This window comes from Cetorhinus maximus, chromosome 10 (assembly GCF_964194155.1).
Source record: "Cetorhinus maximus chromosome 10, sCetMax3.hap1.1, whole genome shotgun sequence".
Classification (NCBI taxonomy): domain Eukaryota; kingdom Metazoa; phylum Chordata; class Chondrichthyes; order Lamniformes; family Cetorhinidae; genus Cetorhinus; species Cetorhinus maximus.
In genome coordinates, this window is record NC_135888.1 from 71,104,743 (window position 1) to 71,248,921 (window position 144,179).

The 144,179-nt window shown below is 42.0% G+C and overlaps 1 protein-coding gene across 2 annotated transcripts; it reads left to right on the forward strand.

Moving 5' to 3' along the window:
• The first annotated feature begins 16,461 nt into the window (after window positions 1–16,461).
• Window positions 16,462–103,795, forward strand: cpeb4b (cytoplasmic polyadenylation element binding protein 4b). Of its 2 annotated transcripts, XM_078550598.1 has the most exons (10): window positions 16,462–20,158; window positions 41,177–41,267; window positions 49,980–50,030; window positions 62,202–62,225; window positions 79,086–79,259; window positions 79,587–79,676; window positions 82,219–82,337; window positions 83,067–83,181; window positions 97,778–97,959; window positions 99,735–103,795. In XM_078550598.1, the coding sequence occupies exons 1-10, from the start codon at window positions 18,896–18,898 to the stop codon at window positions 99,960–99,962; spliced, it is 2,337 nt and encodes a 778-aa protein (XP_078406724.1). In that variant the 5' UTR covers window positions 16,462–18,895; the 3' UTR covers window positions 99,963–103,795. The 2 variants fall into 2 exon arrangements, with proteins under 2 accessions (XP_078406724.1, XP_078406725.1); XM_078550599.1 differs by lacking the exon at window positions 62,202–62,225 and having other exon boundaries at window positions 16,470–20,158.
• The last annotated feature ends 40,384 nt before the right edge of the window (window positions 103,796–144,179 follow it).

Sequence of the window (144,179 nt, forward strand, 5' to 3'; positions counted from 1 at the left end):
CCTTTGTGTGGCCTCAGTCGCTTTCTCCTTCGTCTTCTACAGTCTCTGCAAGCCATCAGGCATACAGCTAGATCACCAGGATCCATGATCCTGACGTGGTCCTCCTGCAGCATGAAAGAGAGAAAGACATGGCTGCACTTAATACCTTTCCTGGCCCTGTGTGACCACCCATTAATGATCCCCAGCAAGTACTGGTCATCCCTCGGATGGCCAGAGATGAGTACGCTGCATGGCTGCTCTGTCAGCTTGTGACATGAGGGACACTGGTCCAAACTGGGATGCTGAGATTGCAAGGGGCTGTGAACGCCTCCAGCAGTGATTGCAAAATGGCCAGCATTGGCGAGGAGATTGTACAACGTGTACAGTCCAACTGCTCTGTGGACCGATAAAGTGGTGGCAGACTTGAATTCTGTGTTGGGGGGGGTGGGGGCAGGAGTGGGGTAAGGTATGGAGCGCTTGGTGACCCTTTAGTGCTCTGCATTGCTTGCATGGGCAGGCAGGCTAGGAGCTTGACCCCAATCATATCACTGTGACTGCCCCTGTTTTGTCTCAGTTGCAGAGGCATGGTCAGTTTATACAGGTGTCCCTAATGCGTGGCCACTTCTCTGGCTTAACTTGCCCCCTGACCTCGATTGCCTGTGTGTGGGATGCAGCGCCAGGGCAGCACTTGACCCCATCCCCTTACCTCCCCCGCCCTCTTCCCCCCCCACCCCGACAACGGTTGCCTCTGAGGGTGGCTAGTACTTGCCCCTAGACATCCCCTCCACCCCCCCAACCCACCCCGCCAAGTCAGCAGTCACCTCCGAGGCTGGCCAGCACTTGCCCCTGAACACCTCCCCCGCAGCAGTCACCTCCGAGGCTGGCCAGCAATTGCCCCTGGACACTGCCCCCCACAACCACCGCAGTCACCTCCAGGGCCAGGCATCAGATGCCACCCCCCCACCCCACCCAGCGCCCCTGAAGCCTGTAAACAACGGGCAAGCTGTGGAGAATGCTGCCACTCACTCATCTCATTTCCCCCAAAGTGAGGGCCGCCAAGTGCACGTCGCCTGTGTGCTGTTGTGTAACACATCGACGTGCTTTCCGGAAAACGTGGACAAACGTTATGGCGGGGTTCCAAGAGTTTGGCGGGATGGCCTTTTAATTATATGCTGATGTATTACAATTAGCTCCCTGCCGGCCGGTGGCAGGAAACGCAACGCGCCATCGGCGGGCTAAGTGGACGATCGGAACCTGCCTTCGTGCCATTGTGAAACAGATCGCGCCATGTTTTCCGTACACGCCACCTATCATGTCCACCGCCAGCGGGCTCAGAAAATTCTGCCCATTGAATTTTCCCTCAGCCATGTTCAGGTTGCTATCGCTGATAGTCATTTAACCTTTTATTAGCGTTTGTAAGATAGTGATCACATAATCCTTTCAGTGATTTATGTTACTGAATTTAAGCTAACTATTGTACACCTTTAAGTCACAATATCTAAACATTCTATTGTTGTCTCTTGTTGCTGTACTATTTCTGTGAGATGAGGTTGCTTTGTCAACCATTGCAACTAGCAAAGATTTGCCCTACTGATCCACAGGGCTTAATGTTTAAGTCTGATCCATTCAGCTAATTTTCCAGTCCTGATATGATGAATGAATTTTTTCTTCATGGAATGCTAGAATGGAATGTTGTCTGGTCTGAGATTCCACTGTTATTCATAACATGTCATCTTCCATCTCTATTCTCATACTGCACTGCGTGCAAAATTTTGGTCCTTCTGCAATTTCTACTTTTTCTATCGTATACTTTACCACTGCATCTGCCACAAGTAGAGTGCATCTGATCTGTTCACAACGAAATTGAAAATCTGAACATCCTTTACTGACCAAAGGAATAGAATGTATTTTATAATGTGTGTAGCCTACTGCACTGCAATGATTAGTGAAATAGAAATTGCATATAACTGCAGTATGAGTCACACAGCAAAACCACTGCAGTATGATTCATGTGCTGCACTTGTAGAAGCCCAGCAGCAATTTGAATCTCCACTGCAGATTTCTCTCTTAATGGAGATACAAAATGAAAATATTGTTCCTGATTTTTACACCAGAGTAGGAATTGGACAAGTAGTGGGTTAGGTGAGCGGCAAGCCCACATAACATCGCCAGCATGAGGCCCTGGCAATCTTAAAGCCTGGGTCTCATTGTAATGACTGATGGGCTGCCCAAATGATTGCATCGAGAAACAGGCAGCCCATCCATTTTCACAGCACAGTTTCTGGCAATTCAGTTGTGGCCCACTTAAAGCAGGAATGCATCTCTTAAAGCAAGTTTGCATTCTTATTCTGCTTAATTTGCTTTCTGGAAAAAAGTAGGAGAATGAATCACAGATGTTTCCCTGGAGTTCCTCATGGGGGGCATAAAGAGAGAGGTAGATGCTACCGAGGCCATGGTGACAGAGGAGGAAACTCTGTCACTAGAAGGGTTCAAAATTGACATGGAGGAAGTGTTGAATAGACTTAAGGTTGTCAAGGCACCGGGACCGGGTGAGATGCTTCCAAGAATATTGAAGGAAGTGAGAGTAGAAATTGCAGCAGAACTGGCCATAAACTTTCAGTTTTCCCTAGACTCGGGGGTAGCACCAGAGGATTGGAGAATTGCAAACGTTACGCCCTTGTTCAAAAAAAGTTGTAAGGATAAGCCCAGCAATTACAGACCAGTCAGTTTAACTTCAGTGATGAGCAAAGATCTAGAAACAATTATTCGGGATAGAATTAGCAGTCACATGGAAATATATGGATTGATAAGGAAGAGCCAGCATGGATTTCTAAAGGGGAAATCATGTTTAACTAACTTGCTGGAGTTTTCTGAAGAGGTAACAGAAAGGCTGATGAGGGTAATGCTGTTGATGTGGTGTAAATGAACTTTCTAAAGGCAGTTGACACAGTGCCACACAACAAATTTGTGAGAAAAGTTATTCCTCATGGAATAAAAGGAACGGTAGCAATGTGGATACAAAATTGACTGAAAAATAGGAAGCAGAGGGTAATGGTCAATGGATATTTTTCGGGCTGGAGGAAGGTTTATAGTGGAGTTCCCCAGGGACCCTTGCTTTTACTAATATATATTAATGATCTAGATCTTGATGAGCAGGGGACAATTTCAAAGTTTGTGGATGATGTGAAGCTTGGGAGTGCTGTGAACTGTGAGGAGGATGATGTGGAACTTCAAGAGGACATAAGCAAGTTGGTAAAGTGGCCAGATAGGTGGCAGATGAAGTTCAATGCGGAGATGTGTGCATTTTTGTACGAAGAACATTGATAAACAATATAAAATAAGGGGTGAAATTTTGAAGGGGATGCAGGAGCAGAAAGACTTGGGTCATTGAAGGTGGCAGGACAGGTGGAGAGAGCAGTTAATAAAGCCTATAGTATCCTGGGCTTTATTAATAGGGACATAGAGTACAAGAGCAGGGAGGTTATGCTGAATTTATATAAGATACTCATTAGAGTATTGTGTACAGTTCTGGGTGCCACATTATAGGAAGGATGTGAACACATTGGGGAGAGTGTAGAAGAATGGTTGCAGGGATTAAAAAAAAAATTCATTCATGGGATGTAGGCATCACTGGCTAGACCGGCATTTATTGCCCATCCCTGATTGCCCTTGTTCAGAGAAAATTTAAGAGTCAACCACATCGCTGTGGGTCTGGAGTCATATGTAGACCAGACCAGGTGAGGACAGTAGATTTCCTTCGGGAAGATTTCCTTCCCTAAAGGACATTAGTGAACCAGATGTGTTTTTACAACAATGGTTCAAATTCCACCATCTGGCATGGCAGGATTCGAACCCCAGTCCCCAGAGCATTACCCTGGGTTGCTGGAGTACTAGCCCAGTGACAATACCACTATGCCATCACCTCCCCTCAGGGATGAGAAACTTCAGCTATGAGGATAGATTGGAGAGGTTGGGACTGTTCTCCTTGGAGAGAAGAAGGCTAAGAGGAGATTTGATATAGGTGTTCAAAATCATGAGGGAGCTGGGCAGAGTTGATAGGGAGAAGCTGTTCCCGCTCATAAAATGATCAAGGACGAGAGCGCTATGATTTAAAGTGATTTGTAAAAGAAGCAAATGTGACGTGAGGAAACGCTTTTTCACACGAGTGGTTTGGGTCTGGAATGCACTGCCTGGAAGTGTGGTGGAGGTAGGTTCAATCGAGGCATTCAAGAGGGCATTAGGTGTTTATCTGAATAGAAACAATGTATGAGGGTACGGGCAAAAGGCAAGGCAAGGTGCCAGGCGCTGATCTGGCCGCCAGGCAGGAAGGTGAACCAAAGGCGGGAGCTGAGAGCATCCCGAGGGAACTGGGCAAGGAGCAAAACGGTGAAGGAGGAAAGAAAAACATCCGAGTGGAGAAAATATCAGCCTGAAAAGGCAGGGCAATGGCATTAGTTCATAATGCTCATTTGGAGAGCTAGTGCAGACACGATGGGCCAAATGGCCTCCTCCTGTGCCACTAAAATTCTGTGATTCTGTGATTCACATTCAAGACACCGTCTACCATGTTGTGTGGCATTACCATCGTGCTAAATGGTATAGATTCAGAACAGATCTAAAAGAGAAAAAGAAACAGAAAACCCTGGAAAAACTCAGCAGGTCTGTCAGCATGTTTCTGTTTTTATTTCAGATTTCCAGCATCCACAGTATTATGCTTTTATTTCAGATTTAAATGAGTAGTGTAGGAATGCGTGCCGGGGCAGGGCCGGGCATACCTAAAAATGAGATACCCGCCTGGTGAAGCTACAATACAGGACTACATGCTTGTTAAACGATGGAAACAGCATGCTATAGACAAAGAATAGTGATTCCACACCAATGGATCATATCAAAACTCTACAGGCCTGCCGCATCCAGTCGTGAATGGTGTTGGGCAATTAAACAACTAGGGAGAGGAAGAGACTCCATAAAAATCCCATCCTTAATGATCGGGTAGTCCAGCACATAAGTGGGCTGAATTCTAGAACTGAGATGAGACTGATTGCCAATGATATCAAGGCAGCATTTGACCAAGTGTGGAGCCCTAGCAAAATTGAAGTCAATGGAAACCTGTAGGAAAAACCTCTACTGGTTGGAGTCATACCTAGCACAGGGGAAGAAGGTTGTGGTTGTTGGAGGTCAATCATCTCAGTCCCAGGTCATCGCTCCAGGAGTTCCTCAGGGTAGAGTTCTAGGCCCAACCACCTTCCGCTGCTTCATAAATAACGTTCATCCCATCCTATGGTCAGAAGTGCGAATGTTCGCTGATAATTGCACGGTGCTCAGTAACATTTGAGATTCCTGAGATATTGAAGCACTCTGCATCTATATGGAGCAAGACTTGGACAACATTCAGGCTTGGACTAAGTGGCAAGTAATATTTGCGCCACACTAGTGCCAGGCAATGACCATCTCCAACAAGAGAGAATCTAACCATTGACCCTTGACATTCAATGGCAGCACCATCGCTGAATCCTCCACTCTCAACATCCGGAGGGGTTACCATTGACCAGAAGCTGAACTGGACCAGCCATAAAAGTACTGTGGCTAAAAGAGCAGGTCAGAAGCTGGGAACTCTGCACCAAGTAACTCACCTCCTGACTCCACAAAGCCTGTCCTTCATCTACAAGGCACAAGTCAAAAGTGTATTAGAATACTCTCCATTTGCCTGGATGAATCTGGTTCCAACAACACTCAAGAAGCTCGACACTATCCAGGCCAAAACAGCCTGCCTTTATTGACACACCACCCATCAGCCTTCACCAACACGCACGATAATTGCAGTGTGCGCCATTTACAAGATGCACTGCAGCAATTCACCAAGGCTCCTTCAACAGCATCTTTCAAATCTATAACTTCTACCACCAAAAAGAACAAGGGCAGCAGATGCATCAAAATTGCAAGCTCCCCTCCTAGTCACATACCATCCTGACTTGGAACTATATTGCCATTCCTTCACTATCACTGGGTCAAAATCCTGGAACTCCCTTTCTAACAGCACTGTGGGTATACCACAGTGGTTCAAGAGGTGACTCACCACTAACTCCTCAAGGGCAATTAAGGATGGTCAATAAATGACAACCTTGTCAGCCATGCTCACATCCCATGGATGATTTTTTCAAAAAAAAACAATGTTCCTGAGGATGCACCAACTCATGATCCATCTGTCCTGAGCACCTGCACGGAACTGGCACTCTGCATGGTTAGACAGTGAGCTAGAGGGGTTTGCATGCAGAGAAACATCCGTCATGTCAAGCAGCAGCAAGAACTTGCAGCATAGACAACCCAAGAGACAGGTCATCTGAAATCAAGGTCCTCTTCTAGCTCTGCTGAACAAACTGAAGATGAGGACATTAAGGGCCCAGCTATTAAAGAAAAATTGCTTCCTTCAAGCAAGGTATATGTGGTATTGGAATGCCCACCAAGGAATTGCAGCAGCATGGCTGAAAGTATGTAGGAATCCGCTTGCAGACTGTGTGATGTCATCTTGCAGAGCAGCAGCATGCTCCAGTCTACCTTAGAGTGTGTAGCCAGCTCCAGCAATGCTGCAGGCTCTTGGCTTATGCATCTTGTGTGCTGGCTTCCAATGAGCAGAACAACTTGCTGTCCATGTTTTCTACTGCGGCTTTTCCTCATCCAACTCCACACAAAATCAAGCTGGCATTAAAGACACCCATAAGCAGTTACAATTGACTGAGGTAAGTGTCAGGAAGAAGCAATCTGGAAGCTGGAAATTCTCCTGGTAATTCAGACAGCACAATGCATACAGATCCTATGATTCAATTCCCTGCAGCTAAGTACCCCTTTAAAAATTGTTTCATTGGCTCTCAAAAGACCAATTTTACTTGGTTTCACTGGCAGGTTGGACGCGAGGTAGACTTCTGTGGTTTCACATTAAAATCGGGTCATGACATCCTTGGATCCAGATTTTTATGTATTCATGAGGTGCCTGCCCAGTTTTGGTGGGTGCCTGAGCTGATTCACAAAACTGCACAGTTAAATGGCAGTTGGTGGAAATGCTGCAATAAGTCTGAAGCAATTTTAACTGCCTGACCTAAATGCTTCCACCAAGCTTATTGAGTTAAAATCACCCCCTTAACTTTATATTGCACATATATTCAGTAACACAGTTGGAGAGTGTGCTAAAGCAGTTACACACCCTGGGGTCCACAAGCTTCATTCTCGTGCTTTATTATTGTCACAGTTTTAAGTCTTTTGTTCTCTTTGGTTACGAGGAACCAGCCAATCCTATAAGCAGACCTCATGACCTTATAATTTTCAGTTTGTCTTTTACTGTTCAATATCTAGTTAAACCAGGGATTGTAATAGACAAACTTATCTCTGTATACAGGCCACATGCATTTTCTTCTCTTTCCTGAAGGTAGACTGAAAAGCACCCTGCTGAGACAGCCAAGGCTTCATGCCAACCATGAAGTACGTGAATAGGCAGCGTATAGCTTTCAGTGAGAACAATTTCCTACACCCCTCAGATATGGAAAATAATAAACATACAATTTATAAACTCACTGTCTTCTCTAGCTAGACTATTCAAAGTTAGGTGGTTCAGACCATTTTAAAATGTAGACAATTTCTTATTGCCGCCCATTAGAAAATAATCACCCTCTGTGTTTCAGAAAAAAAGATAGCGGGTGATTGATAGTTTTGTCTGACACCTGCTTTAAATCTGAAATATTTTGGGTCTGGGTGGTTGGGAGGTGGTGGCAGTTCAACCCACCAATCTATCAGTTACTAGCCTTTGTGTGGGCGCAAGTGCCTCCCTCCTCACTGCTCCATTTAAGTAAAAGGAACTTTGTGACACTTCATTTTCTTACAGTGGTATAAAATGTTTGAGATTGTAGACAGTGATTCTTCCTCATCCCCTGCCATGCCTGAATAGTTAATGAACACTTCAAATCATCGTCGAAAACACAATGGCTTCAGGTTTCAGGCTTCCAGCTGTGAGAAAAAAAATGCTGGATTTAACATTATAGAAACAGTACTAATTTTAACAATCTAGCTTAGACAACACAGGCAAAACGCAGATTGTTGCAATACTACTAAAACCTTTTTAATGCATTACTACGTTGTAACTTTTTGTTGGCTGAATTAGTTGGTCTCATGACATTGCTGACTGACAAAATAAACTTCATTCCATTGGTGTAATTATCTGCTTACTTGTTTCTCTCCAGCTCTTTAGATATTAACTAAACCTTCAAGGAGTTCCTGTGCTCATCATAATGAGAATGTCAGTGAGGGGAAATAGATCTTTGGTTACCCAGTGTCAGCTTTGAGTCCACCCATGTTCCAGAGAAGAGGTCTCTCTCCTTCTCTAAAACAATGTTGCCTAACCCAAGCATCACTATTTCAATTGTGCCAGTGTGAATATTTCTGCTCCACAAGAAAAAGAATGATGCTTGTCAATAGTTTTCTTTGAAAAATGTCTACTTTTATTTTCTTTTAAATTACAAAGGACGGTTAGCTTTTCAAACATCATCCTGGAGTGTTCCTTCCTATATTGCTGTGGTATCAAACAGTATTTATCATTTTACATTTGTTAAATGTTCATGGGATGTGGGCATTCCTGGCAATGCCAGCATTTATTACACATATCTAATTGCCTACAAAAGCAGTGTTGAGCCTCTGTCTTGAATTGATGCAATTTGTATGGTGTAGGTATACCCACCATGCTGGTAGGAAGGGAGTTCAGGGTTTTGACCCAGTGACAGTGAAGGAACAGCGATACAGTTACAAGTCAGGATGGTGTGTGTCTTGGAGGGGAACTTGCAGGTGGTGGTGTTCCCATGCAACTTTTGCCCTTGTCCTCCTAGATGGTAGAGGGCGCGGGCTTAGGAGGTGCTGCCAAAGAAGCTTTGGTGAGCTGCTGCAGTGCACCTCCTGCATGGTAGTGTGAAGGAGTCTATATTGCCAGTCTGTTTCTATGTGATTTCGGGGCGGAGGCCAGACCCTGGTTGAAGGACTGCAACTCCTAGCATTCTCAGGCTTCAGTGCAAGGGGCTGGGCCACACATGCTCGGTTCTGGGCTCCCTTTGACAGTTAGGGTGATGACTCAAAAAGAGTGGTCAGGTGACTGGGGGCATGGAAACCTGACCATGGGACCTGGGGGCAAAAGAATTCATGCGACTATTCCAAACATTTATCATTTTCCAACAATCTCATTTGCAAAAACAATCATAGTTAGTTCGACCTTTGAACCATTTTCTAGAAATTTCATTGGCTGCTGATAAGTGTACGACAGATCTATTGTTTCTTTTCCACTTTTGATATGCGATGCCTTGGACTTGCAGCTAAAGGCAATCCAGGGATTCAGCTGACTTCAGTTTATATTGTGAAAGTTTATTGGTCCATGATAACCACAGGACTGGCTTTGAGCGCTATGATTAATGGGGACAATATGATTGAATAATATTGTTTGATATTGTCCCATGGTAAATATTGTTCAGTGATCCCTGATAGCCATGTGAGCATAACAAGATATTATACCACAGTGACAAAATAACATCATGGAGCAGTTTCAGCTGATGTTTTTGGGCAAAAAGATACAAGATCCTAAATTAATTGAATGTAAGTTTGGGAGGTGAGGAGTTAATATTTTACATTTATTGGAAAATTAATAAAGAATTGTGGTATAGCAAATTTTTAAAATTTCGGCGGTACATGGCATAGGAGGTAAATTGATCCTCTTAAATCACCTTCCTTGAGCATGGCTATGAGGCACACAGCTAAAAGTACACCATCAATGCAGTATTCTTTATTTATACCTGAAATTGTATTGTGGGCAGTTTATTTTCAATAGTCTATTCCAAGGTGTGTTGGAGCAGACATAAAATTGGCATCAATGCAACCTTTAAGGAAGAGCTGGAGCAGATGAGATCCAGTAAGAAGCCACAAGAGTGAAGAGTGAATCCATTAAGAGGCTGATTCCAAAGTCAACCTGAGATGTAAATGCAACCACTTTCTTTGGGGGTGTTGTATTTGATTTGTCTATGCTAACTACATAATGATAATAATGTGTGGTTCTTAGAAAACAACCACATTGGTATTTAGACCAATCAGGTTGCTCTGATAACAATTTTCCGAAAAATATGAAGTATAGGCTTCTGAACTAATCTGCGATCTTTCTACCCTGAGAACATCTAACATAAATGGGGAAGCTTTACACAGTCTGTCTGAATTTAACATTGTTGTGTCCAGAATGACAGTAAAACTTTGGCAAATCAGTTTTATTTGTCTAAGTTATTTTATTTACATTTTACAGTTATGTTTTCCCCAGATAATGCCGCAAAAATCCAATTTTACAAAATGCAGAGCAATGATTTTTTGTTACTACCTTCCAAATAATTCACTGCGAATATTGAATCGTTACACAACCACTATCTTTTTAAATAACTATATTTTAACTGGCATGTACAAAACTCTCTTGGGCTAGTTATTTCAGATCAGCCTAGTCCTTTATTTCAAGGTTCTCCCCTTACTTTGAGAAGGCAACTTCCTTGGGATCACAAAGAACCTTCCTGCTTGACACCCAAATGAAATTCCGTGGCTGGGAACTTGCTCAAAATTATCTTAGCCACGTTTATTCAGGAGTATATTGAAAATTGTATTATATCTGGTTGACTTTGGTTTTCTGCGATTTAAAATTTGTATTTTGAATGTCATGACGTGAGCATCAATTTGATATTATTCGGTAAAACCAAAAGTAGAACAAGGCCACCAGTAATATTTTGGAAAAATTTCAGATTGGCATTGTTTTAGTGGCACTAATATAACAATGCCAGGAATGCCATATTTCAATATTAGGAAAAGACACATATTTCTTTATAAAGTGTTTCACCTTCCCCAGTGAGAAATGCCTATGTAATTCATTGGAAAATACATAGGGAAGCTGAAGACTATCCTTGTGAAATACATTTTTACTTTCTTAGTGAGAGTACCTAGGCAACTCATGAACAACAAGGTCACGAGTGAATTATAGCCAGCTTCATAAATATTCAGCGGCAGAGCTGGCTTTATGGAAATTAGGCAGACGTGGAAACAAAAATACATATTTAATTGGTGAGATGATATTGAACATTCCCTTTAGTCTGACTTACACTCTTCTTGTTTATAAAAAAATGTAGCTTTAGTCAGGAACTATTTTAAGGTTGGTAAAGTTTTACAAACTTTTGCATGATGTTGTCATAATATAGCAATTGTAGAAATGTGAAAAATGTTTCCACAGATGCTGGCGCATACTAGTGAAGCAGAAGAACAGCTACTAAATATTGAAGCATTTGGCAATGTTGTCCCTTAATTCCAATTGCTTTCAACAGGCAGTTTTCTTCTGTATTTTGATATTTCCTGCCTTGTAGCTTTTGGCCAACATCATCACTACAGTACAAAGCATACACACATCTACAAACCATGTTAGACTCGCCATAACCAACTAAAGCGAGATAAAACTCACTGTGAAATTCTTGAACTTTCACTGCCACTCAAAAGACAGCATTGCATTGTTCACAAAAGTAGGGTAAATATTCTCGGGTGGATTTTTAGACTATTTCATTTTAGGACAGTTAATTTTTTTTAAAAAGTAGAGCCTGAAACTGACACATTGAATAAAAATCAGCATTAAAGCACAATCTTTATTGTAAATTGGAGTCTCAATGGGCAGAATATTCCCAGACGTTGAGGCAATGGGGTGCGAAGCAGGCAGGAAAATTGCACTAAAAGGTATTGGATCAGCTTCCCAATGTGCTCCCTCCTCCTTGCACTTTTCTCGGAAGTGGGCCACAGTAGTGATGACAACCCACCCAGCAGCAGCATAGGGAATGCAATCAAGCTAATTAAGGAGCCACTTAATGGCAACTATTGCAGCAGCACAGCAATTTTGCTGGTGTTGCCCGGGCTCCGCCACCCCCCACCACTCCCCAACCCAATCTCTTTCCACTCTCTGGCAATTGAGAGGAGGTAGTTGTGCTGCAGGAGGTCGAGGCTGCATTACAGCTGAAGTAGATTGAAATATTTTCAGCAGAAAATGGCCTCCTAACTCAGAGTCTTGCCATTGAGGCTGGAATTCCTGGAGGAGGATGTCTCTGATCGTCATGGACCTAATGAGGTCTCAGGCACACCTCTGATAGTTGATATGGCAACACCTTGCTACTTGGGCGTCAGTCACATTCCCTTTGATTACAGAGTGAGGGCTGCTGTTCTCCCTTGTAGTGGGCTCCGGAACCCACCCATCATTCCTAATCGCACAGAGAATGTGGAGACAATCTACTAATTGGCTGCCTCCCATAGAATTCAGCTGGAAGGCGTGCTTTCACCTTGAGAAAGTTCACAACCAAGAAACGACCCTGATATCAAGTTTCTGACGTTTGTCAGCCCAATATCTCTGATTATGCACTTAAATAGGGGAATTCACATGCTTATTATGCTTAGAGAGAGCAAACATCCTTCATCGCATTTAATATAAAAGAGTTTGATATTTCTTTCCTTTCACCAATTTTTCTTCCCTACCTTTTTTGTGATGGTCTTGATTTTATGGCTTGTTATATTCCCACAGAGGCCAGGCATCCTCCCTTACCTTACCTGAGTGGCAATTATTTCTTGTGAGTCTGATAGTATTGGCAGGTCAGCAGTCTATTCATTCACTGGAGGGTTTCAGAACCAAGCCCAATCCAGTTGTCACACATACAATTTCATCAGACTTGGCTGGATACCTAACTGAGTGAGGATCCTAACCTTGTGGTACTGAATCTAATTGTACTGCTCCTGCCACCATCCAGCTTTACTTCTCAGTTCATTACTTTATAAATGCACTGTACTATCAGAGGAACTTCTGGCTGAACTGGTATTATGCATTTCAGTACTATCCTGACTGAGTAGTAGTACCCTTGTTTCTGAGTCAGAGGGTAGATCTTGTTATGGCATTGGGGGTTTTGCCTGCTGGTTGGAGAGCCGGCAAGAGACCCATGGTGCCTCCGTTCAGGAAGGCCCACTGAACTGCATGCCAATCAGGCAGTGGCGAGGCCACCAGCATGTCTTCCCCTGGAGTCAAGACCATGGGTGTGGAGGTCCCGCCTAGCGAGAGCTGCTAGCCAATCAGAGGCCTGCAGCTCGTGCTCAGCAGCTGCTGAGGAGGCTGTGGCTGCTGCCAGAAGGACACCCGCGGAGTCCTAGAAACACAGAGGACCCAGGCTACGGGTAAGTAATGTGGGGTTGGGAGTGGGTTTTACAGGGTGGGAATCAAGGGAGAGGAGAGCAGAGGGGGTCAGAAGCAAGGTCAAGAGTTGGCTCTCAGCAGGCCTCCCGCTTCCTGATGTCCAGTTCCTCAATCAGGCACTGAGGTGACAAGTGGCATGCCCAGGTTCACCTGTCATGCATGCCATATTGTGACAGGGCCACCTGCAGCTGGGTTAATACCAGCGGTGACAGGATGAGGCTCTTAAGTGGTCGTTAATTGACCATTTAAGAGCCTCAACTGGCGGTGGAGTGGGAAGGTCAACCAAGGACCTTCCACCCGGAACTTAATTCTGGTGGAGGCGGAAAGGTGGCAGGGTTCAGGTATGCCACCATCTGGCCAAGTAAATGCCCTTTCCACCTCTAAGCTCACCACCAGCGAGAGCAGAAGGTTCCATCCAGAGTGTGAGTTCAAGTTGTTGTGAAAATATTTTGTATTCCTACTGATGCCGCATCAGAATTGTATCATCCAGTGGTCTTTACATGATAATCATGGGTAAATGTTTGATTATCTTTATTGGGAGAAATGAGATGCATGCCAAACGTTGCCTCTATACTACCTAATAATAGGTAAAGAGCTTCTTTGTGCACTATGTGCATTGAAGTCATAAATGCATTTTCCATTTTCTAATTAATTTGTCTTGTTCTGTTTTGCTGTGACCTAGGCCTATGACTTTTGCCCCCGACCTACCAGTGATACCTCCAACTTGGCTTTGAGTTGGGTTCAGCTTTGGCCTTAGAGAAATCACAATTTAAAAACAAACTGTTCAGCCTAACTAGTGAGTGTTGGTGTTATGCTCCACACAAGCAGCAATCCTAATCCCATGTGTTGATCCTATTCCTTTATTGCTTTCAGTCTCTTTATCTTCAACCTGACTGACTAACTAAAATGTTGGCAAGTTATCTACTTCAGTCTATAGCTCTGGTAGTGCATTACACAGTCCCACAATTCTATGTAATGAAACAAAATTTTCCTGCTCTCTATCCTAAATCACTTACATTTAATAATATCTTTGTCACTTCATTCTAATCCCGTTAATCACTGGAAACCTTCTGTTTCTATCTAGTCTGACCCTTTCCCTGTAATAATTTTAACACCTCTATCAAATCACCCCCTTAATCCCCTCTATGTAACAAAAACAATAGCAGCTTTTCTTAAGTCTTTCTTCATATTTGTATTTCATCAGATCAGGAAGCCTCCTATTGAATTCCCACTGTAATACAAACATATAAATTAGGAGCAGGAGTAGGCCACTTGGCTCCTCAAGCCTGCTCCAATGTTCAATAAGACCATGGCTGATCTAATTGTAACCTCAACTCCACATTCCCATCTGCACCCAATAATCTTTCACGCACTTGCTTATCAAGAATCTATCTACTTTTGCCTTAAAAATATTCAAAGGGCAGAATTTTACGATCCCCTTTCAGCAGGGACGGAGCCGTAAAATGCGGCGAGACATTCTAAACTTCATTGGCTTCGATGGGAAAGTAAAATCCCGTTGTCGTAAAATTTTGCCCAAAGACTCTGCTCCCACCACCTTTTGAGGAAGAGGGTTCCAAAGACTCACGACCTTCTGAGAAAAAAGAATTTCTCCTCATTTCTGTCTTAAATGGGCGACCCCTTATTTTTAAACAGTGACCTCTAGCTCTAGAAAATGGAAAACAGAGACCCCCTAGTTCTATTCTCTTTATTTAGTCAACACTGTTTCTATGATATGAAGCCATAAACTGCACACAGTACTCCAGCTGCAGTCTTACTACTAATTTATGTGGATTTGTCACAATGCCTTATTCAATACCTCAGTCTACAATGCTTCTTGGTACAGAATCCCAGTTTTGTTGCAAACTTTTTCTGATGGTTTAAACAAAATTATTACAGCTAACATATTTCAGATTTGATACCAATCATGGTTGTTGCATTCGAGAGATGGAGCTAGCCACTTCCTTGGATATATTGTAACCAGCAATGTTTCATTTGCAAAGGTTGTGTTAAAAATCTTCTGCTATACAAGTCCAAGTCTGCTGCAACCTGTTTTGGAGTGAACCTTTGACATAGTTGTAGCATTCCTACCTCTGAGCCAAAAGGTGGTGAGTTCAAAACCTGCTTAAAGCATTGCCAGCAAGTAGAGACCAGAAATACTGCTGTAAATTCTGGATTGGCATCCATCAGGATACTTGCATCTGGTGTGGGTGGAGCTCCTGGTTTGTGGGAGCCCATCAAATCATCCTGCTGTACAAAGCTAACCACCCTCATGGCTGTAATAAAGATGGTAAGGCCTTGAAGGAAGCATTCACACCATAACCTACCAAACGATTAATCAACCTCTGAATGCTTTTGCTACAATCTACTCTTAGATTCCAGAAATTTTGTGGTCACAAAGTCCATCTATCAAACCTCAATATTAAAGCTGTAATGAGTAACATTTCAGTATAGGTGACATGAGGAAAACATATTTACAGAATGAGTTGTTAGGATTTGGAATGCATTGCCTAATGGAGTAGTGGAAATATTCAATCATAGCTTTCAAAGGGGAGTGGGATATTCATTGAAGGAGAAAAAATTGCAGGACTATAGAAAAAGAGCTGGGAAGTGGAACAAACTTCAAAAGAGCTAGCACAGAGTCAATGAATAGAATGGCCTCATACTCTGCTATACTTTTCTATGAATCAACATGCGCTTATAAAAATAGCAAATGCTTAGTTATGTAAACTGTAGTTTATCTCTAGGTTGGGATGTCACATTTGCTTGCAAAATTGAAAAGCAGGAAAAGATTAGCTGTTCCAAAAAACCTGCCCTAAAGGGAATGGAGCCTAAGTACTAACTTAGGAACTTATGGAATTTTTTAATAAAAGTGAATCTTGGATAAATGTCTAACAGAAATCTGGAACAAGGTTCTAGAAGAAAGAAACATGCACAACAAAAAAGTATTTTGATCCTGTATCTTGAATACCTTCTATAGGTTGATCATAGAATGGCAGAGACCCCCACCAAGTTGGTTGCTTTTGTTGGGCAATGGTTTACATTGTGGGAAATCTAAGAGGAGAATCAAAAGTAATCTTTAATAAGGACTATGACATAATTAGAATATGACCTGGGGCACTATTTTTGGTGACTAACTCCAAATCTGTGTTTTTATATTAAATTTCTTAATTTTTGCCTGTGTTAAGGATCAATTTCCACAATTCTATCTGTTCATATTGTGGGCCATTGGTTTATTGTGACTGAATAAATCAAATTGCATTTTTATTATATAAAATTCGGAGAATTATTAGGGATCAAATTTCACAATTTTCATTTTCCATGACACCATCAGCCTTAAGTATGATATACTGTTTTAACTTTTATTTTTGAAAAGGACCTATATAAATCACTCAGCTTTTCAATTCACAAGCAGTAAAGCTATTCAGATACAAATCTTGAAAGAAAAGTTTTGCATTTGTATCGCACTTTCACAACCTCAGGATGTTCCAAAGTGCTTTACAGCCAATTTGAAATATAGATACTGTCATAGGAAAGCGACAGCCAATTTTGCGCAACCAGGTTCCACAAACAGCAATGAAGTAATAACCAAATAATCTGTTTTAATGATGCTGACTGAGGGATAAATATTGACCAGGGCACCAGGGAGAACTCCTGAGCTCTTCTTCATCACAGTGCTGTGGGATCGTTTATGTCCATCCTCCCTATACTGTACCCTTTATTTTTCCATGTCTGTCATAAAAACAATGCAATAAGTAGCACTTGGGACCTTTATTTACATTATACTTTATGTGCTTAATTATTCAGTTAAAGTGAAACAACATGGGCAGTGTCTTGTGATACTGAAACATGTCACCAAGCACCAAAGTAGCCTTATAACCTAAAGGTCTATGGTGCATATAGGATCACTGGGCAGAACTTTTCAAGTATATACTTATGTTTTATGTAATATTTTACGGGCTTCATGATTCCCGAGTACCTACCAAATCACTGTGAGACTGATGGGCAACCATAGATTTTTGTTTTCATTCACCTGATTTTGATTCAGTTTTGCTATTTTCATGACTTTTGTTTGCTTTGATTTTAAATGAGTTAGGCTGAGCCATCCTTACCTGAGACTGAACAGCAGTTGATAAGCTTGGGTTGTACCAAAATTAGGACCCCATTCAATTACTTATCATTGTATTCATAAAATGATACAGTACAGAAGAAGTTCATTAAGCCAATCGTATCCATTAGGAAATATTTATTGGATACGAAAGCTGAATATCTTAATTTGCACGTTGGAGCCACCTGATCCTGTAGGATATGGATGAGTACTGATACACAGCAGTAATAATAACTTCCCAATTTAATCCATCCTGACCAACATCCAAACCAATCCCCAAAATTGATTCTTAGATTAGTCAATGAAAACCAACTGCAAGATACATGCAAAGTAACTTAGTGCAAAAGATGACTTAAAATGTTATGGGTACATAGCAGTAAAAAAGGGACATCTTGTTCTAGATCTTTATTTCAATTTTTCATATTAGAAAGCTGAAAGTACTTCTTGCCACATCCTCTCTACATTTTCTTGATGGCTGTGGAAAGGACAAAGCTGTTGGTCCTTTTGCATACACAAAGCAATATCATTAGAGTTTTGCAACAGAGTGGCACCTTTCAGCATGGATTTGCACCATCAGGTCTCAGTCAGTGGCAATACTGGGGAACAGAGAAGTCCAGCAAAGACTGAACTTCTTCAGTCAATGGGCTACTGGAGGATGGGGGTAGAGAATTGTGAACTTGCAATTTATGTACCACTCACAAACGGCCTGAAAAAAATACTTTCACACTTTTAATTTTATTGCAATATATGAGACGGAATATTTTGCAATCAATAGTCAATAATCAATAATCTGAAGAAGAGTCATACGGACTCGAAATGTTAACTCTGTCTTTCTCTCCACTGATGCTGTCAGATCTGCTGAATTTTTCCAGCAATTTTTGTTTTTGCTGTGAAGTGAAACTATGACCGACTTGATGAGCAAAACAATATTAATAGCTTATCTTTTTTTTAAAAAAAAGCCCTGTCAGCTCTAAGTGCCCTTCCTTGGCCGCTGGTCAGTTGGAACCTTTCATTTAAAATCCGCGCGTGCCTCCACGTGCGGATTTCCCGTTTGTGACGTGAGATGAATATGCAAAGAAGTGTTGCCTGGGGGAAGGAGGGGAGACCTTGAAACTGCCGAACCGGAAGAGAAAGGCGGCGTGTTCTTGTCAGAGCGAAGGGCGAATGGGGCGGTGGTGGGGGAGGGGCCTGAAAACCGTCGAACAGGAAGAAGCTCGCGACTCTGTCATTGCGCTCAGTCTGTCGGTGCAGGCGGGCGGGTGAAGAGTGAGGAGTGAGAAAGCCGGGGGGGAGGGAAACGGGGTGGGGGGGGAACAAGTTCTTCCTTCTGTGATTCTTTTTGTGGAAGGGCGGGGGGGTCGATAATATAAACATATTTATATAATGTAATAACCGACATGTGAGAGAGAGAGAGAAACCGGTCGGGGAGGACGGGAGAGAGAGAAAAAAAGCTGCTGGTTTCGAAACAGTTAATTGGATTTTCTGAGGCAAAAAAAGTGGTGCCGAAAGGGCGGTGACTCGACATTTCCCCCCTTTTTATTAATATATATATGTGTATATATCTATTTCAAATATATATATTTAGGAAGGATAAAGAAACCAAAAGGAGGGCTGGGGGGTGGGAGGGGGGTGAATCGTGCGGCCGTCACTCACGCTCGATGGGGGATTACGGGTTCGGTTTATTAGTTCAGACCAATAATACCAACAGTAAGGTCGCCTTTCCAGTCAGATATCACCACCACCACCATCACCAACAACAACAACAACAACAACAGAGCGCTGCCACCGGCTCGGCTTGGCTTTTTCCTGCTTCGGCTCCCCAGACCATGCAGGATGAGCTGCTGCTGTCAGAGAAATCCAAATCCCAGCAGCAGCAGCAGCAACAACAACAACATCAGCAGCAGCAGCAGCTCTCTCCCAGACTCGATCCGGCTGCTCCTGAACTAGTCCTCCTGTCCGACTCGCCCAAATCCGAGGAGGAGAACCCGAGCGGCGCTAACGGCGGCAGCAGCAGCGCCAAGGAGAAGCTGAGGATGGAGTCGCCCATCCTGCCGGCTTTCGACTACCACGATCCGCCGCCGCCGCCTCCTTCCTCTTCCTCCTCCTCCTCCTGCTCCTCGTCGGGGCTCGGGGGAGCGGGCACGACCGGGACGCCGTCTCTCACCTCCTCGACATCCTCCTTGACCGGTTTCAGCAACTGGTCAGCAGCGATGACTCCTCCTACCGTCAGCGAAGATAATTTCTTTCACCAGGGAGTCCCCGCTCCCTCCGCCAACGGTGCCATGCTCTTCCAGAATTTCCCTCACCACGTCAGCCCCGGCTTCGGGGGCAGCTTCTCGCCTCAGATGGCCCTCTCTCAGCACCACCACCCGCACCACCACCACCACCCTCCTCCTCCTCCGCCGCCACCCCCTCACCATCACCACCAGCAGCAGAGGAGGTCCCCTGCCAGCCCGCACCCCGCACCGTTCCCGCACAGGAACGCTTTCAACCAGCTGCCTCACTTGACCAACAGCATCAGCAAGCCTCCCTCTCCGTGGAACAGCTACCAAAGCCCGTCGCCTTCGTCCTCCTCTTCGTCCTCCTGGAGCTCCGGCGGCGGGGTCGGCGTTTGGGGTGGATCCCAAGGCAGAGATCATCGCCGAGGAATGACTGGCGGAATGGCAGGCCTCAACTCCATCTCGCCCATGAAGAAGCCTTTCCCCGGCAGCCACATCCCGGCGCACAAGTACTCGAGATCCAGCTCAGCTTTCCCACCAAAGTCTTGGATGGAAGACAGTATGCTGAGGAATGACAATATTTTACCATTTCAGGTGAGCAATCATTGGAGCCTAACGCTTATTGGGGTTAAGCTGCAATTTCTGAAATATTAGCGTCGAGATGGAGATGTCACATATTCCCTACAATTCGGCTACTTGTCGACAATGGCCAATGCTTTACATGTAGATTTATGACAGCAGTCCTTTGTATTTGAAATGTCGTACTTTAGTATGAATTCGTAACGTCCCACTTATTTTTAACTATAGCTTAGTAAAAATGCCGTGCTCAATATTAATCAAGTAACCATACTTTGAATTTCCTGTATTCATACCAGTCTTTGCTTTTCCCGAGTTCAAATTCTAACTTCCGATGGGACTTGGGAATTGAGATCAAACAGAACCCCGATTTTTATCAAGTCCAGTACTGAACACCACCCTGCTCGGAGAGTGTAATTCTTTTGAAATAAGAGCATATTTTTCCTTAAATTGAGGAGAAAGGCCAGTTCAATTTAGCGTTTTGAAACCCGTTGGAACTCTAATTCTATCAATAGAGAAACACATATCAAACGTGTTTGCAAAGGGTATGGATATTAATGATGTAAGGAAAGTATTGATTCACTGCTCTTCAAAGCTTTTAGTTAAAAAAAAATCAGATACCTTAAATTTGCCAGAAGCTAATATGCAAAAATCCTGTTATTTCACAAAAGTCATTGGACAAAAAGATTTACTACTTATACAATTTTTTTGCAATCTTGTACTAATTAAATTTAGACAATTAGTTTTTAAATATTTTGTATATACAGTTGTAGACATGTAGATTTTAATTATTGGTGAAGCAGCTCAGAAATTAAGATTGGTCTACCTGAGACCACCAAATTCAGCAATGTGTGTATGTGAAGGCATGATTGGCCTGATGTACTAATGAGCACAGAGTGCATGTCCTTGCCCTTAGAGTAAACAGGATGGTTCTTTGAGCTTTACAAAATAATTTCAGCAACTACTTGCAAATCTGCATAACGTATAACAAGAAGAATAGTCTTGTAATTCCAAAAAGTATATATTTTCCAAACTTTGGTCCAGTGACTTTTTCAGCTGCTGGTTGTGGAATTATGTTGTCTCCGTTTTGAAACCTGTGTTAAAAAGGCAAATGGAATATCCTGTCACAATTTCTCCTTGGTGTAGCAAAATTGATTATGTTTTTGTTCCTCTTCCGGAGGTACTGGGTAGCTCTTGCTGGCTTTATTTTGGCTTGCAGTGGGCAAAATATGAAGAACACTTGAACAGCAGCTTCTTTTAAAAAGATCATACACTGCTCAGCCTGTGCAGTTCAAGGGGAGTTTTAAACTTCCCAGCAATCATGAGCTTGGCTGATCAATGTCTTCAATGTGTAGTAGCAATGTTCTCTGCCATCCATTGGTCAGAATTAACAGTACAAGGGTCTGATGACATGGTAAGCTATTACAGAATAGTGCACTCTTAATCAGAGATGGAGAGTTAGTTAGCATTGGAACAGTGACTAGTGACTGCAGATTGACCTCTTGCCTGTTGCTTAATTTGCTTCAGAATTTTGTGTATCTTAATTTAGTGTTCATTGGCAGAATTAAAAAAGTGATCCATTATTATAAATCCTTTTTTTTTCCCTGAATGCATTTGTCACGCTTGTGCTAGTTTGATTTTATTTTTGTTACTTTCATTGCTGGTATGTTGGTATATTTGATAATTTAAGGAAAATGGTAAGTGTGTGTTTAACAGAAGAACCTCCCATATAAGAGTTTTTTTTTCTTCCTTGGAACACTTATTTTAAAGAAAATGCTGACACCTCTAGGAAGTACTGACTCTCTTTTCTACATTTACCTATTTGTTATTTCAGAACTCCACTGTGGGAGGAGTCTATGGATGTTGCAGTGAGCAATTTCATAGTAGTATTTATCAGTTTGTCTTTGCATTCTGGATGCTGATTGAGAATCTTCCACAGTAGGAAACTTCAAGTATTGATCAGGTATATTTAGCTAGTATTCAAGTTTCCTGACTCAGGTGATTTTCCCTGTTGGCACCCATAACGGAAAAGGCACCTGATTTATGTTTCCCCACATAGAAGCACCAACGATTGGGCCAATCTGTAATATTTGCTAAGTGTCCGGATCCAAATGGTTGAACTGTGAAAAACAGGAAGTTTCTTTTGGGGGGAAAAAAATCAGTGTTTATCTCCTCTTCTGAAGGCATTGGCTCTTGCTGGGTTCCAGTATTTTGTCCAAATGATCAGTCATGATGAGTCAGCAGGCTATTTGTTCATGGAGGTTATCATAGATGGAAGCCCAATACTTAGTATGTGCACAATTTTGCAACAAATTATATTAGATAGTAATTAGCAAATGAGAATCCTGCCTTATTTAAAGAATATACATAGATCATTTCCATTGCTCGAGCATTGATTCTAAGTGTATTTAATTTGCTGGCCTAGTTGAAATCAGTCAACTCATTACAGACCAGGAATTGAGTCCAGTATTTTTCAGTCTCTATGGCTTAGTGGTAAGATTTTCTTTTGTTCTGTATTTTGTGGCAGGAAGAAATTTACATAGAGAGAACACAATCTTGCTCTCTCATTTAAGTGCAAAGGCTGATGATGCTGGTAAACAGGAAAACACTAGCATATCATTCGGGTTAGATGTGCTTCAAGAAACAATATTGCAAATGTATTCCTAAACGTTTCTTCTTTTGGGGGGTTGGGGGAGGTGGGCAAGGATCAACCTGTCCATTTGGGCAAGTGGTTTCTAAGTGACAGTTTGAATCAAGAGCCCTATTTCAGGGGATGAAAAGTTTTGTCCAGCACAGTAACTAGATGAGTTCTGTTCTGGGTCCCCGACACTCTGCTATTTGTTAAGAATATGAAGGAGAGTATTTGTAATATAATACTTGCTGGTTACACTAAGCTCTGGCCATGTAATGAAATAACTTAATAGCATCCAAAAAAGTATGGACACGTTAAGCAGAATGGCAATGTGTTTTAATGTACATAAATATTTCTATTTACAATATACATGTACATGATAAAAGTGGTTAATTGGAGAAATGGATTTGAGTGTGAGTGCCATTGTGATTCTCTGAAGATATTAATAAACCTATTCAAGACAAGGCTTCAGTAGCATGTAACATGATTCCACAAAATACAGTAAAAATGTTTTTGTTGCATTAATACCTTATAGGAGATCCAACCAAACAGTGGATTCTGGTGTGAAAAGTCTTAATTCTTTGTGCTCCATTCAGTATAGCCATAAAGCTTGCAATACTACATTCTGCAGAAAGTAACTTTGAACAATTACAGAACTGGCAGTGCACCAAAAGGTTTTTTCCTGAAACATAAGATTATAGGATAAAATTTGGGAAATTTTATCACCAGTTCCTCATTCAACTTAAACATGCATTCATGTTTTAAAAATCAAGTGCATCATTCTAAATGTAATTCTGGTTTGGTTTCTGGAAAGCTGCAGTGCACCAAGGCATTGGAGTAATTTTTTAAATTAGTTAGGGAGGTGGGAGAGGAAAATTCCCATTAAGTCAAAGTATAAGGAAAAAGACCAGCAGCATTGAGCAGGGTGGTGACAGTTACTTAGATTTGTACACAAATGCACAGGCATAAGAAAAATAAGTTAAAAGCATAAATTCAATTAAGAGGGTACGATGAATTTGTTATTACAGAGACGTGGTTACAACCTGACCATGCTTGGAAGCTAATTATTCCAGGCTATGGAATCCCTAGAAAGAAGGAGTAGCAATATTGATAAAAGACATAATCATGTGATTTCAGCAAGGGCGATCCGGTCGTTGATAATGTATGGGTAAGTGAGGAACAGCAAAGAATGCAAGACTCCCATTAGGGTTGTCTACAGACCCCCTGATAGTGATGTAGTGGAGGGATGTATAAATTTGGAAATCGAGGAAACATAGCAAAAATAAAGTGGTTGGTTGCAATAGGAGATTTTAATTTTCATAGACTGGAAAAAGCAGAACAGCTTGATTAATAGATATCAATTTCTAGAAAAATACATCTTAGAACTGACAACGGGATATTCCATGCTGGATTTTAGTGATGAGTAATACAACTGAATTAATTCTGACAGTAAGGAAGCACCTTATGAATAGTAACCATAATATGATTGAATTTAGTATTAAGTTTGAAAGGAAGGAGAGTCACACACCAAGGTTTTAAATCTAAGACCAGCATCAATAGAATGAAAAATTAATTGGCTACATGAACCTTGGTTGAACTATTGATAAACTTACCAACATTGGAAATTATTCAGATGTATTTGTTATAATACAAAATCTGTGGTGGCGGTGTGTTACAGTTCGTTCTGAGTTGCTGTGGTAATGTGCACTTTTTTCCCTTTGTGTTGTAGTCAGGAGCAATGGATAGTGACGGTAGAGACTCCAAAGTTCTTTCCAACACACAGGAAACTTTCCTGCTCTTAATGCCTGCCATTGACATGTGTTGGAAGGATTTGCAGGTTGATACTGCTGCTGTTTAGCAGCACCTTCCTTGGTGGTCATGTTCTGGGGTAGGATTTTTTATTCATTTTCATGGGGTGTGGGCATCGTTGCTAGGCCAGTATTTATTGTCCTTGAGAAGATGGTGAGCTGTCTTCTTGAACCGCTACAGTCCATGTGGTGTAGGTACACCCACAGTGCTCTTAGGCAGAGAGTTCCAGGATTTTGACCCAGCAACAATGAAGGAACAGCGATATATTTCCAAGCCAGGATGGTGTGTGGCTTTGAGGAGAAATTGCAGGTGGTGGTATTCCCATGCACCTGCTGCTCTTGTCCTTCTACATGTTTGGTAGAGGCCGAGGGTTTAGAAGACACTGCCAAAGGAGCATTGCTGAGTTGCTGCAGTGCATCAGTTAGATGGTGCACACTGTGCCACTGAATGCTTAATATGGTGGATGGGGTGCCAACAAAGTAGGCTGCTTTATCCTGGGTGGTGTCAAGCTTCTTAACTGTTGGAGCTGCACTCATCAGGCAAGTGGAGAGTATTCCATCACACTCCTGACTTGTGCCTTGTAGATGGTAGTAAGGATTTGGGTTGTCAAGAGATGAGTTATTCGCTGCAGAAACCCAGCCTCTGACTTGTAGCTGCAGTATTTATATGGATGGTTCAGTTTCTAGTCAATGGTAATGTTACTTACCACTTGTCAGCCCAAGCCTAAATGTTATCCATATTTTGCTGCATATGGGCACAGATTGTTTCAGCATCTGAGGAGTCGAAAATGGTGCTGAACATTGTGTGTTCTTCAAGCAACCCACTTCTGACTTTATGGTGGAGGGAAAGTCATTGAAGCAGCTGAAGATGGTTGGACCTAGGACATTACCCTGAGAAACTCCTGCAGCGATGACCTGGGACTGACAAGATTGACCTCCAACAACTCAACCAGTGGAGAGTTTTGCCCCTGATTCCCATTGCCTCCAGTTTTGCTAGGGCTCCTTGATGCTGCACTGGTCAAATGCTGCTTTGATGTCAAGGGCAATCACTCTCACCTCAGTTCTTGAATTCAGCTCTTTTGTCCATGTTTGGACTAAGGCTGTAGATTGGTGAGGATGAGGTCAGGTAGGTTTTTCCCTCTTGGTTCCCTCACCACCTGCTGCAGATCCAATATAGCAGCTATGACCTTTTAGGAATTGGCCAGCTCGGTCAGTAGTAATGTTACTGAGCCACTCTTGGTGATGGACTTTGAAGTCCCCCACCCCCCTCCTACAGTACATTCTGTGCCCTTGCCACCCTCAGTGCCTCTTCCAAGGGGTGTTCAACATGAGTACTGATTCATCAGCTGAGGAGAGCAGTAGGTGGTAATCAGGAGGTTCCCTTGCCCACGTTTGACCTGATGCCATGAGACTTTATGGGGTCCTGAGTCGATGTTGAGGACTCCCAGGACAATTACCCCTCTCACCACCACCCCTGGTGGGTCTGGCCTGCGCGTGGGACAGGATATAACCAAAGATGATGATGGTGCAGGAACCTGGGTGTCTGCCATTGTAATGTATGATGTGGTGAGTGTGACTATGTCAGGCTGTTGCTTGACTAGGTTGTGGGACAGCTCTCCCAATTTTGGCACAAGCCCTCCTCAGATGTTAGTAAGGAGAACTTTGCAGGATTGATGGAGCTGAGTGTGCTGTTGTTGTTTCCAGTGTCTAGGTTGACGCCAGATGCTCCATCCGGTTTAATTTCTTTGACTCTTCTGTAGCGGTTTGATACAGCTTGAGTGGCTTGCTAGGCCATTTCAGAGGATATTTAACAGTGAAACGCATTGCTGTGGGTCAGGCCAGGTAAGGACAGCAAATTTCCTTCCCTAAAACAGATTAGTGAACCATCTGGGTTTTTGACAGTGGTTCCATGGTCACCATTAGTGAGACCATCTTATAAGTTTCAGATTTATTAATTGAACTTAAATTTCTTGAGCTGCCATGGTGGGATTTGAACCCATGTCCCCAGAGCATTACCCTGGCCTCTGGATTGCTAGTCGAGTAACATTACGGCACCAGAGCTTCAGGCTCGAGGCAGGGATGCTACCCAGCGTGCCTCAAGACCTCCTGACAAAACCAGTACGTATCCCTAAAGGGTTCCACTTGTTTTGTTAAGGAGCCATGGTCAACATTTTAGATGAGACACAGTATCAAGTTAAAAGAAAGAACAAATGTAGGCATGCAAAAGTGGATATCTGATGGATGGGAAAGCAAAAAAAAAGGATACAAAGAACGAATGGGTGCAAAAAGAGAACATATATGGGGGACAAAATGTGCAAGGGATATCAATTTAACAACAAGGATATTTTGAAATATGGTGAGAGAGAATAGTAAAGGGGAATGTGGACCTGTTAAGGATGCATGCAGGATTATAAGACATAATAGCAAACTTACTAACTTTTCTATCTGCTTTCCCAGTGATGGTAGATAATAAAATAAAAGTTGTACAGGAACCCTACAAATAAGTCAAGGGGAGGAACTTAGTAGCTAGAATACAAGTTTTTAATATTGTAGTTGATAAAACCATGGTACTTAAATTAGCCAAATCTCCAGAGCCTGACGGCCTTTATCAGAGTAGTAAAAGAAATGGGTGAGGAGCCCTTGCCTTGTATTTACCTTCTGTGTAACACCTTATTGCCTTTTGGATTGGAAAATTGCAAATGTCACTGCATTATTTAAAAAGGGAAGGGGGAGAGAAACCAGACACTTACGACTTGTTAGGCTCTAGTAATTCCCCACAAGTGATGAGCCAACAGTAACAAGAGAGATTGAGATTTGGGCAGTACAGTTGATAAGAGAATTGGCATGAATTTGAGAAGGGTTGATCACGTATGAGTAAACAAGTTGAAAGATTTAAGTGGTTGCTAGTATGTTGGATAGAGAAGTGTCTTTTTAGGCTTATAGAAGACGTTCAATAAGATTCTGCACAAGTATGGTTAGTAAAAATGAGTGTGCATGGAATTGGGGTAACCTTATGACAGGTTGGTCGTTGGTTGGGAGGTAGGAAATGGCGAGTCAGGATAAAAGATTCATTCTCTGGCTGATGTAACGTGGTGTTCCCCAGTGATCTGTTTTTGGGCCACAGCTTTTCCCAATATGGGTTAATGTGATTAATGATTTGACTGAAATGGAAAGCTGCAGTTCCAAAATTTGCAAATGACAGCAAATTAAGAACAATGGATATATTCCCTCCAGAGTTCTGCATTCTCTTTTTTTGGAAACCAAACCTCCAGAAAGAAATACTGTCCTTGGAAGAAGTAGTGTGGATTGACTAGAATAATACCAAGGCGTAATGGGTTAAAATATGCAGACAGGTTGCAAAAAACCTTACTTGTACTTCCTTGAGTATGAGATTTAGGGGTGATCTAATCAAGGTGTTTAATTTCATTCAGATGCTTAAGGGTATACAGGGAATAGATACATTTCAACGAGAGAAAAAACTTTCAAGGGGAGAATCCACCATCTGTGGTTAACTAAAAAGTTAAAGATAGTATCAAATTTAAAAGAAAAAGCATATAATTGTGCAAAGCTGGGTGGCAGGTCAGAAGATTAGACAATATAAAGCACAGCAAAGAATGACAAAAAGATTAACAAGGAGGGAAAAATTAGAGTACAAGAGAAAGCTAGCTGGAAACATAAAAATGGATAGTAAGAGTTTCTTTAGATATTTAAATATGTGAAGAGTTAACAAAGTGAGCATTGGTCCTGTAGAAAGGAAGCCTGTAGCATTGATAATGGCAAGTAAGGACATGACAGCTGAATTGAACAGGTATCTTGCATCAGTTTTCACTATAGAGGATACATGTAACCTCTCAGAAATAGCTGTAAATCAGGAAATGGAAGGGAGGGAGGAACTCAGAAATTTCAATTATCAGAAAAGTGGTATTGAACAAATTGTTGGAGCTGTGGGCTGACAAATCCCCTGGTCCTGATGCACTTTATCCTAGAGTCTTGAAAGAAGTGGCTAGTGAAATAGTTGATGCATTGCTTTTAATTTTCCAAAATTCCCTGGATTCAGGGAAGGTTCCATTAGATTGGAAAATAGCAAATGTAACTCCTTTATTCAAAAAGGGAGGGAGACAAAGCAGGAAACCACAGGCTAGTTAGCTTTACATCTGTCATAGGGAAAATGTTAGAAGCTATTATTAAAGATGTTATAGGGCACTTAGAAAAGTTTAAGGCAATCAGACAGAGTCAACATGGTTTTGTGAAAGATAAATCATGTTTAACCAATTTATTGGAGCTCTTTGACGAAGTCACATGTGCTGTGGATAAAGGGGAACCAGTGGGTGTACTGTATTTAGATTTCCAGAAGGCATTTGATAAGGTGCTACCCTTCAGAAAATAAGAGCTCATGGTGTAGTGGGTAACATATTGGCATGGATAGAAGATTGGTCAGCTAACAGAAAACAGGATAGCTATAAATGGATCTTTTTCTGGTTGGCGGGATGTAATGGGTAGTGTGTTGGGGCCTCCACTTTTTATAGTTTATATAAATGACTTGGATGAGGGGACAGATGGTATGGTTGCTAAATTGGCTGATAACGCAAAAGTAGGAAAATTAGTTTTGAAGATGACATGAGGCTACAAAGTGACATAGGTTAAGTGAGTGGGCAAAAACCTGGCAAATGGAATATAATGTGGGCAAATGTGAAATTGTCCATTTTGGCAGGAAGAATAAAAAGAATCATATCTAAATGGTGAGAGATTGCAGAGGGATCTGGGTGTCCTAGTGCATGCTTCACAAAAGGCTAGTATGCAGGTACAGTAATTAATTAGGAAAGCTAATAGAATGTTATTGTTTATTGTGAGGGGAATTGAATACAAAAGTAGGGAGATTATACTTCAGTTGTACAGGACACTGGTGGGACCACATCTGGAGTAATGTGTACAATATTGGTCTCCTTATTTAAGGAAATATGTAAATGTGTTAGAAGCAGTTCAAAGAAGGTTTACTAGACTAATACGAGGAATGGGCAGGTTGTCTTATGAGGAGAGGCTGAACAGGCTAGGCTTGTATCCGCTGGCGTCTAGAAGAGTAAGAGGTGACTTAATTGAAACCTTTAAAATCCTGAGGGGTCTTGACAGAGTGGATGTGGAGAGGATGTTTGCTCTTGTGGGAGAATCTAGAACTAGGGTCATGATTTAAAAATAAGGGGTTGCTCGTTTAGGACAAATGAGAATTTTTTTCTGAGCATTGAGAGTCTTTGGAGCTCTCTTCCTCAAAAGGCAGTGGAAGCAGGGTCTTTGAATATTTTTAAGGCAGAGTTCGATAGATTCTTGATTAACAAGGGGGTGAAAGGTTATTGGGTGTAGGCAGGAGGTTACAATCAGATCAGATATGACATTGAATGGCGGAGCAGGCTTGATGGGCTAAATGGCCTACTCCTCCTGGTTCATATGTTCGTATGTATGTAGAAGGGAATCCGCAACATGAGGGCATAATCTTAACATTATCTGTAGATCATTTAGAAGTAAAGTTGGGAAACACTTTCACATGAAGTTTAATAGACATCTGAACTTGCTCCCCAAAGAGCTATGGATATTATTGAAGTTTAAGACCCAAGATAAATAAATTTTTGTTAGGTTAAGGATTATGGAGCAAAGGCAAATAAATGGAGTTCAGGTACTGATTAACCTCGGTCTAATTCAGTGCCAAAATAAGCACAAGGACTGAATGGCCTGCTTCTGTTCCTGTCTCACTCCAAAATATTTTATTTTGCCATATTTGGGTTGAAGTTATTCACTCCATTACTCGGGCTAATAGTTTGCCAGTGAGAAGCAGGAAATAGGGATCTGCTTCATACTTCAGATCTGCATTTCACAAAACTGAAATTTGAACTGAAGCTGTAAGCATTGCTGGTACTGCATTGGTCAACCTGCAGTGTGAAATATTTGTTGTGGTGAATCCCAGTGTATCATAAAGCTAGATTTTAAGATTGTCACAAATTATCATTTTCTTCATTAAGTTGTAGTGGTTTGTATTGAAGCAGGAAAGTCATCTTCACTGAGTAAACTGTACAACTTGGATGATTCAACCATTGGTAAAGCACAAATTTGTAAATGGTTGTATTAGGCTTTTGCCCCAAATTCTCAATTTTGTATCCTGTTCTGTTAAGTCCCCAATTATAATTACAGCATGTTTGTTGGGCTGTTTACTGTCCATTGAAGTACTTGGTTGACATTCCATGACAAACAAATTGCATCAAACATGTAAGCATCTGGTAGCAGTTGGGACCTTATATGATTTGTCTGTTGGTGGTATTTAAAGCAACGATTGCTTCCTGCTCCATCTGTAATTTGTAAACTACTTCTATGTTGAATTCTGTATGCCAGTGCTTCCCAAACATTTTCCCACTGTGACCTCATTGAAAGTTGCCATGACCCCAGAGTGTGAACAGGGTGGGTGAGAAGAGCTGAAAGAATTGAGGAGGGAGGTGGATTTGAAAGAGTGAAGGAGGGGAGAGAAATTTGAGTTAGGGGGGGGTGGCTGTTTGAGCATGGTGGGAAGTACTTAAACTGCAGTTATTTTAAGAAACAACTACCTTTTCAGAGGCTTTTTTATTTGCAGCAGAAATCGGGTATTAAAGATCTGTCCATTAGGTCATGCCCACCAATAGAGAAAAAAAAGCAAAATTTTAAAGGCACCTTACAGTTGTTAGCATTCAGTTTGAGCTCCACAGCAGCCATTATGGCTGCCTCGGAGCTCACGACCCCAAAACCTCATCTCGTGACCCCACTAGGGGTCACAGCCCACAGTTTGGGAAGCCCTGCTATACACTTTGAAATTGAAGTGTTACAAAACAGAACAGGAGGAAGCAGAATGCAGCCTGAAAATGATCAAGTAAGAATAACAAAAAATAATGATGAAATGTGTGAACATGACCAGCGAAGTGTGTATTTTAATACTTACGGTCATTTTGAAGTTTAGGAGTGAATCTTGGATTTTATCCAATAATGGGCAATCCTGTGGAGATAAAAGGCAGATACTATGCAACAGTCTATCAGGTACAGGAGTTGTTTAAAATGCAGTTACTTGAGTATGGCGATTTTGTGATGTCCCATTCCAAATTTGGGTGGATGTAGGTTGACTTTAAGTGCAGGTCCAGGAAAAAGTGAGAGGTATACTTGCAGCTGCATACTTCAGTGCAGCTCAAAACATAGGCCACAGCTAGGAGAAATTTTTGCCTGAAAGTCATGTCAGACTAAAATATCTCTCAATCGGCTGTCTCATTCAGATTTTTTTAAAGAAAATGTTTTGTCGGAAGCTTCCTTCACATCAAGCGACAGAGCCCATCAGTGTTGCATTCTGATAATTGCAATTATATATTAAGATTTCCAATGGCTGAGTTGCTTTTGCTTTCAGCAGAGAACTCCATTTTGCAAGTACGTTTTTGTATGCTTTGATTTTGATTAATTGGATGCTGAGTACCAGCTATTTTTTTCCAGTCTTGATCTCAGCTTCTATTTTGCTTAACTGCTAATTTCAGTGGTTTCTTTCTATTGGCGATTGTAACTTGCTCTGAAGCAATGCCTTTTGTCTCAAGTATAGAAACTACTGTACTAAATATGCTAACATTTCACAAAGGAAATTCAGATAAGGGAGGTCATTCAGCTCATCTGCCCATAGAAATCTAAAATCATTTTTCCTCTTGTAGCAATCTAACTGCTTCTTGAATGAATCTGCAGTTTTTTTGCCGCCACTGCCCCATCTGGGAAGGTCATTTCATATATTGATCATTTTGTGCTTCCTGACATTAGTTCTGAATTTGTGTTTTACCTGTTAGTATCTTGAGGATATTGGTACCAGCGTTATTTGTTTATTAAGTTTTAGGCACAGGGGATATCACTTTGAAATGTTATCCTCCTTTCTGTCCTGAAGTTTGGTAGTCATACTGGAGTATTGTTCCACGGTGATGGCTCATCAGTACCTCCAGCTCATCTTTTGTTTACAAGCCAGAAGAGTGACCATTGTTTGGGTTTGATCATATGGGAGCTATTACGGATGCACCTGACCCTGTCCCTCTGTCTTTCTCTTATATTTGAGATGTTATTAGATAGCAGTCGGGAGTGGGAACTCATGCATGAAGTGTTTTTTCCCCTGGTCATCTTTTCTTCCCCCCCATTCCCCCCACCCCTTAAACAAACCTAGGAGTATTGAGCTCAATTGTAATACCCATTGCTGAGATTATGTACCTTAACATAGATAAGGGCTTGAGGCCTTGCATGGTCAAGTTCAACATTAACCAGCTGATCATTCCATAAAACTCTGATCTGAGGAATCTTGCACATTTTAGTTGCATTTTAGAAGTGAGGGACTTCAGAATGGAAAGACTGGCTGTTATACAACCGGAAAACTGTATTTGATTTAATAGGGACTAAAGTTGGGCCCAGATAGTAGCTATCCCAGACTATTGGAAGTTGGAATGAGGCAATAGCCCATATTCTCAACTTTTGAGAGGCATGAATTGTGTCAAAGGATTGAAAGGTGATGTATCAACCATCTGTTCAATAAAGATTTAGGGTAAACCAGTAGTTAGGCTTGTCTCAAAGTGATTAGCTTCCTGAGTCATGATACAGAATGAAATTAGCAAACGTTTAGTGTATTAGGTAATGCCATGGCCAGTGAACATTTAATTTTTAAGAGCAGGCTGTGCTTCACAAACTTTTGAATTTTTCAAATAAATTATTGCAGAAATCGGGGAGATTTGGATATGGTTCATTCTGTGTATGGAGATTTTCTGAAGGTGTTACGAAGAGTCTTGTTTTGTGTATTAAGAGAAATGTATAGCCAGATAGTTAAGGGACTGACAGCAAAGAGTTGTCATAAGTGGATACTTTTCAGGTGCCTCTGTATCCAGGCTGGGGATATTTCTGTCCACCATTTAATTGTGAATGGTTTGGAAATAGACACAGAAGGAATGTTAATGAAGTTTGCTGGTACTGAAATTGGAGCAGGGCAAACTGAAGGAGAGAGGAATGCCATGAGGAAGCTGGGGTTAGTGCAGTGAGAAGATAAGTATCAGATGCAATTCTATGCATCAAAGTATGAAAGTGTCTTTTTTTAAATTAGGGAGGGGAAAGATCAGTTAAAGGAAGTACCTACTAAATTTTACCATTCTTATGGACGTCGATGCTGCGGATACTCGATCTTTAAAGATGGAAGAGCAGGTAGAAAAGACTGCACAAAAAAGTGAATTTTGTACATTTGGCCATCAATTTGATAGTGATGTTGTTTAGATTGTTGTTGGGAGAATTGCATGTAAGTTTGCATGCTTCAATGTACAAAGAATGTCAGCCGTGGAAAAATTGCAGTGAGGATTCACTAGAAGTATACCAAAAATGAGAGGTTATAATTATGAAGCTCAGAAATTGAGACTTTTTTTGGATTAAAAGAGGACTTGAAAAGCTTTGGAGAATAAATAACAAGACTTTTCCTATTGGTTGGTGAATTAGTAATGTGGGGTTATAGATACTCTGGAAGAGAAAAGGGAAATTTAGAATTTTTGAGTTATTAGAACGTGGAGTGCGTTTCCATGGATGGCCATTGAGATGCACTATGATCTAATTTTGAAGGAATTTGGATAAGTATTTGAAAAGCAAAAATGTAGAGAATAAGGGAAAGAGAAATGGGATGAAAGTAGGTAGTGCCATTTGAAGAGGTAGTGCAGTCGCAGAAATTATGGTCTCAATGGTGTCCTTGTCATAATTTCTATAATCCACAGCTAGTAATGCAAGAAAAATTGGTGACCTGTGTTCATCAGATTTCATTGGTTGGTCAGTTCACATCCATCAAAGCTGAGGTGGGTTGAGAGCAACTGAAGAATCTATAGAACCCAGTGTTGTCATAGTGGAAGAAACAAAAAAATTCCTCAGAACACAGCATGATGAGTTCTCAAATATACCTTAATGTATCATACTAAACATAGCTTGCTTTTTTTCTCAACAGGTTAATGTATCATTTACTTTTTATAGGCTGAGTAATGAATTCTATCTATAGCTGTACATGTTGACATTTGCACCATCTAGCTTTGTTTGGACTTGAGAAATTGTTCTCAAGTTTTCTTTTATTGCACGTGTCAGCCATGGCTCAGTTGTAGTAGCACTCTTGCCACTGAATCAGAAGGTCATGGATTCAAATCCCACTCCAGAGACTTGAGCTCAAAATCTAGGCTGCCAATCTATTGCAGTGCTGAGAGAGTGCTGCACTGTGAAGTACCACCTTTTGGATCAGGCATTGGGGGAGGCAGGGCCTTACTTTCAGGTGGCATTAAAAGATATTGTGGTGCTATGTTTTAGAACATAAAAACATAAGAAATATAAGCAGCAGTAGACTATTCAGTCCTTCATGTATGCCCTGAAGAAAATTAAGGGAGTTCTGCCCAGTGTCCTGGCCAATATTTATTTCTTAACCAACATCACAAAAATTAGTTTATGGCCATTATCTTGCTATGTGCAAAATTGGTTGCACGTTTCTATAAACAGTCACTACTCTTCGAGTGCACGTTTGCTGCAAAGTGCTGTGGGACATCCTAATGTACAGAAATGCAAGCTCTTCAAATTCTACTGAACTTCCAGTCAATTCTTAGGTTATTCCTATCCCTGTAAATTGTTAAATGGTCTGTGCTATTATCTCTGAACAGCTGGTATAAGATCAACCCATAGAGTATCTTTCTGTATAACTATTTTTACGGGAGGAAGGTCTTATCTTATTGGGAAAGGTTGAGCAGCTTGGGCCTGTACTCGTAGTTTAAGTGATCTTATTGAGACAAGTTAGATTCTGAGGAGAAGTAGAAATGTGGTGAAATATATACTGTTTAAGGAGGGGGTGGGACAGCTGAAGCTGGAAAGAAGGCCAGTGATAGGTGGAGACAAAGGAGAGATTGCAAAAGATGTCATTAGCAAAAGGATAAAGGATGTGGATGTGCTAATGGTGACATTAAGAATAGAAAGCTGGATGAGCAAGTGACAGATGGCCCTAGTGGGGGTGGGGTGGGGGAGGGGACGGTGTGGGAGAAGAAAGATCGAAATAGGCTAAAAGGTGGGGATAAAACAATGAGTAAATTTTTAAAATAATAATAGAAATAGGTGGGAAAAAACATAAAAATTTAAAAATATTGAAATAAGGGGATTAAAATGGGGTGAGGATTGAGGAGAGAGTTCATGATCTGAAGTTGTTGAACTCACTGTTAAGTCCGGAAGGCTGTAAAGTGCCTAATCGGAAGATGAGGTGCTGTTCCTCCAGTTTGCGTTGAGCTTCACTGGAACATTGCAGCAGGCCAAGGATGGACGTGTGGGCATGAGAGCAGGGTGGTGTTTTGAAATGACGAGCGACAGGAAGGCCTGGGTTATACTTACCCACCCCCCCCACAGCTTCCAACCTCGGCAGTCTGCTTCTACCTCCTCCCTAAAATCCACAAACAGGACTGTCCAGGTAGACCAATCGTGTCAGCCTGTTCCTGCCCCAAGGAACTAATTTCTTCCTATCATGACTCTGTTCTCTCTCCCCTTGTCCCGTCTCTTACCACCTACATCATATCAATAATTTCCAGTTCCCTGGCCCCAACTGCCGCCTCTTCACCATGGATGTGCAATCCCTCTGCACCTCCGTCCCCCCAGGATGGTCTGAGGGCTCTCCATTTCTTCCTCGAACAGAGGCCCAACAATCCCCATCCACCACCACTTTCCGCTGTCTGGCTGAACTCGTTCTCTCACTGGACAATTTCTCCTTAAACTCGTCTCACTTCCTCCAAATAAAAGGTGTGACTATGGGTACCCGCATGGGCCCCAGTTATGCCTGTCTCTTTATGGGGTATGTGGAACATTCCTTGTACCAGCCCTAATCAGGCCCCCTCCCTCAACTCTTTCTCCGGTACATCGATGACTGTTTCGGTGCTGCTTCATGCTCTCGTCTGGACCTGGAAAAATTTATTAACTTTGCTTCGAATTTCCACCCCGCCATCACTTTCACACGGTCCATCACTGACACTTCCTTTCCCTTCCTTGACCTTTCTGTCTCAATTTCTGGTGATAGACTGTCCACCAATATTCATTACAATTCCACCAACTCCCACAGCTACCCCGACTACAAGCCCTCACACCCTGCTTCCTGTAAGGACTCCATCCCATTCTCTCAGTTCCTCCGCCTCCGACACATCTGTTCTTGATGATGCCACTTCCCAAAACAGTGCTTCTGACATGTCTTCCTCCTTCCTTAACCGAGGTTTCCCACCCACGGTGGTTGACAGGGCCCTCAACCGTGTCCGACCCATCTCCTGCGTCTCTGCCCTCACACCTTCCTCTCCCTCCCAGAATCATGATAAGGTCCCCCATGTCCTCACTTTTCACCCCACCAGCCTCTGCATTCAAAGGGTCATCTTCTACCATTTCCACCAACTCCAGCATGATGCCACCACCAAACACATCTTCCCTTCACCACCACCCCCACCCCCGTCGAAATTCCACACGGACCGTTCCCTCCAGTACACCCTGGTCCACTCTTCCATCACCACCTACGCCTCAACCCTCTCCCACGGCACCTTCCCATGGAATCGCTGAAGGTGCAACACCTGCCCCTTTACTTCCCCCCTCCTCACCGTCCAAGGGTCCAATCGCCCCTTTCAAGTGAAGCAGCGCTTCACTTGCACTTCCCTCAATTTGGTCCACTGTATTTGCTGCTCCCAATGCGGTCTCCTTTACATTGGAGAGACCAAACGCAGACTGTGTGACTGCTTTGCGGAACACCTTCGGTCTGTCTGCAAGCATGACCCAGACCTTCCTGTCGCTTGCCATTTCAACACACCACCCTGCTCTCATGCCCACATGTCCGTCCTTGGCCTGCTGCAATGTTCCAGTGAAGCTCAACGCAAACTGGAGGAACAGCACCTCATCTTCCGACTAGGCACTCTACAGCCTTCCGGATTTAACATTGAATTCAACAACTTCAGACCGTGAACTCTCTCCTCCATCCTCGCCCCTTTTAATCCCCTTTTTTCAATATTAATTTTTATATGTATATTTTTCTCACCTATTTCTATTATTATTTTAAAAATTTATTTCTATTCATTGTTTTATCCCCACCTTTTAGCCTATTTCGATCTTTTTTCCCCACACCGTCCCCTCCCCCCACCCCAACCCCACTAGGGCCATCTGTCACTTGCTCATCCAGCTTTCTACTCTTAATGTCACCATTAGCACATCCTTTAGTCAGTATCACCACCATCAGCACCCCTTCCACCTTTTGCTTGTGACACCTTTTGCAATCCTTTGCCTCCAACTATCACTGTCCTTCTATCCAGCTTTACCTGTCCCACCCCCCCACCTTAAACATTATATATTTCACCACATTTCTACTTCTCTTTAGTTCTAACTCTGTCTTTCTCTCCACAGATCCAGAGTTTTTCCAGCAATTTTTGTTTTTGTTTCAGATTTCCAGCATCTGCAGTATTTTGCTTTTTATCTTAGATTCTGAGGAGGCTTGACAGGGTAGGTGCTGAGAGGATATTTCACCTCGGGGAGAATCTAGAACTAGGGGGTAAGTTTCATCCATATAAGGGGTCATCCATTTATGATGGAGATGAGGAAGAATTTCTTAAGAGTTGTTAATATTTGGAGGTGGGATCATCCAAGGTTGAGTCATACAAATTTTGATCTACAAGTAAGTCGGGCGTTAAGGAGGGTGTGGAGTTCAGGCCATGGCCAGATCAGCCATGATCTTATTGAATGGTGGAGTGGGCTCGAGGGGGTCAATGAAAATTCCTATTTCTTATGTATTTATGTCCTTATGGTACAGACAGGAGAGAGATGGTAGGATGGTTCCCCCTTTTTCCACCTCTCAATTGACAGAAAACATGTTTGAACCTGCTGAGTGTGTGACTATTGAGAACAAATGACAGGTTTTGTCGTAAGTTTTGAAAAAAACAAATGTGCACGTGCGGAGAAATCCAAAAATTCACTCACTTTCCCTGAGATGAACTTTTGAAATGTTGTACTTGTAGTTCCTTTTTTGAATGGTGCTGAACATTGTACAATCAGTGAACATCCCCACTTCAGACCTTGTGTGGGAGGAAAGGTCATTGATGAAGCAACTGAAGATGATTTGTGCTAGGTGGTATGACTCCAACCAGTGGATATTTTTCCCCCTTATCCCATTGACTTCAGTTTTGCTAGTTCTCCTTGATACCATACTCTTATCAAATGCTGCCTTGATGTCAAGGGCAATTGCTCTCACCTCACCTCTGGAATTCTGCTCTTTTGTCCTTGTTTGGACCAAGGCTATAATGAGGCCAGGAGCTGAGTGGCACTGGAGGAACCCAAACTGAACATCAGTGAGCAGGTCTGAAGAAGTCAGCTCTGAAGAAGAGTCATAAGGACTCAAAACGTTAACTCTGCCTTTCTCTCCACAGATGCTGTCAGACCTGCTGAGTTTGTCCAGCATTTTTTGGTTTCTGTTTCAGACTTCCAGCATCCGCAGTATTTTGCCTTTATATCAGTGAGTGGGTTACTGCTGAGTAAGTGTTGCTTGATAGCACTGTTGACGACACCTTCCATCACCTTGCTAGTGATTGAGAGTAGACTGGGATAGTAATGGGCCAGATTGGATTTGTGCTGTAAGAGAAAGCACCACAAGACATTTTTAATGTGGTTGAAAGCAGACTGTTTTACCATCTTTTTCCAGACCATTTTTTGATGTTTAGAAGTGAAACATATAATGATGGAAAATGGAGCAAGGAGCATGTCATTGCTATGGTCTGTGCCGATTATGCTGCTGCTTCCTGTGATAGGAAAGTCCAAGAAGCCACGTTGCTTCACAAATGTCAAGACACAACCCAAAAACTGCCTAGCTAACCTCCAGTATTTTTGCAGCGTGGGTCAGAAAAGTAGACACCACATATCAGCGAAAGGAAGGTTGTCAGCATTACAGACAATTGCCCATGCACCCTGACATCGCTGGTGACATCAAGAGCATCAGCTATGTTCTTGCCTCCTAACACCACGGCCAAACTCCAGTCTATTGTTCAGGGGTGATGAGGAACCTGAAAACCTGCTACCAATGGCAGCTGATCTCTCAGGTTATCGAGATCATCGATAAGAAGCAGGAGTACAATCCAACAAGACGTGGAAGATGCTGACAGAAGCCACAATTGCCAACCGCTTCCGTCACGCTGGGTTCGAACAGGTTATGACTGCACAAGATGTCAAACGAGGAGCAGGGTGAGGCCAACTAACCCAATGACTAAGCACTTCTCACTCGCCTACAGGATGCAGCAGAGACCACTATGGAGATTTGTGCAGAAGTGGACAATGTCATAGATGGCACAAAGGAACAGGCATGATGCAATCGTCGATGCAATATGTTCTTCAGCTCAGGAGGCAGATAACCCTGAAGAGTCAGATAAATGCTAAGCCTGGCTGCTTCCCTAGCTGATGCCACAAAGGCTGTGGAGATGTTCCGGGATTTTGCACTGCAGCACGAAAACGTGTTTGACTTCATTGACGAAATGGTGGACTGTATTGCGCATGTCTGAGGACAGCATGGTAAGCGTAAATAGACTACGGAGCTTTTCTGGAGCTAACTCTGACAATTTTTTAATGCAAAACCTTTTCCAAGGTCAAGCCTTTGTAAGATTTGGACAAATTGAATTAAGACTTTTTCCACACATACTACTTTACTGTGTTTACATCTAGCATTTGAATCTGTTGGTTTTTGACCATCTGTATTTGTAGGCATACATATAGAGATGCATTCATGTGGGAATGGGTTGTCCTGGGCTATCATGAAGCTCTGCTTAACATGAATTTGTGGACGGAACCCCTGGGATTTGACTCATTGGGATCTTACTTCATCATTTTGCTGAATGTTTTGCTCTTTGGCACAGTTTACCACCCCTCCCGCCCCCCCATGGGTCCTTTTGGCTCTCCAGCTTCCTTTCTGAATATCTTTTAGGACTATCCTTAGTCTTGGTCTTGGAATGCAAAACTATTCCAAATCGATCTCTGAAGTCATCTGAAATATGCAAGTTTGTAACGATTGGACAGGTTGCATTACATAAGTTTGTAATGTTCTACAATGTGCGCATTGAGTAGTATTTTTAACTGCAATTTTGATCACAATGATCTGTATCTATAAAGTACCTTTTCAGTAAATATTTAGTAATATTTTACTTTGGACTTTAAGGCTGTAGTCAAGTTTACTTGAAAATACTAATTTTTAAAAACTTTTTAAAGTTATAGTTATTTGTTTTTGCAATAATGGTGGTCAAGAAATAATTTCTAATTCTACATTTTTACATAATGCAGGATCAGCCCTTCTCAGGAGTGACACTAATTGAAAATGCCTCAACTAACTTTAATCTTTCAAAATTATTTGTATCATATACAAAATTCATTGAATTCTTCACACAAATTCCAAATGTAATTATGAAATAATGAAAAATATACTATTGAGTGTCATCCTACCTTGAAAGTAACCACTGGTAACTTTTTTACTGTTTGCCTTAATTTGTCTGAGTAATGAAGCGGTCAGCAAACAAAGATTAAATTCTGTTCCTTTTCCAGGATCGAACTAGATTATATGACACTTTAAACATGCATTCACTGGAGAGTTCATTGATTGACATCATGAGAGCTGAACAGGACCCACTAAAAGGTAAATGCAAGCCTCCAAAAAAATGTTATAAAGCTTTTACAATGGACGTTAAACTTTTAATAAGTTAAGGTTTAGGGGCCATAGCAAAAGGAAAAATGTGGTTACAGAATGCCTATCTTCCACAAGTATTAAAGAAAACAAGAATAATTCAGTTTTAGATGAGCTGAATAATGCTAAAGTTTACAAAAAAGGTTTTTTAGTTTGAAGATTTGATTAAATGTCCTTCTGTGACCAAACTTCAAAGCAGTTTTCTACTTTTCCACTGTTTCTACTGATGTAAATTTGACAATAGCAGTCTAGAGTAACATTCCCCTTCTTTTCCCCCTTTTGCCCCCATTTCACGTGTTGGAAAATACTTGACACCTGTTCATGGTGACACAGCTGAAGTCAGAAATTCAATGTTTTGTGACTATATGAATCCTTTAATGACTGTTTAGTGAAATAATTAACATTAAATTGGCAAGTTTTAATTTGGGTGAAAACCTAATTGGGCTGTGGTATACAACAATAATTTGGATTTTTAGATGTGTTGAATGGTATATACTTAAATGTCCAAAACGTTTAAAATAATATTGGAGATTGAGAAGAATTAACTATAGTCATAATTATTATAGAAGCAGTATCAGAAATGTGGGGGCACAAAACTCACGTGGCAGATTAGCTGCTTGGGTACTTATTTCTATTGAAACCAATAGAATTTATGCAGGCTTTATAATAGATGACTGATTTGCAAGTCCAATTTTATGCCTGATAAGCTGATAACCTAACCGATGGTGTAGGTTTGCACAGGATTGTGAACTTGAATATCAATATTTTTGAGGACAGTAGGGGGTGGTGTTGTAGGATGACAGTATTGATTAAGGTTTCTATTGTTATACTGAAATGTAAGGATGACATCCAAGGCAGAATCCATATGAATAGAATCACAAAATAGGAAGGGAAATAGGACAATTCTTGGTGTGCATTACAAGCCACCTGTGGAAAGGAGAGACGGGTGGTGATCTTTAGACAGTTCAGATAAACTATACGCAAGAACAATGGAGCAATACTGTTAGGTGATTTTAACTGGGCCTCAAATGTAACACAAGGTTAAAGTAAGTGCTTTTTAACTTCCATCCAGGATTGCTTCTAGTCTTAAAAGCATTGCTTGATTTGTTTCTGGGAAGTGAAGGAGGGCAAATAACATGAGACAAGGGGAACCATCGGGGAAAATAGTGACCATGACATGTTGCATTCAATGTAAGAATAGAATTGGACTGCAGTGGTTCAAGAAGATCGCTCATCAACACCATTTAAGGGTAATTAGGGATGGGCAATAAATACTGACATTATCAGTGATAGCCACATCCTACGAACAAATAAAAATGAACTGTTTTAAAGGCGAACATGCTGGATGGAAGCATAACTAAAAAGGGATTGGACCCAAATTAAATTGGTGGGAAAATTATCAATCGAGTTGATAGTCATCACTTTTTAAATATTATCTCTCAGATCTATGTTCCAGTAAGAGAAAAAGGGGGTGATCGATGTCTACAGTTTTGTGTATAAATAGATTGAAACAGTCCTGAAATTTGAAAGGAAGCATATGATAAAAGTACGGTTAAAGATAAAATCTGGTAACAAGGTGAGAAGGCAGATGATAATTACAACAGTGAACATGAAAAAGACATTGGTATGAAATGAATTGTGTTTTTTGATAACTAAGAAATAAAAATATAGCAAGAGAGGGTAGCATAGCTAGGGATGAAGAAAAGGGCCCAAGCGTGGAGAATGTAGCTATGATGGAGGTGCTGAGTAAACAATTGCATCAGTTTTTACAAATGATGGTGGGACTGAAAACTTGGAGTACTAGGGGTTATGTAGCACTGTAGAAAATAAATTGGTTCCGAAAAGTTCTGCAGAACTAGTAATCTGTTATTTGATGCTGAAATCAACTCCCTCATGGCAAAAGCTGCAGCAGTTATGTCCAAGCTGAGTAAGTGTGTGTAGAACAACAGCAACCTGACCAAGAACACCAGCTTGCAAGTTTACCAAGCCTGCTGCAGTGAGAGTGACTTGATGTTCAAATTGTTATTATTACTGAATCCGCAAGATTCTGCGCATATGCAAATTGTCCAAGGTACATAACCTGGTACGTTGCATGTGTTGCTTTAATTTAATTTGCTTCATAATTTTACCTTGCAATACGTGAGTAAAGCCTACAAGATGTCTATCGAAAGTGCATTCAGAGACAAAGGCGACCCTCCTAAAAGGAAGAGGCAAACCATTATTTTGGAACAGAGATTAGAAGCGCTATGACATGGTGATACTGAAAAGGCTGCAGCCATAGCGAGTTCACTTGGGCTTCCACCAATGACTGCGTGCACCATCAAGAAGAATAAAGATGAGGTAAAGGCCAGTGCCCAAAGTGTGACTGCTCTTAAGTGCTACAAAGATTATCTGTACTAGGTGCATCAGGTTCGCAAATATGGAATGATTGAGGGTGTGGTCGAGGACCAGAACCAAAGGAACATGCCTGTTAACAGGCTGACTATGAAAAGAAAGGCTGGGTTTAACAATCTGAAATGGCAAGAAGATGAGAGTCCTGCTGTCATGGTTGGTTTGATAGATTTGAGGGATGCCACAGCCTGCACAACATCAGGATGAGTAGTGAAGCTGCGAGTGCTGACAACATAGCGCCCAGTAATTATCTTGTTGAGTTGAAGGCCATTTGAGGGAGGCTATACACCGCAGCAAATCAGCGAATCAGATGGGCCTATTTTGTTTTTGGAAGAAAATGCCCATCAGGACATGTATTTAAGACCATAAGACATAGGAGCAGAAATTAGGCCATTTGGCCCATCGAGTTTGCTCCGCCATTCAATCATGGCTGATGAGTTTCTCAACCCCGTTCTCCCGCCTTCTCCCCGTAACCATTGATCCCCTTATCAATCAAGAACCTATCTATCTCGGTCTTAAATACACTCAATGACCTGGCCATTTCAACTGAAGAAAATACTGCATCAGGATTCAAGCCAGGATCTGTTGACTTTGTAACTGGATGACAATGCAGAAGGTGACTTCAAGATTCAGCCTCTGCTTGTATATCACTCAAAATTCAAGAGCAATGAAGGGTTATAGCAAGGGACATCTTCTTGTAATTTGGAGGTCAAATAAGAAAACTCAGCCGCCAATGAACGTGGTTTTCGGTGCATTTTTATCCAGCTGCCATGGAATATTTTGCTCAGAGAAACATCGCTCATAAAGCTTTGTTACTTTTGGACAATGTCTCAGGACACCCTTTAAACCTAAATGGATTTCCAAAGAAATCTATGTAGAATACCTACCTAAAGATGTGACATCCTTGATCCAACCCATGGATCAAGGTGTTATTGCCACATTCAAGACTTGCTTATCTACACGGGACCTTTACACGGTTCACCAAGGAGGAAATCCCAACTCGCCGCAAGGTCTGGCATAGCTGCAGCATTCTTCAAACAATTAACAACATTGCAAATGCTTTGGAGGAGATAAAACAGTTAAACATGAATGATGTATGGTGCAAGGTCTTCCCTGAAGCTGTTCATGACTTCTGTGGTTTCAATGAGCCAATTGAATCTATTTGGCAAGGTATAGTGACTATGGCCAACAAAGCAGTTACTTTTTTAAAAAGTGGACCAAGATAACATTGAGAAGGTGCTGGAGTCCCACGGCAAAGAACTGACCAACAAGGAGCTGTGGCACCTTTAGCAGGAGCGAGCTCTATCAGGCGAAGAAGAGGAAGCATCATAAAGCAAGCGACTAACATTGCAGCAAATGTCAGAGGCTTTCAAGCTCATTGAAGGGGCGCATTTTTGAAGATAATACTACTTAAAGAAGTTTGAAGATCAGAGAGATTAAAAAGGTCATCTGCTGATACAGGGAATTGTACCAAGAAAAACAGAAGCACAAGATACAACAATCCATTTGAGCATTCTTCAAACCAGCAATTCACCAAGCTGTTCAAGATGTATAGGTGCCAAAAAGCGAGACACAAGAAAACCCCTCCTTCCCACATCGATGGTGAGCGGTGCTTGTTTTAGTGTAGTGTGCATTTTTTTTTGTTTTGTTTTTGTTTTTTGGCTTATAAATAAGATGTATTTCATATTTGTGTTGCATATTAAGACCAAAAATCTTGGATTGGGAATGCATCTCCTGATGTTACATATATGTAAATGGGAAAACTTGCTTTGATGTAAGTAGTGGTTTCCAGGAATGTATCTACTACTTAAACTGGTTGTTCCTGTACACTCCACATGCCGGGAAGAGTTCAGTTCCAACAATGCCAAGGCGTGACACCATCCAGGGCAAAGTAGCCTGCTTGGCATCTCATCCACAACGTTAAACATTCCCCCCCTCCCCTTACCACCACCACCAACACAGTGGCAGCAGTGTGTACCATCTGCAAGATGCACTGCAGAAATTTGCCAGCTGACAGACAGCATTTTCCAAACCCAAGGCCTCTACTGCCTAGAAGGACAAGGGCAGCAGAGGATGGGAACACCACCAACTGCAAGTTCCCCTCAAAACCATACACCATCCTGACTTAGAACTATATTACTGTTTCTTCACTTGCAGGGCAAAAATCCTGGAAATCCCCTCCTAACCCATCTGGTTCACTAATTTCCTTTAGGGAAGGAAATCTGCCATCCTTACCTGGCCTACGTGTGACTCCAGACCCACAGCAATGTGGTTGACTCTTAAAGGCCCTCTGAACAAGGGCAGTTAGGGATGGGCAACAAATGCTGCCTTTTCCAGTGACTATCACACCCCAAGAACAAAAGAAAAGAAATTAGTGAGCCTGTAGTTTTGAGATTATCATGGAGGAGGTGAGAGGTTTTATGAAATTAATTTGTACAAAAGATTATAAGAATAGGAAATGCTCTACCATAAGTGGATATCGAGGTAGAGTCTTATAACAGTTTCAAGGAGTGGGATAGTATTTGAAGAATGAAAATAGATGCAGGAAAAGGGATTAGAGTAAATTAGAAAAGCAAGGGCAGCCATGATAGGTCAACTGATGGCCTGGTTATTAAGTTTCATGACATTGTATTTGCAGTTGAGGGTTATTATGTAAATTGATTTACTCTGTCACATTTAAGAAACATTTGCCCATCATTCAACTCTGGCGCATGATGTTTATTACCTCTGTTACTGCCATGCTGGAAAATGCCGTATGTGGAGGTCAGATGAAGACTCAATCAGAATCTGCTGTGATATTCCCTCGTGGACAAATGCAGCTTCTTGTAAATTGGCGTAAATTGAGAATGGGCTTTTGGACTATACACAAGAAGTGGAATTGTACAGCAATATGAGCCAGCACCTTCAGGGAAGACGGAAAAAAAATTCAGCAGGGCCGAGAACGGAGGAGGAATAATGCCTTCAGAATATTGAGTAGACAATGCTTTACTGTTAAAAGGAAAAGAAGAAATAGGCCACTCTACTATTGAAATGTTCACTGACCTTTTATATGAATAGATCATTGATTTGAGACCAGTATCATGCCAGTATGCATTGTTGAATTAACCTGGATTGCTTTGAAACAACCAGTGAATGTTTTATTCAGAGTTTTTTGTTTCAGTGAGTTAAATCGGTGAGTTCTTCACATTTGACTTGAAGTGGTCTAATATGATTTCAAATGTACAACTCCTGGAGAGAATAATTAAACACTCCCTGCACTGTTACTTAAAAGCAAATTTATTAAACTTGGTAGCTTAAGTTTATTGTACGAGTTGACCAAAATGAAACTTTTTTTTTGCTTTTCCTTTACTATTTCTGATTAACAGCATTTTAGTGCATAATAATATGAACTAAAAATATGCATGTCGCTGAATAGTAATTTAAGCATAATAGGTTATTTTTCTTGGGAGTTGACATGTAAATTTGAGGTGGAAAGAGTGGACAGAGGCGAGAGGTGAAATAAATATTCAAGTTATATTCTATTATCGTCTGATAGGCAAGCATATGCTTTTCCAGCAAGTGACTGGCTAAGTCAATACAAACCCTGCTTATCTTTCACTCCCAGACTGGCTAATCATACCACCTTGATTGCTACCCTAGTTGTCAACAATTAAATCTGGGACCATTCTGCACAGATGTCTTGCCTCTGAACTATTGCTATATTCAACATTTCAACTTTTATTTTGATATGAAGGAATGTTTTTAGCCAGCTTTTTTTGGTAAATTGTATATATTGTTCAGCATTTCAAAATGTATGGGGTATTGTATTTTAACATCAGGGGAGTGGAGTAGTGAGAGATTGTTCCTGTCTCTATTGAAAAAAGTGTGTACGTTTTATACACTGAACCAACCCACTGCTGAGCTAACCAAAATTTAGTAGATATTTGCATCCTGGTATAGGGGTGTTGTGATCCCGGTTGAGATCCCCAATTTTGTTACCATCACGGTCAAGACCAGTAACTTTCTTCAAAAAAATCTGAAATCCAGTTATCTATTGAAATAATAAAGCCACAAGTTTCCATGGTTCAAAACCGAAGAGCTTTTACTATACAAGAGTCAATCGAAGCAAACATGACACTATCTTGGGTAATCTCCTATTCTCTACAACCCAGAATCAATGTAAGTTAAACATGAATTAACAGGCAAATTGTGGTCAGTTATAAACTGTAAGTTACACATTACATAGATGCAATTAAGGCAGATTTGAATTGGCTCGGCAGTCCACTCAACCTTTGTAGTCAATGTCAGTCACAAAGTCCTTCAAAAATTCGGTCTCCCTCAAAGAATTTCAGCTCCTCTTCTTCTAGGACTTGGCCTGATTCCCCAGCTAACAGCAGCGCACAACCAACCTGAGTTCCATGGGCACGACCTACACCAAAAATGGCACACAGCTGCAGCAACTAGATCTTTGCTCATTCTTAGCTCCTGGATCTAGCCTCTGTCTTCGTCAACTTGCCTGTACTGCACCTGTGGACTCATCTACTTCTACTGAGCTTGGATGGCTGTGTCCTTTTATAGCTTTCAACCAGGCTTCGTCTCCACAGAAGTTTTGGTTTCCAATCTGTTTCAGTCTCGGTTTCCTTAGAAACTGCGAGTTTCCTTTCTCAGTTTCCTTTGTTGCTTCCCTTTTTCAGTTTCCCTTTCAATTAAGATCTGTCTCAAAACTACAAGCTTTAACCACAGATTCCATCACCAGGGCGACAAGCATTGGAGTCTGGAAGGGTGATCCCTTTTTATGTTCTGTTTCTTCGCAGCTCCTTGTATAATGAAGCAATCTGTGCCTGTATGCAGCAAGACCTGTATAACATTCAGTCTTGGGCAGATAAGTGGCAAGTATATTTGTGCGAAGCAATGACCATCCCCTACCCTCTGCTTTCAATGGCATTACCATATCAATTCCCCCACCATCAACATCCTGGGTCACCATTGACTAGAAACCTGAATGGACCAGCCTTTTTCATACTGTGGCTACAAGAGCAGATCAGATGAAAGGCATTCTGCAGCAGATGACGAGTTCTCACTCCCCAGAGACCTGTCCATTGTCTACAAGCACAAGTCATGAGTGTGATGGAAAACTCTCCACTTGCTTTGGATGAGTGCAACTCCAACAACATTCGAGCTTCACACCATCAAAGATTTCAGACCCCATCCACTATCTTTAAAAAAAAAAAAAATTATTCCTCCAACACTAGCACACCATGGCTACAGTGTGTACCATCTATAAGGTGCACTGTAGCAACCTGCCAAGGCTTCTTTGACAGCACCTTCCCAAACCTATGGACCCCTACTACCTAAAAATACGAGGCCAGGACAGCAGATGTATGGGAACACCACCTCTAACACCAGCGCCCCCCCCCTCCCCTCCCCCTCAAACCCCTGCTGCACCTCCAGTCTCTCACTGTGCTAACTTGAAAATATATCACTCAGTTAGTATCCTGGAACTCCTTACCAACATATCCTGTAATTTTATTTTTAAGTGCATGGGCCCTTTAAATTATTTTTCTACAAGGCAACTTAAGAGGCTAATTTGTGCGCAGACTGCCCGGGATCTTTTGGGTTGTTGCACAGTTGTACAGTTTTGAGGGAGCGTCACTCCCTACCTCATAGTACTGTAGGAGTACCTTCACTGCACCAATTGCAGCAAATTAAGAAGGGGGCTCACCATCATTTTCTTGGGGGCCATTGCCAGCAACACCCAAATCTTGTGAATGGAAAAAGCTATGCATACTATTTCTTACCTGAAAGAACACAGCAATTGCTTCTGCAATGTGTTCTTAACCCAGTATATATTTAAAAAAATACTAGATATTTATATAGGAAGGTGCTAGCTGTACAGGAATACTTTAGCAAAAGGCTGATCAAAAGTTAGAAATCTAAACTAAATCCAGCACAACATTAAATCCAAATCCAAAAAAAAATATGCCACATAATGTGAATGCAATACATAATCTATATGGATCAGATACTTTATCAAAGGCTTAATTCTAGGGTAAAACTGACAATAGTTTCACAAAAAATGGTCCTTGCACATTTTAATATACTGTAAACAATTTATAAATAATACAAATGTGCACTAGTACTGTAGGTCTCCAGAGATTGCACTACCAGTTGAGAACAAAATCCATGTTCGGAATCTTGGGTGTTGGATTGATGAGGTCTTTTGCTGGAAAGGGTGACCAAAACTGGCTTGTCAGTTCATTGCTTCCTATAACTCTTTGTTTTATTTTCATATAGGTCGCCTAAACTACGCACATCCTGGATCGGACAGTCCTCTTCCTATTAACGGTAAGTATTTGTCACAAATGTACAAAACCATTTCTCAATGCTGAAATTGGGAACTCATCATTTGAAGAATTGCAAGACCAACCATCATATCACTGTGGTGCAGCACACGAGAAACTCAGTATGCCCTTCTAAGCAGTGAATATCTCGGTCCAGTAGATTTCTGTTCTGAGGATAACTCTGAATGCAGCCCTTCATTTTCATTTAAGATCTGTGCTATTGAAACAACCAGTGATCTCTTTTATTTATATCACGTCAGTCTCTATAAAGTAAAATTTTATAACCTTAAGGACTCTCTGCAGTGAGCATCTGAATAATTAGAAGCAAACAGCATCTGTATTTTAAACAGAACAATTTTAAAAAATTCATTCATGGGATGTGGGTGTCACTGGCTAAGCCAGCATTTATTGCCCATCACTAATTGCCTTTGTTCAGAGGCATTTAAGAGTCAACCACAGTGCTGTGGGTCTGGAGTCACATGTAGGCCAGACCAGGTAAGGACAGCAGATTTCCTTCCCTAAAGGACGTTAGTGAACCAGATGGGTTTTTACAACAATCGACAATGGTTTCATGGTCATCATTAGACTTTTAATTCCAAATTTTTATCAAATTCAAATTCCACCATCTGCCATGATGGGATTCAAACCTGGGTCCCCAGAGCATTACCCTGGGTGTCTGGATTACTAGTCCAGCAACAACACCATTACGCCATCACCTCCCCAACCACCACCACCCCCCCATAACAAATATGACAGTGGGAACCTTGCATCACTGCCCAATATGTGTAAACTATACTGAAGCATATAGTGTAGAAGTACCTCTACACATTAAAGTGGAATAAGTAAATTAGCGTAAAATAACAAGTTTCGTTAATTTTAATAGAATCTATTTGTATTTGAACTATAATTCAATAATTTCTTCATTCTTAGTATATGCTGAGAGGGGAATGACTAAATAATCATTCATAGACTCTGGCCTATGAATGACCTTTCTTCATTCTGGAATAGAATCTTAGAATGACATAGGACCCAAGCCATTTGGTCTATCTTTAAAGGAGCCATCCATTTAGTCCCACTTCCCTGCCCTTTCCCTATAGTCTTGCAAATATTTCCCCTTCAAGTATATACCCAATTCCTTTAAAGAAGTTACTTAATCTTCTTTCACATACCTATCAGATGCGGAAACCGTTTTTTCTTAATTATTCTATGAACCCCTCAAGATTTGAACAGCTCAATCAAATTTTTCCTCTCCTCTAAGTAGTACAGGCCCAGCTTCGCTAGTCTAAGTAACTGATTTTTTTCTTCTTTATTGGGTGCAAGATGATATGAAATAAAACCACAAAATACACGGTACAATTAGTTTGGGTAAGGCTATAAATTAATCTTAATTCATATGATTTTATAAAACATTCATTTCTTTCAACAGACGTCTTTAGTAGTTTGTAGTTTACTGCCAACTATCAGTTATCATAAATATATATTGTGTGTAGTAGAATCCATGTTTTAAATTTCCTGCAGCAGTACAGCCTAATTATTTCTAAAATTCAGAACGCTCCATTAGTAGTTTAAGATTTTATATCACAAAGGAATTGACAAAACTTCCTGACAGTAAATAAAGGGAAAGATATAAGCTAGAATTGACCATTATATATTCTGAGTGGTAGTTGCTTACACTGCTGTGGAACTGTGCACAAGTGGTCTAAAGTAGGGTATGCAATGGTGCTGCAGATTAATGATTTAAGCATCCGTCATTATAAAGAATGTTAAATTTACATGAATTTCCAATCCCCCTATTACTGAGTTGATTTTTTGCAATATTTAAACCATAGAAGTGGCCCATTCTTAATGGATGAGTAGCCTGTACTCAATATAGCTTCATGGTGCAGGAGATTTAGTCCCATTCCTAATACAGTACTGGTATATGTCTGAGGAAATATTTCTTAACATTATTTTGATCAAATTTGGTTTTCCCCCCCCCATTGATTCCCTGTCAAAGATTTTCAAACTCAGCTCATGTCTTCAATTTGGATAACAATATGAACTCAGTTACCCTAAATATTATACATTTGTGTAATATTATCATGAAATGTTAATGACTTCATCAGAGACAAAGCATTCACACTAAACCTTAGATACCTAGTTAATCAAAACTCAGTCGCTGGATCACACTCCAGCTCATTTTTAAATTTTCAGATTAAATGTCATAATCCACACAAAATTGCTTTCGATGAATGTGCATAATCTACTTCAACAGCAGAAGACCACATCATTTTGGGATTTTATTCCTTTGTCATTTCATGTTACTTGAATGGAAGCTTTTCGAAGTTGGGTTGTCTGTTGAAAGGAGTGAGTTATTAATTTTGAAATTTCATAAATGAAGTGCTATCCAGCATCATTTTATGATGGCATCTCCTGAGAATTATAATGTTAACTAGAAATCTTTTAATATATTGTGTTTCACTTAAATAATGGACTCAACTCAATCTGACCTATTGAAAGACTGGAAAATTTTAGACTCTATAGCCATATTAACTTTTTAAACATGTTTGGCAAGTTCAAATGTGTGCTATAAACTCCTGATAGAAAGTTGACATTTACCATGCCATTGCCCTCTTGGTTTCCAACAAGGAAATGAAGCTTGGTTTGGAAGTTTCTAGAATGTTATATCTTGACCAGTGAACTTTCTGGAGGCATAATCCATCATTGCCTTGTGTTATCCCCACCACCCACACCCCAGTTGAAGGTTGAAATATGGTTTAAATTGAAGTGTTTACACATTCTGACACTATAATCTCCTTGTAACTAGTCAACCTGCTCGGTGTATAGCAGTGAAGTCTTTTATATTCAGTAGTCCTTTGTTTTAAAGGGGTCTATTACTGACGTCACTTTTTTTTTGCCTTGATGCTTGTATTTAGATTTTGATGCAGGAGTGTAATTTAAATTTGACCATGTAAAAGTAGAGAGGCTTTGACAGACAGTAAGGAGGACTGTAAAAGAATTGACATAGAGATAGATTAGCAGAATATAGAGATAAGGCAAAAATACCTAGTTAAATATAGGTAAGCATTTGGTAGTAAATTTTGAGTAAAATGGGAAGTGAGTTGACATTCTGGAAAGCTATGGATAAACTGAGATCTAGGAGTTCAAATATATAACTCCCTGATAAGTGCATGTAGATTTAAAAAAGAGCCGTAACAAACGAATAGCCTTTTAGAGTTTATAATTGGGGATTATAGAGGACAAAATAAAGTATGATGAGGCATATGGCAATGGTTGGACCACATTTAATTAGATTGTGTGCAGTTATGAATACCGCATTAGATAAAGATTGGAGAGCACTGGAACAAGGGTAGGCTATTTAGTCCCTTGAGCCTATTTCACCATTCGATGAGAATGTCTGACCTGTGACCAAACTTCATATAAGCTGCCTATGCCCCATATCCCTTCACACCTTTGGTTAACAGAAATCCATCAATCATCTCAGATTTAAAATTAACAATTGACTCGGCATCAACTGCCATTGTGAAGACAGTCCCAAACTTTTATCGTACTTTGGTTTTTGAAGTATTTCCTCAGCTTTACTCCTGAAAGATCTGGCTGTAATTTTTAGGCTATGTCACCTAGTCCTAGACTTCCCAAGGCCAGTATATCCTTTCTAAGGTGTGGCGCCCATAACAGAGCACTACTCCACATGTGGTAACCAGTGCTTTTGTATAGCTGCAGCAATCCAGAAAGATCCGCATGATTTCTTTTCTACCTGTCCGTGATATTACAATCTATGCGTATGGACTCCTTAGACTCTTTGGGCCTCCCTTTTTCACCCTTTAAAAAGTACTCTGATTTATCCTTCTTGTCTGCAGGTGAGTTCACTTATTGAAATTCATTTGCCTTGATTTTGCACATTCATTTAATCTATTAACACCTTCATAATTTTATGTTCCCATTTCCACTGCTTATAATGCCACCTATCTTTGTGTCATTGGCAAATTTGAATATGCGGCTCTGTATTCCATCATCTAAATTGTCAATAAATACAGTGAACAGTTGAGGTTCCAACACAGATTCCTGTGGAATGCCACTAGTTGCATCCTGACATTAGAATACCTACCCATTCTCCCTACTTTGTCTTCTGCTCAGCCAATATTCTAACAGGGCAATAGTTTGCCTTCCGTGAGCTTAATTTTTAATCTTTTATGAGAAGCTTGTATCAAATATCTTCTGGAAGTCCATATAGATGACCTACCCTTTACAAATCCGTGCTGTCTTTCCCTGATCAGCTGAAAAATTCAAGGTGTTCAGTCACTCTATTCTTAATTATAGACTCCAGTAATTTCACAACAACAGATGTTAGGCTAACCAGTCTATAATTCACTGCTTTCCATCTCTCTTCCTTGAATAGTGAAGTGACTTACAATTTTCCAATCTAAAGGAACATTTCCTGAATCAAGACCACTTTGCTGATGCCCCAAACATAATCTACCAATGTTTAAATCCCACTCCCTTTAACCCCTGGATCTCGTTCCAGCGGTACAGTTTTTTCCTCTCCCAGCATTGGTGCCAGTGTCCTAGGAAATGGAACTCCTTTTTTCTGCACATCACTCCTTCAACCACATTTTCACCTTCCTGATCTTCTGTTTCATCCTTTAACAGATTTGCCACATTTTTTGTGGACAGTGCCTGTCTCATCCTAAATCTAGAATCATAGTGGCTATTAAGTTTCTTCCTTTCCTATACAAGATTGAACATGATCATTTCTGGTCTCTACTGAATAAACATTTGTGCACGTTAGGCTATTGACTAAATCTGGCTCCATATTAAATTTAATATGGCCTACTCCATTGTTTAGTTCTAGGACATATTGTCACAGAAATCCATGCTGAATATGTTCCTGAAATTTGCTACCTTACTGACATGAACCTGTCTACTTCTAATCTATATGGAAGTTAAAATTTCCCATGAAGACCACTCTGTCTTTGCTACATGCTTGTCTAATTTCTGTCTGAATGCATTCTGTCACTTCACAGCTGCTTTCATGGGGGCCTATACGCAAATTCCACTACAGTCGTAAATCCTTTTCTATTTCTTAATATTGTCTGCTTACCTCTTGTTATACCATCTCTTACTATAGAAATAATTTCTAAATAACTAAAGGTACTCCTGCCCCGCCACCATTTTGTCTATCTTTCCTGTATATCTGGTGTATTCTGTTCTCAGTCCTGACTGTTTTGCAACCATGTCTTGGTAAAGGCCACTATGTCATAACCTTAAATTAAATTTGCACTTGCAATTCATTCAGCTTGTAGCTTGTATTCTGAGCGTTTGTATAAAAGCACTTATTTGAGCCACACCACAACCACCACCACCACCCCCCACCCACCCTCCTCCAACCCGCCCCCATTTACTCGTTTAAAGTCCCTGAGTGCCCTATTTATCCTTTAGGGCACTGGTCTGAGCTTGGTTCGGGTGGATTTCATACCATAGTATCCTGTGAAATGGAACTCCTCTTTCCCACACCACTTCAGCCACATTTCCACCTCCCTAATCATTTTATCACCTTGTCGATTTTCAAGTGCCTTGGGTAACAATCCAGAGATTATAATCTTGAGGTGGTTTATTTTAATTTAGCCCCTCCCTTATGTTTCAGAATGTCTACAGCTCAATGGCTCTGAGCTGGAGTAATTAGAAATGGAGACATCTACTGCAGATATGTTTATTCCAACCTCCCTGTCTACAAATCCTCACATACTGCAGTTCAGATGCACAACCTGTTCTTGATCTATATTTTTATATTTATAAAAAAAAAAGAATTTACAGAATCTTGGGCTTTTAAAGTTATCTACGGTAACTGTTTAGTTCATACAAAAGCAAATCGTAACCACTAAACTTATTACTGTATCTTACCCACACCATTCCATACTCTTCACAACCTGACATCACTGAGTTTTTCATTTTTCTGTTTGTCCAGTGTCTGCAGTTCTGCCCTGATGAGGCGTGCTGGCCCATCACTACAATTTTTTTAAAAAGCACCGACTTGCCCTTTTGCACCAAATTCCTACTCTGTCCAAATTCTAAACTTCCCACCATCATGTTGGTGCACTCAGTTATCATTTTGATAAATCTACGTCCCTAGGGACGGGAATTTATAGTTATGAGGAAAGAGCCAAGGTACTGGGACATTTTTTCTCTGGAACAGGGAAGGCTTTAAAAAAATGAGATATATAAAATTTCCATAGTCCATGAGGAATGACTATTTTCTCAGATTTAGAAGTCATTGACCAAGGGCCATCAATTTAAATTTAAGAGTAATTAGCAGTAACATTTTCATGTAGTGAAAGCAAAGAGTGCTTTGTCACAAGAAATGATTGAGGGAAACCACAGTATCTTTTAAGGGAACATTGGATCAGTATTTGAACACAGGACAATACAGGACTACAGGGAGAGGATAGGTTAGTGGAATTACAGAATCACAGAAATGTTACAGCACAGATGGAGGCCATTTGGCCCATCATGTCTGTGCCAGCTCTCTGCAGGAATAATTTGTGCCACTCTCCTGCCTTTTCCCCATAGCCCTGCACATTCTTCCTTTTCAGCTAACAATCCAATTCCCTCCTGAATGCCTCGATTAAATCTGCTTCTACCACACACTCAGGCAACGCATTCCAGATCCTAATCACTTGCTGTGCTAAAGAGTTTTCCTCGTCCCTGTTGCTGTTTTGACCAATTACCTTAAATCCGAGCCCTCTTGTTCTCAATCTTTCTACCAATGGGAACTCTTTTTCCCTATCTACTCTGTCCAAACCCCTTATCACGTTGAACACCTCTATCAATTCTCTCACTCTCTTCCCCAAGGAAAACAGTCCTAACTTCTCCAATCTATTTACGTAACTGAAGTTCTTCATTCCTGGGATCAATCTTGTGAATCTCTTCTGCATTCTTTCTAATGCGTTCACATCTTTTCTAAAGTGTAGCACCCAGGACTAGATGCAGTACTCCAGTTGAGGCTGAAGCAGTGTTCTATACTTGTATACAATGACTTGTTTTCATAATCTATGTCCCCATTAATGAAGCTGAGGGCACTGTATACTTTAGAAACCGTTCTGTCAACCTGTTCTGCCACCTTCATTGATTTTATGCACATATACATCCAGGTCCCACTGCTCCTACACCCCTTTAGAAATGTACCTTTTATTTTATATTGTCCCTCAGTTCTTCCTACCAAAATGAATCTCACCATTTTTTTTTCATTACATTCCATCTGCCTCGTCCACCCATTCTGCCAACTTGTCTACGTCCTTTTGAAGTTCTACAGTTCGTGAAGCAGTCCATGTTCAAATGCAGCATGACCTGGACATTATCCAGGCTTGGGTTGACAAGTGGCAAGTAACATTAGTGCCACACAAGTGCCAGGCAATGACCATTTCCAACAAGAGAATATAACCATCACCCCTTGACATTCAATGCTAATACCATCGCTGAATCTCCCACTATCAACATCCTGGGGGTTACGTTGACCAGAAACTGAACTGGACTAGCCATATAAATACTGTGGCTACAAGAGCAGGTCAGAGGCTAGGAATCCTGTGGCAAATAACTCACCTCCTGATCCCCACAAATCCTGTCCACCATCTACAAGGCACAAGTCAAGTGTGTGAAGGAATAATCTCCTTGCCTGGAAGAATGCAGCTCCAACAACACTCAAGAAGCTTGACACCATTCAGGACAAAAGCAATCCACTTGATTGCCCCTGCCCCTTCCCCCCGCCCCCCCACCCTATCCCATCCACAAACATTCATTCCTCCACCAACGCAATGGCAGCAGTGTGTACTATCTACAAGATGCGCTGCAGGACAGCACCATCCAAACCCACGACCACTACTATCTAGAAGGATAAGGGCAGCAGATAGATGGAAACACCACCACCTGGAAGTTACCCCCCCCCCCCCCCCCCCCAAGCTACTCACCAACCTGACTTGGAAATATATCGCCGCTCCTTCACTGTCGCTGGGTCAAAATCCTGGAACTCACTCCCTTACTGCACTGTGGGTGTACCTACACCGCATAAACTGCAGCAGTTCAAGAAGGCAGCTCACTACCACTACCTCAAGGGCAATTAGGGATGAGCAATAAATGCTGGCCTAGCTAATGACACCCCCATCCCGTAAACAAATTTTTAAAAAAACTATCCTTTTTAAAGTTCACAATGCTTCCCAAGTTTCATATCATCTGCAAATTTTGAAATTGGACCCTGTACACCAAGGTTTAGGTCATTATATGTATTAGAAAGAGCAAGGGTCCCAACACAGAATCTTGGGGAACTCCACTAAAAGCCATCCTCCAGTCTGAAAAAGCTCTGCCTCCTGTCACTCAGCCAATTTTGCCACTGTCCCTTCCACTCCGAGTTGTAACTTTGCCCACAAGTCTGTTGTGCAGCACTTTATCAAATAAAACCTTCTGTAAGTCCATGTACAACACAGCAACATTACCCTGATCAACCTTTTCTGTTACCTCATCAAAAAACTCCAAGTTACTTAAACAGGATTTTCCCTTAACAAATAAACCTCTCCTGGCTTTCCATTATTAACATGTGACAATTAATTTTAGCCTGAATTATTGTTTCTAGACGTTTCCCCACCATTGAGTTTAAACTGAATGGCCAGTAGTTGCTGGGCTTGTCTTTGCACCCTTTTATGAAAAAGGATATGCCATTTGCAATTCTGCAGTCCTCTGGCACCACCCCTGAATCTAAGGTAGACAGGAAAATTATAGCCAGTGCTGCCTCAATTTCCACTCTCTTCCCTCAGTATCTTTGGATGCATCCCATCTGGTCCTGTTGCCTTAGCAGCTATTAAGTACAGGCAGCCTATTCAATACCACCTCATTTTTCACCATGACCTGCTCAGCATCTTGTTCTTTAGTAGGATTGATGCATTCATTTAATACCATAGCCATGCCTCCATGCATAAATCCCCTTTTTGATCCCTAATTGGCCCCACTCCTCCTTTGACCACCCTTTTACTATTTATATGATGATAGAAGACTTAGTATAATTTTATATTGCTCCAGCAAATAGCCAACATAGACATCATGAATAATTATCTGAGGCGTAAATGTCTAATTCTGTGAAGTATTTTTGATCTGTTTCTAGGAGCCTTTATTGTTCTTGATTACCGGACTATTTTCTTAATTATTGGAGGGGAAGCTTCCATATTATTGTGTCAGTGAAGGTGATTTACTAGTGGGAATGTTTTTCCAAAAAAACAGTCAATTCCTTTATTCAACTGTGTCTAATCTATTCCTACGTGAAACTAAGATGCATAAGTATCTTTTTTTAACCAGCTGTTCTAAAGTTTCACTAGAAAAAATTCTTTCTTGGGATTTGGGTGTTGCTGGCAAGGCCTGTTGTTGCCATCCCTAATTGCCCTAGAATGGACTGGCTAGCTAGGCCATTTCAGAGGGCATTTAAGAGTCAACCACATTGCTGTGGGTCTGGGGTCACATGTAGGTCAGACCAGGTAAGGACTCTGCAGATTGGCTCACTAATGACCTTTAACATTAGGCAATCTATGGTAGTTTCATGGCCACCATTAGCGAGACTAGCTTTCAGTTCCAGATTTTATTAATTAATTGAAGCTAAATTCCACCAGCTGCCTTGGTGGGATTTGCACCCATGTCCCCAGAGCATTAGGCTGGACCTCTGGATTGCTAGTCCAGTGACATTACCACTCTGCCACCATCTCCCCAATCTGCCCTAATTTTATTTGAATGTCAAGTTATGTAGCTGACAAATCCATACTTTTAATTTTCTTTGAAATTAGTTTTCTGTTAATTTATTTTGCTTAACATTTGAAGTATATGTTAACCTCTGAAATTATTTGCAAATTGAAAGTTGTCCACTCCACTTTGCAATTTACAAACAATAAGCCTGGAAGGATAGTAAAGATGTACAAATTTATAGTAAATGTTTACTTAACCACTCATGATCATTACAGGACAGTATTAACTTTAAATTGAATTATTCCATCAAACTAGTTCGAACTGAGGCCATAAGTGCCCATTCTTTTTGTACCAGCACTCCTTTGCCTTGTACAACTTTGGTATATTTTTAAACTTTTCTCCTTATCTGAAGTTTTCTTTGAGCCGATAATTTTATTTCCAAGAATTAACAGTTAATTGGGAGATGTCATGAAACTGATGGTCTGATAAAGCTTCTTTTGCTGCACTGCTTCAAAATCCTTGAGATTAATTGAGACCTCCTATATGAATATAGGGATAGCTGAGATTAGGTACAATACTACTGTACAGTGTGTTATGATGCAACAGATGATGTGTACCAGGCGGACCAAATCCATGAGAGAAACTTGATCGCGCTATCACAACGGTTTTGCAATTTGTATTTATTTTGAGATGCATGCACTGTATTCAGAAGTAATAAGCCCACTAAGACACTTAGAGACTTCTTTAAAAACAAAATTAAAATCTTTATTAACAAAAGAAAAGATTTCAAGCACACAAGACTACAAATTACTACTTAAAGTTCCTAATTAACCTGACTTGCAGTAACACCCCCATTAACGCAACAGTCCAAAAATAGATTTTAGATTTTAAACAGATCCAGCAGATTAACACAATACCCAGTGGAATTCCCAAAATGGCTTTCTCTAGCTTCAGTTTCGGTAGACAGCAGACTTATGCACTAATACTGAAGGCTTCATTAAGGCTATTTCACACACTTCTGTTAGATCTTACAATGCCTTCTCCTGACCCATAGCCTCATTCTCCTTTATACATATCTTTCTCTTCTTAATATGTAAATTCCAATGCTTCATAAGTCTTTGAAACTGTATCTCTCATATAACATAACTTTCATGTTGTTTCTATATATTGTCAGTAACCCCTGAGAAAACTAAACATATTCCTGAGCCTTGCTTGTCTGGCTAATTGTAAACTAAAATCCCTTTGAAATCCAACTCTCCCTTCATCTATCTAAAAATGCAAATTTCTTTCACACCTTACATGCTAAACCAACATCCATGTTTACTCATTAGCATATCAAGCACCCAGCTTCTTTTGATGATTTAAACTTGCAGTCTCCTTGACTCCAAATGTAATTAAATCACATACAAACAGACCCAACTACTTACCCCCATAAACGTACTTCCCCTTATTTCTCCACACCCTACAAGGAATGTGATGGAATACTGTATCCTCCACTTGCATGAATGGGTGTAGCTCCTAACACAAGAAATTTGACACTATTCAGTACAAAGCAGCCCATTTGATCAGCATCCCATCCACTGACTTACACATTCACTTCATCTGCCACTAGCTTACTGTGGCTGCAGTATATATTACCGACATGCACTGCAGCAACTGACGGGACTTTGGCAGCACCTCCTAAATCTGCAATTTCCAACAGGTGTATGGAATCAACATTGACTTGGAGAGAAACATGAAAGCATACACATCCTGACTTGAACTCAATGCTGTTCCATCATCACTGGGTCAAAATCCTGGAACTCCCTAACTAACAACATTGTGGGAGTACCTTCATCATATGGACTACAGTGGTCCACCATCACTTTTCTGGGATAATGCCATATCCTAGAGTTTTTTTAACAATACAATAAATTTCAGCAAATGGGTGGCTGATTCAAGCTATTTTCATTTGTTTTCCTAGCTAGGGCTGAGACGTGTGCACTAGTTTACTTTAGATAGCAATTGAGTGTTGTAATTTTTTTTTTACAGCTATTAGACTCATTTACTGTTTTTCCCAGCAAATCCAAAAAAACAAGGAGGTATTTGCTGTAATTAATTGCACATTAGTCATCCCACTCTCAACTGTACAATTTATCTAGTCTTCCTTTGTCCTGCCCTCTTGAAAAAGAATGATTGTCTAGTAACTGGGCATGTGAAGAAATTATTGGTAACTTAGTGTTACATCTTTGCCAGTGCAACAATAGGTGGCTAATGTCCAGGGTTTTCTGTTATTAACATTAGGCCCTTTATCATTAAAGCGATATCTATTTAAATTGCACCCTTTCCCTTTTCCCTAAAATAACCATTTCCATTATATTATAACCCACACTTTGTGCTTTGCGTTTTCTACATGGGTGTGATAAAGGAAATAAATTTATCTCCTATGATTGAAAAGTGTTTTCTTTCTGTTTACATGCAGCAAGGACATATGGGCGAAGGCGAGGTAAAACTATGAAAATAAATTACTATAATGTATTCATAGTGTACTTCACAATGACTGGACTGGTAATTTAGTCATTTTTTTTATACATAAGTCACAACATTTCAAAATACGCAGTAATTCCTTATGTGAAGGACTTTGAGTAGTTTCAGTGGGAGATGTATGACATAACTGCAAGTATATTTTATTCAGAATTTTATATTCATTGAATTCTGTTGCACAAGATGCTTCCATTGTTCCTTTATATTTCATTCTCTACCTCTGCATATCTATTTTTTGAGATGCACAAAACTGGCCCCTTTTTTCCTCCATGGGTCTGTTGACTCCAGGATGATATTTAATAAATGTTGGGTTCGAATTCAGCTTGATAATAGAGGAGAGGCATTGATACATTTTCTGATTGAAAAACAGTTTAAAATAACCTTTGCTACCCAGTTCCACCTTGGTTTATTCAATATTCTTCTGAGTTACTTCCAATAAAACATTGAGAAGCTTGTCGTTTTTAGTTTGGTGTGAGCTCCGGCTGATGTTGTGTTTTTAATTTTGGAACACTTGAGCATGTTTAACTATACAAATATAGTAGATAGCATTTACTTTGTTTAATATTTGAATAAACTGCCCGCTACTTCAAGCATACTTTTTATTATTCATTTATGGGGTGTGAGCGTTGCTGGCTAGGCCAGCATTTATTGCCCATCCCTAATTGCCCTTGAAAAGGTTGTAGTGAGCTGCCGCCTTGACCCGCTGCAGGCCGTGTGATATAGGTACACCCACAGTGCTGTTATTTTACAGGTAGGTTATCCTCGTTAATATTTTGCAAAGCCCCCCCGCTACACATAGGGCTGAAATCAATGTGAAGGGGAAAAAATTCTGCAATTGTTCACCTTTGCATTTAATCAGTTGTGATTTTCTTGATTAAATGTAAGTGATTGTCATAATCCTTCTGTCCATTGTCATCTATCGAGAATGCCCAGTGATAGGCAGTGTGTGTCCACTTTGACAATAACTGTTGACAAAAGGAATAAAATTATTCTTTATCATATCATATACTGAGATGAGGAGAAATTTCTTCACCCAGAGAGTGGTGAGCCTGTGGAATTCGTTACCACAAAGTAGTTGAGACCAAAACATTGTCTGTTTTCAAGAAGGAGTTAGATATAGCTCTTGGGGTGAAAGGGATCAAAGGGTATGGGGAGAAAGCGGGAGCAGGCTATTGAGTTGGGTGATCAGCCGTGATCATAATGAATGGCGGAGCAGGCTCGAATGGCCTACTCCTAGTTTCTATGTTTATATATGCTGTTTTTTAAAAATGACTGCAAAGAATAATCAGAAGGCTTTAAATTTCATTTTTGTTTTAATGACTAACTTTCACCAAGCTCATCATTCTTATGTTTTGACTTTCTCTGTAATATCATTTTATGATTCTATAAAAAAAAGAAAATGCTTTGGAGATGGTGATCACTCCCTGGTATCCATTAACCTTTGCAATTCACTGAAATATCATTTTTCAAACTTTTGAAATAGTATTACTATCTCTTTGTTATCATTGCAGTATTCTATATCCTGTAGTATAGGTGAATAATTATGCATTTCTCTGCCCATCCCAACGCAATAGCTCACTCTTCCCTGGCATCAATACTCTGGGAAAAGTGAGCTTTCCGTTGGGATAGGCTACAGTTGAACTGGGCTGGGACCAGTTTCCTGGCCAATTGTATAACTAGGACTGTGAACAGGGCTTTAAACTAACAGAGGAGGTCGGGGGGGCTTGGTTGAAGAGAGAATTGACAATCCAATGAGTGGTCAACTCATCAGAGGAGAATAGCAATGTGGTTAAAGATAAGTAGAATGGGGCAGGAAGGGACAGTTAAACAAAAATTGTATATCAATGATAAAGGTCGTTGCAGAGAATAGAAGCAAAACAAATGAAATTAAACACTAAAATAAAAGCAAAATACTGCGGATGCTGGAAAAACTCAGGTCTGGCAGCATCTGTGGAGAGAGAAACAGTTAACGTTTTGAGTCAATATGACTCCTCTTCAGAGCGAGGTAGAAATGTGATGGATTTTAAAGGCGTTGAAGCAAAATATGAGGTCAGGGATAGGTGGGAGCTTGGGAGATTTGACAAAGATGTCATGGACACAAGACGGGGTGTCTAAGTGGTAGTGTTAAAGACCAAAGAAGGTGCTGATAGTACCATGAAGGTAAAATAGCAGAATAAGGGTCAGTGCTCTTGTGAAAGCAAAACATAAGAACAAGCGACAGATGGCCCTGTGGGGGGTGGTGTGTTGGGGGAAAAAGATTGGACTTTTAAAAAAGGGGTCAAGGTTGAGGAGAGAGTTCATGGCCTGAAGTTGTTGAACTTAATGTTAAGTCCAGAAGGCTGTAAAGTGCCTAATCAGAAGATAAGGTGCTGTTCCTTTAGTTTGCATTGGGCTTCATCGGAACATTGCAGCAGGCTAAGGACATGTGGGCATGAGAGCAAGATGCTCAGTCCTCAAGTATGAGCTAGACTTTGCTGCCGCTTGCCATTTCACCTCACCATCTTGATACCCAAAGTGGCATAACTTGAAAGGGTGTCCTGCTACCTCATTCAGCCCATGTCAGCCATGATTTACTTCTCAACAGAATCCACTGGACCTTCCTATTTCAAGCTGAGATTCAATTTTTTTCCCAGGAAATAGTAGTCTCGAAACTTCCCTACTCCGATCCCTGTCAAATTTTAGAAATCTACAGTGCATGTAATCAAGTATGTTTTAATTCAAGGAGTGCATTGGCCAGGAGGAAAGGGTGAGAAAAAGTAACCTTCGCACCCATGCCCCATGTTTCCCATTTTTTATTTGTCTAATTTTATGATCAATGCCCCTTTTCCTGAATCCCCCATCAGAGGAAATCGTTTCTCTGCATATACCCTTTTGAATTCCTTAATTATTTAAAAGGCCTTGCTTCAATTTTGCTTTAATCTTATATACTGTTGAGTATAAGCCAAGTTTATGCAATCTGCCCTCATAATTCAACCCTTTCAGCCTGATATTCTGTTTAACCTATACTGCACCTTTTCCAAGGCCAATACATCTTCCGTGAAATAAAAACAAAATACTCAGCAGATCAGCCAGCATCTTTTGAGAGAAAAACAGAAATAATGTTTCAGTTTGATGACCTTTCTTGAGAACTAGAAAAAGTTAGAGATGTATTGGGTTTTATGCAAGTGAAAGTGGAGCAGGTCTATATATATAGTGTGGTGGAAGGCATAGATTAAAGTACAAGGCCGGGGGAGTGGTAATGGCACAAGTAAGGAAACATTAGATGTGTCTAGTGGTAATGTTAGTAGCAGAGTGGTGAAAATGAGAAACAAGAGAACAGCCAAAATTAGCATAGAAAAAGGAAACAAAATGGTGAAAGAGGTTACGATCTAAAGCTGTTGAACTCAGTGATGAATCCTGAAAACTGTCAAGTGCCCAGTGGAAAAATGATGATGAGCTTCATTGGAATGCTGCAGGAGGCTGAGGGTGGAAAGGTCAAAGTGGGACCACTGTGGAGAATTAAAATGATGGGCAACTGGAAGCTTGGGGTCACCCCTGCAGACTGAACAGAGGCGTTCCAATCATCCCAATGCAGTATGTACTTCCTTGCTCCTTACCATCAAAGTGTGTGTCCTGGAAATACTCAGCAGGTCTGGCAGCACCTGTAGGAAGAGAGAGTTAACATTTCGTGTCCAATGTGACTTTCCGAGCATATTCGACTCGGTGCTAAATCTGTTTCTTTTTTCACAGATGCTGCCAGACCTGCTGAGTATTTCCTTCAGCCACAGTATTTTCCTTTTATTTTAACTAGCATTACTAACCATTGTTAATTACTTCAGCTGTCTTGTAGCATAGACACTAATCCTGTCTTTAAGATATGAAGAATGTTTTGAAATGCCAAGAAGTTTATTATGGTTAAATATTAATAAGTAAACTAAATATTAATGTTGGTAGAATCATTCAGTGCTTTCACCTCTGGTTTAATGAGGAGTGCAGGAGAGTATGCCAGGTGCAGCACCAGACATAACTAAGTGAGGTGCCAACCTGTGCTGCCACAACACAGGGCTACGTGCATGTTAAACAGCTGACGCAGCATGCTATCAACAAAGCAAATAAATCCCATGCAACCAATGAATCAGATCAAAGTTCTGTTGTTCTTCCATATCCAGCTGTGAATAGTGGTGGACAATTAAACAGCTAACCAGAGGAGGGTCTACAAACATCCCCATCCTCACTGATGTCAGAGCTCAGCACATTAGCACAAAAGACAAGGTTGAAGCAAAAGCAACCATCTTCAGCCAGAAGTGCTGAGTGGATAACCCATCTCAACCTCCTCCCAATGTCCCCAGCATCACAAATATCAGTCTTTAGCCAGTTTGATTTATGCCATTTGATATTAAGAACAGCTGAAGACACTGGAGACAGCAAAAACCTGTTGGTTCTGGCAACATTCCAGCTGTAGTACTAAAGACTTGTAGTCCAGAACTAGTCGTGTCCTTAGCCTAAGCTATCCTTGTACAGCTACAAGACTGTCATCTACCCAACAATGTGGAAAATTGTCCAGGGATGTCCTGTCCAGAAAAAAACAGAAATCCAATCTGACCAATTATCCTTCTACCAGGCTATTCTCAACATCAGCAAAATGATGGAAGATGTTGTTGAGAGTGCTATCAAGCAGCACTTAGCAATAACCGTATATGGCATCAAGGAGCTTTAGCAAAATTGAAGTCAATGGGAATCGGGCAGAAAGCCCTCCACTGGTTGAAGCTGCACTGAACACAAAGGAAGATGGCTGTGGGTGTTGAAGGTCAATCATCTCAACTCCAGGACATTGCTGCAAAAGTTTCTAAAGGCAGTCTTCTAGGCCCAACCATCTTGAGATGTTTCAACAGTGACCTTCCCTGTATCATTTGGTCAGAAGTGGAGATCATCGCTGATAATTGCACAGTATTCAGTGCCATCAGATCAAACAATGGTGCAGGATATGATCTCTGTGTTTGGCATGTGGTGTACCTAAACATCACATGACTTTTCATGGTTGCAGAATGGACACGAGCTATGTGCCTAGAATCCCAAGCACCATATTCCTCCGATACTAATGCAGTCTGTACCTCTGTGTGGGGAGACCTTGTCAACATTCAGGCTTGGGCTAATAAGTGGCAAGTAACATTTGCACCACATGAACCAGGCAATGACCATCTCCAACAAGGGAGAATCTAACCAGCCCCCTTGACATTCAATGACACATACCAATGTTGAATCCCACAATATCAACATGCTGGGGGTCACCATTGACCAGAATCTTAACTGGACCAGCCATATAAATTCTGCTGCAGTGAGTAACTCACCACCTGATTTCCCCAAAGCCTGTCCACCATCTGCAAGGGGCAAGTCAGGAGTGTTTTGGAATAATCGCTGCTTCTCCGGATGAGTGCCGTTCCAACCACAGTCAAGAAGCTGGAGTCCATCCAGGGCAAAATAACCTGCTTGATCAACACCCTGTCTGCCACCTTAAGCATTTACTCCCTTCCCTACCGGCACAAAGGAACAGCTGTAAAAGGCCTACAAGATGCACTGCAGCACTCTCAATGGCTCCTTTGACAATACCTAAACCTCTGACCTCTACTACCTGGAAGGACAAGAGTAACAGACACATGGGAACATCCCCACCTGCAAGTTCTCCTCCAAGTCGCACACCATTCTGACCTGGAACTAAAACACTGTTCCTCCACTGTCACTGAGTCAGAAATCTGGAATTCCGTAACAGCACTGAGGCTATGCCTGCACCACGTAGACTTCAGTGCTTCAAAAAAATTGCTCACCACCACCACCTTGAGGGCAATTGGAGATGGGCAATAATGTTGGCCTTGACAGCAACACACACATCCCATGACGAATATAAAAAAAAATCAAGGAAAATTTGGCCAAGAGGATAATGCAGTACATTAATTTTAAGCAGATACGGTTATGTATGAATCAGTTCTATGTATCCCACAAGGATTTGAACTGTATATAGGCAGTTTCTTAATAGGTTTGAAGTCACAGATTATAATCATCTCCTTGGTCAAAGTCATTGCACTTGTGTTCAGCAGCTATGACTGTTAATATTGTGTTTTGCTCTTGAAGCCTGGAAACCACTCCAATTTTAAAACGTTAACATTACAAAGTGAGATTCCTATTTAAAGCTTTTTCAGAAAGTCATCTAAAAGGAGTAACTTTCATATAGAAGCATTAATGAACAATTAAAATTGTTCTAGAACAAAAACAGAATTACCTGGAAAAACTCAGCAGGTCTGGCAGCATCGGCGGAGAAGAAATGAGTTGACGTTTCGAGTCCTCATGACCCTTCAACAGAACTAAGTAAAAATAGGAGAGGGGTGAAATATAAGCTGGTTTAAAGCGGCGGGGTGGGGGGGTGGGGGAGAGAAGTTGGTGGGGGGGGTGGTTGTAGGGACAAGCAAGCAGTGATAGGAGCAGATAATCAAAATATGTCACAGATAAAGGAACAAAGGTGTTGAAGGTGGTGATATTATCTAAGAGAATGTGCTAATTAAGAATGGTTGGCAGGACACTCAAGGTACAGCTCTAGTGGGGGTGGGGTGGAAGGACTGACAGGGCATTACAGGTTTAGATTTAAAAATAATGGAAATAGGTGGGGAAAGAAAAATCTATATAAATTATTGGAAAAAACAAAAGGGAGGGGGAAGAAACGGAAAGGGGGTGGGGATGGAGGAGGGAGTTCAAGATCTAAAGTTGTTGAATTCAATATTCAGTCCAGAAGGCTGTAAAGTGCCTAGTCGGAAGATGAGGTGCTGTTCCTCCAGTTTGCGTTGGGCTTCACTGGAACAATGCAGCAAGCCAAGGACAGACATGTGGGCAAGAGAGCAGGTTGGAGTGTTAAAATGGCAAGCGACAGGAAGGTTTGGGTCTTTCTTGCGGACAGACCGCAGGTGTTCTGCAAAGCGGTCGCCCAGTTTACGTTTGGTCTCTCCAATGTAGAGGAGACCGCATTGGGAGCAACGAATGCAGTAGACGAAGTTAGGGGAAATGCAAGTGAAATGCTGCTTCACTTGAAAGGAGTGTTTGGGCCCTTGGACGGTGAGGAGAGGGGAAGTGAAGGGGCAGGTGTTGCATCTTCTGCGTGGGCATGGGGAGGTCCCATAGGTGGGGGTTGAGGAGTAGGGGGTGATGGAGGAGTGGACCAGGGTGTCCCGGAGGGAACGATCCCAACGGAATGCCGCCGGGGGTGTGAAGGGAAGATGTCCAAACCTCCCTGTCGCTTGCCATTTTAACACTCTACCCTGCACTCTTGCCCACATGTCTGTCCTTGGCTTGCTGCATTGTTCCAGTGAAGCCCAATGCAAACTGGAGGAACAGCACCTCATCTTCCAACTAGGCACTTTACAGGCTTCTGGACTGAATATCGAATTCAACAACTTTAGATCTTGAACTCCCTCGTCCATCCCCACCCCCTTTCCGTTTCTCCCCCCTCCCTTTTGTTTTTTCCAATAATTTATATAGATTTTTCTCTTCCCACCTATTTCCACTATTTTGAAATCTATACCTGTAATGCCCTGTCAGTCCTTCCACCCCACCCCCACTAGAGCTGTACCTTGAGTGTCCTGCCATCCATTCTTAATTAGCACATTCTCTTAGATAATATCACCACCTTGAACACCTATTTGTTCCTTTATCTGTGGCACCTTTTGATTATCTGCGAGGTACAGTGCGCGGAGGCTGAGCGTCAACTCGCAGACACTTCCTCCTACCTCTCCCTGGACCATGACCCCACCACTGAACATCAAGCCATTGTTTCCAGGACTGTCACTGACCTCTGGAGATCTCCTCTGGAGATCTTCCTCCCACAGCTTTCAACCTGATAGTCGCCCAACCTCAGACGGCCCGCTTCTACCTCCTACCCAAAATCCACAAACAGAACTGTCCCGGCAGACCGATCGTGTCAGCCTGTTCCTGCCCCACGGAACTCATTTCTCGTTAGCTTGACTCCCTTCTCTCTCCCCTTGTCCAGTCCCTTCCCACCTACATCCGTGATTCCTCTGACACCTTACATCACATCAACAATTTCCAGTTCCCTAGCCCCAACCGCTTCCTCTTCACCATGGACGTCCAATCCCTCTACACCTCCATCCCCCACCAGGATGGTCTGGGGGCCCTTAGCTTCTTCCTCGAACAGAGGCCCGAACAATCCCCATCCACCACTACTCTCCTCCGTCTGGCTGAACTTGTTCTCACACTGAACAATTTCTCCTTTAACTCCTCTCACTTCCTCCAAATAAAAGGTGTGGCTATGGGTACCCGCATGGGCCCCAGCTACGCCTGTCTCTTTATGGGGTATGTGGAACATTCCTTGTTCCAGTCCTACTCCGGCCCCCTCCCACAACTCTTTCTCCGGTACATCGATGATTACTTCGGTGCTGCTTCATGCTCTCGTCGGGACCTGGCAAAATTTATTAATTTTGCTTCCAATCTCCACCCCTCCATCATTTTCACATGGTCCATCTCTGACACTTCCCTTCCCTTCCTTGACCTCTCTGTCTCAATTTCTGATGATAGACTGTCCACCAATATCCATTACAAGCCTACCGACTCCCACAGCTACCTCGACTACAGCTCCTCACACCCCGCTTCCTATAAGGACTCCATCCCATTCTCTCAGTTCCTTCGCCTCCGTCGCATCTGTTCTGATGATGCTACCTTCAAAAGCAGTTCCTCTGACATGTCCTCCTTCTTCCTTAACCAAGGTTTTCCACCCACGGTCGTTGACAGGGCCCTCAACCGTGTCCGGCCCATCTCCCGCACATCCGCCCTCACGCCTTCTCCTCCCTCCCAGAAACATGATAGGGTCCCCCTTGTCCTCACTTATCACCCCACCAGCCTCCGCATTCAAAGGATCATCCTCCGCCATTTCCGCCAACTCCAGCATGATGCCACCACCAAACACATCTTCCCTTCACCCCCCCTGGCGGCATTCCGTAGGGATCGTTCCCTCCGGGACACCCTGGTCCACTCCTCCATCACCCCCTACTCCTCAACCCCCACCTATGGCACCTCCCCATGCCCACGCAGAAGATGCAACACCTGGCCCTTCACTTCCTCTCTCCTCACCGTCCAAGGGCTCAAACACTCCTTTCAGGTGAAGCAGCATTTCACTTGCATTTCCCCTAACTTAGTCTACTGCATTCATTGCTCCCAATGTCGTCTCCTCTACATTGGAGAGACCAAACACAAACTGGGCGACCACTTTGCAGAACTAGTCTGTCCGCAAGAAGGACCCAAACCTCCCTGTCGCTTGCCATTTTAACACTCCACCCTGCTCTCTTGCCCACATGTCTGTCCTTGGCTTGCTGCATTGTTCCAGTGAAGCCCAACGCAAACTGGAGGAACAGCACCTCATCTTCCGACTAGGCACTTTACAGCTTTCCGGACTGAATATTGAATTCAACAACTTTAGATCTTGAACTCCCTCCTCCATCCCCACCCCCTTTCCATTTCTTCCCCCTTCCTTTTGTTTTTTCCAATAATTTATATAGATTTTTCTTTCCCCACCTATTTCCATTATTTTTAAATCTATACCTTTTTATGCCCTGTTAGTCTTTCCACCCCTCCCCCACTAGAGCTGTACCTTGAGTGTCCTGCCATCCATTCTTAATTAGCACATTCTCTTAGATAATATCACCACCTTCAACACCTCTTTGATCCTTTTGTCTGTGACATCTTTTGATTATCTGCTCCTATCACTGTTTGCTTGTCCCTACAACCACCCCCCCCACCCAATTTCTCCCCCCCCCCTCCCACCTTAAACCAGCTTATATTTCACCCCTCTCCTAATGTTACTCAGTTCTGTTGAAGGGTCATGAGGACTCGAAACGTCAACTCTTTTCTTCTCCGCCGATGCTGCCAGACCTGCTGAGTTTTTCCAGGTAATTCTGTTTTGTTTTTAATATGTAATGTAATTCCAGATGGTGGGACCTACGCAGGTGAAGGCACAGCTGCTCATTGTAAAGTGTAATAGAAGGGAGGACGTCAGCACAAGAGATCAAGTTAGCGGAACAAAGTACTTGTCGGAAGTGTGGGAATTATAGGTTTGTCAAGCTGAGGAAGTTACAGAGCTAGGTGGGGCAAGACCATGGAAGAATTTAAACAGAAGGTTGGCAGTTTTACGCTAGAGGCTTTGGGGAACCAGTGTAGGTCAACGAGAATGAGAATTTCGGGCAAGTGGGACCTTGAGATGTATAAGATCCATGCAGCAGAATTTTGGTTTAATTGAATTTTACGGATGCTGGAGAATGGGAGGTGGAGTAGGAGAGCATTGGATTAATCAAGTCTGGAAGTGATGAAAGCAAGTAAGAGGAAATAAAAATAGAAAATGCTGGAAGTACTCAGCAGTCAGGCAGTATCTGGGGAGTGAGAAACAACGTTAACTTTAAAAGTAGATGACTTTTTGGGCAAAAAGCCATCAAGCTGAAACTTCAACTAGTGTTTCTGTCCTCAGTTGCTGCCTGTCCTGCTGACTATTTCCAACATTATCTGAGTTTATTTCAACCTTCTAGCATCTGTAGTATTTTGCTCTTCCACATGCATGAGCGTTTTGGTTGCAAATGGGCTGAGGTAGGGGCAAAGGCAGGTTATGTTACTAAGCTGGAAGTAGGCAGTCTTTATGGGAGTGGATATGTGGAGAATTTAACTGCCCTCTCCCCTGCAAACCCTGCCAGCGTATATAAAGGTGGGGGCACAAAATGAAAATAGTGGCTAGCCCACCACCTTCATGCCCACCCCTGAGCTGTTCCCCAATGTATGTTGGGCAGGTAAGGCATCAGCCAGACTGCCCACCCACCCTTGGGTCTATTGAAACCCTTAAGTTGCCAATTAAAGGCCTCTTAATAACTTTTTCCTGCCTCTGTACCATAGTACAGAAAGAAAGAAAGTGGTCAGCCCAATAGTTTCCCAATGGTGGTAAGAAGCAGGAAGACGGGGGCAGTTCCTCCTTTGGGGGGGTTTCTCCTGTGCATTTCAAGGGCATCCCCTGCTTTGTGCCTCCTCCCCTGGCACTTCAAACCTGATGCCACCCCCCCCCCCCCCCCCAAAAAGCCCACCTCACCAAGGTCCCCGATCCTTCCCTGACTAAAAACCCCATACTTAACCTAAATCCATGATCTCGTGGCTCTCTTGTAGTCCTATCAGTGGTCACTACTGCATTCTGGCTCTGCTGAGACTATTCAGTTGCAGGCCAAGCAAATTGGCTAGCAGCTCTCAAGGGTGGAACACCCTGTGCCTGAGGGGCAGAAGTCCCATTCTCACCTTAAGACTACCCCCAGCAAATTAACAGTGTGGAGCAGCCCATTTTACCAACCGACTTTTCTACGAGGGTACAAGCAATACACACCCCACCACTTGTAAAATTCACCCCATGGAGTCTGAAGTTCACCTCTGGTTCAAAGAGGATTGCAAGATTGCTAACCATCTGGCTTGGCCTTAGTGGCCAGGAAGGGGATGAAGTCACTGGTGAGGGTAGCGAGTGCCACAGACAATGACTTTGGTCCTTGCGATGCTTAGCTGGAGAAGGTTATGCAAGATCTAATACGCAAATAAATTATTTTGTTGGTTCGGTTGATTTTTTTTTTCTATTTTGCTTAATTTCAAGATCCCAAGTAAAGTTTTTAAAAAAAAACTAGTGCAAATATATATTTAACAATTTATGCAACTACTGTTGAGCCCTGTCCTCAAAAAAAAATTCTTAAGTTCTGTCAAATTTAGATAACATTTGCAGCACTAAGTTTACACCTCAACATTATTTCAGATAATCTCATTGCATGTAGACTTAAATTGGTATGTTAATGTAGTAGCTATAGTACTAGACTAATTACCAGATAGCCTAAATTTAATATGGACAATTCATGGAACCCATTTTTTAAATTCCCTGGCAAAATTAAAGTTTCTAAATTGAAATCAGAACATGCAGTGGTAAAATTTTGTAATACTGAAGATGAAATTGTCTTTTTAAAAAAAAAAGGTCCTTGAAGTTCTTATAACTATCATTACATTGTTTTTGAGGGCATGGGAGAGAAAAGAAAAAGAAGGAACATAAATAAGAACATGAGAAATAGGAGGAGGAGCCTGTTGGCCCATTGAGCCTACTCTCCCATTTAATACTATTGCAGATGATCTTCTGCCTCAACTCCACTTTCCTACCTGCTTCCCATGCCCCTTGAATCCCTGAGTGCCCAAAAATCTGTCACTCAGCCTTAAATATGTTCAACAATGGAGCATCCACAATCTCCTGAGTAGAGAATTCCAAAGCTTCATGATGCCTTGAGTGAAGAAATTCCTCCTTATCTTGGTCCTAAATGATTGGCCCCTTATCCTGAGACTCTGTCTCTGTGTTCTAGATTCCCCAGTCAGGGGAAGCAGCCTGTCAGTATTTACCTTGTCAGTCCCTAAACACCTTCAAGTTATTTGTAACGTTGCCATTATGATACTTAATTCCTCCTCTTGATTCTCTTCCTGTGCCCACAGTTGCATGAGGCAGACAAAGCACATCCTTGGGTCTGTTTACATAGCTAGTTTTTCCTGGAACAGGTCACTGGCCTGTCGCCAGAGGCTACAGCTTGAGGGGCACCACTCCACATCAAGCATGGCTGACTAGGAAATTCTCCCATTCTTACTGCCTGCCATAGGAGTATTGAAAGCATTTACCGGTGGTCGAGCAGCTTGTTAGGCCACGTTATGAACGCACCTTCTGTGGCCATCAAGTCCTGGAGTGGAACTTGAATCCGGAGCTCCGAGGTACAGACGTTGTCCACTGTGGCACAAGATCTCCCAATGGTACTTGATTATTAACCCAAAAGTCCTAATGAAAATTCCAACCACAATAAATACAGGAAGCGTCACTGCCACCTTCTCGAAACTAGTAAATGTGATTTGGTCAGCATAGCCTAGATCCTGAGAATTTTTTTTTGTATGTTGATTGAAACCAAAACTGAATATTTCAGTTCATCCATATTGTACGAACCTGCAATGGTAATATATAACCAAAATATTTTCAACTGGGTTGTCTACGTTGAACTTTTCCGCAGCATTAGGAAAGTTAATTTGTTTTTTTAAAAATCCAGAAGTGTTCTGTTCCTCAAATAGAACTCTCTAGGATTGTCAAGAAAATCTTCACAATGTAGAACTACAGAATAATGGAGCATGGACGGAGGCCATTTGGCCCGTCATGCCTGTGCTGCCTCTTTGGTAGAGCTTATCCAGTTTTTCCCACTCCCCAGCTCTTTTCCTACAGCTCTGAAAATCTTTTCCCTTAAATTATTTATCCAGCTCTTTTCAATGTTAGCATTGAGTCTGCCTCCACAGTGTATTCTGGGTCACAATAATTCACTGTTCCAAAAATGTTTCCTCACATCACTTTTTGATTCATTTAATTTGTGTCCCCTGGTTACTGATTTTTCTGTTACTGCAAACAGTTTCTCCTTATTTACTATTATCAAAGTCATTCATGATTTTGAACAACTGTATCAAATCTTGTCTTAAATTTCTCTGCTCTAAGCAGAACAACCCCAGCTTCTCCAGTCTCGACATTAAAGTGAAGTTCTCCATCTCTGGTACCATCTAGTAAGTCTTTTCTACATTTTCTCCAAGGCCTTGACATCTTTCCTAAACCTTGGTGCCTGGAATTGAACAAAGTACTCTAGCTGAGGCCTACCCAGTGTTTTATAAAAAGTTTGCATAATTCGCTTGTATTCACACTCTGTTCCTCTATTAATAAAGCCAAGGATCTCATAAGCTGTTTTAGCAGCCTTCTGAGCATTCAAAAATGTGTGTACATATAGCCCCTAAATTTTTCTGTTCTGCACTCCCTGAAACCGTTTAGTTCACATTGCATCTCCTCTGTTTTTCTAACACTTCCCTGCATTAAATTTCATTTGTTGTATATCATCCCATTTCAATGGTGTGATATCCAACCAATAACATCATCCTCATAGTTCATCACATTTCCAAGTTTTGTATCATCTGCAAACTTTGAGTTATGCCCTGTATACCCAAATGAAGGTGAGTAATATATAAAAAAGATCAGAGGCCCTAATAGCAACCGATGGTGGGGCACCACTGTATACTACTTTTGAGTCTGAAGAACAGCCAGTCATTGCTGCTATTCTTTTCTGTCTCTTAGCCAATTTGGTATCCATGCTGTCACTGCCGCTTTAATCCCATGGACTTTAATTTTGCTAATATGTATCACTCTGTAAAATGCCTTTTGAAAATCCATATATGCAACATCAACCATTCTACCCTCATCAATCTGTTATTTTATCAAAGTGCTCTATCAAGTTAGTCGAGTGCCATTTGCATTTAAAAGATCTGTGCTGTCTTTCATTTGTCAGCCTGTACTTTTCCAAATGCCAACTAATTTAATTTCTCTAAAAGTTTCTCCATCACCGATGTTAGGCTGACTGGTCTGTAGTTGTCAGGTTTATCTCTTTCCGCCTTTTTAAACAGATGTGTAACATTTGCAATCCTCCAGGCCTCTGGCAGCACCGCCATATCCAAGGAAGATTGAAAGATTGTGGCCAGGACCTCCACAATTTCCATCCTCGCTTCTTTCCATAACCCAGAAAACAGCCCATCCAGACTGTGTGATGTTTCTACTTTGAGGGCTGCCAACTTTTTAACTACATCCTTTTTATTTTTATCCTATCCAAAATTGCTACTGTCTCCTCCTTTACAGCCACATTGGCAGCATCCTTTTCTCTATTGAAGACAGATACAAAGTACTAATTTAGTACCTAAGCCATATTCTCTGCCTTTTACATGAAGAATTCCTTTTTGGTATCTGGCCCCACCCCTCCTTTGACTAACATTTTACTAATGTATTTATAAAAGTCATTTGGGTTGCCTTTCATGTGAAGCTACTAGTCTATTCTAATACTTTCTCTTCCCCCGCTTTTTTTAAGATTCCACTTTTTATATTCAGCTTGCTTTCCTACTGTTTTATGAACCTTAGAATTGTCAAAAGCTTTCTTTTTCTGCCTCATTTTAACCACTATATCTTCATCCATGCAGAGAGCTTTGGCTTTGAATGCCTTTCCCTTGTCCTTTATGGAATGTGCCTACTTTCTGCTGAACTGTATCCTCTTTGAAGATTTCCAGTTGTTGAATTACTGTTTTTACTGCTAAAATAGATAACTTGCTAAAGCTAGCCCTTCTTCAATTTAATATTTTTACTCTTGATTGTACCTTGCTCTTTGCCATATTTGCCAACTATTCAAAATGATTCTAAATGTACTTAAAAAAAATATATAAAAAATATTTAATTATTATCCTGTGTAATTAAAATATACACCAGGTGGCCCATAAATCATCTCTTGACTTGACAAAGCTCAAAAAATGTGTTCTGGTGAATTTTTGCCAGAAATATTAACCTATTTAATTTTTGTTTAGATGCAGAGAGATCTGTAATAGCAGTCCACATTTTCTATTTTCATTCCATAATTCTTCTGTTTGTTTGACTTATGTACTTGCAAATCTATGCAAGTTTGTATGAACCAAGTGCAAAATAATTGCAAATTTTGATATACGGTGCATAATAAGATATATTGCAAGCAGTTAAATTAAAAAAAAATAGATAATGCATCCATTTTAAGAAAGGGCAATGGAATGGAAAGACGAATATTGTTATGACTAGCCCCCGGTTGAGGCCCCCTAATATGTTGACCCCAATTTTGATATGTTCCCGGGTGAGGAGGAATGAGCTGGTTCCCTTTATTCAACCCCCTCGGTTGGTTGCAATAAGGTTAATTTAAAAGGGATCATCCCCCCCACCACCGTGGATACTTTTTGCCCCAGTCCAAATGTGCCTGTTTTAGGAGCCAATTTAACCAGGCTTTCTTGAGTCAAAGGAAGAGTAAGCTTATTAGTTACTAAAAACCAGAGAAAAAATAATAAAAGTGCAACACATACGCACAGATCAGAAATCAGAAGTTGAGTCCAAATAAAAGTTAAAGATATATGAATCAATCTTTGGCTTGTCCAACAGGCCTAGATGGCAAAACGTTGCGGCTGTTAAATTGGGTGATTCCGGTAGAGCTGACTTTGGCAGTTGAGCAGTTGGTTTGGAGACGCTTGGTTCTGCAGGTTGGCAAAAGAAGCTGTCCTATTTCCTTTTTGATTGTGGCTTTGCTGACTTGCCTCCAGCAACAGTGAGAGGGACAAAGACTTTGCCTGCAACCGCATGGGGTGATGAGTTGATCATCTTACTGTCATGCACACTAACACTGCTCTGCAGCTAGCTTTTTAATCCATTTTACCCTGTGTATTCCTGTAAGTGGGGAAAAAGAACATGTCTTGTCCCCAGAGTCTGTTTTCTTTGTCTGACCATTTTACACATTCTGAGATATGAATCAACAGGAGATGGATTTTGGATGCCTGCTGAGACGTGGTAATCAGTATTTTGTCTCAGCAACCACAGGAGATTAAAGTTCAGTCTTTTGCATCTTTCCTATCTCTGTTTTAAGTGTTTCTGCTTGAAGGAGGCCATGACACCTTTTCAGGTGCGACATTCCATGTTCTCTCAGGACAGATCTGTTAGTATAACCCACATTGGACTTTTCCAGAAAGTGTTCACTTTACATTATCAGCCATCTTTTATTTGGTGTTCTTGCTTGTAGTTCTTTAAAAACACACACATCTTCCTTAAAATGTTCAATATACTCGTAAGTAAGTAGTGGCTGTAATCGGCATTTATGACAAAGGTATTAAAGCACAAATACTTTCCTGAAAAGAAACTTTTTAAAAATCTTTAATAGTTTAATATTTGTGTTTCTTCTAGGTCATTCATCACTTTTTCCTGTTGAAGATGGTTTCCTTGATGATGGACGTGGTGATCAAACTCTTCATGGTGGCTTAAGTTCTCCTCATTGTTTTCCTCATCAAAATGGCGAACGAGTGGAACGATATTCCCGTAAAGTATTTGTTGGTGGCCTGCCACCTGATATTGATGAAGGTAGTGGTGCTTTTTTAATTAGTTTGTTCCAAAATATTAAAAAATGCGACAAGTTAATGTTTGAACAAACCAGTTTTATTCAAAACAATAGAAACAAAGCTGACCACCTACAAAGCTCATAATTCCTCAAGATGTGCTATATAGCACAGTGGAGTGGAAGGCATTATGCATGTCAACATAAAGTAGTGGACTCTAGGTCAAGAAATCTGTCTTTGTTATTGCAATTTATTCTCTTCTATGGTCACAGATGTAGAATATATTTTATGTGCCTTGTAGAAAAGTGATCTATGTAGCTAGGAGGGACTGAACATATTTTTGTTCATTCAGATGAAATCACAGCAAGCTTTCGTCGTTTTGGTTCTCTGGTTGTTGACTGGCCTCATAAAGCAGAAAGCAAGTCATACTTTCCACCAAAAGGTAAGCTAAATTAGATCTGGAATCTGACATTATTTTTGGTGTGATGCTAGAGGGGGGGGAAAGGTCACATTTGAACAATACTGTCTTAAGCTTCATTGTCTTTAAAAATGCACAGTAGATTTTTGTTTTATCCTTTATTGTGTGTAATGGAAAGGAGCCAATGACTACCAAAATAAGGCTTTTGTTTTATTCATCAGGGACACTTGAGTCAGTTTTGAAGTTTAAATCTTGCTAAAATTACACGAGTAATTAAGGTAGCAATAAGAACTATGATAACATCTTGTTTTAGGTCAGTAGTTCCAACTTGAAAGAATATTTGTGAAATATTGCCTTCAGACTGAGAATGTGGCAGGGTGTATGTTAATTGATGCTGGCTCCAAGATTAAATGTGAGAGTGGGCACTTGATTGAGGTGTAGGATGTTTGAATGGTGGGCTTAAATATTGGTGATGTAAGTTGATTCACAAAAGAAATAGTTAAATACTATTATAGTTAAGCTGGCAAGGGAGAAGCATAGCTGGTTGTTGGCACACAATAACACAGGCGTCTTTATGTCAGTTCAATGCAAATGGAGTTTCAAGTTTGTACAATTTTATCTCTAGGAGTATTAAGTAATCCACTTATTTCCAAATTAACAAAGGCTTAAAAAATGCTTTTATCAAAAGCTTTCCTTTTGAGACTGAGCCGAGGTGGTATGTGCCATATATGGTGCCGTTATCTTAGAAAAATCCAAAGACATGGGGGTAGAAACTGATATCCGTTGCACCTTTTTTTTGGGACATAAAACTTATGCAATAATCTGTTTATGGAATCTCCACCTGACCTGCTCATGAGACCAGATCTAGGCCAAATTCCTGCAACTTTTTTAAAAAATTGCAGCCACTTAAACATTTGGCTGTTGAATATGATGAGTTGCCTTGCACCTGTTTTCAGATCACTGTTCCCCTCGGTTTTGCTTTGTGAATGCAGCCAACAAAAGAAAATTTGCATTTTCCAACTTCAATTTGGGTGCTCATGATGACATCAGTGTTCCTTCCAGCTTCACAGTACTTCCAAGTGCCATTGCTAGCCTGCAATCGGCCCTCTGAAGTCTTAACTGAACAACACTGCCATCAAGGCATGCGGCCTAAAGTTCATCCTGTTGAAAGGGACTAGCTGTCTCTGGAGGTGTGACAATGGGCTATAAACCATTTCACATGTACAACGACAACATGCAGCTCTGCCTCTTCACCACCTTTGTCATCCTCTATCGCTGTTTATCAAATTGCTTGTCCAACTCTCATCCTGGATAAACTAGTTTCCTACAGTTAAACTTCAGGAAGACCAAAACAATTCACTGCCACTGGCTCATATATATTCGTTACTAATTTGTATCACCCAAGTGCCAGGCAATGGCCATCTCCAACAAGAGAGACTCTAACCACCTTCCTTTGACCTTCAACAGCATTAGTATCACTGAATCCCCCAACATCACCATTCTAGGGTCACCATTGTTCAGAAACTTAACTGGACCAGATAAGTGCTGTGGCTACAAGAGTAGGTCAGAGGCTTGTAATACTGCAGTGAGTAACACGCCTCCTGACTCCCAAAAGCCTTCCACCATCTGCAAGGTACAAGTCACAAATGTAATGGAATATTCTCCACTTAGCTGGATGAGTGCAACTCCAACAACATTCAAGAAGTTCAACACCATCCAGGACAAAGCAACCCACTTAGAACCTTATTCACCACTCTCTAAACATTCACTCATTCCTTCTATCATCGGCACAGAATGACTTCAGTGTGTGCCATCAACAAAATGCACTGCAACAACTTGCCAAACCTTCTTTGACAGCACCTCCCAAACCTGCAACTTCTGCTGTGTATAAGGACAAGAGCAGCTTGCGCATGGAAACACCACCACTTCCAAGTTCTCCTCCAAGTCACATACCATCCTGACTTGGAAATATATCGCAGTTCTGGTTCAATTTTATTGTTCCGAAATTTCATTTTACAAGTAACATTTTAATTTAACTGTCATCTGCATGATACTTTGAAAGCTATGCTTGATGATATCAAAACTTTCAAAATTTGTCTGTTTTCACATATTTATAGTGTCATGGTCATCTTGCTGGCCTTTAAATCCATTTTTGTTACAGACTTTCCTGAAGTTTTCCCCAACTCAAATTTGCAACAATGATATCAAGGAGGCACAAGGAGTAAGATAAATTCAAAATTTTAAACAAAGTGAAGGAAAAAGATAGGATATGGTATATATTGGTAAAAGACTAGAGTAAAATTAAGACTGAAGTAATAAAAAAAGATAGAATAAGGAAACAAGAACAGCAAAGGGAAAGGGATCAGGCAAGCACAGGTAAAGTAAGTTCATGCTGTAGTATACTTTATTAGCTTAGGGTTGATGCAGCAATGTTCTAAAGCTATTCTCAATGTATAGCTTTTTGTATAGTAATTTGCTCTAATAATTCTAAAGGTAAGACAATAGACGGATGGGCAACCAAACTTAGTTGACTTGGATAAATTAACTTTGTCGTCTTATTTTGTAGGCTATGCATTTCTGCTGTTTCAGGAGGAAGGTTCTGTGCAAGCTTTAATTGATGCTTGTATTGAAGAGGATGGAAAGCTATACCTCTGTGTGTCAAGTCCAACCATCAAGGACAAGCCAGTGAGTAGATACACATTTCATAAGAAGTCCAGGTGTAATATAGTTGATAACAATTAGGCAGACTCTAAAATAATGGCCAGGATTTTACCATCATCCCACCACCTGCTGGGATATTACGGTCTCGCCAAACCAAATGGAGATTTAAATGATCACTGCCTCCGCAGGGGAGGAGACACTGCGACACGGCCGTAAAATCCTGGCCAACGTTTTTTGGTGGTTCTGGTAGGACAGGACTGCGGTCTTAATGAAGCACATATGTAGATTTGAGCCTCTGTTAAAACAAGTTACTTTTCAATTGAACTTTTGGGTGAACTTTTTCCTTTGGTCAGAAATCTACGGTATTTCTGCACCATAAAACTCTCCACCTATTTGTTTTAGTTCTTTTAATAATGGTATCAAAATTGCTAAGTACAGAGGAGGAAAACAAAGCAAAAATTACAAGCTGTAATTAGTATAATCACTTCATTAAAAATATAAAGTTGAACTCCAGCTGTTGTATTGGATTGCCAATTGGAGAATTTGTTCAAACTCTAGCACTTCAGTGGTTATTAGAATTTTTCAAGGGTAGCATTCATGGTCACAAAATGAAGTGCAACAGCAATGAAAACCAAGTTAATGAGAACAAAAGTAGATTAGTCTCATCTACAATTAATGAATGGATCAGCATGGAATCAGCCTTATCATTTTTGAAGTTTAAGGAATTCTAAATTTCCATACTTTTAAACGCAGGTTCAAATACGGCCATGGAATCTCAATGATAGTGATTTTGTAATGGATGGTTCTCAGCCTCTTGATCCACGGAAAACTATTTTTGTAGGTGGTGTTCCCAGGCCTCTGAGAGCCGGTAAGCCAAAAGATCAACAAAATACTCCCATTGTATAAAATATGTTCTGTATTTATTATTTAGAACTTGTCCATCTCCTATGTCATTCGGCATGTGGAATTGAATTAGAGAATTGGGGAAAATTGGACCATGATGCACAGAAGTATTTCATTCTCATTTTAAAGAACAGGGTATAATTACAGCGTAACATGGGCAGTTTCTATTATTAATGTGTGTAGAATTTATAGTGAAAAATTTGAGGAAATACAAACATTGGACTTTAATATATTACAGATATAAAAATGGATACATATAAAATGTAAAATAATTTTGTTCAACCTCCCTTGCATAGTTCTGAGCACCAAATGGGATTATGCCATCACCTCATTCCCGCAACTATCACACTCAGCTCCAAAGATGTTTTAGGAATTTGTCACAGGGCTACTTTGCAGGATAAGGTTGGCATGATGGATGTGAATGCAGTATAGTAAAACCCAGGCTAGAATTTCCCTGCATTCATAAGTGCCCGCTTTCTTTGTACTTAAGTTACAGAATGAGTATTTCCTGAGAATGCAATTTCATTGGTAAAATAACAGCCATTGGTTATCATGGCACACCTTTAATACTGCTTTAACATTTCCAAAGAACTAATGTGACATTTAATTGCTACACATGCAGAAATGTTTGTTAATCTAACTGTGGAATGTGCAATTTGAAATTAAAATTGCTCAATAGATTTTAGAAAAATCCCAATTTAGCAGCTAAAACCTTGATTTTAAACTTTGTTCTGGATAAACTTGAGCATATTTTGATGAGATAGAACACTCCCCAGATATATAAATGAAGCAATAAGCATACCAGTATGTGACTGAATTTCAATGCCATGTCAACAATTCTGAAGACCTGATGAAATGTCCTCAAGAAGTTGTGAAGAGCACAAAGGTAAGGCTTAAATATTAATGCAAATGAACCATACAGAACATAAAGGAAAGTGTTAACTGTTAAATGTGTATGCTAAAAACAATACTGTACTAATAAGGAAATTTATAGCAAGGGTGTACAGGCTAAGGAAGCAGAAATGAGAAATTAAAGTTATGCAAATTATGTTATGCATGCCATGATAGGAGCATGAATGTATTACAGGAAGAAATTTCTATGGACCCAATCGTATTGTCGCAATCCCTACTACTCTCATGTTTAAACGTTTGCATCTAATCTGAGATGGCAACCTTGAATAGGATTCCACCTAGATAATATACAGCTCATACCTTATGAACAAATTACTATACATCTACTTGAACATAAAATAAGAACGTAAGAAAAAGTAACAGGAGTAGACGATATAGCCCATGAAACCTGTTCCAGCATTCTGTAAAATCATTGCTGATCATCTGCCTCACTCCCTATATCCCCTGATTCCCTGAGAGATCCAAAAATTTGTCTATCCCAACCTTGGACATATTCAGTGATGGGACATCCACTGTCCTTCAGGGTAGAGAATTCCAAAGATTCACAAACCTTTGGAACAAAGAGATTTTTCCTCATCACAGTTCTAAATGATAAACCTTTTATCCTGAGATTACCCAAGTACCTTAGATTCCCAGCTAGGGGAAACAACCTCTGGATTGAATTTTTGGGTCCCATCAGTGGTCTCTGATCAGCCACGCCTACGCAGTACTCTGCTTATGGCCTCTGGGGAGGTGGATGAAACCTGCTTGCTTGGTTCAGCTTGCGGATGAGATGCATGGAGCAGGCATTCTCATTGTGGAGATGTCTCTAGAGGTATTTCCAGAGGCTACTGCACATACAGCATTGGAGGCACATCCTCTGTCACTGGGCATCCTTCCCTCTGAGGGGCCAAGGAGGACAAAGGTGACCCTTATCTTGCTCCGTGACATCCTCAGCCCTCAACTGATATTCCGGATAGCTGGAGGGGAGCTGTAGCAGGGTCATAACTAGTATCCCTTCCAAAATAACTCCGCGCTGCCACTGACTGGTCCAGGCTACATAGTGTGACATGCATCCTGTGTACATCAGTGCAGTTTCTGCATGCACTCCAAATGCTGCTGCAAATGGCTGTTCATGAGGTTGGTCATTCAGTGGAGGAGCTCATGTGGTCACAGCCCTGAGCCATCTGAGCTGGACAGACTGCTCTGGGAACTCCAGCACGTGGTAACATATCTGTTGCTCCTTGTCTAGGCTCTGCTTCTGAGGCCCTGCATAAGTGCCCAGCTGAACAGGGTTGTATCTGTCTTCGCTCCTGTCAGGGGAGCTGCCTCTGCCTCTAGCACTTCCTGCTGCATATTAGTGTCGTGCTCCTCACCCAGAGCTGCCGCCGCCATCTAAATGTGCATAATGACCCACTGAGTATATCTGTGCTAGTGGACAGTGCACGTGTAAGGTGTGATGATGGTTCTTTGGACCTTTGCTGGTCCTCTTGAGGCTTCTGAATGGAAATGAGCATCCACCATGCTGTGGGACAGGGTGGAGTGCAATGTTGTCCCTTAATAAGCCCATTGCATTTTCTAATCATCTCCACCATGAGTGCCCATCTCAGCTTTGTCAATTTCCTCGTGGTCTACATTCCTAGCTATTTCCATCCCTTTCTTCTCCCATGAGTGTGATGACTAGAAATAGGGAACACTTCCACCCATTAAGGCCCTCTATCTGACATTGTGCCGTTTCTCCTACAGGGACAAAAGTGACCATGATAAGGCACTGCCGTCATCTATGGCCAGTGGCAGCTGTTCCTATTCATTAGAAGGTGTTTGAATCAGTGGTGACAGATCCTCAGCAACACTATGGTTCTAAGACATGCTGATGGACTAGACTGTCTGTGAATACACCCCTTCCATGTTCAGGAGAAGCAGGTGCCCTGATGCTGCTCATCACGTTTCTGTTGGAGGGTGAATACCCAGGTACTCTGGCCAATTGAGTGCAACCTCCAACCCTCAGGCCAAGTCTATCAGGTCTTTGAACCTTCCTTATACTGGATCAAGCTTCTGATCACACTTCCGCTAACTGTGGCAGCAATGTCCATCCACGCCTGCTTGGTCTGGGATGGTGGCCTCTTCTTGCCACCATCTGAGAAGAGAACTTTTCTCCTCTCCCTCATGGCCTCCAGCATGACCCCCAGGTCTGCATCTGAAAATCAAGGGCAGCATTGCCCTGTGTTCCAAGTCTCTGGCTCTGCTGAGATAAATTCAACTCTTCTGTGACCTTTCACTCTGCAGCCACAGTACCACAGTACTGGTGGTCAGTTTAAATAAGGCCTACTTAAATTATCCTGCCCCCGTTCCTGCTCCTGCAGCCACTAATTGGCCACCGGACCCATTTCCATAGCAACTAAGGGGTCGCCCCAAGAAACTCGGATCATTATTGTTTCTCTCTCTCCTCTTCTCCCCCCCCCCCCCCCCCCCCACCACCCACCCAACCACCCTGGGGCAAGTTCAGAACTTAGAAAAGGTCCTGACTTCCATTTCCCGCCCCCATAGCAAAAATCGAGTTTTCAGTGTCCACACTGAGCCTCATTATAATCTCGTCTGTCTCTATGAAATCAGCTCTCATTCTTCAAAACTGCAAAGTAGAGGCTTGATTTACTCAGCCTCTCATCATAGGCCAACTCTCTCATCCTTAGTGAACCTTCGCTGTATTTCCTCCAATACAAATATATCCTTCCTTAAATATGGAGACCAGAATTGAAAATAGTATTCCAGTGTGGTCTCACCTAAGCCTTGTACAATTGTAGCAAGATCTACTTATTCCTATACTCCAATCCTTTTGCAATAAAGGCCAACATGCCATTTGGCTTCCTCATAGCATACATATAGAACAAGCAAACGTTGAGTTTCTTATACTAGTACACCCAAGTCTGAGCGTTTAATATTTAGAAGTTTCCCGCCTGTTAAGGAATATTTTGTTCCTCTATTACTACCAAAATGAATAGCCTCACACCTGCCCATATTATACTCCATCTGCCCCCTTGTTGCCCACTCACTTAACCTGTCTATAAATATTTTTTTGCAATCTGTGTCCTCCTAACAACTTATGTTTCTGCCCAACTTTGTATTGTCAGCAAATGTCATTTGTATAGTTTGTAAATAGCTGAGGCCCAAGCACTGATCCTTGCGGTACTCCACTAGTTATAGCCTGCCAAATTGAAAATGGCCCATTTATCCCTACTATCTGCATCCTGTCTGTTAATTAATCATCTGTCCATGATATAAAAACAAGTTCTGGAAATACTCAGGTCTGGCAGCATCTGTGGAGAGAGAAATGGAGTTAATGTTTCAAGTCAAATATGACTCCTCCTCAGAATACATTCACTATATATTTCACCGAACTCCATGAGACCTTATCTTGCATATTAGCCTTTTGTGGTGGCACCTTGTCGAATGTGTTTTAGAAATCCAAGTATACTACATCTACTGGTTCCCCTTTATCTAACCTAGTTAAATTCTCAAAAAACTCTATTAAATTTGTCAAACACAATTTTCCTTTTGTAAAACCAATTTACCCTGTCTAATCATACTATAATTTTTTAAAGTACATTGTTAAGGCTTCCTTAATAATAGATTCTTGCGTTTTCTTGATGACATGCTAACTGGCTTGTGGTCCTGTTTTCTCTCTCCCTCCTTTCTTAAATAGAGGTGTTACATTTCCTAACCTCCAACTGCTGGGACTGTTGTGGATTCTGGGGAATGTTGGAAAATTATAACCTCTGCAGCTACCTCTTAGTACGCTACGAAGTAGGCCATAAAGTTGTGGGATTTGACAGCTTTTAGACCTTTAAGTTTCTCCAATCTCCAATACATTTCTCTCTGATATTAATTACCAATGTTCCTCACTCTTAGCCTCTTGGTTACCCTCTATTTATGGTGTGTAATTTGTGTCTCCTACTGTGAAGACTAATGCAAAATATTTGTTCAATGTCTCTGCCATTTCCTCAATCTCTACGATAATATATCCTGTGTTTACCTCTATGGGATCAACTTTTACTTTAGCAACTCATTTTCAAATACATGTAAAAGCTCTTGCAATCTGTTTGTATATTCCTAACCCTGGCAGAAAAACTTTGGTATATGGGTTCTGAAGGGATTGGAATAGAGTTTTACCATTTAGATAACTTATGATTTGCATATGTTGCATAAATATAAGCTATTATTCACACTCTATGTAGGTATCCTAATATGTAAATGATTGAGTATGCCTATTTACTCACCATGTACTGTCTGCTGTCTTCACAGAGCCCACTTATACTTCAGCTGAACCTGAAGACCTCTGTGGTTCAACTTCAGCCCCATTTGAAGCAGTTAGCATACAGATAAACACACACAACAGGGAAAATCCATTCTGATGTTGATGAGGAAACCCTGTTTAGTGGTCAAGAATGGGCTAACTAATACAGAGCAGAAATCCTGGCTGGATTACTGACTGGTCCTCCAACTTTTGCAGGGGTGCAATTTTAGTCCTGTTTTCCATGCTGGTATAGCAACAGGACTCTTGAACAATTGCTTATATCCTTACATTTTGGCCCAGATCTTCCTGTCTCATCAGACAGGATGTAAAGCCCAAGATGCACGTCTGGTCCCCACAGAAGTCAGAACGTGCTGACTTCCAAGGAAGTTGCCCAGGAAGTTTGAACTTCCGATGGGCAATTTCCCCTGCTCCCTAGACCCTTATTCAATGTCTTTGACTCTGAGCTGGACTTACTGGAGTGCGACTTACCTGAATAGCTGCCCAGGAAATGTTAGGCTGAAAAATCCAAGTCTAACTTCTGGCTACCTACAGAATGACCCCAAAATCTATCACGCTGTCCACCAGCTGCCCCCCCACTCCAAAACTACCACCCCTCCTGATCTGACTCACCCAACTACCCATCCAACACGACCTGACTACCATCCTGTCCCTCCTACCTCTCACTTATTCACAACATCCATCTGTTCTCAGATTCAGCCATTTACTAACATTCACACTGGACATTTAAACTTGCCATATGGCAGCCAGTGCTATAAAAAGGTCTGGTCTTGTCTTGTCTCTTTCTCCCCCAACCCCTCCACCCCACTCCCAAAATGCTATAACACTGTAATGGAGCTCTCCAATGAATGATGTGCTCTGCATTTCTGGAGAAGCTAGGCTTGGAAGATGCAGCAAGAAACGTGGGAGCAGCATCTAGGCGTGGAAAAGTTCGAGCGGAGTAGCAATCCGATGATGGCCCGGAACATGGCAAATATATTGAATTAGACCATAAGACATAGGAGTAGAAATTAGGCCATTCAGCCCATCAAGTCTGCTCCCGCCATTCAATCATGGCTGATAAGTTTCTCAACCCCATTCTCCCCGCCTTCTCCCCGTAATCTTTGATCCCCTTACCAATCAAGAACCTATCTATCTCGGTCTTAAATACACTCAATGACCTGGCCTCCACAGCCTTCTGTGGCAATGAATTCCATAGATTCACCACTCTCTGGCTAAAGAAGTTTCTCCTCATCTCTGTTCTAAAAGATCTTCCCTTTACTCTGAGGCTGTGCTCTCGGGTCCTAGTCTCTCCTAATGGAAACATCTTCCCCACGTCCACTCTATCCAGGCCTTTCAGTATTCTGTAAGTTTCAATCAGATCCCCCCTCATCCTTCTAAACTCCATCGAGTATAGACCCAGAGTCCTCAAACGTTCCTCATATGTTAAGCCTTTCATTCCTGGGATCGTTCTTGTGAACCTCTTCTGGACCCTCTCCAGGGCCAGAACATCCTTCCTGAGATACGGGGCCCAAAATTGCTCACAATATTCTAAATGTGGTCTGACCAGAGCCTTATAAAGCCTCAGCAGCACATCCCTGCTTTTATATTCTAGTCCTCTCGAAGTAAATGCCAATATTGCATTTGCCTTCCTAACTACCGACTCAACCTGCAAGTTAACCTTAAGAGAATCCTGGACTAGGACTCCCAAGTCCCTTTGCACTCCAGATTTCTGAATTCTCTCCCAATTTAGAAAATAGTCTGTCTCTATTCTTCCTACCAAAGTGCATGATCTCACACTTGCCCACGTTGTATTCCATCTGCCACTTCTTTGCCCATTCTCCTAACCTGTCCAAATCCTTCTGCAGCCTCCCTGCTTCCTCAATACTACCTGTCCCTCCACCTATCTTTGTATCATCTGCAAACTTAGCCAGGATGCCCTCAGTTCCTTCATCTAGATCATTAATGTATAAAGTGAAAAGTTGTGGTCCCAACACTGACCCCTGCGGAACTCCACTAGTCACCGGCCGCCACCCTGAGAAGGACCCCCTTATCCCCACTCTCTGCTTCCTGCCAGACAGCCAATCTTCTATCCATGCTAGTACCTTGTCTCTAACACCATGGGCTCTTATCTTACTGAGCAGCCTCCTGTGCGGCACCTTATCAAAGGCCTTCTGGAAGTCCAAGTAGATAACATCCATTGGCTCACCTTTGTCTAACCTACTCGTTACCTCCTCAAAGAATTCTAACAGATTTGTCAGGCATGACCTCCCCTTGATGAAACCATGCTGACTTTGCCCTATTTTACCTGCACTTCCAAGTATTCTGTAATCTCATCCTTAATAATGGACTCTAAAATCTTACCAACGACCGAGGTCAGACTAATCAGCCTGTAATTTCCCATCTTTTGCCTCACTCCCTTCTTAAACAGGGGGGTTACATTAGCGATTTTCCGGTCCTCTGGGACCTTCCCTGACTCCAATGATTCCTGAAAGATCAGCGCTAACGCCTCCACTATCTCTTCAGCTATCTCCTTCAGAACTCTGGGGTGTATTCCATCTGGTCCAGTTGATTAATCCACCTTCAGACCTTTCAGTTTTCCTAGCACTTTCTCCTTGGTAATGGCCACCATACTCACCTCTGCCCCCCGACTCTCTTGAACTTTGGGGATGTTACTCGTGTCTTCTACCGTGAAGACTGACGCAAAGTACCTATTCAGTTCCTCCGCCATTTCTTTGTTCCCCACTACTACTTCTCCAGCGTCATTTTCCAGCGGCCCAATGTCCACTTTTGCCTCTCTCTTACCCTTTATATATCTAAAAAAAAACTCTTGCAATCTTCTTTTATATTACTGGTTAGTTTACCCTCATATTTAATCTTCTCCCTCCTTATTTCTTTTTTTAGTTGTCCTCTGTTGGTCTTTGTAGGCTTCCCAATCCCCTGATTTCCCACTGCTCTTCACCGCATTGTATGCTTTCTCTTTAGCTTATATACTGTCCCTGACTTCCCTTGTCAGCCATGGTTGCCTCGTCCTCCCTTTAGTCTGCTTCTTCTTCCTAGGGATGAATTTTTGCTACGTCTCCCAAATTACTCCCAGAAACTCCTGCCATTGCTGTTCCACGGTCTTTCCTGCTAGGCTCATCTCCCAGTCAATTCCGGCCAGCTCCTCCCTCATGCCTCTGTAGTTGCCTTCATTCAACTGTAATACCGTTACATCTGATTCCAGCTTTTTCCTCTCAAATTGCAGGGTAAATTCTATCATATTATGGTCACTTCCTCCTAAGGGCTCCTTCACCTTAAGCTCCCTTATCAAATCTGCCTCATTACACATCACTAAATCTAGAATTGCCTGTTCCCTAGTGGGCTCCACCACAAGCTGCTCCAAAAAGCCATCTCGTCGACATTCCACAAATTCCTTTTCTTGGGATCCACTACCAACCTGATTTTCCCAGTCTACCTGCATATTGAAATCCCCCATGATCACTGTAACCTTGCCTTTCTTACATGCCTTTTCTATCTCCTGGTGTATCTTGTGCCCCACGTCCTGACTACTGTTCGGAGGCCTGTACATAACTCCCATTATGGTTTTTTTACCTTTTGCGGTTCCTCAACTCTACCCACACAGATTCTACATCATCTGACCCTACGTCATTTCTTGCTATCAATTTAATTTAATTTCTTATATAACAAAGCAACCCCACCCCCTCTGCCAACCTGCCTATCTTTTCGATAGGATGTGTATCCTTGGATATTTAGCTCCCAGTCTGTGCAGAAGAGTTTTTTAATGATTCATTTCCAGAATATGTATCCCTAGCAAGGCCAACAGTTATTATTCATCCCTAGTTGCCCTTGAAAAAGTGGTGCTGAGCCGCCTTATTGAACTGCTGCAGTCCATGCGGCGAAGCTACTCCCACAATGCTATTGTGTAAGGAGTTCTATTACTTTGACCCAGCGACAATGAAGGTATGGCAATATGTATCCATGCCAAGCTTTGGAGGGGAACCTGAAGTGTTCCCCTGGGTTTACTTTCTTGTTCTTTGTGATGGTGGGGATTGAGAGTTGGGAGCAGTTATCAAACAAGCTTTGGTGAGTTGCTATAGTGTACATACAACTATATAGTTGCTACACAGCCACAATGTGGCAGTGGTGGAGGAAATAGATGTTTGAAATGGTGGCTGAGCCACTGATCAAGTGAACTGCTTTGTCCTGAATGGTGTCAAGATTCTTGTGTTGATATATCTGCACTCTTCCAGGCAAGTGGGAAGTATTCCATCACACTCCTGACCTGTGCCTTGTAGGTGGCAGAGGGGCTTTGGTGAGATCAGGATGTGAGTCATTCCCCACAAATACCCTGCCCCTGATTTGCTTTAGTAAGTGTGGCATTTATATAGCTGACATGATTGAATTTCAGGTCAATGCCAACCCCAGGATATCTATGAAAGAGTATTTGGTGTTGGCGTTGCAATTTAATGTCATGTGGAGGTGATTGGACTCTTTTGTTGGAGTGATCACTATCAACACCCAGTTATGCCCTGGCATGCCCCAAATGAATATCATGGGTGTTTGTCTATGCTACTGTCTACAGCAGCGGCACTTGTAGTGAAGACATCCATTAAAGAGACCTCATCCACATTGCCCAGAGGTGCACCTGATATGAATGCTCCCACTGCAATTGGAGGCTCTACGGCCTAAACTCAGAGTTGCATTCACTTCATTTCACTTTAAGAATGGATACAGGCAACCACAAGGAGTGGATTTCAAGACCTCATAGATACCCACTGTTATATATGTTATGGGAAGTTGCCCTCCAGCAGTGAAGTTCCTGGAGTAGCACGAGATAGGCTGGTTGGCAATGACTATTGACGGTTCCATGCCATTGTGTAGTTTTAGTCCCTACTGTCATCTGTATCTCTAGCTCACCAGCTATAACTACTTGAAGTGGGAGACTGCTTGGTAAGGCAGTTGCACAAATAACAGAGATGCTTGTGATTAAATCAAGGCAAATGCACCTGCAAAACATAATACATAATTGAATAAAACATATTCGGTTTTACTATACCCTGCAGTGTGTAGTTATTTCATTGTGCAGAAAAGAAAACTTTATTTTTCAAATGAAAACTGACATGTTTGATGCTTGAGAGATGTCGACTGGGAATTCCTAGATAGTTTAGTGGCAGAAAAGCTATAAGCAATGGCATGACAAGCCAATACCTCCAGTAATGCATTGCAGGTGCTGAGTGCCTGTTATTCCTGCAGGCCAAATTGCAGACCTCAGTCATAGCCTCTGTGGTGAGCCTGAGCCTCCTTGCACTGCCCTCCCCCAAACAATGCCCAAGCAACTGATCTTATTCTTTCCTTCTTCCACTTCCTGTTCTCCTTTGGCTATTACCCCATGGTATCTTATCAGAAGAAAACCCTGTATGCTGGTCACTCAAAGTAACTGTTACCAGACTTATTCTATAGTAAAATAATTGCCTTTTGATTTGACTGTGTGACTATAGAATTTTGCTTCAGTTTATAATTTAATGACTAGCAAGAGCTTAACCATTAAAAAAACATCTTTCCCTATTACATTCTGTTAATTCGACTTGTTTGATTTTTGATGGAATAGGACTCTTTGGAATGCCATAAACTGTTTTGTTGTGCCCTTCTTGATCACATCTTTTACTTTTGTCAAAATTATCAAATGGAAAAACATGCTCGTTAATTGCTGATTTCTGTGGAACTTTGCCTGCCAAAGCACTCATTTAACAATTGCTGGGTGCTCCCCCACATCTTCCGTTCATTAATTTAAATAAATGGAAAATTGTGAGGTTAACTGGAAATTGCAGCAATGTGCTCCTGGTAGACAAAGCTCTGTGGTGAGATCAGACAGTAAGAAAATTGATCCTGGAGTCTCTTATCTCCAAAGTTTTAAAACAAGCTTCTGCAACATAATTGCTGCTATAGCAATATATGCAATATGAATCAGAAAAAATGATGAGGTTTGAAAACAACTTAAAACTTGTATACAATATTTGAAATAGAAAAACATATCTAGGTACTTCACAGATGGTGATCAGCCAAAAAAAAATGATGCCAGGCTAAAGGAGATATTAAGAGAGCTGATTAAAAGCTTGATGAAAAATATTTTAAGGAATTTATAGGAGGTTTTTAATTGAGAGAAGTGGAGAGGTTTAGAGAGGAAATTCTAGAGCATATGGCCTAGAAGATCGAAGGCATAACCACCCACGCTGAGGGGGAAGTGAGCAGGGAAAGCAAGAGGTCAGAGTCCTGGGAGGGTTGAAGGACATGGTCATGACTGGATTTAAACATGAGAATGAAAATGTTCAATCTGTGGCTTTGCAGGCCAATGTGTGGTCAGTAGTAACGACTTAGATTGCAATGTGTGATGGTATATGGATAGCACTTTATTTTAATGAACTGTTTATAGAGAGGAATGGGAGGTTGGCAATTAAAGCATTTGAATGTTCAAATCTGTAGATAACAAAGGTATGGATGAGGATTTTAGCAGCAAATGGATTGAGAGGGAAAGCCTTCTCCACTCCCTTTGCCCCATTGTTGGCTAGCATGTTTTCAGCCATGTAGGCCTAAATGCAGCAATTCTCCCTTGAAACCACTCCCACCTCTCTCCCTCTCCATCTCCCTCTTTCCCCCTATAGGATGCTACTTAAAACCAACTCTTTGAAAATGTTCTTTTTTAAACCCTCAGTATTTCCTTTGTTCCGCATCCATTTTTGACTGATTTCTCTGAAGTACCTTGGTTTATTTTTTGTTAAAGGCTCTGTATAAATCCAAATTGTTGCTTGCACACTAGTTTATTTCTTCTCATTCAGTTTCCTCCACGCAACTAGCCAAAATGATAACCAAGGGAATCACAAGAACATTTGGTCCTCTAATGCTACATTTGACATCAAAGTGGCACCTGTAACTCTTCTATCGTCTATCAAATTATTACGCACCTGTCTGAGGTTGCTTCTGAGTTCTTGTCTTATCTAAGAGTGAGGTAGTCACACCCTGGCTGGAGGATCCTATTTTTATTCCAGGTTTATTATTTTAATAAAAGCCACGTTTTGTTACTGATTATCTTGTCATTTACCAATTCTATATTTTGTACTTGGCTACCAAACAGAGATGGTTCCAATTTCACCTTGGTTTCTTGCTGCTTAAATGTCAAGAGGGGTTTTACTTTTTACTTTTTATGGATGAAAATACTATATGGATAAATAGGCCAAAGTATTCAAATACATAGTACCTTGAAAGGTGCAATCACAGTGAAGACATTAGAAAACTTACAGGCTGGGCAGTTAAGTGGCAACTGAACTTTAATGTGAGGTGATGGACTTGGTAAGAAAAACAGCACCTACACCTTAAATAAATTACATAGGGTAGAAGAACAAAAGGGACCTAGGGATACAAGTAAACGAATAATTAAAAATAGCATCACAGGTCAACAAAGCAATTAAAAATCCTAACCAAACACTGATTTATTTCTAGGGGTATAGAGTTTACAAGTAGTAAAGTGATATTAAATTTGTTTAAGACCTTGGCCAGGCCATACTTAAGAGTACTGTGCATGATTTTAGTTTTCATAGTAGAAAAAAGAAAACGAGCAGTCTTAGAGGAGACCTAATACATTTTTGTATGTTGTTAAAAGTCTATATATAGTACCAGGCCAATGAGACATTAGGTCAGAGACCAAACGCTCGGCCAAAGAAGTACATTTTAAGGAATGTCTTAAAGGAGGAAAGCAAGATGCAGAGATGTAGGGAGGATATTCCAGAGTTTGAAGCCTGAGCAACTGAAAGTGCCACCAGCAGTGGTGGAGCAGTTAAATTGAGGACCATAAATAAGATGGTTTCTAATAAATCTAATACAGAAATGAGAAGAAATTACTTCGCTGGTTCAAATGTGGAACTCACTACCATAAGAAGTGGTTGAGACTAATGGGTGCTTTCAAAAGGAAGCTAAATGTATACATGAGGGAACTAGGAATAGAAAGATTTGCTGAAAGGCTAAATGAGATGGATGTAATGGGAGGAAGCTTGTGGATTATAAACAAGTTGGCCCAAATGACCTGTTTCTATTCTGTACATTTTATGTAATTCTATGTACAGTAGCATTTTGGGTTTTTATAAATAGGGCATATAGTACAGGAATAAAATGATGATAAATGTGTGCAAGTCAATGGTTAAGCGACATTTGGCTATATTTAACGCTTCCCCATGAGTGGATTTGAAAGTGGTGTGGGGTGGCTTACTTCCTAAACAAAAACAGAATTACCTGGAAAAACTCAGCAGGTCTGGCAGCATCGGCGGAGAAGAAATCAGTTAACGTTTCGAGCCTTCATGGCCCTTCGGCAGTTCTGCTGAAGGGCCATGAAGGCTTGAAACGTTAACTGATTTCTTCTCCGCCGATGCTGCCAGACCTGCTGAGTTTTTCCAGGTAATTCTGTTTTTGTTTTGGATTTCCAGCATCCGCAGTAGCTTTTAGCTTTTTGTTTTTATCTTTGTGGCTTACTTCCTGCCCACTTCTACTCCAGAATAATATGAGTGGTGGGAATGGCATTGAGTGGCCTGCCATCCCTCCAGTGGACCAATTGAGGCACAGATTTATTGGAGCAAGGAGTGCTTTGCCTCAGAATATGAGGGGTGGAAAAATATTTGAAGGAGTTGATGATATGGAGAGAAACAGCAGGGCTGTCCATTATTTTTGGGTAAGAACCAGCACTAGGCATTTCCTTTTGTGTTGCAAATGCTAAGTTTCTGTAGAATCTCACTTTACAGAATTCAACATCTGAATCATTTAACTGCAAATTCAGTTTCTGTATTGAACAACTATAGATACAATAGGTGCTTCCACTGCAGTACTGGTAAGTCATAATTTATAGATCTAGTTTTTGTGTCAGCTGACTGGGATAGGATGCTCCTTTTATTGCTATTAGTAAGACTGTTATGTCAGGTGAGACGCTAGGATTAGCCTGAGTGACCCGAGGCTGGGGAAAAATTATACCAGAATTCTTGTTCCTGTTTGGTATCAGGTGACTTGTATACAAAATCATGCCTGTCCAAGGAACATGGATTTCCAAGGAGGATAAAATTAGGCTGCATTGTGATAAATATTCAGAGTTGAATATCCTGTGCACATTTACCATCCAGGATCCTACATGAAGAATATTATTCCCCCAGTACAAGATTTCACTAAATTGAACCACAGCTGGTATTAAGTTTAGATGGTACCTACAGTAAAGATTTCAGGTCATGTAAATCTATAACATAAGATTGGTGTTATAATTTTAATTTTTTAATTCTCATTATGTAGAAGTCCCCTGATTCTCTATTTTTAACTGTTCAACTTACTTTGTCACAATTTTTGTATGCAGTGGAGCTGGCGATGATCATGGATAGGCTCTATGGTGGAGTATGCTATGCTGGCATTGACACAGACCCTGAGCTGAAGTACCCAAAAGGTGCAGGGCGTGTGGCTTTTTCAAACCAACAAAGCTATATTGCTGCTATCAGTGCTCGCTTTGTCCAGTTACAGCATGGAGACATTGATAAACGGGTAAGCGTTGATCAGTGCACACTTTTATATATAAACATTCAAAAAACATTAGTTCTCAATGGAAATGGGCGTAAAAGTCAAGTGAAATATAAAGTGGGCTGCTGACTCACTATTGCCTGTTTACACTATCCACAAAATTAAGATTTACCCCAATACTTTTACTCCACAAAATAATTTTATTCCTAGTTTTAATCTTGCTGCTTTTTTCCATTTAAATAAAAATCTAAAGTTTGATTTTGTTTGTTCCAAAGTTTTTAGTTATGAAAAATATGTTGGCATTGCTGTCTTTATTTTAGTCCTAAGCCGTCATAATTTGTTTTTGAAAAAATGTCAAAATTGTTTCACTTTTCACACAATTTAAGACCACAATAAATGTTGAAAAATAAAGTGGTGCCTGAATAATGGCTGAGATTTCATCTGCTTCAATTTCTAACTTTTGTTCCAAGTGCTGATTGATGTTATTCTTCCCTCAATCAAGGCAGCCAAAAACAGATTATCAGTCATTTATTTTCTGTTTCTGGGGCTTTGCTCTGTGAATATTGACTGTCACATTTGTCTACATACATAATTTTGCTTTTGTATTACTTTTATGTGCATGCTGGAAATCTGAATTGAAAACAGAAAATGATGGAAATACTCAGCAGATCAGGCAGCATCTGTGGAAAGGGAAGCAGAGGTAACGTTTCAGGTCAATGACCTTGCATCAGTACTACTTCTGATGAAAGGCCATCAACCTGAATCGTTAGATTGGATTTTCTGTGGGGGCAGAAAAAAGAAGTTGGGACTGTTTCCAGGTCCTGAATCTGCACTCCGTGAAACAGTCTCATTGGGATTTTTACGGTGCTCCTTTAATTAGCAAGGAGGTAATTAAAGGCCACGGGCAGGCTCACAAAGCTGGAGGACCAATCAGAGGCCTTGCAGCCTGAGAGGAACAGGCTGTAATGGTGGCTAACTAACAGAGGGTGCTTCAACATGGAAGCACCTTTTAAAACTTTAATTAAAAAATTGGTTCTTGCAACAAAGTCACCACTGTGGTGGGTGGCACAGGGTTGGAGCATGGATGGGAAGGAGCCACTCTATAGGGAGGCATGTGACTTCTCTTGCAAACAGATAGGCAGCAAGTGTCTCTAGACCTGCCTCGAGTGCTGGCCCTGGTCTGCTGCCAGGTGCCCACCTTCAGGCAGTTGAAATGCCCCCACCCAGTGCTGAAGTCTGGAGGCCAGCTGGAAATTTCCAGTCAGCCACCTTTAATTGGACAACAAGACTCTTAAGGAGCCTAATCAGCTGACTACCTGCTGCATGGAAGTGGACAGCCACGCTGACCCCAATCCCACCACAAAAAAGGAGGGAACAGTAACTATTGGTGTGGTCAGTGATTATTTTCAGCCCTCATCCACTTCTGTTCCTGTGCCTAGACTTGGCCTGAAGATCCAGCCCATTAACTCTGTTTCCCTCTCCACAGATGGCTGTCTGACCTGCCAAGTGTATACAGTATTTTCAGTTTTTACTTCAAAAAAATAATGTTGCTTGTAAAGCACTTTGAGACCTTCACTTTGTGATTATATAAATGTAAGATTTTTAAATTTTTTCCCCTCATTTTAATTGATGAAACAACAGCATATGATGCCAACCTTTATTTCCCATGAGCAGAATGTTGTGCAGATCTGGAAACAGTTTCAAAGATTACCTGTAACAGCACGAAAGGTTGTTATGCTTTTGTTTGTTTACCATTTATCTCCTCATCGAATAATGTAAGTCTTATGTTAATTTTTTAGGTGGAAGTGAAGCCATATGTCCTTGATGATCAGTTGTGTGATGAATGCCAGGGTACCCGTTGTGGTGGGAAATTTGCACCATTCTTCTGTGCCAATGTCACATGTCTGCAGTATTACTGTGAATATTGCTGGGCTGCCATACATTCTCGTGCTGGGAGAGAGTTCCACAAGCCACTCGTGAAAGAAGGAGGAGACCGTCCACGCCAGGTTCCCTTTCGTTGGAACTGAGGGAGATAATTAAACATGATTCTAGTGGCAAGATAAATGTTCTAGGGCTGCAGACACCAGACTAGCTAGGAAAAATAAATAAGTGCATTCTTCTACTGCCTCATCCCAGATTTCAAAATGTATGTCTCAAAAATTCACTTCAAAACAATTTGGTTAAACTAAACTCTAGTTTCAATGTTTTCTGTAAACATTGACTGACTTGTGATAACACTGGATACTTGATCCTCATCTTAATGGAATAATACAGATTCAGTCAGTGTGCATGATTGATATTTCTGGGTCATGTTAGTTGCACAGCTTGGTGCTGTACTTGATGGGGAATGTCATGTTGAGGAAATTGTGTGATAGGGAACCAGTTTAAGCACCATTGTTAGTTGTATAGACAGAATCTAAAATTAATGTGAAGTTATACTGTAAGCCCTTCTGTGTTTGGGTTTTCAATTAAATTATATCTGAAGTAGGGGAATAGCACTGTATGAAATAAGAAAACTTGGATTTGCCCTCGAACAATATGAATCCCAAATGTTTTTTAAAACTGTGTCAGTGTGGTTTTAAAAAGTTGTTTCTAACACACTACAGGCTTTACTAACAAGTATGTGGGGTAAATACTTTTGATGCTTTCCCCATCTCTTCACCGCCACCCCAAAATAAACAATATAAGATAAGGGGGTTTAGATTGCTGCTATGGTTGAAGTGTGCACTTATTTCAGAAATGGAAAAACCACAATTCGAAGATCTATCGCCCCTAAAAGTTTACCAAAGTTGTTGAGATTGACACAAATCTAATTGTAGAGAGGCATTTTCCTTGCTGGAAGAGATTTTATACCTTTATTTTTTTGATGTTGCTATTTACAAAGTCGACTTGATCTACTAATATATTGTCATGTGTCAGCTTTTGCTCTCCATTTTGACACACAAAAAGTAATACCTCAATTGTAGCCTTGATTTATATTTTTTTATTTTTAGTGATGCTATTTAATTGCAAGAGACAATAGGAGCCTTGCTGCTGTTTAGATGGTATGATAAAATGCCATTTCTTTTCCAGTAAAGTGGAAATTAAAAAATAACAAAGAAAAAGGCTACAATGCAACACAACTAGATGTAGCACAGGCTATGGCTTCAGCTGCCTAAGATTTTTTTATTTTATTTTTTACGTGGAATAGTATGAATGATTGAATGTTTACTTGTACACCTGTTTTGCATGCACTATATATTCATACATTTTCCCATTATCTACAGTACTTATATTCTGCCTATACGTTTTTTGTTTAAAAAGTTACATTTTGAAAATGTAAATGGCATATAGAACAAAGGAAACACTGAAATTTGTTTGAGAGTGCCAAGGTGCATGTTTCTGTGTTACTGTAGGTTAGCATGTGGTGTCACAACACTATAAGTGTATACTATGCAGGTTGGCTTTAAGTGGTACTGCCCTTGCAATGGCGATGTAGGTGCTGGACTGCATTGAAGGAATTATCTCCTTGTGATTATTGCGTGATTCAGCCAAAGGTGGTTATGCATTCGTGTGCGAATTTTAAAAAATATATGTGAAAGGTTATTGCTCCTTACTCTTGCTATTTTTTTCTGAAACAGTGCATAGCATCTTCAAACTCCTGCAAACCAAAGACTAGATTATTCACTGCTAACTGCTGACTTGTGGCCCACAAGTAACACACTGATAATAGCAGTGTAACTATTCCTTTGAAGTAAGAGGGTTTAAAGAATTAACCCTAGTCAAAATGGAGACATTTGCTGTTAAATGATCAAGTTTAAAAAGTTTAAATTTGATCTATGTTTTGACCACAGTGGTGACAAACTAACAGCAGCAGAGAGTTGTGAGGGTGCTTACCTTTTAGCTCGTCAGGGATTTACTGTTAAGTAAAGAATATGTAATTCTTAGTGGCAATCTTTAAGCTATAGAAAGTGTTGGTTATCATCCTTTCTTGGTGTACTTGTGTGCTGTTGTGCCATTCCTGCCCAATTCTGATGTTTGTAGGAGTAGCGAATTAACATTTTTGAAATTTGACACTGAAAGATAACTTTTCTACTAGTAGTTAACTCCCTTTTTACGTAGCATAATCTGCCTTTGAACTTTTTGGTATGTTGTTTCTCTAGCTGGCTTTTTGTTCCCCTTTTCTTTTTATATACATATATCAACATTTGTTATGCACTACTTTTGTATATCTTGTTTTTTCCAACAGTTAATATTTTTAAGCTCACTTTTTCACTGATGGCATCTCTTTTGCAATACCTCGATTTTTCATAATCTAAAGAGAGATGAATAGTTTTTCTATGTTTGTTGTTCAAAGATTTGCACATATAGTTAACTTAATTGTGCAAAGAAATGAGTTGAAGCAATCAGTTTTGTTTTCATTTTCTTTTTTTTCCTTTAACATTTGAAGGCAAAGAAAACTTTGAATATCATGAATGTTAGGGATCAGCAATGCTGTTGATAAAACTGCAGAGTCAGAAAAACCTATAGTCATAGAAAGTATAACCCTCCCAGCTCCAGGTATTGATGTTGTTCATAAGTCTGAAGTAATGATACAGTAGATATTAGAACCTGGTTGCAATCTCAGTCCAATCCTCATTGTTTAAATGTGGATTCTTCTTAAAATAGTACACTGTATTTTCAGCTAATATTCTTTGAAAATATTCATAGACTCTTTCTCGCAGTTCCTGTATCTGTGGTACAGTAGCTGACCTGGCACAATTACAATACAAAACGCACACAGAACAATTAGCAGTATACTTTGACATATGGATTCTTAGGTGTTTGATGGTTTTAAAAAACGATTTACCTGTTTTTAATGGACAAAACCAGGTTGAACTGCCATCGAGTTACCTCAATTCTAGATAGTGTGCAAGACTGAAATGATTAAGAAAATAAAAGCATGCATGTAAACAAAAAAACAAAATATGTAAACTTCAAAACTTACTTGTTTATTGTGTGTTGTAAAGTTGTTTACAAAGGTTAAATTTCATTTCTCACTTGCCCATAGCATGGCAAATATATCCTCATACACAGACCTCTGCAGAATGCATGATTTTAAATCTGATTTGTGGTTCAAGAAGGAAAGGATTTTATGAATGCCATTGGAAGGACTTGATAATTTATTCTTTGTGTCTGGATTTTAAGAATTTCTTACAAAGTTACAGAAGACTTGAATGTGGTAAATTGTGGAAAGTTAATGTCATATTGTTATGTGCAATACTTTTTTTCTAACTTCTGAAAAAACTTTACAGTGTAAACCTTTAATGCGATTTTTTTAATTGCAAGCATTCAGATTAATATGTTGTCCACAATGTCATTTTCTACTGTTATTATATTCCCTTTTATCTTACTGATATTTGTAAATTCAGAATATGATCTTTGTACTAATATAAATAATTGAAGTTATTTTTAGATATGGACTAAAGGAAAAATGTGCTTGTTTGCTTATTTTTGTTACCTTACTTTAAAAAGTAGCAAAGACTACTTTTCTCAGCAGCATTATAATAATTGGGTCAATATCCTGTCCAGCATTTTATTTTTTGGTATTTTAAATTGAAATGTATAATTAGTTTTTTATCATTTTGACCATTCAGATTTTTTATGTTGTAATATTTTTTGAATGTGCAGCTTTTTTAATATTTTAAAATGTCTAGTTTTTATCGAAAGCTTATGTATTCAACACTGTATGGCAAATATTCATAAAGAAAGAATAGTTATTTGTGGAAGTCAGCCATCAGTGGTGTGTCTCTGTGGCTGAATTCCTTGTGCTTTTCACTGTGTTTGGGGAGGTTGTAGTGATGATTAACAATTTTAAATAAAGGAAACTCATTTTTATTAATATTTGTTCACTTTTTTGAGTTGATATTTTATGTACCCCCTCTATTAAATTATTTGGTACAGAAATGTCCCTTTCTACAGCTTGTTTGTTGAAGTGGTAGTAAAACATAATGTTGTTAAAGTTTTATGCCAACTATTTATAACGCTCAATAATTTTAAAATATTTGTAATGTGAAATGTTGAATGATTAAAGTGTTTCAATGTACTGTAAATGTCTGAGCTTTATACTAACACTGGTCTGCAACTTATTTTACATTTATTTATTTGCTTTGAATAGATAGCTAACCATTGCCTATACTGCTTCTATGTACTGCATCTTGAAATGTACCCAATACAGTATTCTTGTTTTTATTGAAGGTCGTCTTAGTGTTCCTGCCTGTCTCTCTTATAATCTTTAAGGTTTGTTTTAGAGGCAAGTCTAATATGAATTATTGCAACAGAATGGACTTGTTTACATGAGACCTTAATTGTAGCACATGTTTCTTTGCACTTAAAAATAACTAGGTTTCAGCCAAGGTGTGAAGCAGAACGAGAGAATTGCGATATGAGAGATGTATGTAGTGTTTACACCAAATAATGGCCCGGATCTTCTGAGGAGTAGCAGTCATCGTTGGGCAGAGCTCTGCTTGAAAATTCCCCTGACTTGATGCTGCTCCTCATTTCTTCTGGGTCCTTCTGAGCATGACTTTTCCAGAAATGCAGAGCACAATGTCCGTCTGAGCGCCATCGAAGCAGGGTAGAGTCGGGCGGTGGTCGTGGGGAAGACGGCATGCCCCCTGTTTTGGCCCTAATTGCCATATGGCAAATTTAAATGCCCAGTTTGAATGTAAATGGGTAGGGTGGGTGGGGTAAATATGGCAAACTTAAATGCCCAATTTGAATGTGAATGGGTGAGGTAAGTGGGTAGGTAGGTGGACTAGAAGGTAAGTGGGTAGGGTGGGTAAGGTGTCAAAAAGGTGGTCTGGGGGATGGTCAGGTTGGGGAGGTGGTTCGGGGCTTAGTCGGGGGTGGGGGAGGTGCGGTTGTCAGGTGTATAGTAGCCTTGATGTTAGACTAGGTTTTAATCTGTCTAACATTTTCCTGGGTAACTATTAAGTACATAGGAGCTGTCTGAAGTCTCTGACTCTTAACTCTGAGTCGTAGACATTCTTAAGCGGCCCAACAATCCGGCAACTGGAAGATTTGGGCCAATGGTTTCCATGTAGAACAAATCTCAACTGTAGTGCACTTTTTTTAGTATTACAAAAATCGGTTGATTTTAAGAGTTTTTAAAAATAAACGGTATATATTGAGAACCAATTTCAAGAACTAAAACTGTTGAGTATATTAGGTACATTTCACAAAATGACATCTAGAATCTGTTGGCACTGTTCGGGTTACATGAATCCATGGAATTTATACAGTGTGTTATGGAAATAAAACGTTTGGCCCATCAACACAGTATTATTTTTCCATATGAAAACCTAGCCCTATCCTTTCTCCTGCTTTTCCCATGCCCTTTGATTTATCCTTTTTTAATTACCCATTCCTTTTTTAATTACCCATTCCCTTTTAAAAGAACTTATGGAAACAATTTGTGGCAGACTTCCACTTTTAAACCATATTAAGGGATTTATTTTTTTCACCTACTCATTCTTTTTGGCATTATTTTAAATAAAAGGAATTGTATACAGTTTAACTTGATCCAAATATATTTATGTAACTAGTACATGCAGTAGTAAAGTTTATAATTTAAATGACTAGTTCTCTGTAAATTAGAATAGTCATTTTTATTTGTAAACCCGGTATGCGCACACTACCTTAAGCTTAAATAAAATTCCTTAATTGCTATTTGATTCTTTCTCCAAGATCCTTCATAAATCTAGAACTTCAAGTTCATCTTGATTGTGGTTTGAGTTCTTCTAGATTTTAGCATTATTAATGAATCACTTTTCGCAGGGTGGTAGATAATCATGTAGGCCAAGAGCCCTTATTCATTTCTTGCCATCACTAAATGTTCAAATTTGCAGCACAAGAGAAAGCAAAACAAACCATTAATTTGAATACATGGGAATTGCATTATAGCACAAAGCTATTTTCCAATTCATTTGATTTTTAAATGAGTCACCTCGTTCTTGCATATATAAGATAATTAAATTAAATACTATTTGAAGACTCTGCACTCTTTCAGTCAAAACAGATGTCACCAGGGTAGTGGGTACTGTCAGTTCAAATATTGATAAAAATGCTTCCAGTCTTTCAAAGTAACCAAATATGCTGTGTAAATTGGTTATTTACAGAGGTAATTGATCTCATTTGTTAATTTATCTTAAAATGATGAGTGAAGTGCTCTGTGCTGGATCAGGCTCTGAAGGAGACATTAGTGGCATGGGTATGTTTGTTCATTAAAAGAAAATGGTGAAATGTAATGACCCCAGCTTTCAAGAGTGATTGCCTGAAAACAATCTATAGACCCTAAATTACTAAGACATGGAAATTTTTATACTTGATTATAATGAGGAATGCTCCAGATGGTAAGAGTACTATTAATAGATCAATTGTAAATTGATTTTTTTTCAAACTATAAAATATACCTCCTTATAGATTGGAGATGTAGGCTTCCTACAGGAATGATTTTTGATTTAATATGAATTTTTTTTAATGGATAAGATGGGGAAAGGACATTTTTGAGACAATAGATAATACAAAATTATTTTTGTCCTCATTTCCACAAACCCAGCCACAGCAGGAAAACACCCAGCTACCAGATCTTTGTAAGAACAAGGGAGTAGGGAAAACTGATTTTACCCACTACTTTTTACTTTGGGGATTTATTTAGCCTTGATCAACATTTCTCCAATCCAACTGAAATCTGGAACTTGAAGCATGACAGTAAACCCACAACCTTCCTTGCCATAGCAACATGCCCTGATACTTTTTCACTTGTTTCTCTTTTGCATGTATGGCTGTCTGTCTTGACTTTTAATTTCAATAAATTATTTATTCAGATTTTAAACTTTAGAATTGACTCCTTTTTTTCCCCCCTAACTGTTCAATTGCAGGCTGGAAACTAGACCTATTTTTTGTTTGTGTCTAAACATGGAGCAGCCTCATTAACAAACCGACTTAAGATTGTCAATCTGTTAATAAGAGGCATCTTATTTTAGGTTGAGTTGGTACAGGGCTATATTGGATGGAGACAAAACAGCTAATTATGTAAACTTTTCTCTAAAAATTTATGCTTTTCACCTGTTTGAATTTGTTTCTGTCGTAGTTCATTAATCAATTTTTTGGAAATGATATTTATATGCCACTATCCATTTTAAATAAAACCAGGTCCAATATTAAAGGGCACTAAGTATTTTTTTACTTCTGTTAACACACCATTGAAGTAGCATTAGATTATGCTGTACTAGAACTGATAGTCTACATGTTCAAAAAAAATCACTCGGGTAATAAGCTATCCCACCTTCAGATGCCAAATCAATAATTAAGTGTCTCACCCTTAAACTTCAAGAAGAACTGCACACTCTGGAATTAATGCTCTGCTGGAATGGCCTGGGAAGTGGGGGAGCCATATAATGGGGCAGAAGTGTGTGCTATTAAAACCCCATAGCCTTCCTGATTCCCCACTCCACCCCACCCCTGGTTAAGTCTAGAGCAGGAAGAGTGGAGAATGGCCACTTAAGGGCCTTATCCTGCCACAGCTGGTATTCAACCAGTAACAGGTGTAAACTGCCAGGTAAACCCTAGAGGTTATGCCTGAAGCCTGCTTGGGGAGGGATGTCCCTTCTCAGCCATCTTGTGCCCAACAGAGGGACCAGCCTGTAGTATGAGGAACCTGAGGGCAGACACCATCCCTGTCCTTTACAATGACCCTCCCCTCCCCCCATACGTCTCCCTGGCCCCAACAAACCCACCCCAAACCCACGACCACTACCGCCTAGAAGGACATGTAGTCAACACATTGAAACACCACCACCTGGAAGTTCCCCTCCAAGCCACTCACTGTCCTGTTGGAAATATATCACCGTTCCTTCACTGCTACTGGGTCAAAATCCTGGAACTTCCTCCCTAACAGCACTGTAGGTAACAGTACCTACGCCACATGGACTGCAGCAGTTCAAGAAGGCAGCTCATCACCACCTTCTCGAGGGCAATTAGGGATGAGCAATAAATGCTGTCCTAGCCAGTGACACCCACATCCCATGAATGAATTTTTTAAAAAACTCACCTTTGGTAGAAGCTCTAACAATGATCTTCCTGCAGTACTGGTAGTGGCCACATCCAATCCCCCTTTTTTAGTCAACAAGATTAAGAGGTCGCTTTAGGTGTAGATTGATTAATACACAAACCAAATTGATTCTGCCATTCACTGTTGATATTGCCCATTCAAAGTCATAAATTTAGAAAGTGAAATTCTTATTGAAGTATTAGTCCCAATGGTTTATTGCTGGTTTTAGTTGCATATCTTTTTTATAACTGGCATGAGCTAGAAGAGTATAAAAGATCACTGCAACAGAAAGCTCTTGAACTCTTAATAGGCTGAGACATGGTACAATGCATCTTCTTTGTAATTTCCCTCGACAAATTCTCAAGTTCCCTCGTCATTGGAGAAAGAGAGAGAGTCTGCGACAAAGACACTGATAGATTTCCATTTTATGTCTGTGTAACAAGCTGAAAATGAATATTGGACGATTTCCAAAATGTGTGGTTGATTTGCCAATGCCAGCTTTATGCCCGCCGACAAAAAGAAAATGTATCACTTTATGCTGCTATAGTGCAAGTGGCAGCCTGTTTTAGTACAATATTGGTCTTGGCAGATGCCTGGGAACAGAATGGAACAAATCTGAAGGGCAGATTTACTTTGAAGGAAGCTAAACAGTTTGTTAAATTATAAAAATGGTTCTTTTGAAAAATAATTTTGAGAAAGATTTGGTTAACTTAAATTTATAACTTCTGTTATGATATCAAAGGAGACCAGTAACTTTCAAAAAGAAAATCAAACTCCCAGTTAACTGAAGGAATTATGCCACAAAGTTACACATTAAAAAAAAACATTTTATTGTACAAGTACTTCTAACAACACTACGCTTTGTAAACGCTCATTCCTTGAGCCCAAGATTTCAACAGGACACTCCCTCTTATTTCCACACAAGGATCTTGTGGGTCCCTTCACTTCTCCTGGCACTAAATTGAGGTGTTTCCTAGTTCTCAGGAATTGACTTTGATTCTCCTCTGCATTTCTGCTATTTGCCCACATATGAGACTTCTTGGGGTCCTTCCACTATTATCCAGCCAGGCGACCCTCCAACTCATTAAACACCAATGTTTTTGGTCACTGCTGTAGGGTGGCCGAGTTGTACTATTAGTGATAGAGTTGATCTGCAGACGCTTCTTGGGTGGAAACATTACGTTTATTTACAATGTACTCAGCAGCAACTACACATGTGCTTTCAACTCCAACTCTATCTCCACACCTACTACGGAGGTTGCCCGTACTACTGTCCTATTGGTTACTGCAGATCATGTGATCTTCCCTAACAAGTATTATTCTTAAAAGTACAGAACATGCTAAATAAAATCATAATTACTACATTCCTCCTGCTGTAACTTGGCTATACATAACGTATTTAAAAGTATATATTTTTCAAGACAACCTAATATTTACATTGGGTAAGGAATTTACAAGTTCAGTTTTTCAAGTGGCTTCCTGGTGCGTGTGGAATGTCACAGCTCCACAACTTCAGATTCTTTGTCAGGCACCTTTTCTGGAGTTGCCTAAACATCAGGTGCTTCGGTGGGCACTTGCAGTTCTGTATCCTCAACTCTTACAGGAACATCAGCTATGTCAGTCCTGGGTTGAGTATCCTCAACAGGAACCACAGACCAGGTCATGGTCACTGGTGGAACCAAATCTTGGTGATTTGTCTGTCTCCTTTAAATGGTCCACATGTTTACGGATGATCCAGCCTTCCACCTCCACATGGCAAGATAGAGGTCCAGTCACCGCACTTATTTCACCCAGTAACCACTTTGGTCCTGCCCCGAAGTTTTTCACGTATACCGGCTCTCCCACGGTAAATTTCCGCTCACAACTATGCCAGCGTGTCTAGTTTTCTGGCTTCCCTGACTCCTTTCCACCTTCCCCTCTAAATTCGGCATTATTAAGCTCAATCTCATCCTGACATGGCGTTTCAACAATAACTCCGCAGGTGAGACATCTGTTGTTGTGTGGGGGGTAGTCCTTTAATAAAAAAGAAAGCGTGCTGGCTTGGTTGTCATGGAATTCCCCAGTTAGCTTTATCATGCCTGCCTTGAACGTTTGAACCACACTTTCGACCAGTCCATTTGAGGAAGGGTAATACAGTATAGTTTTCACATGAGTCATACAGTTGAGGCTGATAAACCGTTGAAACTCAGCACTCGTAAATGCCGTGCTGTTATCAGAAACAGCTACTTCTGGTAGTCCATGAATGGCAAAACTTTGACCTAGTTTCTCAATTGTAGCGGCTGACGGTGACTTCACCTCATATACGTCCAACCGATTTGAATGGACATCGACGATGAACAGAAACATTGACTACTTTGGATCTTTCCTGGGAACGATGTGTAACCACACCCAGGGTCTACCTGACCCCTTCCTTGGGTGTGATGGAGCTGTCACTGGTGACTTATGCAGTTGCTGACATTGCACACATTGCTTTACTAAACTCTTTATTTCGCCATCCATCCCTGACCACCATAGATAGCTGGGTGCTATGATCTTCATTTGGGAAATTCCTGGATGGGAACTGTGTAGTTCAATTAAAAGTGGCTCCCTTCCCTATGGGGTTTTAATATCACTCATGCATCCCATAACAGGATGCCATTCTGGCTGGTTATTTCATGTCTTCCATTGAAGTACGGTTTCATTTATTCATTCAAGATATGGGCTCCTGTGACCAACCTTGTAGCACTTATTCTCATACCTGAGATAGGACTTTGTCCCACCTTATCCAGTCTCTGATCTGTTGAGCACGTACCGACGAGGAATCTAAAAAAATTTAACAGTAAAACAAGTTCCTGTGGAACTGGGAAGTGATCATTTTCTTGTAAAGGTAAACGACTAAGGGCATCAGTGTTTGCGATTTGATTGCCAGGCCTATGTACAAAAGTGTATTCGTATGCTGCCAGAATTAAGGCCCATCGCTGTATTCTTGCTGAGGCTATGGGTGGTATAGCCTTTTCCTCACTAACTAAGCCTAACAATGATTTGTGGGCTGAAACGATTGTAAAATGGCGGCCGTGTATGTTCCGGTGAAAATTCTTAACATCAAAGATGATGGACAGGACTTCTTTTCCTATCTGCAAGTATCCCTTTTCTGCTGTGGTGAGTGTGCTTGATACATAACCTCTTGGCTGTTCCGTGCCATCGTCCATCCGATGAGAGGGAGATGTGTCACATGTCAACACCAATTCTTTTGTCTGGTCATAATGCGCTAATACATTGGACAAGTGCAACAATTGCTTCACCTTTATGAAAGCTTCTTTCTGGGGCACCTCCCAAGACCAATGTTGGTCCTTTTTGAGTAGGGAATGCAGGGGGGCCAGCACTGTAGACAAATCAGGTAAAAACCACCCATAATAGTTGATCATTCCTAGGGATGATTTGAGCTCTGAGGCATTTTTTGGCACAGGTGCCTCTCACTTTCTCCTCAACCGGGTGGAGGCCCCGTGAATCTACCCGGTGACTCAAATTGATTACCTTCCTCGCCTGCAACCTGCACTTTTCTTTTGTTAGATGCAGTCCAGCTTGCAAGAAACATTTTAAGACTTCTCCTAAATTTGCCAAATGCTCTTTTTCAGTGAACCCTGTCACCAATACATTGTCTAAATAGACTACAACCTGGAGCAGTCCCTGCAGTAAGCTTTCCATTGTTTTCTGAAGGAAGACACAAGCTGAGGAGACACCGAAAGGCAATTGTGTATATTGGTACAACGCTTTGTTGGTATTAATTGTGACAACTACCCGGGAGGCATTATCCATCTCTAGTTGTTGATAAGCATGACTCATATCAAAACAAAAACAGAATTACCTGGAAAAACTCAGGTGGTCTGGCAGCATCAGCGGAGAAGAAAAGAGTTGACGTTTCGAGTCCTCATGATCCTTCAGCAGAACTGAGTATAGTTAGGAGAGGGGTGAAATATAAGCTGGTTTAAGGTGGGGGGGGGAGAGAAGTTGGGTGGGGGGGGTGGGGTGGTTGTAGGGACAAGCAAGCAGTGATAGGAGCAGATAATCAAAAGATGTCACAGATAAAAGGATCAAAGAGGTGTTGAAGGTGGTGATATTATCTAAGAAAATGTGCTAATTAAGAATGGATGGCAGGACACTCAAGGTACAGCTCTAGTGGGTGGAAAACCTCGGTTAAGGAAGAAGGAGGACATGTCAGAGGAACTGTTTTTGAAGGTAGCGTCATCAGAACAGATGCGACGGAGGCGAAGGAACTGAGAGAATGGGATGGAGTCCTTATAGGAAGCGGGGTGTGAGGAGCTGTAGTCGAGGTAGCTGTGGGAGTCGGTAGGCTTGTAATGGATATTGGTGGACAGTCTATCATCAGAAATTGAGACAGAGAGGTCAAGGAAGGGAAGGGAAGTGTCAGAGATGGACCATGTGAAAATGATGGAGTGGTGGAGATTGGAAGCAAAATTAATAAATTTTTCCAGGTCCAGACAAGAGCATGAAGCTGCACTGAAGTAATCATCGATGTACCGGAAAAAGAGTTGTGGGAGGGGGCCGGAGTAGGACTGGAACAAGGAATGTTCCACATACCCCATAAACAGACAGGCGTAGCTGGGGCCCATGTGGGTACCCATAACCACACCTTTTATTTGGAGGAAGTGAGAGGAGTTAAAGGAGAAATTGTTCAGTGTGAGAACAAGTTCAGCCAGACGGAGGAGCGTAGTGGTGGATGGGGATTGTTCGGGCCTCTGTTCGAGGAAGAAGCTAAGGGCCCTCAGACCATCCTGGTGGGGGATGGAGGTGTAGAGGGACTGGACGTCCATTGTGAAGAGGAAGCGGTTCGGGCCAGGGAACTGGAAATTGTTGATGTGATGTAAGGTGTCAGAGGAATCACGGATGTAGGTGGGAAGGGACTGGACAAGGGGAGAGAGAAGGTAGTCAAGATAACGAGAAATGAGTTCCGTGGGGCAGGAACAGGCTGACATGATCGGTCTGCCGGGACAGTTCTGTTTGTGGATTTTGGGTAGGAGGTAGAAGCGGGCCGTCCGAGGTTGGGCAACTATCAGGTTGGAAGCTGTGGGAGGAAGATCTCCAGAGGAGATGAGGTCAGTGACAGTCCTGGAAACAATGGCTTGATGTTCAGTGGTGGGGTCATGGTCCAGGGAGAGGTAGGAGGAAGTGTCTGCGAGTTGACGATCAGCCTCCGTGAGGTAGAGGTCAGTGCGCCAGACAACAACAGCACCACCCTTGTCAGCGAGTTTGATGACAATGTTGGGGTTGGACCTGAGAGAACGGAGTGCAGTGAGTTCAGAGAGAGACAGATTAGAATGGGTGAGAGGAGCAGAGAAATTGAGACAGCTAATGTCACGCCGACAGTTCTCAATGAAAAGATCAAGAGAAGGTAAGAATCCAGAGGGAGGGGTCCAGGTGGAGGGACAATATTGCAGGTGGGTAAAAGGATCCGTTCAACGGGGAGAGGACTCCTGCCCAAAGAAGTGAGCACGGAGACGAAGGCAGCGGAAGAAGAGTTCAGCATCGTGCCGAGCCCGAAATTCATTGAGATGAGGGCGTAAGGGTATGAAACTAAGTCCTTTGCTGAGCACTGAACGTTCAGCATCGGAGAGGGGAAGGTCAGGGGGTATAGTGGATACGCGTCTGGGGCTGGGATTGGAAGACGGGGTGGGGACGGAGGGACAAGCAGGGGTGGAGGGTCCCAGATGGGTGTTGGTGTCGATGAGTTGTTGGAGCTTGCGTTCCTTAGCACTTGAGAGAAAGAGAAAAAGTTTCTTGTTGAGGCGTCGGATGAGACGAAGAATAAAATGAAACTGGGGGCACGCGCAGCTTTGAAAAAGGGTGCGGCGGTGCTGCTGGAAGGAGAGGTCGAGTGTGTTCATATGGCAGCGCATGGCACTGAGTGTGGATCTCAGAATGCGATGGGAACAGCAGTCCGAGAAACGTTTTATGTCCCGGAGATACCTGTAATCCTGGGTGGGTTCGAAACAAGAGGGATGGAATTTCAGTTGAAATCTATGTGGGGTGAGTCGGAGACGGAGACAGTCACTGAGAAAGGAAATATGGCTGTGAAAGCGGGTTTTAGTAAACACCTTGTCAAACACCAGGAGAGAAATGGAAAGCAATGAAGGTGAATAAGGCAAAAGAGAGATACGGAAATCCTGTCGGAGAGAGGAGCAGTACTTCTTCAAGGTAGGCATTTCTTGAAGAGGAGTGGCAGTCAATTAAACACAGAGATAAAAACGAAAAACTACTGCGGATGCTGGAAATCCAAAACAAAAACAGAATTACCTGGAAAAACTCAGTCTGGACCTGGAAAAATTTATTAATTTTGCTTCCAAACTCGACCACTCCATCATTTTCACATGGTCCATCTCTGACACTTCCCTTCCCTTCCTTGACCTCTCTGTCTCAATTTCTGATGATAGACTGTCCACCAATATCCATTACAAGCCTACCGACTCCCACAGCTACCTCGACTACAGCTCCTCACACCCCGCTTCCTGTAAAGACTCCATCCCATTCTCTCAGTTCCTTCGCCTCTGTCGCATCTGTTCTGATGATGCTACCTTCAAAAACAGTTCCTCTGACATGTCCTCCTTCTTCCTTAACCGAGGTTTTCCACCCACGGTCGTTGACAGGGTCCTCAACCGTGTCCAGCCCATCTCCCGCGCATCCGCCCTCACGCCTTCTCCTCCCTCCCAGAAACATGATAGGGTCCCCCTTGTCCTCACTTATCACCCCACCAGCCTCCGCATTCAAAGGATCATCCTCCGCCATTTCCGTCAACTCCAGCATGATGCCACCACCAAACACATCTTCCCTTCACCCCCCCGGCGGCATTCCGTAGGGATCGTTCCCTCCGGGACACCCTGGTCCACTCCTCCATCACCCCCTACTCCTCAACCCCCACCTATGGCACGTCCCTATGCCCACGCAGAAGATGCAACACCTGGCCCTTCACTTCCTCTCTCCTCACCGTCCAAGGGCCCAAACACTCCTTTCAAGTGAAGCAGCATTTCACTTGCATTTCCCCTAACTTAGTCTACTGCATTCGTTGCTCCCAATGCGGTCTCCTCTACATTGGAGAGACCAAACGCAAACTGGGCGACCGCTTTGCAGAACACCTGCGGTCTGTCCGCAAGAAAGACCCAAACCTCCCTGTCGCTTGCCATTTCAACACTCCACCCTGCTCTCTTGCCCACATGTCTGTCCTTGGCTTGCTGCATTGTTCCAGTGAAGCCCAACGCAAACTGGAGGAACAGCACCTCATCTTCCGACTAGGCACTTTACAGCCTTCCGGGCTGAATATTGAATTCAACAACTTTAGATCTTAAACTCCCTCCCCCCATCCCCGCCCCGTTTCTTCCCCCTCCCTTTTGTTTTTTTCAATAATTTATATAGATTTTTCTTTTCCCACCTATTTCCATTATTTTTAAATCTACAACTAATACCTTGTCAGTCTTTCCACCCCACCCCCACTAGAGCTGTACCTTGAGTGTCCTGCCATCCATTCTTAATTAGCACATTTTCTTAGATAATATCACCACCTTCAACACCTCTTTGATCCTTTTGTCTGTGACATCTTTTGATTATCTGCTCCTATCACTGCTTGCTTGTCCCTACAACCACCCCCCATCAACTTCTCTCCCCCCCCTCCATCCCGACCTTAAACCAGCTTATATTTCACCCCTCTCCTAACTATACTCAGTTCTGCTGAAGGGTCATGAGGACTCGAAACGTCAACTCTTTTCTTCTCCGCCGATGCTGCCAGACCTGCTGAGTTTTTCCAGGTAATTCTGTTTTTGTTTTGGATTTCCAGCATCCGCAGTAGTTTTTTGTTTTTATGACTCATATCAAGTTTTGTGTACATTGTCCCTCCTGCCAGCTTAGCATACAGGTCTTTGATTTTTGGAATGGGGTGCCTGTCTAGCTTAGCTACTTTATTAACCGTCAGTTTGTAGTCCCCACAAATTCAGACGATTTGGTCGGGTTTAAGGATGGGGACTACAGGTGCTGCCCATTCTCAGAACTGAACAGGTTGTATAACACCCAGTTTCTCCAGTCTGTTCAGCTCAGCGTTCACATTTTCTCTCAGGGCTTATGACCTTCATGAAGCAAGCGGTTCCTTCTGGATCCACATAAATCTTGGCCTGCAGGCCCTGGATTTTTCCCAGTTTGTCCTGGAAGATGGTGGCATACTTTTTAAGTAGTTCTGGTAGCCCACTTGCTCTCAATTGAAAGATTTTGGACCATTTTAACTTAATGTCCTTTAACCAGTCTCACCCCAGGAGGCTTGGCCCTTCACATACTACCAGCATCATGGGTAGCTGTGCTGATTGGCTTCCATAATGGACAGTTATTTTGCTTATGCCTTTTAATTGAATGTCTTCACCTGTGTAAGTTTTTAACATGGCTGCTGTTCATTCCAAGCTTAATTGGCGTTCACCATTATCCAAATATCAGAAAGTATGTTCCTCAATTACTGTGGTGGAAGCTCTCTGTCTACTTTCATTTTAATAAGTTTGCCATTTACTTTCACTGTGACAAATATTGGTTCTGTCTTTCCAACTTTCAGATTAAACAACGAGTAAATGTCAGAACTTGTTGTTTCAAGCTCTTGCACATTGTGGATTTCATTGGGCTTCTTCTTTTGTTTATAAGCCTGCTTGAATCTTTCCTTGTATTGCCTCATTATATGTCCATTTCTGTGACAATAGTAGCATTCGCTTTTTTTAAAATGCCAATTGCTAAAAGTCTGCTTGTTTCCACCTCTATTAAATTATTCTTCGATTTCGCTGTTGTTATTTTTCTTTATTCTTCGGCTAGCGGGGGCTGTTTTCCGATTCTCGGCAGAGTTTCGCTTTTTTGTGCCACTTTCAGCTGAGGTTTCCCACCCGAAGTGGAGGACAGCGTTGTTTTGCACACCCTGCATGGCTTGTGAATCTCTTCCAGTGCTTTCTATGGCCAGCGCTATCTCTAGCGCCTTATTGAAATCCAGATTCACTTTGGACAATAATCTTTTCTGAATAGAGTCTTCTTTCACATCACACACCAAATGATCTCTGTCGTTCAGAGTCGTACCGAACTCACAATGTTCCATTATCTGCTTCAAATCTGCCACATAGCATGCAATTGTCTCACCCAGGGCTCTATTTCATGAAATAAACCTGAATCCCTGCATGATGATGAGGGCTGGAGTTGAAAGTGACCCTTTACAAAGTCCACCAATTCATTGAAATTCTTCAAATCTGGGGCACTGGGTGCTGTCAAACTTAGAAACAAACCCTGGGTTTTGCTCCCACAAGTACTCAAGAGGATCGCTCATCTCTTTTCTTCCCCTATAATTCCATTCACTTGAAAAAAAAATGCGAGGCATTCTATGTATTGAGACCAATCGTCTGTGACTGGTTCAAAAGGATTAATTCTCCCAAACTGTGGCATTTTGAGAAAGAATAACTTCTTCAATTCTAACGGAGCTTGCTGTTTACAATCACTGGGTGAGGTACAGTGCCGATTTCTTTCTAACTTGATTTCTTCTGTTCAATCCTATCCCATCCTCATTGTTGTAGGGTGGCCGAGTTGTGCCATTAATGATAGAGTTGATCTGCAGACACTTATCGGGTGGAAACATTAAGTTTATTTACAATGTACTCAGCAGCAACTACGGGTGTGCTTTCAGCTCCAACTCTATCTCTATACTGACGGCTGAGGTAGCCCGCGCTACTCTCCTGTTGGTTACTGCAGATCATGTGATCTTCCCTAACAAGTATTATTCTTAAAGGTACATTATACACTCAATAAAACCATAATTACTACAGACGCCCCAGCTCAAGTGTGGGCCTCACTGCTTTCTGCTCAGTCCTCTCAATTTCAGAAAACACCCTTTTCTTTCTGATAGCCTTTTTGCTGAATGACGCGATAGTTCCTGGCAGATTTCTCTCACTGCCTGTCTCAAAGCCACTTCCAGGCTTCAACTCTCTGATTCTATGTGAAAGCATGCAGACAAAACCCAAAGCCCAAAACCAAGACAACCTCTTCCCTGTAAATTATCCCAATAGCAACATAGCACCCCTAAGATGTCCCAGATTCAAACTCGTTATCTACAATTCCCAAACTTGTCCGTTGATCTGAAAAGTGCATGGATACTTTAAAACCTTCCCTTGTTTACCAGTTGCTTTTCAACCTTTGATTTGGGGAAATTATATAAGTAAGGTATAGCTCTAATAGGGACAACTGCAACATTACCAAACTCCCTGGCTCCATTACGGAGCTCAGAGAGAACCATGTGGTTTCTTGTTTCATAACTCTAACTCCTTTTGAGTAAACATGAACCATCCTTTGAATGGTACTTGCTAGTTTCTCAAATGCAGGTTTTTTTCTCTTTTACATTTAAAAAAATCAATTCCCAAAACATGAATTCTGAAGTTTGACATTTTTGCACTGCCTCCCCCCAGGAAAAAATAAAGACCCATCGCCATTGTGATATGATTTTATTCCTATCATCTAAAATATAACAGCTTGCACCATGCTACACATTTGAACAACTATCCTATTGCATGCAATACACATAGTAGACCCCTATTGTCTACAAATCAGTCCATCTTCACAACATTACATTGTTAGCTTCGTAGCCAGGAGCTGTGATCCACTTAAAATTTAGAATTCTTTTTCTTACAATGTTTTATTTTGTTTCTCTTATGTGTATGAAAATCCATTTTGCTGCTAGTAAGAGTAAACCTCAATGTTGTTATCCACATGTGAAGTTTCAATCATAGCCGTTTTTCATTCTTTGTGGATGATGTGGATGTCGCTAGCTAGGCCAGCATTTGTGGCCCATCCCTAATTGCCCTTGAGAAGGCAGTGGTGAGCCACCTTCTTGAACCGCTGCAGGCCATGTGGTGTAGGTACACCCACAGTGCTGTTAGGGAGGGAATTCCAGGATTTTGACCCAGCGATAGTGAAGGAATGACGATATAGTTCCAAATCAAGAAGGCATGTATCTTGGAGGGGAACTTGTAGGTGGTGGTGTTCTCAAGCATCTGTTACCCTTGTCCTTCTAGGAACTAGAGTTTGAGATTTTGGAAGGTGCTGTCAAAGGAGCCTTGGCGAGTTGCTGCAGTGTATCTTGTAGAGGGTACACACTTCTGCCACTGTGCATCGATGGTAGAGGGAGTGAATGTTTAAGGTGGTGGATGGGGTGCCAATCAAATGGGATGCTTTGTCTTGGATGCTATCGAGGTTCTTGAGCATTGTTGGAGCTGCACTCATCCAGGCAAGTGGGGAGTATTGCATCACACTCCTTACCTGTGCCTTGTCAATGCTGGAAAGACTTTGGGGAGTCAGAAGGTGAGCCACTCACCACAGAATTCACAGCCCTTGACTTGCTCTTAGAACCATAGTACCATAGGAAAGTTACAGCGCAGAAAGAGGCCATTCAGCCTATCGTGTCTGTGCCCATTCGCTAAAATGCCACCTTCCCCTGTATCCCATGTGATCTCACTTTTCTGACCAGTCTGCCATGTGGGACCTTGTCAATTACCTTACTAAAATCCATGTAGACAACATCCATTACACTACCCTCATCAATCCTCCTTGTTACTTACTCAAAAAATTTGATTAAGTTAGTAAGTCATGATCTTCCCCTAACAAAACCATGCTGACCAATCCATGCCTTTTAAGTGACAGTTTATCCTGTCTCTCAGAATTGATTCCAATAAGTTGTCTACCACCGAAGTCAGACTGACTGTCCTATAATTTTCTGGCCTATCCCTCACACCCTTTTTAAGTAACATTCACAGACCTCCAGTCCTTTGGTATCTTACCTGTATCTAGTGAAGATTGGAAAATGATCATCAGAGCATCTGTTATTTCCTCCCTTGTTTTCTTTAGCAGCTTTGGTGACATTCCACCTGGCCCTGTTGACTTATCCACCTTCAAAGATGTCAATCCCTTCAGTACTTCCTCTCTCGCTATGCTTATTGTATATAATATTTCACACTCCTCTTCCTTAACTAGAATGTCTACATCACCCCTCTCCTTAGTGAGGAGAGACACAGTACTCATTGAGAAAGCTGTTCACATCTTCTGCATCAACCCATAAGTGATCATGTACATCTCTGATCGACCCTACCTTTCCTTAGTTATTCTCTTGCTCTTAATGTACCGGTAAAACATCTTTGGGCTTTCGTTGATTTTATCTGCCAATATGTTTTCGTATCCTCTCTCTGCTTTTCTAATTTCCTTTTTTACTTCACTCTCGTACTTTCTACACACCTTTAGGCTTTCTACGGTATTAAGATTCTTGTGACTCTCATAAGCTTTCTTTTTCTGCTTTATCCTACCCTGTATGTTTCTGGGTAACTAGGGGGCTCTAGATTTGGTAGTATCACCCTTTTTCTCTGTAGGGACATGTCTATACTGTGCCGTAGAATCTCGCTTTTGAATGCTTCCCACTGATTTGACTCAGTTTTTCCTTCTAATAGTGGTACCTAGTCCACTCTCGCCAGCTCACCTCTCAGCTTTGTAAAATTTGCCATCTCCCAATTTAGAACTTTTACTTCCGGTTTATCTTTGTCCTTTTCCAAAATGATGCTAAATGTATTTTGGGGCAGAATCATCCCAGACTTGCACTAAGTGTGGAAGCAGGCGTGTAAAACAACGTTTTACCTTTGATGGCAGCTTTTCACGCCGTATCGTCCCAAACCCGCTGGATTAATTATGCATTCCCAGGAAACATGCTGCTTCCATGGCAGGTGGGCTCTCATTCGCCTGCCACGCCATCAACTCACCGCTTCAGCACGCTGGGCATCATATTTAAACGTCAGCCGCATGAACACCTCTCAGTGTTTCCAGCCCACAACTGCTGCAAAGAAGACATGGTCTCAAAAGGCAAAAAGACTGCAGACCCCAGGTTCAATGATGCATCCCTTGAGCACCTTTTGGACACAGTGGAGACCCACTGTAAAGTTCACTACTCCAGCTCTGGCTGCAGGATGGGCAGCAACCACACTAATCCAGCTTGGGAGGCGGTGGTCAGTGCCAAGGCCCTTCTAAAGAGGACAGCCACCCAGTGCTGCAAAAGGGTGAATGATCTCTTCTGTTCTGCCGGGGTAAGTCGCTCAACTCACACACTCACAAACCCATCACACATTCACAGGGCCCTCACTCTCTGTCAGTGCAAAGGACATCACCATTCACTTTCTCATATGCACCGTCATTGTCCTCATCCCATCCATGGGACCATTCACCACCCACACAGGCCAGGTATACTTAGCATCTGGCCTGGCAGGCGTCCTGCTTACATTCTCCCCATTTCTATTCATGCAGAACAAGCCGGCACACAACAAGAGGGAGAAGTTGCAGACCGGTGGAGGAGTGCCTGAAATCAAGGTCCTCACAGACTTTGAAAATAGAGCCATCCAGCTGGCCGGGGAGGATCTGGACTGTTCCTGTGCTGACGGTGAGGTCAGCGATACTCTATCAAGTGAGGATCCATCAGACAACCATGCTGTGAGTGATGTGTCCTCTTTCACAGGCCACTGCCATGCACTAATTTTCTCTCCTTTCTTCCGCAGGCACATCTGGGAAACAACTGATAGAGCCTATGACCCAGGGCCTCCAATCAAGCGCCGAAGAAATCTCTGAAGAGGAATCTGGAGGTACCATCCTTGAAGTCCTGTCACAGCGCTCACCCACACCTTCCACCAGTGCAGAGACACACACCTCAGTGGGACCTAGCTTTACAGTGGCCTCGGGATCACAATCTGGTGAGCACTTTGTACTGTCTGATCCACAGCAGGCAGAGGCAGGGACTTCCCAGGTCCCCAGCACTCGGAGCACTGCTGGAGGCCAGAAATTTGCTGAGTCCGAAGGGATGTCCACTGCACTCCTCAGATTGCAAGGCACAGTGGAGGAGCCTGTCCAACTTCAGGCTGAGGTGATAGTGCCGGCATACCGAGGTCAATACTGGTAGGTCGGTGGCTGCCATGGAGACCTTGGTCTAGGACATCTCTCCTGAACTGCTGCACGGGCTCAACTCCATCGCTGATGCCATAGTTGGCTTCCAGTGGTGAGTACACGAGCAGGGTGTGAGGCAGCTTGATTTCACTCCAGCTATCCATTCTCCTCCAGCAGTCAGACAGGGGCCCTTGGGAACCCATTGGGCAGTGGATCAGCAGGCATACTCCCCAGGTCTATCCATCCAGATGACTTTAGGAGTGTCCGGTCCATACGAATCCCTTCTTCATGACCTCAGTAGCTCCAGCTCCACAGACCAAGGAGGGTGCCACTGCCACACAGCAGGACCCTGAAAGCAGGCCGGGCCTTCCAGGTATCAGCCCTCTAAAAGACACCGACTGAGGTCATCACAGACAGGGCGTCACAGTCAGCAGGCTGCCTCCACCTCCACTGTGGATGTCCGGGAAGCACCAAGACGTAGCGGCAGGGTTAGGAAAGTTGAGAAGATGTAATTGCACAGCCTGGGTATGGGTGTTAATCACTTGTAAATAATGTTCACTGCTGTCAATGAACTCCCAAGAATGTCACCTTGCCTATGGCTCCTTGTTCTGATGAGCAGTGTTCGTGTCACTCAGATGTGAAACCTTTCTGCACAAGATAAAGGCAGGTGTCTCAGTCCAGGGCCTCTCTCCTGTGCTTTGTGCAGCCTTCGGACCACAGTGATGCTCCGGCCTCACACTTCTTGGACACGATCTTGTCATTGCTGCCAGAATGTTGTAGGCAGGCATCACAGAAGACCGTCATTCTCTTTTTGTGCTATCAGCACCTTTGAGTTGGGGCTGGCCCCCATCTCTTCAGCATCTGTGACCAGTGGTACTGTGCTCCTGAAGGGGTCAGGTGCTGAAGGCGGACAAAGGGTCAGAAGCTTTTAAAGCTTCATGGCTGTACCTCTATGATGACCCTGATCACAGAGTGCAACAAAGCTGCCCTCGGAAAGTCAGGAGTCAGATATTTCTCAGGGGCGATGTGAAGGTCTATGGAGTGTCCTCACTCACGTCATCATCATCCTCCTGCAATCAAGCGACTACTAGGGCCTCTACTGTATCTCCATGACAGGAGCAATATCACAAAGGGTGTGTGTACAGCCATAAGCCAGACTGGAATCAAACGTTCACAGATGCAAGGTGAGGATCAATGGTGTGTCCTCACTGCATTTCATCATCGTCCTCCAAAACTCTAGCAGCTAAGAGAGCCTCCCTCATCTGGCCAGTGCAAGGGCCTCATCCCCGTCATCATTGCCTTCGAGGACCTCCTCACCCTCATCCCCATCGGCGTTCTTCTCACCGGAGGAGACCTCCAGCTCCTTCATCTCCTCCTCAGCCAGCTCCTCTCACCGTTGCAGCACCAGGTTGTAAAGGGCGCAGCAGACAACGATGATGTGTGACACCCTCTGTGGACTATATTGCAGGACTCCACTAGGCTGGTCCAGGCACCGGCACCTCATTTTCAGCATCCTGATAGTTTTCTCCACCAAGTTGTGAGCTGCTGCCTGGGCCTTGTTGTATCTTCACTCTGCTGCAGTCTGAGGCCGTTGCACAGGTGTCATCAGCCACATCCTGTGCGGGTAGCCCTTGAACCCTGGAAGACTTCAGGGATCTGTGATGACGTTGTGAAACCGATTTTTGGTCTTCTCGCCATATTGTCCACTCACGCTACTGAACACAACTGCAGGCAATTCTGCCCATGGTCACTATCTCCAAAATGATCCCCCTCTGCTCCTTCATTCACTTGCCCAGCTTCATTTCCTAAGACCAAATCTATAATAGCGCCCCCTCTGGTTGGGCTTGTTACATGCTGGTTGAATAAGTTCTTCTCAATGCAGTTCAAGAATTTTGTGCCCTCTGTGCCCTTCACACTGTTCATATCCCAATTGATAATAGGGTCGTTGAAGTCCCCAATAATTACTGCCCTATTGTTATTGCACTCAGAAATTTGCCTACATATTTATTCCTAACTCCCTTCCATATTTGGGATCTATAGTACACCCCTAGCAGTGTGGCTGCCCCTTTTTAATTCCTGAGCTCAACCCATATGGCCTCATTTGATGCTTCATTTAGTATCTCACCCCTCCTCACAGGTGTAATTGATTCTTTAACAATCATGGTACACCCCTACCTTTTTCAGTTGATTCTCTATCCTGCCTGAAAACTCGATATCCAGGGATGTTGAGCTACCATTTTTGCCCCTCTTTAAGCCAAGTTTCTGTTATAGCGATGATATCATGCTGCCGTGTGTCTATCCGTGCCCTCAACTCATTGGTGGCTGTATTTGCTATACTCCTTGCATTTACATATGTCCTTTTTAACACTGCTAAATTCCTGTGCTGTACACTTTTTAACCTGCACTCCTTCTGTCTTTCAGAGTCACTCACTGATTCTCCAACTCCTGTACCTTGCTCTGAATTAGCCTTCCGGTTCCCATTCCCCTGCCAATCTCGTTTAAACCACACCCCTCCCCTGCCCCAACAGCACTCGCAGATCTCCTTGCGAGGATATTCATCCCAGTCCTGGTCAGATGCAAACCATCCAGGTCCCACCTTCCCAAAAACCGGTCCCAACGCCTCAGAAATCTGATGCCCTCCCTCCTACACCAGCTTTCTTGCCACGTGTTTAATCGCTCAATTCTCCTATTTCTACTCTCACTAGCACATAGGACTGGGAGATTGCTGCTGAGATTACTGCTTTCGAGGTCCTGTCTCCTTCCTAGCTCCCTGAAATTTGCTTTCGGGACTCATCCCCTTTCCAACCTAAGTCATTAGTACCAACGTGGACCACAACCTCCAGCTAATCACCCTCCCCCAGTAGAATGTCCTGCAGCCGCTCCATGATATCCTTGGCCCTGGCACCAGGGAGGCAACATACCATCCTGGAGTCACATCCACGGCCACAGAAACGCCTGTCTGTTCCCCTAACTAAGAACTTCCCTATCACTACTGCTCTTTCTTTCTTCTACCTCCTCTCCTGTACAGCAAAGCAGCCTGTGGTGCCACAAACTTGGCTCTAACTGCACTTCTCCGAGGAACCGACGCCCTCACCAGTATCCAAAATGGAAAACTGATTGGAGAGTGGGACCCCAGGGGAGTCCTGCACTACCTGCCTAATTCTCTTGGACTGCTTGGTAATCATCCATTCCCTTTCTGCTCCAGGAGTCCTAAGCTTCAGTGTGACCACCTCTGTGAACATGCTATTCACGTAGCTCTCAGCCTCGCAGATGTGCCACAGTGACTCCAGCTGTGGCTCGAGCTCTGAAACCTGGAGCTCAAGTTTCTGCAGCTGGTGACACTTCCTGCACATGTGGTCATCTAGCACACCGGTAGCATTCATGACTTCCCACATATTACAGGACACACATTCCACATGACCAAACTGTCCTGCCATGGCTTCAATTTGCTTCTCTTATGTTAACTTTATTTTATTTTGGTTTACTTTTTTTTTATTCATTCATGGGATGTGGGCTTTGCTGACTGGGCCAGCATTTTTTTCCCATCCCTAGTTGCCCTTGAGAAGGTGGTGGTGAGCTGCCTTCTTGAGCCGCTACTCATACAACTTTATCTTATTTGACCTTAACTTTACTTCCTTATTGCTTGTGTTTCTTTCTTAAATCTATGCTGCCCCTTCTTTTAAATTATGTTTTTTTTAAAATTTACAATTAATTGAAGACCCTCCCTAACAGCAGTTTCTCACCAACCAATGAACTTATGTTTCTCCTGTGAAATCACTCTTGGATGTTTTCAAGCTCAGTCTTCTTGTGCAGCTTTTCAATGCCTGGTCTCCTGAAGGCTGAGAAAGATAGCAAATGAAAAAGAAAAAAGCAAGAAAATAACCACCTCCCTCCCCACCTCACCAAACGTCCTTACTTACCAAACTCACAGTAATTCCACTCTGTACCAGTTGCACTCTTGTAGGCACAGTATTTATATAGCTTGTCCAGTTCATTTTCTGGTCAATGGCAACACCCAGGATGCTGATAGTGGGGTTTCAGCTATTGAATGTCAATGGGAGATGGTTGTATTCTCTCTTGTTGGAGACGATCATTGCCTGGCACTGTTGTGGTGCAAATGTCACTTGCCACTTATCAGCCCAAGCCTGAATGTTGTCCAGGTTTGCTGCATATGGACTGCTTCAGTATCTGAAGAGGTGCTGAGCACTGTGCAATCATCAGAAACATCCCCACTTCTGACTTTGATGGAGAGAAGGTCATTGATGAAGCAGCTGAAGATGGTTGGGCCTTCTTTAATTACTTTGTACTTTACATCAGTAAGACTTTCCACAACAATATCTATAAAACAGGCAATAAGGCCAGTTAAGATTCCTATGAAGCAGACAACCCATCGTTTGATTTCAAGCACATGAAAGTCTACTTTGTTAATTCTCCTTGCCTCCTCCACGAGTAGCTGATTCTCACTATAATGATAATCGAGGCTCTCATACATAAGTGAAAGAAGATTTTTGTTATCTGAAATTTCCTTGAAAACATAAGAAAATGGATTGCCATCCTGGCCCTGTGTGGGATCATCATCTAGATTCGCCGGGATCATCCGGTCATCCTGCAATGATGTCCTGGAGACGAGATGACTGACCTCCAACAACCACAACCATCTTCATTTGTGCTAGGTATGACTCCAACCAGTGGAGAGTTTCCCCCATGATTCCCATTGACTTCAGTTTTGTTTGGGCTACTTGATGCCACACAAGGTCAAATGCTGCCTTGATGATAGAGGCAGTCACTCTCACCGCACCTCTTGAGTTCAGCTTTTTGACCATGTTTGGACCAAGGCTGTAATGAGGTTAAGAGCTGAGTGGCCCTGGCGAAACCCAAACTGAGCATCAGTGAGCAGGTTATTGCTGAATAAGTGCTACTTCATAGCTTTCCATGCTTTCCATCACTTTGTTGATGATCGAGAGTAGACTGATGGGGCTTGAAACTGGCCTGTTTGGATTTGTCCCACTTTTTGTGGAGTAGACATACCTGGGCAGTTTTCTACATTGCCGGGTAGATGCCAGTACCGTAGCTGTACTGGAACAGGGTGGGGCTACTTTTGGAGCATAAGTCTTCAGTACAATTGCCGGGAAGTTGTCGGGGCCCTTGGCCTTTTCAGTATCCAGTGCCTTCAGCTATTTCTTGACGTCACATGGAATGAACTGAATTGGCTGAAGACTGGCATCTGTGATCCTGGGGGCCTCTGGAGGAGCCAAGGAATCATCCACTCTGCAGTTCTGGCTGAAGATGGTGTGGGTGGGGGTCCGGAGGCGGGGTGGCGGGTGGTCCGGAGGTCGGAGGGGGTGACATTGGTGTTGGGGTGAGGTGGGGTTGTCGGAGGTCAGGGACATTGTGGGGAGTCCCGTGGGGCCGGTCAGTCTGGGTCTTTATAATAGTTACCCAGATGTTAGAAGAGGTTTTAATTCTTCTAACTTTTTCTGTGTAACAATTGGTATAACTCCAGTGGAACCATCTGAAGTTTGCGATTTAAATCGTATTTTCGGATGGTTCCCAGCGCAGTGCAAACGTCCAAAGGAAGTTTGCACTTCTGGGCAATTGCCGTGCAAACCCTTGCCTGGAAACTTGCCAAACGGATTCCCCAGCACATCTTTGGGATCCCCCCAAATCCGATGCCGGGGAGCATGGAAGTTACGGGCCATGAATTCATCATCCCTATCAAACGGTCTTCAGTAATTTGACCATTTGTCTGGATTCCTGTTGCTGTATCCTATGTCTCAACATTGGCAAGCACTTTTGGTTCAGTGTCAGATGTCATTAACCCTTCAGGTTTGAGGTCCCAGTCCTTCCTCGAGAGAACTTTTTATTTGAAATTCTGCAGGACTTTTGCTGCCTCTGTAACCTCCATCAATAGGACACATCAGTACTTTTATTTAGTTTACTCTCTGAAGTCTTTATTTGAAGGAATTATTTCCTTACTTTTGGCTACTCTCCTGGGAGATTTTAAAACCATATCCCCGCGAGATCATTCCCTAATACAAAATCAGCATGATTAATCGGCAATTTGGACACAACACCAACAATAACAGATCCCTTTACTACAGCACAGTTTAAATTCACTCTACACAAAAGGATAGGCACACATTTCCCAACAATGTTCTGTATCAATACGTTTTTATTCCCCAAACTCTTTGAAGAAAAGCCTAAATCTCTTTTCTAACAAGAAGCTATGATCTGAAACGGTATCTCTCAGGATAACAATCATTTTGGGCCCTTCCATGGACAAAAATGGTGTGACTTTCCTTTCAAGTATAAAACTTCCATAATCCCTCATGCCCCTATTTATCCCCACGGTAAATACATTAGAAGGTACGCTTTCTCACAAGCTTCACTCCCTGATGCGGTATTCTCTAGAGAAACACTAGCCACCCTTACTAAAACACAGAATTTGGCTTTAATCTCCAACAATCTCCCTTTAAATGTCCAACTTTATGGGCAGAATTTTGCCCTTGATGGGCGGCCTTGGCTGGGGCAGGCGGGGGCAATTGGAAAGCTGCCCGCTGCCCACGATCAGCACTGCACCACAATTTCGCGCTATTGGGCAAATTAAGGCCCGCCCAGCATGAAGCGCGAGTGGCAGCGCTGAGCGTTGGGTGGGGGGGGGGGGGAGGGGAGGAGGGAGGGTAAGCGGGTCGAGTGTGAACTTCGCGCATGCGTGCGAGTGAGCATTGCATAATCCCCCTGAGACACAGAGCTGCCTCAGGGAGATGAAGAGATATAACAAAAAATAGTAAAGAAAATAAAAATGTAAGAAAACATGTCCCCTCATGTGAGCAGGGACATGTTATTAATTCAATTGCAAAACTTTTAGTATATTTTTATTTGCTTTGGAAACCTCACCCCGCCATGAATGAGGTTTCCAAAAAAATACAAAGGTCGCTTAGCCTTTTTGCCTGCCTGCCATCCGTTAGGTTAGATGGGCAGTGAAAAATTTAGCTTGATTGATTATTTAATGGCCTTAACAGGCCTTTTAATTGTTGGCAGACATGCACTAGAGACTGAACTATCACGCGACAGCGCATAGACGTCAGCACGCTCGGCCAACGTCAACGCACGTCATTTCAAGCTCGAGCGGGTTGGGCATGTGCCCACCTGCCAAGCAAAAAGTTCTGCCCTATGACAATGAAAACTTGTTGGTATTTTTGATTCATTCCTATACTATGTTTTTGACCATCTTGAGGAGCATCTGCCTTTTCATTTCTTCTATTATCCCCACTATAATTAGAGTCCTGCTCACTATCAGTTGTTTTATCTCTCCAGCCTATGTGTGGATTTGCAAACAATGGTCTGCCTCCACCCAGGTGTTTGAGAGTTAAATCATAGCTATCAGCCAACACAGCAGCTTCCTTTACACAGGGCCCTCAAACGTGTCCGGCCCATCTCCCGCGCATCCGCCCTCACACCTTCCTCTCCCTCCCAGAAACATGATAGGGTCCCCCTTGTCCTCACTTATCACCCCACCAGCCTCCACATTCAAAGGATCATCCTCCGCCATTTCCGCCAACTCCAGCATGATGCCACCACCAAACACATCTTCCCTTCACCACCCCGGCAGCATTCCGCAGGGATCATTCCCTCCGGGACACCCTGGTCCACTTCTCCATCACCCCCTACACCTCAACCCCCTCCCACGGCACCTTCCCATGCAACTGCAGAAGGTGCAACACCTGCCCCTTTACTTCCCCTCTCCTCACCATCCAAGGGCCCAAACACTCCTTTCAAGTGAAGCAGCATTTCACTTGCACTTCCCTCAATTTAGTCTACTGCATTTGTTGCTCCCAATGCGGTTTCCTCTACATTGGAGAGACCAAACGCAGACTGGGTGACCGCTTTGCAGAACACCTTCGGTCTGTCCGCAAGCATGACCCAGACCTCCCTGTTGCTTGCCATTTCAACACACCACCCTGCTCTCATGCCCACATGTCCGTCCTTGACCTGCTGCATTGTTCCAGTGAAGCTCAACGCAAACTGGAGGAACAGCACCTCATCTTCCGACTAGGCACTTTACAGCCTTCCAGACTGAATATTGAGTTCAACAATTTTAGATCATGAACTCTCTCCTCCATCCCCACCCCCTATCCGATCCCCCCCCTTTTTTTCCAATAATTTATATAGATTTTTCTTTTCCCACCTATTTCCATTATTTTTAAATGTATTTCCATCCATTGTTTTATCTCTACCTTTTAGCCTATTTCGATCCCTTCCCTTCACCCCACCCCCACTTGGGCTATCTGTACCTTGCTTGTCCTGCTTTCTACCCGTAATTAGCACATTCCTTAGATAATATCACCACCTTCAACACCTCTTTGTCCTTTTGTCTATGACATCTTTTGGCTATCTCCACCTATCACTGGCCCTCTATCCAGCTCTACTCCCCCCTTAAACCAGCTTATATTTCACCTCTTTTCTATTTTTACTTAGTTCTGTTGAAGAGTCATACGGACTCAAAACATTAACTGTGTTCCTCTCCGCAGATGCTGCCAGACCTGCTGAGTTTTTCCAGTTATTTTTATTTTTGTTTTGGATTTCCAGCATCCGCAGTTTTTTGCTTTTATACTTTATATTTAGATGTGTTCTAATGCCTGTTGGAATTCTATTTTTAAACTCCTTCATTAATAACCCTTCTCTCACATTTTCAAAATTCTGTTCAATTTTCATTGAATAATACCAATGGCCAAAAACCAATTCTTTTTCCTCACAAATTCTATAAACGTTTGTTTGGGTCTGTTTCTCAGATTGTGAAATTTTAATCTTTAGGCTTCTGTAATCAGTTCATATGTGTTAAGTACCGCAGTCTTAACGGGTTCACAATCTAAAGACTGTTCATCTGCAAGGCTTGAATAGACATCCAATGCCTGTCCTACTAAAACACTTTGTAAAAGAACTCTCTTGCGGGCAAGCTAGCTTAGTAGCAATTCTCTCAAGGGAGACAAAATACCTTTCAACCCCTTCCTCACTGAATTTGGGCACGAGGCAAATATTTGTAGCTAAATCAAAACTCGGGATGAATTCAAATCATCATTCAATCTGCTAGTTATTCCCTGTCCTTGTAAATGAAGACTTTCTCTATCCAATTCAAAGTTTCTTACTTCTTTCTCCTTTTGAAATTCTAATTCAAGTTTTTGCATTACCCTTTTCTTTTTCTTCTCTTTCACTTTCTTTCTTTTTCTCACTAGTTCAAGCCCTTTTATTTCACCTTTTTCTTTTTCCTTGCTTTAGAGTACAAATTATTTCATCTCTTTCTTTCTCCTCTCTTCCAAATTCAAGTTGCTTCATCTGCAACTGGATTCTACCTAACTCGAGCTGCATTTTAGCTGGGTTGACCTTTTCATCCATGAGTTTCAAAAGTTGAGCCAACACCTCAGCTATTTCTGCTTTTGTAGTGCCTATTTTTAACTTGATCTCCAGCTTTTCTGCTGTTGCTTTTAAATTAACCTTTGTCCATTGTTGTAAAGCACTCAGGGATAAATCTTTCCTCTCAAGAAAACATTCAGCAATTGATAAAGCCATTTCAACTTGCCAACAAATACAATAAAAGTCACCGTGTAATCTCGTTCACTTAAACTTCAGTAAATCCCAGCGCACCCATTTCAATCTTTCGAAATCCAGGAAGGAGCCCACAATTTGTTTCAATCTTGAGGGAGACCAATAACTTTGAAAAAGAAAATTGAACTCCCAGTGTTGTGGTAAAAATGACCACTGTTGATTCTGTGAGATTCAAGCAAGCAAAGATATATCTCAAGCATTTGAAAGGAAGAGAGAGAACCTCAGCTAGCCAAGGACCCCCTCTCCAAGCTACAGGGTTTACAGCACATACTGATTGCCCTTATCTTCCTACTTTTCATTATAATGTTTCTCATTAATTTCTTAACTAACCATACTATTCCATCAGCAGATGTTCCCATTACCTCAACCCTCAGCCTTGGGTATGGCCTTCAGTTCCCCTTTATCTCCTCTTTCTGTATAACAATGGATAGTTTGTTTATACAGGCTGTTAAAGGAGTAATGGCTAACCACTAAGCCAGTATCCCCATAGTCACTTTGGTCACGTACCCATTCATGCCTAGAAAGAGCTTTCATAACTATATTTGTCTATTCTAAAGCTATTAATGCACTTTTATAATATCAGTTATAATTTCAGTTATCCCCCTTCACCTAGTTATTAACTGAAAGAATTATGCCACAAGGTTTTAAGCAAAAATGTTTGGCAGACATTGTTTCATGAGTGTATCATGATGGCATGAATTGTGTTTGAAACTTAGCCTTTAATAAAGATCCTACACTAACTGAAATGATGCATGGCTTTTTTGACTCCTTAATTAAAAATAAACTTTGCCAAATGCTTTTTTCATGTAGTTAGGGCCCTTGAAAGTCCCCTACATGCTACAGTGTGCGCCCTGGGTAATGAAAGGCCACTCAGACTACTTTTCCAGGGGCCTCCCACACTACACAGGAAATTAAAGGCAAATAAGAGCATCTAAAAGGAAAGACGCAAAATGAAACCTTGGTCATGTCATTGCTGTCTCCATTACTGATTACAAAGGTTCAGCTATGCTGATCTGTTTGTGCAGATGGAATATTATTAAAATTAAGATAAAGAATTCCACAAATCCGTCATTAAAAAGAGAATAATCAAATGTGAGGTGAAACCCTTGATAAGAAAGGATAATGATCTAGAATAAGATGGTGGTAATTGACAAGGACACTTAACAAGTACTTTTCTTTAATGTTTACAAAGCAGAAGGATATCAGAGAGTAGGTGGATCCTGAATTGGTTAAAAGCAAGATATTGTAATAAATTAATTTATTAGAGAAGTTAGTTCAACCAAAGAATACAATGCTAGGAACGAACAAGATGCCCAAGCATCCTCAGGAATATAATAGAAGAACTAGAGGAGACCCTGCAAATTAGGATACTTTAAGCTGTGGGCCAAGGGGGTTGGAGTACTAAACCAACAAATTATAGGCTATTTAGTTCAACATCTGTGATAGTAGCATCTTCAACTAAAGTTACAATTGCTAGATATCTAGAGGAAGAGAAAATAATTAGAAGCAGCCTTTGTCAGAAAGGAGGTTATACTTGACAAAGCTGGTAACGTTCTTTGAGGAGGTGTCAGATACAGCGGATACAATGTACGTGAATATTCAGAAAGCTTTTGACAGAGTGCCACAAGGGAAACTATTGGAGAAGCTCAAGGGGTATGTAATTAGGCAGAGGGTAGCAAATTGTATTAAAATCGAGTTAGAATGAGACAAAACAGAAAGTAGTAGTTCAGGCCAGTTTCTCTCAGTTGTTGGAAGTGGGCAGCAGTGTCCCACAGCGTTCTGCTCTGGGACCATTTCTATTCACCAGTGTGCACCAATGATTTGACATCAGGCTAAAAGCAGTGGTATCCAATATAAGCTGCAAAAGGATATTACTAAAATGGTGAAATGAGCAAAAAAGCGGTGATGGAATTTAATGTTAGTAAATGTGAGGCATTACTTTTTTTTAACCAAGTTATTATAATTACATTTTAAGTGGAGGAAAGCTGGGTGATATGACAGGACAGAGGGATATGGAGGTTCCGGTTCACAAGACATTGAAAATAGCACTAAAACTGGATAAGACAATTCAACAAAGCTTAACAAATACAGGTTTAATATCAAGGAGTATCAAATTTAACAGCCGAGATGTCATTGTGAAGGTTTATGAAACCTTAGCAAGGCCACAGTTGGAGCAGGATTTTAGTTTGGCTGGTGCCTGTGATTGGCAGGTCCGGGATCAGCTGGGGAACGGACACCCGACCACAATATCATGCTGGTTGGACAATTAATAGCCAGCCAGCGTGAAGCGTGCACTGAAATGCTCAGCGCTACTGGGGTGGGGACGGGAAAAGGGTGACAGCTGAAGTCAGTACGGGCGCGGGGGAGCACAGAATGAAATGTCCCTCAAGGCAGAGAGCTGCCTCAGGGAGCTGAAGAATTTAAACGCAATAAAAAAAAATTTAAATTCCGGAAAAAATGCCCATGCATCAGAATCAGTCACCTGGACATATACAAGACGAAAATTCTGTCCATATATTTTTTTCTACTTAATAACGGAAATCTCATCCCGCCCGTGGATGAGGTTTCCTGAAAAGTTCAAAGGCCGCCTGGCCGATTCGCCCACCCGCCAGCCATAATGAAAAATCTCAGTTAATTACAACTTCAATGGCCTTAATAGGCGTCCTAATTGTCAATAGGCGCGCTTCCAACTCTCTCGCGAGCCTGCCGACCGAAACATCGTGAGTACGCAATGATGTCTGGACACTCGCCTGGTGTCAGCATGCACTATTTCACACGGGTCGGGTGTGCACTTGCGTGCTGAGCGAAAAATTCTGCCCTTGGAGTTGTGTTTGTAGTATCAGGCTCCCTAGTATAAAAAGGATGTTGAGCCAATAGAGAGAGTTATGGTGCAAATTCGCTAAGATGCTACCTAATACGAGGAAATACAAATATGAAGAAAAATTTGAAGAACCGGGCTGTTTCTGGAAGAACATAGGAGGTTACAGGATGATTTGGTGGACGTATTTGAAATTTTGAAGGAATTGGACAGGATAGATAGAAATTGTCTGCTCCAGTGATTGGGGAGTCTAGGATGAGGAGATATTGTTAGAAGGTTAATGGTAAGGGGTTTAGGAATGAGAGCAGATTAAATGTTTACACTGAGGGTTAAATGGGTGTATAATAGATGTCTGATCCAATGTTGCCTACTTTATGCCCCTGCCAAAGTTGAAAATCCTGGCATGCGAAGATGGATTCCAGCGCGTTGAGTGGATGAGACCAATCTAAGGTCCAATGGTCTTCAATGCAGGTCGGTCAGCACTGTGTTGTGAAACGCGTAGAGCGTGACAAGACACAGAAGACATCCTGGTCATCTACTGCATCTGAATCTATCTCCAGCTGTCTGGACCAAAATAGGTCAGGATGAGAGAGTGAGGCTGATGATGGCAACCCTCCCTCACCGTAATCTAATTCACGTGTTAGTCATGTTCATCATCTTTCTATATCTGTCATCCATCATCTATCTGTCACAATCCTGTGGCAATGGACAAGCAACATAGCAACAACTGTGGATTCACTAGGAGCTGTATCCGCAAACCTGCACAAAGGCAACTCAGCCCGTAGGGTTGTTTTTTTACTGGAAGAAAGCAGAACTTGGCAGCCCCCTCAGCGACCAAGCAGTCCTTTTTAGGCATCCGCTGCTCACTTCCCTAGTATGAGGAAGGGGGTAGAAAAGGTGCCCTAAATATTGTTTGCTTCACCTGCCTAGCCAGCAGGCCTCAGCTGGCAGGGATCCCTTTAAAGTGGTCATAAATCAATTTCAAAAAAGAAAGTCAAGATAATACTGGTCACCATTGGTGTATGAAACACGTGCACCGTCATAGAGAACACCACAGCCTATAGACCTGAGAGAAGAACTGCTCTTGTCAGCAGAGAGCTGGCTAAGTACAACGTCCTCCACCACCCTCAGACAGACTAATCTACCTGAGGATGGTCAGTTCAAGGCAATCGGTGCAGGTTATCCATTCCCAGAGTGGCTGTGGAAAAGAAGCACAGGGCAAAGATGGTATAGGCTCTACTGTCATGAACCACCTCGTCATTAATTTAACTTGCCTTAACAAGGGTATTGATCATTGTCATCATTGTCTGATAGTGCTTAAACTCCCCATGCATGGCAACAGGAAAGCAACTCTCATCAGAGTGGATGCCCCCAACATGACCAATCTTGATGAAGTCAGGCATAAATTCTATGATAACCTCCACTCCTTGACTGCTACTGTGCCACAGTCAGACAAGCAAATCATTCTTAGTGACTTCAACACAAGAGTTGGTGCAGATCACCAGATGTGGGAAGGGGGTGTCCTCTTGCTTAAGATGTGCTGAACATGAGCTCCTAATCATCAGAGTTTTCAGCCTCCTTAATTGCAACAAAACATTTTGGATGCACCTCTGTCCTAAGCATTGGCATCTAATCGACTGTGTCATCACCAAACAGAGGGAAAGGCAGGATGTGTGTGTAACAAAAGCCAAGTGTGATGCTGACTGCTGGATTGACCACTGTGTTATCATTTCAAAGTTAAATATCAAGATCTAACCCCCTAGCACCACCGCCTCCCACCCACCCACCCCCAGCCCCCCACCCCACCCCCCACTAGGGCATAACAGTCCAGAAGCACCTCAGTGCCTCAAGACTCAAATAGGCAGTCATGAAGGAACCTCTCTCAGAGAAATTTGAGAGTCACTTGGTAAAGCGAAAATGGACACTCTCTGCACTGAGGATGACTGGGCAAGTTTCAGAGATATAGTATCCTCCAGTGCTTTAAAGGCCCTTGGCCCCACCTCTCGTTAGCATCAAGATTGGTTCGATGAAAATAATGAGGTATTTGAGAAACTGCTGGAGGAGAAACATCGGCTGGGATTTTCCACTCCCACGGGGGTGGGGCGATGGCGGCGGTGGTGGGGTGGGGGGTGGTGGGGGGGGGGGGGGGGTGGGTGGCGGGGGTCATCATGGCAGACGGGAGCAGAAAATATCCCAAGAAGCTAAAATTCAGTTTGATGTCATAAAACCAGTTTGTGATCATCTGCTCCAGCCTTCAATGACAGGCTGCGCTTCCCACCGTGGCACATTAGGAATATAATTTTAATACATTTGCTTATCAGTATAAAGGCTGCGCGCTGGAATCATCCCTCCGCACTGGATCAGGAGGGCACGTCGGTGTCCAATTAGACCAACGTGTTTCACAACGGTATATAAGCGACGTGCACCTGGCGACCTGCACTTCACTCGTGACCTCAAGGTTTGTCCGCCGACTGTGCATCGCACAGCACTCGCAGCAACTCAGACTCAGCGCCAGGCTTTGCGGTCAGCACCCCATCGCTTTCAGGGGGACGTCACAGACAAGTCTCTACCTACCAGGCCAGTGGTAAGGAGGGGGTGGCTTTTAATATGCTGCAAGCCAAGGCCTCCACTGGGGAAGTGGGGGAGATGGCCTGAAGCAAGGGAAGGGGCTGCAGGGCAAAGTCTCCACTGGGGCGGGAGGGTAGGGGTTGAGTGTGAAAGGTTGCACTCAGACACATGACTGTGGGAGAGGCGGTGGGGGTGGGGAAGCGTCATCCGTGCCAAGTTAGGAAGTGAGTAAGTTACATAATATAAGCAAATTGGGGCCAGAATGGGAGCATCGCTGAGTGAAGAAGCATTTCAGTTTATTGAACTTGCAAAGACTGTCCTTGTCACAGTCCAGGGAGGGGGAGGGCATATCATTCCAGCCTCAGTCGTGCCGAGGATGGTGTGCACAGGGCGTGGTCGTAACATCACACGCGTCAATCCATGGGGTTTCTGGCATCATGCTGGGCCGCAGATGGCACACACAGTCAGGGGAGTCATCTGTAGCCTATTGATGGAGAAAAGGTATTTTGGAGATATTCGAAGGTGTCGGTGGGGTGGTGCATACATTTCACTGTGCAAGTGGCCTCAAGATGGGGAGGGGTGAGATCCAGACAGGGCATAGGCACATCCACCTCAAAATATTCAGTGGGTAACAAAGGGATATCCACCACAATCATGATGGGATCAAGGAATAGATGGGATCGAGGGGGGGGATTGAGAGGTCTTGGAGGGAGGGAAACATGAACGTTAAGCTCCTCAGGATGATGGGATGGACTTCCAGACTCTCACAGGGGAGGATCCAAGCTAGTCTGGCAGTGAGAGCTCAGCACCACCATTTTCCAACCTGCAGTAATGGCACAGTACAAAACTAAAATGAGGAGAACCTCTGTGGGTGAGGGCTCTGCCCGAGAGCTGATTGGAGGGCTGGTGCACTGCCCTTGGGGGCTGGTTAAAGGGGCACCCAACTGAACTGTACATTCCCAAATGAGGAGAGATGCACAACTGAGGCATTTTAGGAGCCTTTCAATGACAAAGCAGGGAATCAGGAAAGTGAAGCAATGATGCATATTCATGCGAGAAAAAACCTGCAAAGTGGCACTAATCGATCTCCTTGTATTGACCCCTTGTTCACAGTGTGGAGTTTCCCCAGAGCGATAGCGAAGTCCCAAGCAGTTGGGCGACTGGACAAGCTTCAGATGCGTGTTAAAATCGTGGTGTTGCACAGTTCACAGAAGAGAAGCCTCAAGCCCCCCTGAAATAATCTCAGTTCCTGACTAAACATTCATACATGTGTATATCATGTGTGGTATTACAGCGCAGTGAATGAGGGTCCAAGCACCTGGCCAAAGCAATGTCATAGCAGTCGGTCATGTAAAGGGGCAACGGGGTGGGTGGGGGTGAAGAAAAGGAGCACCTTGAAAAGCACCCTGCGCTGGCTAGGATTTCAGGGGCAAATAGCTTCCAACACTGGAACCAAGCCCTTGAACCCACATTTACTGCTGAGTCATTGACAGAAATAGGAGCTTTGGAGGCTAATGCTGACTCTTTCTCATTGATGCTGCAGTCAGGAGATCTTCAGGAAGATGGAGCCTGCATTTATTGGTGCCTGCATTATCGCTTACAGGCAGGAGAGAAGAAGGAGAAGATTGTGATGGAGGCGCCAAGTTCGCCAAAGGGAGGAGCTAAACTCTCAAGACCAAGGGTCAGCAGGGCCCCTCCTGAGGAAGAGGATGAGGCTCACAGAAACATTGTGTGTAGGTGCCTTGCAAAACTGAGGGTGTAAAGAACCCACATGTCTTATCTGCAGATGAGCGAGTGACCGTGTCACCAGCGCCTCCTCGTGTCCAGGGATCTGGTGACATAGCTGTCACATTCTTCAGGAATTGGTTCCATGGGGACTGGAAGGACATCCATTGCCAGTGGGCCTGAAAGTAACCGCTGCATTGAACTTCTACACGAGTGGCTTTTTCCAGGGCACCACTGGGGACCTCTGCAGGACCTCACAAGCTTCCATGCACAAGTGCATACAAGAGGTGCTACTAACTTTAACCACATCCTCCAATGGCCTTCACCCTTAAATGAAGAAGCAATCAACAGGCTGACATACATTGCCATCCAAATACAATCAAACCCCTGTCTATCAGCAAAGCTCCAGGAGCTGATGCTATCCTAGCTGATTTTACAATGCTGGAGATCAACGCCCGGTCAAGAAGCTCACTGAACTCTTTCAGTCTATGTAGGAGCAAGGAACCCTCCTGTAAGAATACCTCCATTGTACAGACAGGAAGGAACTGGCTAAGCCTGCGACAATCATAGAGGAATCTCACTCCTCTCCATTGCCGGCAAAATCTCTGCCAGGGTCCTTCTGAATCACTTAGTGTAACACCTCAACCAGGATCTGCTGCCAGAGAGTCAGTGCGGTCTCAGAAAAGGTCAAGGAATCACTGATATGGCGTTTACAGTTAGTTCCAGGAGAAATTCCAAGAACAAAACAGACCTCTGCACCATGTTTGTTGACCTGACCAAGGCCTTTGACACAGTCAGCCGTGGGGGCCTTTGAAAGGTAATGGAGAATTTCAGCTGCCCTGAGAAATTCATCATTTATATATACCACAAACAGCTAGGGGAATACACGATGAATGGTAGGACCCTGGGAAGTACCCAGGATCAGAGGGACCTTGGTGTGCATGTGCACCGATCCTGTAAGGTAGTGGGACAGTAGATAAGGTGGTTAAGAAGGCTTATGGGATACTTGCCTTTATTAGCCAAGGCATAGAATATAAGAGCAGGGAGGTTATGCTGGAACTGTATAAAACGCTGGTTAGGCCACAGCTAGAGTATTGTGTGCAGTTCTGGAACCCGTATTATAGGAAGGATGTAATTGCACTAGAGAGAGTGCAGAGGAGATTTACCAGGATGTTGCCTGGGTTGGAGAGTTTTAGTTATGAGGAGAGATTGGATAGATTGGGGTTATTTTCCTTGGAGCAGAGGAGATTGAAGGGGGACATGTTTGAGGTGTATAAAATTATGAGGGGCATAGATGGGGTAGACAGGAAGGAACTTTTACCCTTGGTGGAAGGATCAATAACCAGGGGGCATAAATTTAAGGTAAGGGGTAGGAGGTTTAGAGGGGATGTGAGGAAGAATTTTTTCACACAGAGGGTTGTAGGTTTCTGGAACTCACTGCCTGAAAGGGTGGTAGAAGCAGGAACCCTCATAACATTTAAGAAGTATTTGGATGTGCACTTGTGATTCAAGGCATACAAGGCTATGGGCCTAGTGCTGGAAAATGGGATTAGAATAGTTAGGTACTTGTTTGACCGGCGCAGACTCAATGGGCCGAAGGGCCTTTTTCTGTGCTGTAGACCTCTATGACTCTATAACGGGACGCATGTCCTGGATGATGGTGAGTCTTCTGACCTTTGCAGTCACTAATGGTGTTAAGCAAGACTCTGTGCTAGCGCCAACCCTGAATCAGCATGTTTTTCTCCACCATGCTCCCTGATGCCCTCCATGATGGTGATCCTGGCATCAAAATCAGATATCACATGGACGGGAAGCTTCTCAACCTGAGAAGACTCCAGGCAAAGCCCAATGTCTCCAAGAACATGCTTTGCAATTTCTTGGTTGTCAATGACTGTGCACTCGCTGCTGGTTCGGAGCTGGACATGCAATGTAGCATGGACTTGTTCTCCAATGCATGCCACAACTTTGGCTTTATGATCAGCATGAAGAAAACTCTGCTCCAGGAAAGCCTTATATCAAGCCTGAGGTTTCAGTCCATGACCAGAATCTGTCAGCATTGAATAAGCCATTTATCTCAGCAGCACACTCTCTCAAGCCGTCTATGTTGATAATGAGACATATGCAAGAATTACCAAAGCAAGTGCAGCCTTCGGCAGGCTTTGAACATCAGTCTGGGAATGAAGAGGAGTAAGTCCATCCACCAACTTGAAAGTCTATACAGCGATAGTCCGGTCTGCTCTTCACAGGTTGTCCACCAACATCAATGCCAACAAGCTCAATTATTCCCACTTGAGCTGCCTTTGGAAGCTTCAAAATATCAGATGGCAGGACAAAATACCAGACAAAATACCACACTCACCCAAGCTGGCATGCCAAGTATTGAGACAGTCACAACAGAGTTGGGCTGGTTAGGCCAGTCACGTAGCCAGAATGCCTGACACTCACTTACCAAAGCAAATCTTCTATGGAAAGCTTGAGTCTGGGGAGCGCTCTCATGGCAGTCAAAGGGTCACTCTGAAGGTTTCACTTAGAAGTTTTGATATCAACTTCAAGTCCTGGAAGAAACTCGCCCAGAATCACTACACCTCGCACAACCAAATAAAAAACAGCACAGCCTCCTTCAAAAGCAGGCGCGTACCAGAGGCAGAGAGAAAACGCAAGGAGAGGAAATCCCAAGCCAGCAACTCATCAAAAACTTAATCGTCTGCAGTATCCTATCCTATTTGCAGCAGAACCTTCTGGGCATAGATCAGCCTCAGCAGTCACCTAGGCACCCACCGGAACCCTACCAAATACCCCAGATAATGATCATGGTCGTCTTCACCTCAAAGGATGAACAAAAGAGAAGTTCCTCCCTCCCTTTTGCCCCTTGATTTTCTATTATTCTTGGGATGTTTTTTGTGTCTTCTACTGTGAAGACAGATAAAACAAACCATTTGTTCAAAGTCTCTGCCATTTCCTTGTTTCCTATTATTAATTCCCCAGTCTCATCCTTTGAGGGACCTGTACTCACTTTGGCTACTCTTTTTCTTCTTATATACTTGTAGAAGATCTTACTATCTGCTTTTACATTTCTTGCTAGTTTTCTCTCATACTCAATTTCTCCCTCTTTATTTTTTCTTAGTCATCCTTTGCTGGTTTCTAAAATGTTCCAGTCTTCTGGACTACCGCTAATTCTCTGACATAATTCCCTATTATTAACTGCAAATTATTTTTCTCTGTAAATCTACAGGAGCTGCATTACAAATGTTCGTACAATCCTGTGGAGATCCACAGCATTATTAGCTCTCCCACGCAAGGCTGCTGCAGTATATGTATTTCAAAAATTATAACACTGAAGCCTCCATAAAAATCTTTGTTTTATGTAAGTCTTTTATTTTTCTAATGCCAATGTATTTTTTAAGCAGGAACCCAAGAGTGACAATAAAATGCAAAAGAATAGTTGTCAACATACATTAAAATTTTCTCTCTCTCTTCATGTAGCATCCTCATTGTCGGAGGGTTGCTAATCATGGCTTATGCCATGATATCACAATGGGGCAAGGAGAAGAGGTAGGCCCCAAGAATTACCTCAGCTGGTACAGGGATTAAACCCCTCAGCATCAGCACTTCTGTATTATCAAGCACTACACTCTAGCCACCTAGGCGGCTGAGTTAACTGGCCCCTGTTAAATTGTTTTACTGGAGTTAAAAAGAAAGATATGAAATACTGGAAATTAAAATAAAAGAATGCTGAGATTGACACATATTAAGTTAGCATTTTGGGTCGGACCGTCCATCAAAATTGGAAGAAGACCCACACCCCGAAACCACAAAAACATTAACCTCTCCTTTTCATTCAAATGCTATGTATTTTTGGCATTTTCTAATTTTAAATGAGATCCTTTGATTGGAGATAGACACCTTCTGCTCAAAAAGATAAAACTGGCTTTCAGGGTATACTACACACATGGGGCAGAATTTTGCCATCGGCGAGCAGGGTGTGGGGCACGCTGGCCGGCATGTAAAATGATGCGGGATGACGTTGAGTGGAACCCCCGACATCATCCAGCCCCATTTAAATTTTCAGGAAGGCGGGGGCGCAGCAAAATCAGCTGCGGGCCTGCCAACCTGTCAATGGCCAATTGAGGCCATTGACAGGGTCATTTAAACAATTAAAGGACCTGCCCGTCCAACCTTAAGGTTGGCGATCAGGCCAGGAGCCCCGGCAGGGATTAGAAAAAACATGAAACCTCATCCACCAGCGGGATGAGGTTTCATGCAGGGTTTTAAAAAGTTTAATAAAGTTTTACTGTAATTTATGAACATGTCCCATTTCATGTGACATTGTCACATGAAGGGGACATGTTAAGGATTTTTTTTTTCTATTTTTAATATTTTTAAAAGTGTCAGCGATCTCCCTGAGGAATGTGCGCATGCGCGAAAGAGTGCACTCTCGCTTTTGGGGAATCCACCCCCCACCCCCCCCCTGCCTGCACAGGGAGCGCATAGCGCTTCCCGCCGGACTTCACGCTGGGTGGGCCTTAATTGGCCCGCCCACGTAAAATGGCGGCGGGGCCCGCTTCTCCAGCAGGGATCGGCTCCCCGCTTGCCAGAGATTGGGTCGGGCCCACCTGCCCGACAGGCAGAAAATTCTGCCCATGGATTTAAGTGCACAGAAACAGGGAGTGGCAAAGAGTGAGACTTATGTGCTGGATTTCATTTGACCCAGGATAATTTGTGCTAATGTTAACTACACTGCAGTGCCTAACTGTTGCCACAGGTTATTTTGAAGTTATTGTTATAGCCTTGTGAGCTTCTGCAGTTAGGTGGGTTGCTAATTGTGTGGTGTACGAGCTTTGAAAAATGTTACATACATGCCTACGAGCTACTGGTAGTAAAAGAAAGAAATATATAGCTCCTTTCATCACCTCAGGACATCCGCACTTTATAACCAATGAAGAGTACGGTTATTGTTGTAATATAGGGAATGGAACAGTCAATTTGCATACAGGTCCCACAAACATCATGAGATAATCTGTTGGTGATGTTGGTTCAAGGATAAAGATTGATAGGATACTGGGGAGAAATTCCCAGCTCTCCTTTGAAATAATGCCATGGGATCTTTTACATTTGCTCATAAGACACTTGGTTAAATATCTCAACTGAAAGATGGCACGTCCTACAATGAGGCAATCTCTCAGTACTGTGCTGGAGTGTTGGCCTAGATATTGTGCTCAAATCTCTGGATTTGGGACTTTTAAACTACAACTTCCTGACTTGGAAAAGACAGCGCTATCACTGAACCACAATTGACACAGTAGGTCAAGAACGGGGACCAGAATTTCACTGATGGTACATTTAACTATGAATGATTGAATGACCAATTTTATTTTGGTGTCTAGTACCCAGAAAACACTTCAGCTTTGCTCTTGTGATTTATGAGCTCATTTTTACAATTGCACTTGGAAACACTTACCTCTCCTGACGCACCTTCTTCCATTATAGAACTGCAAGATG

Coding starts and splice junctions, on each gene's coding strand:
- cpeb4b (XM_078550598.1), top strand. CDS start 18,896: ATGTGTATATATCTATTTCAAATATATATATTTAGGAAGGATAAAGAA. Junction 62,226..79,085: donor GACATATGGGCGAAGGCGAG/GTAAAACTATGA, acceptor TGTTTCTTCTAG/GTCATTCATCACTTTTTCCT. Junction 79,260..79,586: donor GCCACCTGATATTGATGAAG/GTAGTGGTGCTT, acceptor TTGTTCATTCAG/ATGAAATCACAGCAAGCTTT.